The 128514-nt window shown below is 40.3% G+C and overlaps 3 protein-coding genes and 1 pseudogene across 6 annotated transcripts in view; 2 read left to right on the forward strand and 2 right to left on the reverse strand.

The window, feature by feature from the left end:
- DLST (dihydrolipoamide S-succinyltransferase) overlaps nt 1–957 on the reverse strand; it is a 19638-nt gene extending 18681 nt beyond the window's left edge. The window contains exons 1-2 of the mRNA XM_029950643.1: nt 854–957; nt 259–292 (exon numbers count right to left, since the gene is read on the reverse strand). Coding sequence (XP_029806503.1) covers nt 259–292; nt 854–916 — 97 coding nt within the window. The 5' untranslated portion in view covers nt 917–957. The remainder of the gene's footprint in view (nt 1–258; nt 293–853) is intronic.
- A 16439-nt stretch (nt 958–17396) lies between these two features.
- PROX2 (prospero homeobox 2) lies at nt 17397–25839 on the forward strand. Its single transcript, XM_029952175.1, has 5 exons — nt 17397–18710; nt 19832–19843; nt 22872–22973; nt 24013–24207; nt 25654–25839. Exons 1-5 carry the CDS (start codon nt 17397–17399, stop codon nt 25837–25839), a joined length of 1809 nt encoding a protein of 602 aa, XP_029808035.1.
- A 20931-nt stretch (nt 25840–46770) lies between these two features.
- On the reverse strand, nt 46771–120455 carry YLPM1 (YLP motif containing 1). 4 transcript variants are annotated; one of them, XM_029950456.1, is made up of 21 exons: nt 119407–120455; nt 110253–110489; nt 109146–109325; nt 107386–108380; nt 88670–90793; nt 85972–86092; nt 78796–79216; nt 78591–78683; nt 78177–78372; nt 77354–77472; nt 76311–76465; nt 72291–72353; nt 71881–72000; nt 71236–71412; nt 71073–71156; nt 70710–70793; nt 68447–68527; nt 65261–65312; nt 60073–60203; nt 47488–47670; nt 46771–47184 (listed from the first exon to the last, which is right to left on the reverse strand). In XM_029950456.1, the coding sequence occupies exons 1-20, from the start codon at nt 120280–120282 to the stop codon at nt 47524–47526; spliced, it is 6456 nt and encodes a 2151-aa protein (XP_029806316.1). In that variant the 5' UTR covers nt 120283–120455; the 3' UTR covers nt 46771–47184; nt 47488–47523. The 4 variants fall into 4 exon arrangements, with proteins under 4 accessions (XP_029806316.1, XP_029806318.1, XP_029806320.1 ...); XM_029950458.1 differs by lacking the exon at nt 78591–78683; XM_029950460.1 differs by lacking the exon at nt 88670–90793 and having other exon boundaries at nt 119407–120454.
- Nucleotides 80039–81222, forward strand: LOC115301058 (annotated as a pseudogene).
- Nucleotides 120456–128514: the final 8059 nt, after the last annotated feature.

The raw sequence follows: 128514 nt of genomic DNA on the forward strand, positions 1-128514 counted from the left end.
TAGACTGTAAGCTCCAGGAGGGTGAGAATTGTTAACTGCTATATCCCTAGCGAGCACCCAGCACAGTGCCCTACAGGCAGAAGAAACTCAGTAACTAAGTGCTAAATGAATACATGACAGCTGTTCTTATTAAATAGTACTTTGTTTCACTCCTATATATCTGAACGTCATGTGGAGAAACATTAGCACCCGGTTTCCCCACTTTACTGCTCTGCCCGGGAGAAGAGCACGTTAGGTGAAGACAAGGGCACAACTTACCAGGCAGGGAACGTCTCCCTAAAGGGCAGTTCCCCTGTTGAGAAAGAAGACATTGTCGACGTCACCCAAGATGAAAGGAGGGAAGAAACAGTACATACTCAAAGCTGCCCAGGTGCTAGTGACAGGTGAATCTCATGACTCCAAAAGGCAAATACAACAACCAGGGCTCTCAGTCCCAGCCGCACACTGGGCCTGACAAATGATATCAACTTCCCACCGGGGCTGACACCCCTTGACTAACGGGAGAGAGGGGGCGGGCCCCGGATCCCGTCCGGACTCCGCCGCGCCGCCTCCCAAACTCGGAGTCTCGTGTCAGGACGGGCGCGGCTCTGGGCGGCTCCTCAGCCCCGGCGCGGAGGGTGGGGCGCAGAAGGGGACGGGGCGCCGGCTGCCTCGGGAAGGCTGGGGGCCGCTGGGCTCTGCAAGACGCCCCAGGGAGCAACTGCAGCCCCGGGCCGCCCAGTCCGCGGCCTCCGCGTCCCGGTGCCCTTGGTGCCCGGCCTCACCGACGCGCCGCGCCCCAGCTCCCCAGGCTGCCCCTCGGCCCGCCGGCGGGTTTCTCATCCGCCGGGGCCCCGGCACGGCCGGACCGTACCTTCTGGAAGGCAGACAGCGAGCGGCTGAACGCCCGAGACACGCAGCGTGACCGGGACAGCATCGCGGCGGCGGCGGAGCCGAGGGCGGGCGGACACCGGATATAGGGCCCGGCAACAACCGGAAGCGGGGCGGGCCACGGCACCTGCCGCCCGGGGAGGGGTGTTCGGAGCGAACCACTGGCGGGTGGGGGGGAACGGACGGGCAGCGCGGACCAGCCCCCGCCTCAGCCTACCTGTCTGCGCCCGGGAGCCTACAGCTGTGGGGAGCTCTCGGAACCCCCTGCACCGCCTGCCGGCCTGGGCCGGTCCTCCTGGGGTGCCTACGACTGTCCGGAGACCAGGCTGCCCCCGGAGTCCCGCCCTCCCCGACCTTTCCTCAGAGCTGGCCCTGAGCTTGGCGCCAGTCTCTCCTGGGACATCGCGCCTTTCCACCTTTGCTCTACCGGGAAAGAGCGGGAGGTTGGCATGGGCTTTGAACTCGGACCTTGGCAGACATGCCTGCCTGATCTTACACTTGAGTGGCCCTGGGCAGGTGACATTGATTCCCTGAGCCTTGGATTCCTCAGATATATATAAAAAAGCAAAAGTCACTTGCCTACCTCCCTTATCCCAGAACAAAGAAACAGATACAAGGAACCCCTAAACTTTCCCATTGCCCTTTTACCAAAGATCACTAAGTAGCCTTATTTCTGCAACATCTCCTGATCTCCTCTAGTCCGACTCAAATTCCCTCCAGCCAAGCTAATTGTAACCCCGTACATCCTGTGCATTTTGGAGGGGGCTCATTAACCCCTCTGTCGCTAGAATGTAAACCACGTTATTAGGGACCTTGTCTGTCTTGTTCACGGCTGTATCCCCAGCACTTAGAAATTGGCATAGGTAGGTGTGTATAAACATCCTGAGTGAAACCTTCAAAGTGAAAGCACATGGCACCCCCACCGCTCATTAGTTTTCCCTCCCCTTCAAAGCCCAGGCCCCTGAACATTCTAGCTCACCTTCCTAATAGAAAAGATTTTCTATAAGCTTTGGTGGAATTCAGAATGAATGAATGAATGAGCCACTGATGCCTGCTCATGTTGGTTGCTTCAGTTGAGTCATCTTGCCTGGTCCTCAGGCACCTTTCTGGTGCCTTCGTTCACCAAAACTCTGGAAGCTTCCACCTCAATTCCGCAAGAATGGAAAGTAGCCCTAAATAGAAACAGAGAAAACTTTTTTTGCCCAGCTGCTGCCCCTGATCAAGTCCTCAGCATCCTTCACCTGGATTATTTTAAAAGCTTCCAAAAGGAACCTGGACCTCCATTCACTTTCTCTAACTCATCCTTTATGTCAAAGATCCTTTTGAAACACAAATCTAATCCTGTCACTCTTATTGAAGTTTTTCAATTGCTTCTCACTATTAATACGATGAAGTTCAAACTCCTTAGTTTGACCAGGCACCTGATAACCTGGCCTCTGGCTCTGTTGTGATCCCGCCCCCTGATTTCACAAGTGCGGAGCTTTCCTTCCACCACTGCTGGCAATAGCCGCAGGGTGCTCTTTCACTCCTTCCTGTCTTTGTGTGGGCTGGTCCCACCTCCTATTTGCCTAAGGACTTCTAAGAATTCTCTAAGTCTCTTTTGAATCCCTTTCCTAATAATCAGAGTTAACAGATACCTTTTCTGTGCTTCCAAAACAATGTCCCTGTATCTCTCCTTTGCATTATAATGTCCTTATTGCCTGTCTGTCTCCTCTCCTGAGCAGAGCGCAAGGAGGAAAGAGATGGCTCTGTTCTTCTGAATCCTGTGCACAGAACACAGTGCCTGATACGCTGTAGGTACTCAGCTAATACAGGCAGAATTATGAAATACTGCCATGCTTATAAGACTGCTAGATGCCATGAAAGAGTCCCAAAACAGTAATCCCTTGCAGGGTTTGCTGTTAGTATTTCTTAGACAGCTATAAGGTGCCTGGGTGGCTCAGTCTGGTTAAGCGTCCCATTTGGCTCAGGGCATGATTTCATGGTTTGTGGGTTCAAGTCCCGTGTCAGGCTCTGCACCGACAGCTCAGAGCCTAGAGTCTACTTCAGATTTTTTGTCTCCCTCTCTCTCTGCCTCTCCCTTGCTTGTGCTCGCTTTCTCAAAAATAAACAGTAAAACAAAAAAAAAAAAGTGGAGGAGTCTCAAATGCTGCTTCACTTTACTATTTCTTAGCTACTTCATTTTTTCCACTTTAAGTAATCAATTTGAGAGATTCCTGTTTAAAATTTAGCAGCTCAGGCCTGAATGATGCGACAAAGCATTTCTCCTGGAGTTTCAGTGATCACCCAAGTTAATCTCAGATGTGAGGATTTTAGACACACACATATACGTGCTGTTGCGTACACGCGCATTTACAGCAGCGTGCAAAGTCTCTCTCAGAGGGCAAAGGTTGAAATCGATTTCATTGAGACTTATAAATGAGCTTCTGTGGAGTCCAAGTTGCAACCCCATAAGCTCCCACCCTCTTCTGTATTTACAGCCTCCTAGGACATAGCATCATCATCTATTGGGATAAAAGTTATGAATATAAGTTCATAAACTTCTGTTTGTGGCAGAGGTCAAAAGGGAATTTATTTAGTTTTTACATTTAAAAAATCTTAATTTGAATATAGTTAACATACAGTGTTACATTAATTTCAAGGGTACAATATAATGATTCAACAATTCCATATATCAGTCAGTGCTCATTAAGGTAAGTGCACTCTTTTTTTAAAAAAAAAAACCTTTTATTTATTTTTGAAAGAGAGCAAGAAAGAATGAGTGGGGGAGGGGCGGAGAGCAAGGAGGGCAGAGGATCTGAAGTGGGCTCCATGCTCACAGCAGAGAGCCCAATGCGGGGCTTGAACTCACAAACCGTGAGATCATGACTTGAACCGAGGTTGGTTGCTTAACTGACTGAGTCACTATACATCCCAACTCTTTTTTTTTTTAATGTTCATTCATTTTTGAGAGAGAAAGAGAAAGAGAGACAGCGCAAGCTGGAGGGGCAAAGAGAGTGGGAGACACAAGATCCGAAGTAGGCTCCAGGCTCTGAGCTGTCAGCACAGAGCCCACTGGGGGGCTTGAACCCACGAACCACTAGATCAAGAGCTGAGCCAAAGTCCCACGAACCTCGAGACCACGACCTGAGCTGAAGTTAGACACGTAACTGACTGAACCACCCAGGCGCCCGTAAGTGTGCTCTTAATCCGCTTCACCTATTTTACCCATCTTCTCACCACTTCTCTGGTAACCATCAGTTTGTTTTCTATTGCTATGAGTCTGTTTTCTGTTTTGTCTCTTTTTTTCCCTTTGTTTTGTTTCTTCAATTCCACATATGAGTGAAATCCTATGGTGTTTATCTTTCTCTGATTTTATATTGCTTAGTATTATACTCTCTAGATCCATCAATGTGGTTGCAAATGGCAAGATTTCATTCTTTTTTATGGCTGAGTAATAGTCTGCCATATCTACATATATATTTTCCACTACATATACCATTTATCCATTCATCTATTGATGACACTTGTGCTGCTTCCATAAGTTGGCTATTATAAATAATGTTGCAATAAACATAGCGGTGCATATATCCTTCTGAATTAGTGTTTTCATATTCTTTGAGTAAATACCCAGTGGTGTGATTACTGGATCATATGTTTTAAATTTCAAAAGGGAATTTTAAAAATGTTCAATTATAAAATATCTATTCAATAGGGTATATATATGTGTGTGTATATGATTTAAAGAAAAACAGTAAAAGGAATACCCACATTCACCATCCAGCTTAAAATGGAAAAGCCCTACGTGGCCTTCCTTGCTCGTCCTCCCAGAGTTAACCACTGCTAGGGTCAACTATGTATTAGCCACGCCCTCCCTCCCACTGTAGTTTCTATATGCGTGTGTCTTAAACTATAAACTTATTTTGCCTATTTTTTATTTTATTATTTTATTTAAAAAATATTTTTAATGTTTATTTTTGAGAGAGAGAGAGAGAGAGAGAGAGACAGAGCATGAATGGGGGAGGGGCAGAGAGAGAGGGAGACACAGAATCCGAAGCAGGCTCCAGGCTCTGAGCTGTCTGTCAGCAGAGAGCCCGACTCAGGGCTCGAACTCAAGAACTGTAAAGTCATGACCTGAGCCAAAGTGGGACACTTAACCGACTGAACCACCCAGGCATCCCATTGCCTATTTTTGAAATCAAGGAAACTATGTATTTACTTTCAAATTATGTAAGAAAAATTTTGCTTCTAGAAAGGATAAATAGCTCAGTTAATGAAAAACACAATGGAGTAGGCAGCCTACTTTAAATAATACACACAATATTTTCTCTTACCTGAAATCTCCCAAAATTCATATGTGTGGTCTGAACTACACACTCATATCCTTGTTTATATATTTTTTAATATTATTGACCAGATGGCAGATTGCTAAGCTGTAGCCTATCTTTCCATCATCTGGACTCCTTAAAATAGAGACTATATCCTATCTTGACTTTGTATTATTCATAATACCTAGATTCCATCTATCTGTCCATCTCTCCTTTAAGCTTTTATTCAAATGTTTATTTACATTTGAGAGAGAGAGAGAGAGAGGGAGTGAGCACAAGAGGGACAGAGAGAGAGAGAGAATCTGAAGCAGGCTTCAGGCTCTGAGCTGTCAGCACAGAGCCCGATGCAGGGCCTAAGCCTACGAACCACAAGATCATGACCTGAGCTGAAGTCAGATGCTTAACCAACTGAGTTGCCCTGGCACCTCTCCATAAGTTTTAATTAAAGATAATGGATGGAGAGGCACCTGGGTGGCTCAGTCGGTTAAGCGTCCGGCTTCAGCTCAGGTCATGATCTCACGGTGTATGGGTTCGAGCCCTGCATCGGGCTCTGTGCTGACAGCTAGCTCAGAGCCTGGAGCCTGCTTCAGATTCTGTGTCTCCCTCTCTCTCTGACCCTCCTCTGCTCACGCTGTCTCTGTCTCTCAAAAATAAATAAAAACCATTAAAAAAATTTAAAAAAGATAATGGATGGATAAAACTCAATAGAAATCTAGACATTGTTATTTTTAAATATAATGTAAATGGAATCACAGCATCTGTATCATTCTGTGACTTCTTTCACTCAACATTGTGTTTTGAGGATTTATCCATGTTGATTTGAGCTGTAGCTCATTGATTTTCATTGCTGTATATCACAACATGCACTCTACTTCCCAAACTGAAGGAGGAGAAGATGGCAACATTCAAGTGATGTTTGGGGTAGGTGGATCTGGCCAGTGAGTTCTCCCCAGCTCTGTCACAGATGGTGACTTTTGGTTCAGCAAACAGCCTCCCCAACAGTGTATAGACCTCTGCTAAAAGGAGAAGCCACACAGCCACTCCTTCCTGCACAACCTAGATGCCATATTTTGGTGCTGAGCTGGTTTTAGTATCTTCAGGATGCTTGAGACACAGGGAAAAGTGTGTTCACTTTGGAGCAGCCTTGCTGGGGAATTTGGAAGCAGAGCTCAGGAGCTCCCGGAAGGCCAGTGCAATGGAGAAGCTGGATAATTACGTCCTCAAATTTTTAAGAAAAGGCAGAAGAGCTGGCAGTTCAGGAAGGTCTTCTCTCAGCTGTCTTTTCTGGGCATCTAAGTTGGGGCAGGGGTGGGAGATGGGGGGGAGCAGCCAACCAGCTCTGGCCTCTATCTGCATATTCATAAGCCCCCCACAGTGGTTGGCTGCGCTGGGCAGCCCCCACTGTCAGCGGCCGCAGCAGGGCTGGGTCTGTCAGATGGTGCCTTGCACAGAGAAGGGGTGGCTGAGGCTTCCCTCACCCAGCCACAGGCACCTGGCCTGCCTGGGGAGGAAGTCCATCACTTCCTGACCTTGCTTCTTTGTGCCCAAGGCTGAAGAGCGGGCTGCTCCATCTCCTGGGGTGGTAGACCCCACCTGGCCGCAGAGCCCAGGACTTGGATCTCCCTGAGGGCGTCTTCTCTGTGAGTAACACCATCCCTTCCATTTACCTTGCCAGGGCACTTTTTAAAAAAATGATGGAATGTTTATTATGAAAATGTTCAAGTATGACAAAAAGTGGAGAGGCTAGCCTAGCAATACCCACCACCTAGATTTAATCACGGTTAATATGGTGCCATATTTGTTCCATCTCTTTTGGTTGGCTGAAATATTTTTGAGCAAATCACAGACAGCAGGACTTTTTCCTCCTAATACCTCATTCTAATACCCTGATACACATCTCCAGAGCACTTAAAATTCTTCTTTCATCAGGTGCTCACACAATCTTGAGTGAGGGGATAATTTTGTCCCCATTTTAGACAAGCGGAAAAGGCAGAAAGTGTGGCTTGAGGACAGACGGCTGTAGCAGAGCCCAGACCACCTAACCCCCGCCCCCCAGGGTACCTGTCTCGGTCACATGAAGGGATCTCATGTCCACAGGTGTTTCGCCAGATAGCAACGAGACATTGCAGCCACTTTGTGATCTTGGGCATGTCACTTCACCGCGCTAGGCTTCAGTGGCCTCATCCAAAAAGCTTCATCCAAGCCATGAAAATCTGAGGTTCCCTAATACTGGCCTGTGATGTTTTCATTGGTTTTCTCTGCTGTCAGCACAGAGCCCGCTTCAGATTTTGTCCACCTCTCTCTCTGCCCCCTCCCTAGCTCGCTCGCTTTCTCTCACAAAGATAAATTTTTAAAAAATTAAAAAAAAAAAAAGGAAAAGACATTGTGAAGAGTTTTTTTTACAAAGCTAAACTTATTTGGATATTATGCCCTTCCTCCTTTTTTTCTTAAAAAAAAACAGGATGGTTAATATTTTTTTATGAAATAAAGATGAGAGTGGATTATTCTTGCATACTTATTTTTGGGGGCTCTTACCTACAAGTAAAATGTCAAGACCTCTCCGGCAGGTCCAATTTTTTCTTTGTTTTCATTTTTATTAATGGTTGAAATCTAAAAGTCCAGAAACAATGCACTATAACAGATGATTCCCGAGTCCCCTCCGGGGCTAAATAAAGCTCCAGGGCTGTGGGGTCTTGAGAGGAAAAGGAAATTGTGAATTAAGGAGTGCCTATGGTCAGTGCTGGAGAGAGCAGGCGCCACCACTCGGGGAGACAGCACTGTTATCAATCCCCTTCTACAGATGAAAAAACTGAGAGGAGAACGAGGCAAAGCTAAGTTATATAAGATCGAATAAGAGCTGGTGAGTCTGATCAGGTCCGACACCCAGTGGATCATCCTCATAGGCATCAATGACGCAAACCCGCAGGGTTCTGACTTGGTTGTAATTATGTCTGTCTATGGACAGGGCTGTGTGGACAAACTGACCTCCTCTACCCATTTCCCCCATCAGCCAATGCAAGGAGAGCTGCTCAGGGCTGGACCAGAGACAGATAGGGTCATTCTCAACCCACAGCCACATGGAGATGATGCGGGGGGGCCCCCAGACAATGAAACAGAGATGGGATTGTATAGGAAAACACCTTAGTAAAGTGTAACCATGCAGTATGACCTTGAGGTGTGCCAAGTTTATGTTGGCAGCTAAAGTTTGCTCGGCCTGGTAAGTATCTGGATGAGAGGCTCTTTAGGAATACTGTGTCGTATATAATGTGTGATCACTAACATGAATTGCCTGCGGCAGACCCTTAGACCCTGTGACATCTACATGGGAGAGGCTGTTTCAGGATAAGGCATTTTCCTTCATATTTCTCCAACCACGTTCTGGGTAGCTATCGGCTAGGCACAAGGCTGGTCTCATTGGGGTCCAGCTGGGTCTAGGAGGTGAATGAATAAAATCCTGCAAAGAGGAATGCTAAGTTTTCCCAACAAAAAACCGGCAGAAACTCTCACAAGGAAATAACAAAAAAACCTTCCTTCATAAATCTGGATTAAGTGTCAAGGTCAGCAAAGAGAATGAACTGCATCTCTTGGACTTTGCATGGTGCATTTTATCTAAGGCACCCCATAGCCACCTTGCTTTGCTGATTGGTTCTCTGGTGGCCCTGTTGGAGTGTATCAGAGGTGTTCGCTGTTGCCTAAACATGGGCACAGCACAGAAGGGAAGACACAGCCTGTGAGCTGCTGGTCCCTCTTTAGCTGGCTCTGTGGGGTTGCCCTTTCCCTTTGCCTCCTTGGGTAGAACTTTGGAAGATCTCAAGGAAGATTTCTTGGAAGGGCATATGGACTCTCAGTGAGAAGTAATCCCTGGCTACGAGGTGATTTGCGCAGTTGAAAATTCCACAGACACTGGCTGTCTTCAACCAGTTTCACCTACCCACCCACCCGGCCTCTTAACACTTCGGACACACAGTTTCTTTCTAGGCTTATCATTTACTTGGAATTCCACCTTACTCTTATTTTACTCGTTCTAGCTGTAAAATCCTATAAACTTTATGCTTATCTCATGAGGCCTGTGACCTGTGCTCGTTTGTAGCTAAATTTGCTTTTCTATTGGAGGTTTTTATGCCTGGTGCCCAGGAATGTATATCCAGGAAAGAGTCAATGAGAGAAAATCCAAGCTTTGTTCGTTTGTTTTTTTAGTAGACTTTAATTTTTAGAGCAGTCTTAGATTTACAGCCAAACTGAGCAGACAGTACAGAAATTTCCCATACATCCCCCATCTCCACACATGCAGAGCTTTTCCCATAAATGCAAGTTTTAAATTACCAAGGGAAGGATGCCTGGGTGGCTCAGTTCGTTACGTGACTAACTTTGGCTCAGGTCATGATCTCCCGGCTCGTGGGCTTGTGGGTTTAAGCCCGCATCAGCTCTGTGCTGACAGCTCAGAGCTTGGAGCCTGCTTTGGATTCTGTGTCTCTATTTCTCTCTGACCCTCCCCTACTCATGCTCTGTTTCTCTCAAAAATAAATATTTTTAAAAATTAAAAAAATTAAATTATCAAGGGCAAAGGTTGCTTTTTTTAAATAACAAAGTGAAAACATATCCATTGAAAATATGGAAAATACCAAAATGTAAAAAGAAAAATAGAGAAAAAAATTACCCATTAAAAAATTACAGTTCCAGGGCGCCTGAGTGGCTCAGTTGGTTAAGCATCTGGCTTCGGCTCAGGTCATGATCTCATGGTTCAAGCCCCGTGTCGGGCTCTGTGCTGACAGCTAGCTCAGAGCCTGGAACCTGCTTCGGATTCTGTATCTCCCTCTCTCTCTGACCCTCCCCTGTTTCCACTGTCTCTCTCTTTCTCTCAAAAATAAATAAAGGACATAAAAAATTTAAAAAATTACAGTTCCATCATCCATAAACAACTATTACTAACATTTTAATATATTTCTTTCTCATCTTTTTTCCTTTCAAAAGCATTTTTCTCTCTCCCTACTTACTATAATGTTCTATATGCTCTTCCTAAACCTGATTTTTTAAAAATGGTTACATAATATAGCATTGAATAGACAATATCATACTTTTATTTAATCAGTTTCTGCTTTTTAATGCTTGGATGATCATTTTTGACATAAATCTGTGGATATGTATCCTTTTCTTGATTTCACATCTTAGACATTGAATCATTGACTCAAACAGTATAAACATATTTCAGTTTCTTAATATATAGCACATACGTATTTCCCCCAATATATGAGAAAAATGAGCCAGATTGCTGAGAATCAGAGGTACAACGCTGAGATAATATTTTCACTCACCATATTGGCAAAGATTTAAAAGGCTGGCAATGCCCACTGTTGGTGAGGATGAGGGGATATGTGTTCTTTTATAGATATGTTGGTAAGAAAGAAAATCGGCTATTTAGGAGTATATATACGAACAAGGCATGAATACATCCTTATAAAAACTCAGTTAATACAAAGTAAAAATCAAAAGTGTTCCTTCAGTCTCTCATCACCACCAACCAGTTGGTACATTTCCGGAGGTCAGTTGAGCAATGAGCATAAAAGTTTGGGGCACCCGGGGGGCTCAGATGGTTAAGTATCCAACTTTGGCTCAGGTCATGATCACACAGTTCGTTTGGAGGTCTGTGCTGACAGCTCAGAGCCTGGAACCCGCTTCTGATTCTGTGTCTCCTTCTCTCTCTGCCCTTCCCCACTTGTACTCTGCCTCTCTCAAAAATAAATAAACACTAAAAAAGCCTTTTTTAAGTTTAACACATGCCTAGTCTTTGACCCAGAATGTCTACTTCTAGAAATGTATTCTAAGGAAAAAATAGTATAAGTTCTGAGAGATAGAGACAAGACTGTTCATCCCAATATTATTCATAATAACAATAGCTAACACTTACCAGTAATTTATGATATGCCAGGAACTGGGCTAAAAATGGGTTAACTCAACTGAGGGCTGATGGGGGTGGGGGAGAAGGGAAGAGAGGTGAAAAAAATAAAAGTAAAAATGGGTTAACTCATTGGATTCCCGATAACAATAGGTATTGTGGTTATTTCCATGTTATTGATGAGAAAGCTGAGGTACAGAGAGGGCACAAAGCTAGTAAGTGGCTCTAGCAATTCAAATTGAGGTAGTCCAGCTCTGCAGTCCATGCTCTTCACGTCCTTACTGTATTGTCTATCTTGCTATACCAGTGACAACATAAGAAAAAAATCCAACTGTCCCTTTTGATTAAAAGGGAATTTGTTAAATAAATTATGATATACACATACAGTGGAGTATCATCAGCTTTCACAATGTTGTTATAGATTGGTATTCATTAACATGAAAGACCAAAAATGAATGGAAGCTATAGGACTATGTGTTTATAATTCCATTTAAAAATTTTATATAATTAGGAGAAATCATGTAAGTTTTCCGTACACAGAGGAAAAAAATGTGGAAAATATGACAAACGTCAAAATGTTAACTGTGAATTCCCTTTCCTCTCAATACATTTCTATATTTGGGAAGTAAAAGGACTCTTTATTGCTTTCATCATCTACAAAAAGCAGTAAAGTTATTTTTAATGGGCCGTCCTTGGCAATTGCTACTCTGTCAGTAAATGTGAGTGCGCTGCTAGTTAATTTTTTAAACAGAAAGCATTGCTGCTTCATGCCACACCCAGGTGAGGGGCTCCTAGTGGCTTGCTGGCCTGGCATGGAGGTTTCCTGTTTCAGCCGCCCAGAGGCAGAGTTTCCATGATTGTCCTGCAGAGCTGGGTGTAAACAGCTCTGGGCGTCCAACCACAGTGGCATCTCGCTGGGTTTCTAGTTTCTGGCCTCAAGACATTCCCATGGATTGTTGCTTCATTAAGCACTCAGAGCTCCCTCTCTTGCTCTGCCTTCTGGAGCATACAGACCCCATGGAACCTCAGAAACAAGGCCCTAAATAACCCACAAGGGAGATTTGGCAGCCTTGGTGGTTCTCTGCCCTATCTATCTCCCTAACTATCTGTCTGTCTGTCTTTGTCTGTATTGATTTTGTTCCATTTAGATGCTAGAAAGATCTGAAATAATGTACCTCTAATGAAGAGATGAAGATCAGTCTAAATAAAGTGCCTCCATGGGCACCTGGGTGGCTCAGTCAGCTAAGTGTCTGACTTTGGCTCAGGTCATGATCTCATAGTCTGTGGGTTCGAGCCCCGCATCGGGTTCTGTGCTGGCAGCTCAAAGCCTGGAGCTTGTTTCAGATTCTGTGTCTCCCTCTCTCTCTCTGGCCCTCCCCCTCTTGTGCTCTGTCTCTCTCTCTCTGTCTCAAAAATAAATACCCCCCCAAAATAAATAAAAAATAATAAAAAACTAAAAAAGTGCCTCAAGAACAATTTTTCAACCGAGTCAGCAAGCCTCTATTTGGTGACAATTGGCGATCAGGCACAATGTGGAGACACAAAGAGGGAGCTCACAGTCTAAAGGGGAAGAGACATTGATTACTTCAGAGAGAAGCTGACATTTCAGTTGGATTTTGGAAAAGAAATAGGGGTGTGTCGGGTAGAAAAATGAGGGCAGGGCCTTCCAGGCAGAGGGAAGCTTTAGGGGTAAGGGTGAAGACCCAACTCAGCATCCAGGACAGCTCAATGGTGGTAGTAAGTAGTGAGGACAGTGGCCCCAGAGGAGCTGACACAGCTGTACCTTCTATTTAATAGGCATCTAGCAAAGACGATTCCATGAAAGGGCACAAGCAGACCCATGTTTTAGAAAATTAATGCTGATGCCAAGGTCACTGAGCATGTGGAGACAATCAAGAGGGAACTTGCACCCGCTCCCATCTCCGGGGCTACCCACCTGTCAGCACCTGCCCACGGACACTGCCTTCCTCCAGCGCCATGGATGAACGAAGGGTTCTCTTCTCTAACGTCAATGCCTCCCCATGCATGACATCTTGGCCCCACCTTCCTACCTAAGGACCAGCTCCAGAAATTCTCCCCCTGTGACCTACATTAATAAACTTTATCTTTTTAGAAAAATGTTTATTTTATTTTTGAGAGAGACAGACAGACAGACAGACAGACAGACAAAGAGAAAGCAGAGGAGGGCAGAGAGAGGGAATCACAGAATCTGAAGCAGGCTCCAGGCTCTGAGCTACCTGTCAGCACAGAGCCTGATGTGGGGCTCAGACTCACAAGTCGTGAGATCATCACCTGAGCCGAAGTTGGCACTTAACCACGGAGCCACTGAGGCACTCATAACAAACTTTATTTATCTTTATATGGCATCATTGCCATTAACCTACAAATAGGCTGTTATTCCTTCTATCTTGAGAAACCCTCTCTTGACCCCATCTCTCCTTCCAGCCACTGTCCTATTTCTCTCCTCTCTGCAAAACTCCTTGCTTAAAAGAGTTGTGATAGTTAATGTCACCAATCCCTCCTCTTGTACTCTGCCTTAAATCCACTCCAGCCAGGCTTTTTCTCCTTGAACTCCACCAAAACTGCTCTGATCAAGATCTCGAGCACCTCTGTGTTACTAATAATCGCTTAATCACTGTGTGACTTGACCTCTCCCCGCTCCTAGAAACACTCTGTTCACTCGGCTCCCAGGAACTCACATACCCTGGATTTCTTCCTACCTCACCGCTTGCTCCTTTTGCTCCCTTTATTGCTTCCCCTCTTACCCCAGCCTCTTCATGCTGCTATGTCCCAGGACTCGGATCTTGGCCCCCTCCTCCTCTCTGTCTACAGTCACTCCTTGGGGAGCTCATCCATCTACATATTGACAGCCATCAACTTTCTATTTCTAGCCCAGATCTCTCTCCACTGAGCTCCAGGCTTATTTACCCAACTACTTTGTCAACATTTTCATTGAGGTGTCTCATAATTGTCTCAAATTAAACATGTGCAGAACTGAGCTCCTGATATCTCTCACTAAACCCTTTCCTCTATAGTCTTTCTGACTCAGCTCATGCAATTTCATCCTTCAACTCACTTAGGCCAAACGATCTGGAGTCATCATTAGTGATACTTTATTTCTCTATGTGCTCCACATCCAATCTGTTAGCAAATTCCATTGGCTCCACATTCAACATCTATCCAGGATCTGATGCAACCTCCAATTTGCTTTGCTACCATCCTGGTCCGAGACACCTCATCTATATTATTACTATGTAGGTCACTGCCCTGATGCCTACATGCCTAGAGCCTCCTAGGGCTGTTTCAACCCTTGCTCCCCACTGCCAGCCTGTTCTCCATCCAGTAAAGAATGATCCTTTTAAAACTAAGTCAGGTCATATTGCTTATAACCTTCCAGTGGGTCCTAATTTATCTCAGAGTAAAGCCTAATGTTTTCACAGTAGCCTTCCCTTGCTAACTTAGTAGGTTATGCCATCTGGCTCCCTCTGCATGAATGTTAGCACCACATGAGCAGAGGATTTTGTCTGTTGTCAGCATTTGACCCATGTTTGTTGAATGAATGAGTGAGTGTAGAAGGACCAGAGTGAGGAAAGGCTATGGGCTGGGGGACCATTCATGAGGTATTGGAATTGTCTAGGTAAAAAGTTGAGAGCCTGAATCAAAAAATGTAACAGGAAAGGCATAGTGGAATGTAGGTCAGAGCCATTTTTTGGCCATAAATTACCAGACATGGTAACCAAGTCAATGTTGAGGATGAGGAGTTGGGGAGGAGACAGAGAGATTCCCAGCTTCCAGCTTAAACAAGATAGGCAGTATGAGAGTTGATGCAGAGGGACAGCTATAGAGTTTGGGTTTGAAAATGTTGAGTTGGGGCATCTGGGTTGCTTAGTCAGTTAAGTGTCTGACTTTGGCTCAGGCCATGCATGATCTCTTGGTACCTGAGGTCCAGCCCTACGTCAGGCTCTATGCTGACAGCTCAGAGTCTGGAGCCTACTTCAGATTCTGTGTCTCCCTCTCTATGTGCCCCTTTCCTGCACTCGCTCACTCTCTCTGTCTCTCAAAAATAAATAAACGTTTAAAAAAATTAGAAAATGTTGAATTTAAGCAGGAGATGTTCATTCAGCAGTTAAGTTAACCATAAGCAATCCCCTCTTCTTTTTGGAAGGTACTTAACTGAAAAAATATATAGCTTGTATTATTATTGAGTCTCTATGGTTAAAATACAATTCGGCCAGTTCAGTGGTCATTATTAGTTAGAAAACAGCCAATGGATGTTTAATGAGGGACCCAGTTATGCTCAGCAGATGGTAAGAGCTGATGTGAAAGTAACTTTTTCATATTATACAAATAATATATATTCATTTTCAAATGATCTCAGGAAGTTAATTAAGAAACTTACTAAGAGGTGGTAAACCATCCAAACTGTTGGAATGAATTTAGTGATAAATTTTTAAAGTTATGTTAATTAGGCAAGTCATCTGTTTTAGTTTAGTAATTTACAAGCGCCATACTCGAGGCAAAAGCCTTCCAAGTACTCCGACCCACCAACCTGGCTTCTTCCAGAGGTATTTTCCTTGTGATGGATTGCAGCCACCGCTGCCCACCCTGGGCCCGGGCGCTCAGAGGGACATTGCTCAGGGTGAGCTTGTGTCAGCTGTCTCTGATGGTTGTCTGGGCGGCTCAAGGTGAAGGCTGTGTCCACATCCACATAAGAACCCAGCAGCAACAGGAGAGCCAAGTTTTGCCTCAGGTAGAGAACTCCATGTAAATTTTAGATCAAAAGTAGGAGGAAGCAAGTGGACTCTTTCCTGACAGCATTTGTCCAAGAGAAGCCAAAAGACAGTGGGAATTTGTAGAGGAGAAACTTGAATTTACCTCTTCGAGGAAAAGGAAGCATCCACGGGACAGAAGAGGAGATGGTCTCTTATACAGGTCTTTCCATCCACAGGGAGGCAGCTGAAGTGTAGTTGTATGTGTCAAAGGATTTGGAATCTCGGGAACTGAGAGCCACTCTTTGGCCTCACTGATCCTTGGTAAAATCTGTAAAATGGGAGGATTACACTGATTCTCAAGTTTGGTAACATGCAATGAGGTAACATGTATTAATGTTTTGTAAACTCAAAGGGCCTTCAACTTGCTACGTGAAGCCTCCTGGTTAAAGTACAGTGTATTTTGACACTTTGTGTGTGTGTGGGGGGGGGACAAGAGCCTTAGGCAGCCTTTTCTAAACTAGCTACTTCCTTCTTCCCACGCCCTCATCCCAATTTACAACCCTTTATTGAGCTTTTTCTTCCTAGCAGATATCATGACCTGAAAATAACACTTGTTTATCCTCTCTCCCTGGTAGAGAGCCAGCTCCGTGAGAGCCAGACTCCGCTGGTCTCGGTCACCACTCTTTCAAGTGCTCAGAGGAAGGCCTGATGCATCGTAGGTGCTAAGTAAATAGTTGTTGAATGGGAACCAAGTATACATGATCAGATTCTTCCAGGAACAGGACAGTATAGTGGTCAAACAGCTGGTTCTCAAACTTTGGTTTGCTTGCTTCAAATGCACGTTCCCTCCTGGCCCAGTATGGAGGGGTTCTGATTTTGTAGGACTGGTGGGAGCTACTGAATTTGCTGTTTTAAACAAGTGCCCCAAGCGATTCTGTTGCAATAGTCACAAAGAAAGTTACTCTGAATCAGACAAACCTTGTTTTGACTCCAGCCTGCGACTTCCTAGTTGTATGACCTTCCGGAGGTAACTTAACCTCTCTGGGCCTATTTCCTTATCTCTTAAGTGAGGATGATGACATTCTCAGGGATTTGTTACGAGAATTAAATTAGGTAATAGATGTAAAGCTCTTGGCATAATGCCAGTTGTACAGTTAGTGGCTGCTAACATCTTTATTATTATTTTATCATTATTATGCCCTACCAAGAGAATTTCTCCCTGAAGGGTCACTCTTGGGAATCTCTTCAGAGTAGGGGCCCAACCAGCAGGCACAGCATTGCTTGGGAGCTGGTTAGAGATACGAAATGTCTGCCCCAGCCCTGACCTCCATTTTAACAAAATCCCTAGGTTATTTGCACATTCAAGTTTGAAAAGCACTGCTCAAAATCACATGTACTGTTTTCTCCCTGTCTCTAATTCCAGAATCTACTCAGAGTTGTAAGGTCTGGCATCAAAGAGTCTGAATCCTTGACAGCTGCTTCTCGTCCTTCTGAATGTGGAGGAGGACCCCCTGGCTCCCTCGAGGTACCCCTCTAGTTGAGGACGTTAGGAGAAGGGATTCCTTTACAGAGCCACAACCGACCTTCTGAACAAGTGCCCGTGGAGCCAAGGGGATGGATCCAAACTCTGGCTTGCTTCCTTCTCTGTCCCGGGCCTGTTCCCATCTGGCAGAGCCCTGTATGGAAGGTGAAAGAAGCCCAGCCCCCCGAGAACAAGGCAGAGACTCCCACTTTCCCTGGAGTGCTGTCCCCAGCTCCAGCTTTCCCGATCCTGACTGGTTTTGGGATGAGAACATCCAAGCAAAGAGGGCCCGAGTGGAGACCATTGTGCAAGGCATGTGCCTCTCTCTTAACGCTCTGGTGCCGGGCAATACCCAAGCCAGGGACAGCCCGTATTGCCCAGAGAAGGCCCAGGAGCGGAAGAGGAAGCAGAGCCTTCCCATGCAGCAAGGCCCCCTGAAGCCAGGCCTTGTCGGGGACCATGGCAGCAGGAAAGGGAGCCCCCGGGTGAGAGAACAGCTCTATCAACTGAAGCAACAGCTAAGACATTTGCAAAAGCACATCTTGCAGGCTGCGGAGCCCAGGGACATGGCTCAGGACCCAGGAGGCTCTGAGATGGACAAGGGCCCCCTGAGCGTAAAGCAGAGGAAGGGCTATGGATCTAGGCCCTGGGCTATGGACAGTGACCACCACTCGGGTTCCCATCGGGACTTCTCCAGGAAAGAAAAACACAGAGTGTGTGAGGTCGAATACCAGTCTGAGGAGCCCAGGCTCCTTCCTTGTGGAGCACAGGATTTGCTGGAGATTCTGAGGAAGGAATTGACCGGGGCAGTGTCCCAGGCTGTGGACTCAGTATTACAAAAGGTGCTCTTGGATCCACCAGGCCATCCGACTCAGCTGGATAGAAGCTTCCAGGGGCTTGTGCCAGAGGGTAGAAGTGAGCCCTCGCCTCCCAAGAGAGGTATCTGTAAAGATCTCTTTCCTTTTGCCACCTTGCCCAGGAGGGTCCAGCCACAGACTGGGGTCCTGTTGCAAAACTTACCACTGGCCAAGTCTCTAGATCCTCCCAGGTGCCCTGTCTCTCCAAGAATGATCCCCAGATCCTGTCAGGGTCTGCCAGCAAACTGTCCTTTGACTGTGCCTTCCCGCATCCAGGAAGATCAGATTCTTAGCCAGCTACTGGGTCATGGACCCAGTGACCACTGGGACAGCAGTCTTCCCCAAGATTCATCTTCCCAAAGTCACTCCTCCCCAGAGTCTGCCCTGCAACCCTGGGGAGCCGTCAAATTGCGGCCATCCGTTCTGAGCCAGCAGCAGTCCCCCTTGCCCTTGGCTTCCCCCGGTTTGGAAAGGCTGCCCCTTCTTCCCTCGGTGAAGATGGAACCGGGCGACCTGCAGGCTGCTTCGGATGTGCTTCCTTTTTCTTCAGTCCACATATCCTTTACTAGTACCTGAGGTTCTCAGTGCCACAGCCCAGAGACATGGGAAATCTGGAAGATGAAGGGGGTGGGGACAAATAACTCCGTGGCATTTAAATAGCTTCGCTTTCCTGGTGGCCTTCTTACTGTCCTTCCAGGCCTTCCTTCCCTGGGGCTCATAGTTTTTAGGTTCTGAGAAGGGGGTGGCCACATTTTGGGATTTAAGAATGTTGGGAAGATTCATTTACCTTCTTCTGTGACACACTAGATTCTACCACTACTCACTCTTTTCTTTGATCTGAAAGAGTTTTGTTTTTAAACTCAAATGGGTTTCCAAAGTACGATAAATACCCTACAGAAGGGAAAACCCCTAATTTGGTTGTCAGCAGGTTGTACAGCTAAGCGGAGAGAGGGTCAAAGGAATGACCTCATCTGAGGTATGACTCCCCCCATCTCTTGGCTCCACAGGCAGAAAAGCCTGCACTGTCTAGGTAATTCACAGGGAAGCTATGGGTGACCAGAAACTTCTGAGGCAGTTGGAAAAGGGGATGCTTTCCTGAGGGACTAGACCCAAGAGGCAGCTGGAAGGGGTAAGAAGCCTTTAGCTTAAGGAAAAGCTTCTAAGCTGCAACAGAGAGAACCAGAGCTCTGGGGCTGGGCATGGAGAGGCCTGTGGGGAGGGCTGAGCAGCCCAGGCTGGCCTGCAGGGATCTGGATCTTATTGCAAAATCTTTGCAACCCTTAGGCAGACTCCACTCTCTCAAATAGTGTTGCCCAGATTAACCCTCCCTCAGGACATTAATAGTTGTTAAATTAGCAAAAAAAGCAGCTTGGGTAAATACTAAGTTATTTCTACTGGTTATTAAATACTGGTTATTTCTACTACTGGATAGTTCGTGGGACTTCTTAGAGCCTTTAACATGCTCATGTCCTATGTGGAGCTCTAAGAGGAGAATGTATGCAGCCTCAGGCTCACATGACCGAAGATCCTCTTCCAGCAGGCATCTTGTAGGAGGGAAGTTCCTGACGACATTATTTTGGATGTGTTTTTTTTTAGCGGGCTAGCTCACACTGCTGCTTCTCATGAGCAGACTATAATTGACATCTCCAGAGGTCAATGCGTCTGTAGAGTTGCATATCCAGGTGTGGACAGTTGTGCCCTCCTGGGGGTGGGGTGGGGGGAGGAGCTGTATTAAGGGCTGCAGGATGGGATGGGACCAGCTCACTGCCACATAAGTGCGGACTCTGTGTCCTAAATGCCATGAGTGCCCTCTGCCGGTCACAGGTGTTGGAAACACTCCTAAAGCTTGGGCATCACACCTGCTTCCCAAGCAGGCCAGGGCAACTATCACACCAAAGCTAAGGGGCACCTGGGTGGCTCAGTCAGTTACACATCCAACTTTGGCTCAGGTCATGATCTCACAGTTCGTGGGTTCCAGCCCTGCATTGGGCCCCATGCTGACAGCTCAGAGCCTGGAGTCTGCTTCAGATTCTGTGTCTCCATCTCTCTGCCTCTTCTCTGCTCACATTCTCTCTCTCTCTCTCTCTCTCTCTCTCTCTCTGAGAAATAAGTGAACATTAAAAAATTTTTTAAACAAAACAAAAGAAACACAAGATTAAGAACCCCTCACCTGTCCCTGTTGCCTCTTCAGGCGGTAGGAAATCTCGGAGGTGTAGAGATTGTCAGGAAATCCACGTGACAAAGGCTACCTGTCTGGGCCTTTAGTAAGAGGCCACTGGTTAAGAGCCCCTGTTAAAGTCAGGCAGTGGTGGAAGCCTGAAGGACTCAGTGCTCGAAGATTCTCTGCTATACTTCCTTGGCAGGAGCATGCTGGTATTTCTCAGGCACCTATTATGTGCCTAGCCATGCTCTGTAAAATGCGGGGTGGGGGGTCTCCCATTGGACTCAGACAGCTTTGGAAGTTTGGGGAGTCCATCGATAGGGCCTGGCTGCATGGGATGATTTGGGGCTCCCAGGGAGCTTCCTGGTTCCCCAACTATTCTCTCATCCCTGTTGCCTACGCTCCAGCATCAGAGATGTGTTCCTGGGCGCTGGGAAAGCCACTGAGCACCAGCACCCACTCACATTCACACAGCATCCCATGAGTCAGGCAGAGCAGGAGTGATGGTGAGATAGTAGGGGCAGCATTTGCTGTGCACGGTCCCCGAGGTGGGCCAACCCGCCCGCAGTTCACAAGTGTGCGCCCACCACCACTTAGCCACCGTTCTGAAACTCAGATCTCTGAAAATCTCCGTGATTTCTCTCCCCTCAGCCTAAAGGGAAGGTTTTTGGTGGCAAAATCCAACCTGCACTGTTTGGAGGCTATTTATAGACTAGCCCACTTAGTGTAAATAGTCCTCCAACTTGCTGTGGAAGGATTAATGTATTGGATTACAGACTGCTGCCGCAGCCCTTGCTCAGGCCGCTAACTAACATATGGTCTGTGCACCATATTACCGTTGTCAAATAAGAAATTCTGAAATATGAACCCCATTTGGCCCAGCGTTTTGGACAAGAGGTTGTGGGCCTGTGTTACCTCACAATCCTCAAGCGTCCACTCTAGACCAGGCATCTGAGAGGCAGGAACAGAGAAGCAAACTGTCTTGCCCAAGTCTCAAGACAGACACATGCAGCGCCAGGATTCAGACAACCCAGGGTCGGATTGCCAAGCACAAGCTTTAACTTCTACACTTACGTTTTAGAAACGAGGCCCAGAGAAGATAAGTGGCTTGCTCAAGATCATACAGCAAATAGGTGGCAAAAATCAGTATCTGAAACTGGGTCTTTGGACTCCTAAATCCAGGATTCTTTCCACAGCATTTTCAAACCTTTAAGAAGGACAAGAGGTTGGTCCAGTGAGGCAAGGGCAGAGGTCTCCTGGGCAGCAGCATGGGTGCCAGGGCCAGCTGTAACTGAAAATCAGTGGTTTAGTTTCCTTTGGCTAAACTGGTATGTCCTACTTGGAAGTCTTAATTGTCCTAAAGGTATAGGTCTCCGACCTGAGCCCCAAGGTCACTCTGTAATGCTCCTCACCCAGCCCCAGGACTGTCCCTGGGAATGCTATGTGTTCTTGTGCAAGAATCGTTATTTCCTTCCCGTGCTGGTGCTAGGCAGTCACAACACAGCTCCCTTCTCTTGTTAGAGGAGGAGCAATCTGTTCCCAGAGGGATGTAGGGGTTGGAATATAATTTCCATATTTCTTGTGGATTACGATTGACCATCTAATCACTCATCCATTCCTTCAGCCAATAAACATTTATTGAGCACCTACTATGTTCCTAGCACAGGGCTAGGCATGTGGAATACAAAGATGAAAAGATAAGGTCCTTGCCCTCAGGGAGCTCACAGTGTAAATGGGGAGACAAACATGCAGTAAAAATTCCAATGAGGTCATTGCCACAACAGAGGTTTGTACAAAGAGCCTTGGTAGCCCAGGGTAAGGAAGGCCTAAGTCAGCAAGGAGATAGTTCACAGAGGAAGGGCGTCTGGGCTGAAGAGGGAAGGGCAAGGGGGAGCTCTGCACGGCGGAGAAGTTCAGGCTTCTGGAGCCAAAGCAAACTGTGCTCTGGTACTCGGGCTGGTTAGGTGCTTATTGGCTTAAACACGGCAAGGCAGCTCTGAGAGTAGAATGGGGACTGTCTAGGGGATTTGTCCCATTTTACAGATGAAGAAACTGAGGCCAAGAAGGGGAATGAAATCTCTATGTGGGGCTTTGAAATCTGGGAAGCCCTGCCATCTTTCCCCATCCTATTCTGAAAGCACACACACAAAGTACGACAGACGGTATTTGATAGTATAAATGCCATAGAACTTTTACACATCAAAAAGTTTTTTTAAGTTCTGCAAATTTACTGTACATATATGGTATTGAGGATCTGGAAAGAAAAGGCTTTTTTCTGAGTTTTTAAGTAAGCTCTAGGTCCAATGTGGGGCTTGAATTCACAACCCCAAGATCAAGAGTCACTGGCTTTACTGACTGATCCAGCCAGGCACCTCTGATCAGACTTGCTAGAGGCAGAAGAATGGAACCAATACACCATTCAACCGGAAAAAATGAAACAAAAGAAATAGAAACCGCCAGGAATAGGGCAATTCATTATTTGGACAAACTGATAAAAATCATTTGATAAAGTGGTATTAACGTTTTCCTTGACACTGAGTCAAATCCAGGAGGGCCTGAATCCTGGTCACCTGAAGAAGGCCAAACTTATGTTTTTCTTCACACGCTACCCCAGCTCCAACCTCCTGAAGGCTTATTTCCCTGATGTCCAGGTAAAGTCATTCTTCACCTCTGAAAGCCTCTGAAAAACTCCCAAGAGGCAATGGTTTTGCCCAGTGGGAGGCAAGTCCTAGGTCATCATATGTGCACCTCAGGTCCCCTTCATGTTGCTGATGGGATCGGTACAATTTCCAGTTCTGGGCTGAGACTCTGCATGAATAATTTTGGGCCACAAACGTTGGGCATCTGAATTTTAAGCTTTTGAGCTATAGATATACAAACACATGGGGAGGAAAGGCGGAGGGGAGAGAGAAACATTAGTAAATGGCATTTTTGGCCTAGTGTTTTATCTCTGCTGGGGGAGACTATGAAGAGGAAAAAATATATAAAGGGTTGGACACTGTCATGTTTATATTCAAACTGCTGTACTGCAAAACTGAGTGAAGGTGCACAGACATCAAGCACGATGATAAGGAAAATCAAGCTCTGGTGGTTGGAACCAGACTTTGCCTGTTCTTGTTACCCTGGGTGTTGGGAGAGGGCTGTTAATACACTGAATCTACATCTTTGTGTTTTCCAGATCTTTCCCTCATATTCAGTTGCTTGGTTGACTCTTGCACCAAGCTCTGGTATTCGAATTCATTCTGCAACTCCAAGGTTGTGATGACCTGCTCTCTGCTCTATACCCTTATCCCTTCCTTTTGCCCTTGACCCAGCAGAAAGCTCTGAGGCTGCCATGCAATCTGCCCAGGTGCAGCAGAAGCCGGTACCACACTGGCCTTGACCCCAAACCCTCCCAAAGTCACACTAGACACCACGGAAGCTTTTCATGGGTAAAAGAAAAAAAGTCAGAAATCTAGTATATCAAAAACAGTATTTTCTAATAGGTCTTATAGCTAATTTGGGTTTTTTTCTGCGTAGAAGAGAATAGACTAGGAAAAGGGCTGTGGCTTCTTTTTGTTAAAGAAAGCCCTATTTTGTAGTGGTTGAAGCCATCCTTATTAAGCCCTATGTCGAACTGGAGGCTGACAGTTCTGACTCTGAGCACCTCGTGGCAAACATCTGACCTGACGGGCCCTATTGTTTGTACAGTTCAACCGCTGCATCACCTCCCAGATGATCAAGTGGTTCAGCAACTTCCGTGAGTTTTATTACATCCAAATGGAAAAATTTGCCCGGCAAGCGATTTCAGATGGTGTCACAAATCCCAAAATGCTGGTGGTACTCCGTGACTCAGAACTTTTTCGAGCTCTCAATATGCACTATAACAAAGGAAATGACTTTGAGGTAAGACCATGTACTCGGGTCCCTGGGGGTCTGATGAGTGCCTTCCCTTTGTGATTGAGTTTTAGAAAATATCCCCTTCTGTGTCTGCCCTTAAGCCACAGAGAGTCAGGGCAGCCTGGGGCCAATCTCTGTATCACCAACAGAGATGAGATTCAACATCTTCCGGGCCACAGGTGGATACCACAAGCTGAAGATACAGCCAGTCTTCGTTCTGAAACCGAAGCAGAAGTCAGACAGGTGTTGCGCCATTTTAGAGTTACTACTCTGTAATTACAACATCCTGTAACTTGTCGAACTTTTCCCCTTAGCGTCAGGAGGCATACGACTAAATGCTATGCTGTTGCAGCACCTAAACTTGGCCTCCGATTTCTTTACAACAATTTTTGTTTCACCATTTCGTTCTTAATTCTCACTTGATCAGTTTTACTTGTGGTCCTTTCATGGCAAGTCACCTCAGATCCTTTTTCTCTGGAAACAGTGAATAAACAGGACTCAAGCTTCTCGGTCCTTTGGGGATCTCTGTGAAGGCACACTGGTGGCACCTTAGAGGTTAAGCATCAGTAAAGGGTGAGCCAGTGGCCTAGATGTCACCAGTGAGTACTCCTAATCCAGACATGCGTTTCCTTGTGTGCGGTGAACTGGTCTGCTGGGCTGCCATCCTGTTCTGCAGGTCGCTGACTACCCTTCCCTCTCCTTGCCTTTCTCACTTGACCCCGATACCTCCAACAAAGGGGAGATATGCTGGTAACCACCAGGCATTCTGTCAGAACACGTTCAGAAACCTAAGCCTCCTTTCTGAGGCTTGTGGGGTCAGGGTGTGTGGACACGGTGGTGCTGCCACATCTCTCCATGTGGGGTGGCCATCTGGCATGCAGTGGTGGCAAGCCCTGGGCCAGGCTGCATTTGGAGGACTTGTGGGACTCCCCATCATTTATGATGCCAGTCTGTGTGAGGTTCTGGAACATACTGAGTCCCCCTCAACCTCGTGCTTGACTTTGGAAGCAGGAATGGTTCCAAGTCTTTTGGATCCAACCCCAAAAGATGGTGGGATGAGGTACAACAGCTGTAAACTTGGGGCCTGCCTGTCCACGTTTGGCACTAAGGAAAAGAATACTAAAAACCTTCATTGAACCACAGATTTAGTTTCGATCAGAGTCAGTTTCTCATTTACTTAAAACATCGCCATTAGTAGAATTGGCTTCTCCTACAAAAGGAGTGTCCCTAATATGCTTTTTCCCAGGGCTGTCTCATGGGTACCACCATTTTAAGGTTTGTATTTGATGAGTGAGCAAGGGATTCCGAGGGCTGCAGAAATCGAGGGGCGGGGGCGCAGGGACGCTCTTATCAGCCCCCCACCCCAGGCACAGGCTGCACTGAGATCTGCATGGTGCCGGTGCTTCAGAGCCTCACGTCTTCTCTTTCTTGTGGGTCTCTTTGGGAATGCAGGTCCCGGATTGCTTCTTGGAAATCGCCAGCTTGACGCTACAGGAGTTTTTCAGGGCTGTCTCCGCAGGGAAAGACTCAGATCCTTCCTGGAAGAAACCCATTTATAAAATTATTTCGAAACTGGACAGTGACATCCCAGAGGTATTCAAATCTTCCAGCTATCCCCAGGAGCTGTTTCGGAATTAAGATCTCACAAAGTTAGGAGCAACTGACCAGGGCTTCCTGGATTTGTGTTAAATGGCAGTCAGTACAGCTGTAGTCATAAAAAGGGCATAAGGAGAAACCCCCCACATAGGTACTAATACCAATTCTGATCATTTGTTTCCTTTTTCAGAATCACCAGAGGTTTAATCTCAACTATAAAATATATCAACCACATGTAATGGCATGTTGGTAGCATATTGTAAAAGGAACACAACAGTTTGGAACCAGAACTTAAATCTCCTCTTCACTATTTCCAGATGTTGTGACCCCAGGGAACTTGCTGGGATCACTGCACCTATAAAACCAGATCGTGAGGATTAAAAGATAGCATGTCCTGAAGTACTCTGTGAAATGTTACTACACAGAGACTAGTGTTCTCCCCAAGTTGGCTGATAGCTAAAGTTATCTTTTGTGGGATTTTTACAAACTGCTGGTTTTAGTTACCTATGTATCGAGCTCCACCTATGTGCTGGACACTGTCAAATATATTAGCTTTCAAGCTTTTCACCCTGAAAAGTATATATTATCTTCATTTGAAAAACAACCGCACCCAAGTGTTGGAGCTATGAGGTAATTTGCTGAAGTAGAAGGCGTGGCATTTGGGATCATGGGGACAGTCAGTATGGAGGAATCCAAGCCCTTTGGATGCCAACCCCTGCCTAGCACTCAGGAGTGCTTCATCACCCAGGGGTTCCATGAGCATCCCAGCAAGCCCAATGCAAATGTTCTGCAGGACTTGAGTGGTGCTGTTCATTCTTCTCAGCAGGACAGCTCAGCTAGTCTCTAGCTGACCAATGTAATTGATGCCCAACCTCTGACATGCAGGGGAAACTGAACTTCTGACTTGGAAGCTAAAAAGGGCTTTAGGAGATCATCTGGCCCACCCAGCTTGAATTAAGAAGGACAGAACTGCAGTCCAGGCAGGAGATTGCACAGGTTGTGCAGTCTCACAGACAATGAATGGCAAAAGTCGGGGTGAAATACAGCATCACACACAGAGACAGAAATTCTCCCACTCCATAAGGAAATTACAGGCCAATGGTCAATCTCTCACAGATTCAGGAGTTCAACTCCCCCCCGCCCGCCCACTGGCCTAATACAAACTGTGACTCACTCTGACTATATGGGCGAGACACGTGCGAGGCTTAGTAACTGCATCCGTCTTCTGAGCTAGTCAGAGCCAAGTGTTTGTAAGCACTGGAAAGGTGTGCAGGCTGGGGTGGGGTGTCCCACAGAGTTCAGGCTCTGTCATTCTGATTGAGGGATGTCTGTGACTTCATTAGCTTACTTCTTTCCCACCTACATAAAACAAGTTTCTATATTCAACCACCCTACTCCCTTCACTTGTTGGGTGGGCTAGATCAGAGGAGATAAAATCCCTAAACTATTGCTAGATGTATCAACAAAAAAAGGTATGAAAAAGGACTTCCTTTTGAATTTTCCCTTACTTCAAACAGCTGAGAGGAAAACCAAAACAGATGTACTCAGCCCAAACTAATCTTCAGGTTGCTTTAAGGTTATTTGTAAGTGTCATTTGATATATCCAGTTGCATTCATATCCAATTTTCTCCCAGAATGTTCCCTTAAAAAATGAAGCAATCTGTCAAATCTAAGCTTTAAGAGTAGGCAAGCATGGAGTAACTTGAGCAAGAGCAGTTATCTGTGTTTGGAGATGGCAGAGGAATCCGCTACCCAGAGTGGTGTTACATAGCTATTGAAGACATTCATGAGAAACAATTCCAAGTTCACATGATTGTCTGATACGGAGCAGCCATTTTCTGTCCCAAACCTGAAATTCATTAGCATGTGTTTGAAAGATTAAGCCAAGCCACCTCCAGGGCAGCGAACCTTGTCCCAGGGACCAATTAGATGAAATGTACATGCTCAAATTGAAAACATTTGTATACTAGAGTCCTTCCAGGAAGCGCTCTCTAACCACTGACCTAAACACAGAAGAATGTATAAATATACATGCCTGCCAACAGAAGAATTCTGTTTTTTTAATATTTTTCTGTTTCTACCAAGTATCCCTCTTTCTCCGGTGGGAACACATGCTGAGCTGGTTATTAAATTCTTTGTCATAACATTGCCAAAGATCTGGCCTTTCTTCCATTAAGGTATATGTGGGCACTATTCTCTCCCAAATTAGACATTTTCAGATTTTTCGACGGTAGACATATTTTTATGTCTAATTGCCTCATCCTTCAATGATAGACAGTGGGACCTGGACTGTGGTTTATGATTTTGGCACCACTAGGGAGTTAATGCCCTATTAATGATTAAAAGCAGGCAGTTAGTTGGCAAAGGTTCACTAGGAACCCTATTTCAAACATGGCTTCATAGAGTACACCCAGCCCCAAACCAGATTTGCACAGTGAGGCGGACAAAGCACCTCCCAGGCATATGGATGGTGCCTGAACTGTTTGCTTTCCATCCAAGGAAAAGCAAAACACACAGGGCCGAGGTAACAACGCACTCTTTAATGAGGTTCTGTACCTCAGCCCCATCACTACAGGGAGGTTCACAGGTCTTTGTTTTCAGTAACAAAATACACAATCATCAGAAAAAATACCTAAAACAAGACATCTATAGTATAACTCTACATATGCCTTTAGAAAATATTTTTTAAGTTTACTCATTTTGAGAAAGAGAGTGAGGGGGAGGGGCAGAGAGAGAGGGAGAGAGAGAATCCCAAGCAGGCTCCGTGCTATCAGTGGGGAGCCTGACATGGGGCTTGATCTCACAAACCGGAGCTGAAACCAAGAGGTGAACACTTGACTGTGCTACCCAGGTGCTGCTACAAAATATATTTTTTTTAATCCTTATAAAAGAAGCTAAAATTTTGGTGACCAGTTTCCTGGATGATATAATCTAAATTTTCATAATCATTGATTCTCTTTTCTTTGTAGTTTCAACTTTTTGCTCTGTAAAGTATATCAAGTTTTATGATGCATGCATTCTAAACAAAATAGAAATTTAAAAAAACCTTTGATTTTTTTATACAAACTATTAGGTGTTTGGATAGATTTTGCATAATGTAAGTTCATTTTCTCAGGAGTGAGAAATAAAAAACAATAATGAGAGAGTGATGGGTAAGAGAGAGATGAAGAACATGTTGGCTAAAGTAGGAGTTGTACCAGGCTGATGATTAAATTATGAACGCTTGAATTTGAGAAGTGCTCTATAATTCTTAACAATTGCTTCATGGCTTGAGGCTGTAGGAGGAAAAACATAAACTTGGGGAAATATAACAAATGTAGTATTTCTTATGAAAGTATAAAGATATTCTTGGCCGGATTTACGTATATGTAACACACACTGTAAGGAATGAGCTCTGATTACCTATTGAGAGTATTAATAATGCATACTGTATCTGAGGTAGATCATGGTACCTACAATTTAAAAATATGTAGAAAAAGATAATTCATGAGCAGAGTATTTTTCAGGGGTATACGATTCCGACTGAAGAAATTCTTTCAGACTATAGAAACCTAAGTATGCAGGAGTTGAATGCTGTCATACTGAAGAGAAAACTTCGGAGCCCCTAGATGTTAGCCTCTAGGTGAAGAAGGGCAAGTCTGAAGAAATGTTGAGGGCAGGCTGAGACAACGAAAACAGTAGAGGCATCTACCCCGAAGCCTCACCAGTTCACACATCCATCTACTCTCTGAAGAGTCTGCTCCTCCTTCACCAAATCTTTCAGGTTGTTTGGTTTCTTATAATCTCACCCCTTCATGCTCACAGATTTGTTTTGCTATTTCCAAATTCTCCAGTCACCCCTCAAACACGCATCGGGTCCTAGTCTTCCCTTTGAACGCCCCCCACTTCCTGATTTCTGTGGCTCAGACTCCTATTCCTTTATAACTGCTTCTGGTCTGGAAATTTAGCTTTGGGCAAGGAGGTTGTCTCCACCCTAACCTTTGCCCCACCTGAATTTCAGGTATCTGATCTGCTGCCCCACCCCCACTTTCACTTCCTTCTTAAGCCATTAGCTTCCTTAAGAAGAGACTGCTGTAAGGTGCATGAGCCTTGGAGCGTGGTTTCATCCTGGCCCAAGCACCTACCAGCTGTGGATCTCTGCAAGTTACTCTCTCTGCCTCAGCTTTCTCATTTGTAAAACAGAGATAAAATAGTACCTACCTCACAGTACTGTTCTAAGGTTTAGGTAAAAATAATACGTGTGAAATTCTGAGCACATTCCTAGTTCATGTTATGTTATTACATAGCTGTCATGAACTGTTAGCCAAATCATGAGTTTGTACTACTCTACAGTGGAAAAAGAAGTCTTAGCTTAAGAATGGCATGTATGTGGGGTGCCTTGGTGGCTCAGTTGCTTAAGCGTCGGGCTTCTGGCTTTGGCTCAGGTCATGATCTCACGGTTCGGTTCATGGGCCCGAGCCCTGTGTCGGGCTCTGTGCCGACAGCTAGCTCAGAGCCTGCAGCCTACTTCAGATTCTGTGTCTCCCTCTCTCTCTGACCCTCCCCTGCTTGTGCTGTCTCTGTCTCTCAAAAATAAATTTAAAAAACATTAAAAAAAATTTTAAAAATGGCATGGATGTGCGTGACATTGTAAATATGAAACATATTTTGAATTTAATTTTTACTATAACCATGCAGTAAAATGCACTAGTACCTGTGATGACAACATAAAACTTAGCTTTAAACTGAGATGTTAATAATGTTTTCTGAGAGGCAAAGAAAATCCACACATACTCATTACCTCATCAGAGCTGATCTTGCGGGATCAACCAGAGTTTTCCAACCAACCCACTCTAGAACTCTTCTCTCCTCTAAAACTCTGGCTAAAAATAATGTAAGAAATAAGCGTTTCCAAGAAAGACTGGGGTGCAGGTGTTAGAACAAACTACACATACAGTTTTGCTGACTACAGATTTATCAGCAAATCCTGGGAACAAAAAGTTTAATGGCATTGAACTTACATTCCTAAACACCTTAGTTTTGATAGACTAGGTGAAAAGACAATTAAAATCCTCATGCCACATAAATAGTAGATAAGATTATGTATCCTTAAGTTCTGGAGACAGCAATTACCTATTAAAACATAAGTGAGGCGGAATTTAATAGGTTGACAATGCTTAGAAGTTGCTATTAAATGACTTTCCATTTCTTTATTACAGAATCATACCTATTCACTTGAAACATATCAGGGCATTTCTCTGGGGGGTCAAAAATCTTCTGTTTCAGAAACTAGAAAGATGCACCATTTATTGAACAAGTCTCAAATGTTCTTATACTTGGTAGAAAAGGAACTTTTCTAGCATTCAGCCCATTGCTCTTATGCCAGACTTGGTGGATTTGCTCCCAAAATAAAGACCACTAACAGATTTTGTGTCTTGGGTTATAAATTTATCATTTCACTTCCTTCACATAAAGTGAAAATGATTTACCTCCTCAAAACATAGTCCTTGAGAATCACACCTTTAATGATGATCACATTTAAAAAAAGTCACTTTATGTTGCAAAAGCTATGCTACCTACCCCAACAAAGCAGCAGTCCCCCCAAACATCAAGTCCTAAACTCAAGCTGGAGGGACCACATGCAAAGTGACTCATTCCGAATCCCTTAACAGTTCTTCAAACTGTATCTTGATCACAGTGGTGTTACATGAAGCTATACAGGATGACATTGCATAGAACCACACACACACACACACACACACACACACACACAGACACACACACACAGGTATACACACACAAGTGCTTCTAAATCAGAATAAGTTCGTGGAGTATTCCAGTGTCAACTTCTTGGTTTTGAGACATAACTCTATATGACATTACCATAGGGGGAGACTTGGTGAAGCGTGCACGAGGACTTCCCTGCACATTTTTTGCAACTTTCTATGAATCTATAATTATTTCAAAACACAAAGTTAAAACAAAAACCACACAGCCCATGAAGAATCATGATCTTTACAGAGTTCTATTGAAGGACTGAAGTCCCTTAAGCAAGAAGCAAATAGAAGTCCACGCCACCATAAATGAGAGTGCTTCCATAAAGACACTTAAAATCACAAACAATTAATTATCTCAAATACCAAAGCAGGCTAATTTAACGAGGTACATTCTAGCTTTGTGATTAAATATCAATTTTCATTTTTTTAGGGCTTGTTTGGTTCTGTTCTGTGTACCCAGATAATCAGGACTATCAGCTAATTCTGTTCTCCTTGTAATCAGAAGAGTAATAAAAACTAGCCTGTTCTGTCTGCCCTCTGCCCTTGTCTTTTCCCATCTGGGACTTCCTCTACAAATCAAAATTCTCCTCTGAACTTTCCAGTTTAAATAACATTATACCACAACTCATTTCTATTGTTAGGAACCTTCACCACAACTGGGAAAGTTGTGGCTTGTTTTCAGGCCCTAGGGCACATATGTGTTTCACATTAAAAGACATTTTAAATCTTGGCTCTATTTGCTCCCAATAAGCCAGATCCTCCTTGTGCCTAGACTATTTCTTGTCTGTCAGGCACCTTTGGAAACTGCATTAACTCTTGGAAACTGCATTAACTCTTTCAGGCTATATGGATTTTATTTTGGACTTAAAGAGTTTTATTAATTATTCTTGTTATTGGGTGCCTGGGTGGCTCAGTCAGTTAAGCATCTGACTCTTGATTTTGGCCCAGGTCATGACCTAATAGCTCATGGGATCAATCGCAGCATTGAGTCCTGCACTGACAACATGGAGCCTGCTTGGGATTCTCTCTTTCTCTCTGTCCCTTCCCCGCTCATACATACACTTACTCGTGCACTCTCTCTTTCAAAACAAACATTAAAAATTATTGTTGTTAACAAGGATCCTTCCAACACCTCCAACATCTTCCACACTGCAAAGAAATTATTTTTAATGAACTTATCTTCAGATGGAGATGGAATAAAATTAAACACCACCTTTAGACCTCTGGTTCTCAAACTTGGCTGCACACTGGATCTCCCTGCTTGGCTTTAAAATTACGAATGCTGGGGTGCCTCGCTGGCTCAGTTGGAAGAATATACATCTCTTGATCTTGGGGTTGTGACTTCAAGTCCGACACTAGGTGTAGACACTACTAAAAATTTTTTTAAAAAATTACTGGTGCCCCAGGCCCACCTCTAGACTCTAATTGTTATGAGGGGTAGATAGCTTGAGGCTTTGGAGTTTTAAAAGATCCCCAGGTAATTCTAATATGCCAAGTTTTATAACTAACTGGTCTAGCGTATGGCTCTTCACATGGAGACTATTCATATTTCGTCATTTTTCCAAACATGCATAGATAAAGAGTAATCCTATACTTATAGAATCTACACAATTATTCAACTAGAACCGTACCAATTCTTGGTTTAAGGCCTCCATTGTCAATATGCTTCCCTGACGATAAACTTTTAGGAATGCCTTTCAAATCCTGTAGAGGCCCTACTGACACACTCAGATTCACATCTAGTGAAAGCAGAAGACTCTTACATAAAACAAAATGTCCTCAAAGTATATTCTTTTTGTTTAAAAAAATTTTTAAGGTTTTTATTTATTATTGAGAGACAGATCATGAGGATGGGAGGGGCAGAGAGAGAGGGAGACACAGAATCTGAAGGAGGTTCCGGGCTCTGAGCTGTCAGCACAGAGCCCAACACAGGGCTTGAGCTCACAAACTGTGAGATCATGACCTGGGCCAAAGTCGGGCGCTTAACTGACTGAGCCACTCAGGAGCCCCTCTTTTTGTCTTTTAAAAACAGACTTAGTCATGTCAGCTTCACAGCAAAACTGAGCAGAAGTTACACAGATTTTCCACATATTACTTGCCTCCATAAAAGCACAGGCCCTCTCATTGTTAACATCCCCACCAGAGTGGTACATTTGTTACACACTGATGAAACTACATCGATATATCCAGTGTTCATTGGGCTTCACTCTTGACGTTGTGCATTCTATGAGTTTAGACAGGTATAAAGGACATGCATCCATCATTATAGTATCGTACGGAATAGTTTCATTGCCCTGAAAAACCCTCCCTTCTCACTAACCCCTAGCAATCACTAATCTCTACTGTCCCCAATGTTGCCCTTTCCAGAATGTCATATGGTTGGAATTATATAGTGTGTAGAATATGATTCTTTTGTTTATTAATATGCATTTAAGTTTCCTCCATGTCTTTTGATGGCTTCATAGCTCATTTCTTTTTAGTGTTGAATAATATTCCATTACTTGGATGTACCACAGTATACTTATCCATTCACCTACTGAAAGACATCTTGATTACTTCCAAATTTTGGTAATTATGAATAGAGCTACTATAAACATCCATGTTCAGATCATTGTTGGCCATAGTATTTGAGTCCTTTGGGTAAATACTGAGGAGCGTAACTGCTGGGTTATATGGTAGAATATATTTACTTTTCTAAGAAATTGCCAAACTGTTTTCCAAAGTGGCTGTACCATGTTGCATTCTCACCAGCAACAAAGAAGAGTTCCTGTTGCTCCACGTCCTCACCAGCATCTGGTGTTGTCAGTGATCTCAATTTTGGCCATTCTAATGGTATGTGTGGATACCTTGTTTTCATTTGCATTTCCCTGATGACATATGATATAAAGCATCTTTTCATATGCTTATTTGCCAACTGTATATCTTTTTGATGACCTATCTGGTAAAGTCTTTGGCCCAATTTTAAATTGAGGTGTTTTCTTATTCTTGAATTTTAAGGTTTTTTTTTTAATATTTTGGATAATAGTCTTTTATTAGATATGCATTTTTGCACATATTTTCTCCCAGTCTGTGGATGTCTTTTAATTTTCTTGACAGTATTGTTCATAGAGCAGAAATTTTAATTGGAATGAAGTCCAACCTACCAATTCTTTCTTTCATGGGTTGTGTCTCTGGTGACCAAAAAAGTCATCACCACACTCAAAATCATTAAGGTTTACTCCTATGTTTTCTTCTTCTTCTCCTTCTCCTCTTCCTTCTTCTTCTAATGTTTATTTGCAAGAGACAGAGTGCGAGCATGGGAGGGGCAGAGAGAGGGAGATACAGAATCCAAAGTAGGTCTGAGCTGTCCGCACAGAGTCCAATGGGGGGCCCAAACCCATGAACCATGAAATCATGACCTGAGCTGAAGTCAGATGCTTAACTGACTGAACCACCCAGGCAGCCCTCCTCCGTTATCTTCTAAGAGTTTTATAGTTTTATGTTTTACATTTAGTTCTAGGATCCATTTTGAGTTAATTTTTGTAAAGGGTGTAAGATCTGTGTCTAGATTCAACTTATTTGCAGACTGATGTCCAGGTGATCTGGCAACATTTGTTGAAAATGCCACCTCTGCTCCATTGTATTACTTTTCCCCCTTTGTCAAAAATCAGCTACTTATATTTATGTGGGTCTATTTTGGGATCTATTTTTGTTCCATTTATTTCTACCTGTTGTCTATTTTGTCTGTTTTTGTCTTGATTACTGTAGCTCTATAACTAAGTCATGAAGTCAAGTAATATCAGTCCTTCAGTTTTGTTCTCCTTCAGTACTATGTTGGTTATCTTGGGTTTCTTGCTTCTCCATATAAACTTTAGAATCAGTATGTCAATATCCACAAGAAAACTTGCTGAGATTTTGATTTGGATTGCACTGAATCTATAGATCAATTTGGGGATAACTGACATCTTGATAATATTGAGTCTTCCTATCCATGAACATGGATTTTTCTCTGCATTTATTTAGTTCTTTGATTTCTTTCATCAGACTTTTATAGTTTTCTTCATATGGATCGTGCACATATCTTGTTAGATTTTTACTTAAGTATTTTATTTTTAGGGGTGCTAATATAAATGGTATTGTTCTTAAGTTCCACTTGTTTATTGCTGGTACATAGGAAAGCAATTGACTTTTATATATTAACCCTGTAACCTGCAACCCTTCTGCATTATTAGTTCCAGGAGTTTGTTGATTCTTTTGGATTTTCTACATAAACAGTAGTATCTTCTGCAAACAAAGACAGTTTTATTTCTTCTGTCCCAATCTGTGTATCTTTTCTTTCCAATACAATTTTGAAAAGCAATGGTGAGAAGGGACATCGTTGCCTTGTTCCTGATCTTAGTAGGAACATTAAGTGCAATGAAATATGTTAGCCATAGCCTTTTTGTAGTTACTGTTTATCCAGTTAAGGAAGTTTCCCTCTATTCCCAGTTTACTGAGGGTTTTTTAACATGAATGGGTATCAGATTTTGTCATTTCTTCTACACCTGTTAATATGATAGGATTTTTTTTCTTTAGCCTCTTGAGGTGTAGGACATTAATTTTTTAAGCAATACCTTGCATACCATCCCACTTGGTCATGGTGCATTATTCTTTTCATACACTGTTGGATTCAATTTGCTAATATTTTGTTAGGGATTTCTGTTTTCTTTTCTTGTGATGTCTTTGGTTTTGATATTAGGATAACACTGTCATCATAGTATGAGCTAGGGAGTATTCCCTTTGCTTCTATCTTCTGAAAGAGATCATAGAGAATTGGTATAATTTCTTCCTAAAACGTTTGATACTGGGATGCAGTGAATCCATCTAGGCCTGGTGCTTTTTGTTTTTTAAAGTTAATAATTATTAATTTGATTTCCTTAATAAATACAGACATTCAACTTGTCTATTTTTTTTTTTTTTGAGTTTTGGCAAGTTGTGTCTTCCAAGTAACTGGTCTATTTCATCTAGGTTATCAAATCTGTGGGCAAAGAGTTTGTCATAGTATTCCTTTGTTATTCTTTTAATGCCTAAAGTCTATGGGCTCTTTAGTGATGGCCCCTCCCTCTTTCATTTCTGATATTAGTTCTGTAAAGAATGTTTTTTTTTATTTTATCTAGATTTTATTTTTTTACATAGTTTATTACCAAGTTGGTTTCCATATAACACCCAGTGCTCTTCCCCACAAGTGCCCCTCTCTGTGACCATCTCTCCCCTTCCCCCTTCTCCCCCCTTCAGCCCTGTTTGTGCTCAGCATTCAAAAGTCTCTCATGATTTGCCTCACGCCCTCTCCCCAACTGTTTTCCCCTTTCCCATTCCCATGGTCTCCTATTAGGTTTCTCCTGTTAGACCTATTAGTGACAACATATGGTATCTGTCCTTCTCTGCCTGACTTATTTCGATTAGTATGACTCCCTCTAGGTCCATCCATTTTGTTACAAATGGCCAGATTCATTTTTTCTTATTGCCATGTAGTATTCCATTGTGTGTGTGTATATGTACATACACATACCACATCTTCTTGATCCATTCATCAGTTGATGGACATTTAGGCTCTTTCCATGATTTGGCTACTGTTGAAAGTGCTGTTATGAACATTGGGGTACATGTGCCCCTATGTATCAGCACTTCTGTATCCCTTGGGGAGATCCCCAACAGTGCTACTGCTGGGTCATAGGGGAGTTCTATGGATAGTTTTTTGAGGAACCTCCACACTGTTTTCCAGAGCGGCTGCACCAGTTTACATTCCCACCAACAATGTAGGAGGGTGCCCATTTCTCCACATCCTTGCCAGCATCTATAGTCTCTTGATTTGTTCATTTTAGCCACTCTGACTGGTGTGAGGTGGTATCTCAGTGTGGTTTTGATTTGTATTTCCCTGATGCTGAGCATCATTTCATGTGCCTGTTGGCCATCTGGATGTCCTCTTTGGAGAAGTGTCTGTTCAAGTCTTCTGCCCATTTCTTCACTGGATTATTCATTTTCAGGTATGGAGTTTAGTGAGTTCCTTGTAGATACTAGCCCTTTATCCGATATGCTATTTGCCACATTTCTCACATATGTCGGTTGCCTATTAGTTTTTTTTTTTAACAAAAGTTTTAATACCTAAAATGGGTATTCCAGACTTCACGAAACCAATACTTTTTTTTTTTTAAAGCAAGGGTACAGTAACAAAACCTGTATTTTTCAGGATTATTCAAACTAGTATGAAACAAGGTGTGTAACATGAGAAGGTATTTTCATAGCAACTGTGGATCCAGTTGTCATAATTCCAAAGGGAGAAGAGAAAGAGTTGGAAGAAAGAACTTCATGATTAAAAGAGATCATCTTCTTAAATGACGATTTAATTTCCCCACCACCGAAACAGCACCTATTCTCAAAAGCGTAATAGTTTTGATCTATGTATGGCTACTACTTTGAACTTATTTTGCTTATCCTTATCAATTCTAAATTTATTCAAAAGACTGAATTCAAATGAAAGAAGCATAAAAACCTGGATTTTAAAATACCAAGAAAAGAATTTCTTTTTGATATCCCAGACATTTACTTAGGACTCTTTCTGAAACACATATACAGAAAATTATTAGGAAGACATAAAAGCAAGAATTGTTTCCCTATGGTCCAATAATTAAATTCTTCTGTATTTTTCTTGGAAAATTTAAAACTATGCCCTAAAAGGGCATTTACAGGAATGTTCAAAGCAACATTGTCATGACAGTGAAAAACTGTCACAAATAAGAGAAATAATCTATGTTATATAGATATTATGGAATATACACATACACATACATGGACATTTATATTTGTATGTGTGTGTGTATGTATACACACAGACATACGGTCTGCAGATAACATGTAAAGAATATCACTCATGTAAAAAAAGATCAAGCCATATCCTTACAGGTACATATATATGTATATAAATGCACAGAAAAAGCTTTGGAAAACCACGCCCCAAAATGATAACAGTAATTACCTTCAAGATGTTTGTTGCTCATGGGGGTCCTAGTATTAGCTGTAGTATTTTAATTTCTTTAAGTGATGAGAATGAATGAATTCATATCTTATAGCTGAGATGGATTTGAAAAAGATAATGCCCAAAAACATACAAGAAATCAAACATAACAAAAATATACCCACCTTGACACTGACAGGTGTCAACAAAGAAGCTTTAATGACATGCGTCCTCTTTCCCCAGGAGAAACAGTAGAAAGCAATGTAGAGTTATGAGCAGGACATTCTGGTTATATTCACATGACTATGGCTGATCAGCTGCTCCACTTAACCAAAGGAAACTCTTGCTGTCCTCTTTCTCTGGCATAGGTGTACGCACACATTTAATTGTGCACACACAAGGTACTTACCTGTCATCTTGATAAATGGAGGCACAGAAAGGATGTACCCAGGGAGGAGGCAAAATACATTCATCCATGTAACAGTTAGCAGTGGACAAAAAATAACCTACTGCAAATTCAGCATATGTGTATTATGTATGTATTGCTATCTACCTCAGTGAAAACAGAATTGTTCATCCCAAAGTATCAGTTACAAGGTTCAGGCCAAAATATTTACATACAATCCATGTAATATAACTTGATGTTTCCTCTCCTATAAACATCGTCTTTATAATAATTATCTTTCAGACATCTTTTATGGTATATGTTAGACGTCCCAAAATGATGGCCTGTTGGTAGTCGATGGCCTCCAGCCACTACTCTATTGTCTCCATAGTATTCTGAGAAGGCTGTATCACATGAAAATCCAGCTTTCAACTTTATCTTCATCTGGTAACATTTGGTCTACCTTGCTTCATGGCAACCACTGGTTGGCGAAGAACTGTCTCATCGAGATAGGGCAAGTCTCCTGCATCATCCCAGTCCCCATCATGCCCTATTGCCTCCCCAGGCTGAGAGTTGGTTGCCATTATCATTCTGCTTCTACCGTTGTTTTTCTCACAGTAAAGAAAATGAACACTTGTACTTGTATGTCTAGCAAACATGGGAAAACTAGAAATACACAGTGAAAAATGTTTCAAGAAAAATTAGAAAGAGGACATTTTCCCATGGGAATTAAGATTATTCCTACATATATAGTTTGCAAACAAAGGATGTTCCAGATGAAAGAACCAAACACGTGTTACTGATGAAAGAATAGAACATGCCATTTTGAAAGTATTAGCCAGTTTTCTCACTTACAAGATCTTCCTCTCCATAGCAGGCATTTGAATTTCTAATGCCTGGTTTATATAATACATATGGATATGCCACCAACTGAAAGATACAGAGGCAGTGAAAAGCTAAACTCAAGAATTAGAGTTCTGTGAATTATATATATGAATTAATTTTATAATTAAATTAAATTCATATCAATTCTAAATATGCTTGTTGAGCACCTGTTACACATAACTGGTATCGCATATTAGGTGTTACAAGGATGGAAGAGGAGCAAAACATAGATCTTTCCCTCTAGGAGCTTGCATATGGGAATGGGAAGAAAGGACAGGATGGGGAAGAAAGAATAGATAGGTATATAAGTTACTCTACTAGAAAGATAAATTGAGAGACCACAGGCCTATGGATGGACACTTAGGTTGCTTCCATATCTTGGCTATTGTAAATAATGTGCAATAAACACAGGGGTGCATTTACTTTTCCATTTTCTTTGGGTAAATACCCAGTAGTAGAGTTACTGGGTCATATGATAATTCCATTTTAATATTTTGAGCAACTTCCCTATTGTTTACCACAGTGACTGCATCAATTAGCATCCTTATCAACAATAAGACGGTAATAACATTGTTTGGTGACAGATGGTGATCACACTAATTGTGGTGAGCTGTTGAATCATTATATTATCCACCTGAAACTAATATAATACTGTATATTAATTCTGCTTAAAAAAATTAAATACACGAAAGCCACATCCAAAAAAAAGTGATCATAGGACAAATCAAACAAAACCCTGTGAGAACTGAAAAGAGGGAGCAAAACAGGAAGATCAAGAACACAGCTTCAGGGAGAGGGTAGCATGTGAGCTGGGCCTTAAGATACAATTTCTAAAGGAAACAGGACATTTTAGGGAGAGCGCCTGAGTGTAGTGTACATGTGGTAAGAAGGGTGGAAGGGGAAGCTGGCGAAGTCATTGGGATCGTGTTACTGACAGATTTGATTACCAAGCTCCTGAATTTGTCATTAATAATACGGGTAATCGGGAACTTCCAAGTGAGGTAGGTTACAATGCTTGTCACTGGAGCTGGAGCAAATAGGTCAGTTACATTACATAAGAAATTACACATTACAGAAGACAAAATTACTTCTAGGAGCTACCTGAACAGCAAGACATGAATTCCTCTACTCTGTTCTTACATGATAATTAACGCAATATTTGTCAAAATTCTAAGCTTCTGTGATTAAGAAGATCAAACAATCTAACAAATAATAATTAAAACTCCATGTGTACAATTATACCTGGGAAAGGGTAAGGAAGAGGACTTTGGAGGGAACCAACTGAACTGCATTGTTCCTGATAGATATATTTAAAATCAGAATGTACTTCCAGGTCCACAGAATTTAGAAAACACATGCATGTGCACGTGTACACAGCACAAACAATACTGGAATATTCACCATCCTAGAACTTACGAAGGCCCTCAGAAAGGAGGTATCACAGCTAAGGAAAAAAGTGCCAAGTCAGGGATGAGGAAACCCAAGTTCTAGCCTTGTTTCACCATCAAGTAATTGTAAGACTTTGAGCAAGCCATTTATCTTCTCTCAGCCTCAGAAACTTCGTCTCTAAAATGAAGGGATTGGACAGGAATGAGCCCAAAGGTCTCTCCAACCTCTTCTCTAAATATCAAGGTTTCAAACTGGCAGCCTTCAGGTCTGAAATGGCAGGTGAGGTGTGCAGGCCAAAGCATTTGCAAAAAAAAAACCAAAAAACAAACAACAACAAAAAAAAACCTCCTACCAAACTAAACAAAACCCAAAATAAGTTCCTAATGCCCAAACACTGATTTCACATAAAAACCCAGATGTTTCATTCTTCTTGAAAACCCAGAAAATCTGGTGACAAAGACCCACATCCCTATGTGGTCGCAATCTGCTGTAGCTGAGCAGGTGCTGCCCCCCACTCCCTTTTACTGGACCTCCCTTGTTCTCCAGTTTGCCAGTCTCCACCCTCTGACTCACTCCTTTGTTACCTGTCTGACTGTGTGTGTGTGTGAGACTACTACCATGCTCATGGGAGATATCCTCTCTGCTCAATCTACAGATACATGAGCCATGCACCAAGCTAGCTAGATGCTGTAAGAGAAATAAACATTAGACATACCTAAGTCAAGAACTAGAATTCACTGTCAGAAGTAATAGGTGTGAGTGGGATTTCAAGTTATGGTGGAAGAGATTATTTCAATTCTTGAAATACAGGGAGCGATCTGCAATCTAGATTAATATCGTCAAAAAACAAGAATGTGAATATTTGGCAGGAAGTTCAAGCTTCTTATGTAGGAGACTCAAAGCCAAGTCCTTTCCTAGATACTAAACCATTAACTCTACATAGGATCCTCTTCATAAGATCATAAATGCCAAGGTCCTACTGGCAGCCAGAGGGCTGCGCATAACTCCAGCTCAGCCCCGCCATGAGGATGCTCATTGACCATGGTCTAATGTGAAAGCAAGGAGGTCTAAGAACTGAATCAGTCACTGAGATGCATAAAAATCCAGAGGTACAGAGGACAGAGGACAGCATAAGGATTTAACTCTCAGTCACGTGTGGCCCAGGGAATCATCAGAGTCTCTGGCCCTCTAAGATGCATCATGACTCTTTGCTTTATCAGAATCCTATCATGCAGGATTTTCCAGGAAACAAGATCTGCTTTTGTCATTTCATTACTGTCATTTCTCTTAATAGTTCACCATTATACTGTGCTAACTCTTAATCACCTGTCACTTTCTGAAGATATCTATGTAAAGGATGCCCTTGGTAGTATTCTTTCATTGCCAGAAATTAGGCAAGTATAGGAAGTGGCAGAGTGATGATGATATATAAAATTCAAAATTTATAAGAGCAAAAGACAGCATGGATATCCATCAACAGAAATTTAGCATATTAAATTATAGTGAAGACATACAATATTCCACAGCTATAAAAGGGAAAAGGGATGGAATGCTGCTAAGCAATAAAAAGGAACTATTGATACACATAACAACTGGAATGAATGTCAAAAGAATTACGCCAAGTTAAAAAAGGCCAAAAATCCAATCCCAAAAGGTTATATATTATATAATTTCATTCATATAATATTCTTCAAATGATATGATTATGAAAATGGAGCACAGATTAATGGCTGCCAAGAGTTAGAGATGGGGGGTGGGAGGGAGATGGGGGTAGACACACAAACCCACACGTGTGATAAAACTGTACAGACATATACCTATGCAATATATATTCCGTGCTATGAAAAGAACAGAAATATAAATGAAGCAACTGCTAACAGTTTTCAGTAAAGCTCCTTAAAATAAGAGGGTAACTTTGGGAAATTAAATGGGGGGGGGAAGAGAGAAGAAGGGAGGAAGAAAGGGAGGGGGAGAAAAGAGAGAGGGAGGAAGGGAGGGAGTGGGTGAGAGAGGGAAAGGATGAGAAGAAAGAGAAGATAAGAGAAGGGGGTAGAGGGGGGAAAGGAGGAAGGGAGAGAAGAGGGGGAGAGGGACCGAGAATGGGAATGTTCTACAGATGATCTGAATGACTTCTAAGACATACTATTAAAAAGAAAAAACAAAAATTAGGTGCTTTGTGTAGCACTCTAACATGTGAGTAAACAAAAACAAAAATGTTAATAATTAATGCGTATCCACAGAATTTTCCTGAAAGGAAAGAAAATAAACAGGCAACACTGGTTGCTTCTACAGATGGGATAGGAGGAGGCTGAGGGTTGGGATGGAAGGGAGACTTTAATTCACTTGCCCTTGAACCTTCTGAATTTTATACCACATGTATGTATTACTTATTCAAGAATTACTGTTTTCTTTTTGAATATATGAAAATCAAGACCAATCAATGCTTCAGGGCTTTCACCTTTGTACATACCTGTTGTCTGGCGACTGCTGTCTGTTCCTACTTCTCCCTTCCTGGGTGCTTATTAGTTAACCTTTGCACCTAACCTCTTAAGCTTTCGTACTGGTTCTGAAAATCAGTATCATTGCTTACCTGAAAATGCTTCTGAAGTATTACTCTTCCAAACACACACGCTGCACTATTTCATATGGCACAGCTCAGTCTATACGAGCTGACTATAAAAGATGGCAATTATCTTCAAGCCAAGTGAAAATTTCAAAAGCACATATAAGAACAAGTCAAAAACTAATTAACGATGATGATGACAGCACTTTTTTTTTTTTTTTTTTTTTACCTTTTACTACGTGTTTGGCACTGTGCCCAGCAGCTTACAAGCATCATCTCAATTTACTCTTCACAGCAACCTTTGCTACGTGAGCTTTGTTATTTTCACTTTATAGATGAGGAAATAGAAGCTCAGACAGGTTAAATGATTTGCTTCAGGTCACAAAGTTTCTAAGAGAAGAACTTGAACTTGTACCTGGGTCCATCAATACTAAAAATGAATCATTCTTCTATGGCTTAAAATTCACCTCAGTTTTGGTAGTTCTAAAGTGTATGTGAAGCAGCTGTGTGGTCTCTCTGTAGCAGACAACCTGTTGATTTTACAGTCCTACCAGTAAGCCAGGCTCTACATACCATTATTACTAAGATACCTGCAACTCTCACACTCAGCAGGACAAAATACTTAACGTAAAATACCTAACAGAAAACCTAGGCTGAAGCTTTAGTCAATCCAACTCAGAATTTAATACTTGGTTTGCCCAATCGACAACTGGAATTCTTTCACAAAGGAAGTAAATCCAACCAAAAAATTTAAGATCTTTGTCTCTGTCAATAAACTTCTGAATTAATCATTGATATTTGGATCAAATATAAATTCTCAAAAATTATGTGAATCAAAGTCAGTGTCTACTGTGTATAATGGATGGCTTCTGATCCCTGTAATCAATCACGATGTATTTTGAATAGGCCAACTTAACCCTAAATAAATGATTTCTAAATAGAAAAAAATTCTGCATATCATCAAGCAGAGCTGAATCACTGACATGAGATTTTTCACAGTTTCACACTTAGATCTGAAACATTAAAGATACCAGGAACTTTCCTCAATATCAAATTATTATTAAGACACAAGACACCACAGAAGATTTTAAATCAACTTGATATGATTAAAATAAAAAATTTAAAACACACACCATGCAGCTTTCTGAGATAAGGAGAACTATGTAAATAAAACGACAGTAAAATGCTAGCACATAAATGGAACCCAATTTTGGTCCTCTGTATTCCAAGGACATCTCTTAATAAACTTAAAATATTTGTGTTATCAAGGCATTTTCTACCCATACCAAATTTCTCCAAGGTATTCTTGGGCTTTCTATTCTGACTCCAGTGATAGTGCAAATTCAAGAATTTCTTAACAGTCCCTTTAGACCAGCAAAGTCAAGTATCAGCTGACAGTCTCTATTACTTTCCTTTTGGAGTCTCACCTTTTTTTCACTAATCTTCTTTCATTGGGGTTATTTGTTAGACCAACTTCCGAAAGTAGCCAACATTCTATGTTTATTCCCTAAGGTCATTCATGTTAATCTGTAACTTCTAAAAATTAGCAAAGGCCACTTCTGACTCTTCCCTATCCCCTTTGGTGTAAGATTGCAGACACAAAGCCATGGCAGCAAGATAAAAGTATGGCAGGTTTACGGTGATTCACAGGTGATTACCACCTCTTATTTCATTGGCATTCTACATACTATTAGAACAAAAAAAGGTTAAGGAAACTAAAGTAAAACATATATACCTCCATTGTCTTCTTAACTAGAGAACACGTTCTAGAAATACTGTTTTTGATAAGAACAGGCATTTGGTAGATTCAAGTGAGTCTCCGTACAAACAATAATTCTACTGGCTGTCTTGGGATGGACCTCACTCGACATCATAAAGGCAGCTGAGAAAGATGCATACACAGAAGGGTACTGTCAGCCAATGAGCAACCCAAGTAAGTTGTTAAATACTACAAACAGTAGACGTTAATGAAGCGAATTACACATTCAATATTGACTTGTTAAAGCCTCTTACATGTAAACATTCAGAATTTCAGAGAAGATAAAAGAACAGAAAGTTGTTTGCATTCCCATTAAATTGGTCTTCAGTACTGTAATTTCACATTCTTGAAACTCAAAGCGATACTATTCGGATGCTAAAAAATATTTCTGGTCACACAGTATTAAATGGAGGTCATAAAATTAAAAGGTTTTTGCCTGCAGACCAAAAAGTGAGTATTTCAAAATAGCCAAGCCTTTCATGAACAAATTTACAACTTGTGGAGTAGATTACAAAGTGGAAATGGTATTTCAGGAGGAAGGCTCTTCTCTGTCTTTTCTCAAGCTAGAAAATGACATTTTTTGCTTTGCAGAATAGAAAAAGAATGTTTTTCTGTTTTTAAATTAGAATAATATTTGGGTTTTAGCACTGTGTATTTCTAAGTTCCACCTGGTACTATCCACAAGAGGGGAAATTCTGTGCAGAGGGCCATGTTTTCCAATCCTGAGCAATGTGGCAAGAACCTGAAAACTGCCTGCCAGAGGGCTGCGCATCTCCATACTCCTTCCCTGAAATCTTGATGCAAACATCAATTAGTTCAAGTTCAGCAATAAAACAACAAGCTCCTGAGTTCTATGGAGTACATCAGTTTTGTCCACCAGGACTCAAAGCCAGAAGTGGGAAAAATCAAAACATAACATAGCATGAAGGGAGAAAGTGATGAGAGAGGAAAACAGCAAGAGGGTAAAAAACAAACAAACAAACAAACAATAAAACACCATGCTACAGAACTGATGTGCTCCAGGGAACTGATGAATATTTGCTATGGTCTCTACTAGTCTTTAAGACACAAAGATAGAGAAAGAAAGCTGTAAAACACAGATGACTGAGCCTTCCTGGTGTTCACAATATGTGCGACAGTACACTGAGCTGTATAATACTCAATGGGAAAGAGGTGTGGGGATGTTCGGCTAGCATGTAATTAGAACACACCATATGAAAAAAAGCAATAAAAAATAAAATTAAGAAAACAAGAGAAAGGGGCCCATGCTGTACAGCCCATGAATCTCATCGGCTTTATCGTGAAAGTTTATTGTTTTTAATCCTAGTACAATCAGCTACCAGTTACATACAGTAAAAAACAGAAACAGCCACAAAGCAATGATGATAGAGATAGTCTGTGACATTGTACAGCGGAGGAAATCTCTTCCGTTGGAATCCTCCAGCAGACCCCCACCTGGCTTCAGCAGGTAAGCTATCACTCCCTCCCTCCCCGAAATCGTTAAAAAGAAAAATTAATGTCTTGCTTGGGCACAGCAAGACTCTAATACCTCTTGGGGACACTGGAGAACTTTAAAAAACTAAAGTGGTAGAAACAAAACAAAAACTGAAACGTGGAAGGCAAGGTGACACAACGACGCTCCATGAGGCCGTGGCTTCCGATCACCTCAAAGCGAACCACCTGGAAAGAAAAGAAAAGCTGTTATGCCAGGAAACAGCAGGCGGCAAAGTTCAGTAGACTTTAATCTCATCATTCTACTCCTTAAATCTACAGACTCCAAGCTCTTCTCAAGTCGTGTGTTAAGTGAGCCAAGTTGTAGAAAATTGCTCCCTCTTCTAATACACTGCGTTGTCAATGTTGGCAACTAGCACCAGGAAATAACACAAGAAGAGAAGCGTTTTTAGCAAAGCATGCTGTCTCCTTTATGTCAAACCCTTCAGAGCAACCACACGGTAGGCTACTCATATGAGTGTGCAATCTTACCTTAGAGGAACATTGACTCCATTCAAAAACTAAGTCTCATATATATTTGGTTCGATTGAGGGCTTTTTCAGCCAGGTGACCACTTTCATCTGTGATCTTCTCCCAATCAGTCTGTCCGACCACAAAACCTATGGCCCTTTTCCTATCTGCATCCTTCTTTTCTTCCAGGTCTGCCCATCTCACCTAAAAAGAACACAGCATTAGGCTGGGCTTTAGGAAAAATAAATAAGCAAAGGGCCTCTTCTCTCTCTGGATAGTCTCAGGAGTAGGTAATGAATTTGAAACGAAGAATTTAAAAACATTGGAAATTAACGGAGGAAACGTGGAGAAAGCCACATATCTTAAGCTACAGAAAGGAAACTCTCTAGTCAGTCACCACGTCCTAACCTTTCTGGCTCCTGACAGTTCAGCTCTCAGCTCTCAGAGGGCCCCTCCATCTCCTGTGTGGCTCCTTTCTGGTTCACTGACCTCATTTTTCCCTCTGCTTATACTTACGTGCTCATCCCTCCAACCCATTCTGCCAGAATGGTCCCCAAACACACAGTCATGACTGTCATCTGCTTTAAATCCACCCCCTGCCTGAAGAATAAAATCCAAGCAATAGATCCCTCTGGATCTGGCCCTGTCTACTCTCCTGTGGCATTTCTGGGCAGTGCCTACAGCTTTATATATAAGCAGTACAAAATTATTTCTGGCTCTCAGAGCACACTGGGCCACTTCCCATCTCTGTAACCTTGCATATTCTAGTCTCCCTTCCTAAAATGTCTTTGCCCTAACCCTGTCCACGGGGCATGAGTCTAGTCATTAACCCTTGGTTTGTCTCTCTTGTTTTTGCCAATCACCATTGTTTCCTTAGAGCTACTTCTGGATTTTGAAAATGTTTACCTTTGAACTTTCACACTATATTGCAGTGATCTATTTATAGACTGCATTCCCTAATAGACTATAAATACCCTACGTCAACTGAGTTTTATTTATCTCTACATAGTAAATATTTCTTGAAATTTAATCTTAGAAGAAAGGGAGATAGTATTATTATTTTCATCCATGAAATAAAGGATGAGGAGATGGACTCAACTGACATCATTTATGGAAAAATTATAAATACAAATGCACAGATCAGGGATATTTCCCATTGGTGGGTATTCTGATATTTAAAAATGTAAGCAGACACATTTTAAATTTTACTAATATATCAAATATAGATTCTTATATTAACAATTAAAAGAATAAAAAGATATATTCTGCAAACTAGTTTCTGAGAAGCTATGAAACTGTGGACATAACATCCAAGTCTGCAGAGATTGTATTTTAAGTATAGCTTGTGATTTATGATCTGTGACAAGGAAAGAAAACCAGAGCATGCATACTTCATGTTCTTCACACTGGACCTGGAAATGCATCAGTGCTCTTAGAGGTACATGGACCTTCCCTATTACCATTTATAGGACTGGTAATGAAACCAAACAGCAACCACTTGGCCAAAGAGAAGATACATAGTAATAGCAGTGGGTAAAAACTGGTAACACCCAACTTTTTTTTTTTTTTGGAGCCAAGAAAGCCTTTATTGGGATCTGCGATTCCCGGGTAAGGTCCCATGACCCCGAGAGTGGGGAGTCAGGGAAGTCGCGCCTGATAGGCAATGGGCGGGGAGTTTTATTGGTGAGGGGGTTCTTTTTAAAGTATATTTTTAGTGTGTAAAAAACCCAAATTTCCTTCATGGATTTTAGTTAAAAAAAAAAAAAAAAAAGAACTAATTAATGTGAGCGTTGCATAAAGAGATCTCTGGGCTTTCTACTATGTATTTATGCTGATTATATTTATATATATATTTTAAATATTTATTTATTTTTGAGGGGTAGAGACACAGAGCGCAAGCAGGGGAGGGGGCATAGAAAGAGGGAGACACAGAATCTGAAGCAGACTCCAGACTCTGAGTTGTCAGCACAAAGCACAATGTGGGGCTCGAACTCACAAACAGTGAGATCATGACCTGAGTTGAAGTCTGACAAATGAATGAGCCATCCAGATGCCTCTGCTGATTATATTTGTTTTGATGGATTCATACGCTGTCTCAGTTGCCCTTGGGATCAAGGGGATACAGTTAGCAAAAGATGATTATGGTTAAGGAGGAGGAAAGATGGACAGACTAGTCACTGAACAAAGAAATGGTACCCAGTCCGTAGTACATCCCTGGCACAAAGTTAAACACACTGGTCAACCTCACCCTGAATAAACTAAGGGCTAATTTTTAAGTCTGCAGCTTAAATTCTAAGTCTTTAAAACTCAGATAAAATAAGAACACAGGATTAGGGGGGAAAAAGTATGTAATTATTTCTTAAATAAGCAATATGTTTTGGCAAAAATGTCCATAATTTTAAGTGGAAATGAAATATTTTATTCATATCTCTAATACACACTGGTGCTCTATTACCTATTTACAGGTTGGACTGGAGGTTCGCTCCTTAAGAGGTCTCACCCACAGACTTGACACACATACAACACTGTAGAATGAATGAATGATTACCAAAGCACTATATATATATGATGCAGAAAAATGACTTTCAATTAGAAATCGTTTCTTAAATGTCAGCATCTCTCCTAATCTTCCTGGAGGTAGTTTTAATGAGATTTATAATCTTTTTTTGCCATTTATCTTAACCATTAAAAAATGTAATAACAGAAAATTCTTGACTAACACTCAAAGGTTTGAGGTACATATATTTTATCCACTGTCACTAAAAATATTTGTAAAATGTAGGAGTCCAGCAAATAAGGGATCTGTTCACCTTCCACAGTCATTAAAGAAACACAAAGTCCACTTGAGCTACCATTTCATGCCCAACTAAGCAAGCGAAATTTTTTTAAAAGGCTTATATTTAAAAAACCTAGCCATTTGGTAAAATTCTAGTATGACCAACTCTGCAGAACTACTTTTTTGTTACAGTGGATGTTAATCCTAGGAACTTGCCTGCTATTTGTAAAAACCTAAATTAAAGGAATCAAGAGACCCCGACAAAGGAATGAACTATGAATTCTGCATTTGTTGCTACCCAAAGGATCTCTTTGTAGTCGGTGTTGATTCTGGTGAGTGGTTTGAGAGTTAAAAACTATTTGAAATGAGGATGTGAGGCAGGGGATAAGAAGACGGCAGCAAAGTAGGAGGACCTTAGGTTCACCGTGGCTCACGAACAGAACTATATAACTAGCAAATCATCCTAAATATCCTAGAAATTGATCTGAGGACTTGCAGAACTAACTCCAACAACTAAAGGTAGAGAGGAGGCCACATGGGAGAAGGTAGAAAGTGCAGAGACAAGGGTTTAGAAGAGAAATGGATGGTGGCCGCTGTGGCGGGCAAGGCGCGATAGTCGGGGAGAAGAGACACACTAACACGCAGGGGAGCACGGAGGGAGAACGAATCCCCACAGAGGGCAAGAGGGGCCATATTTCATGACTTATGGCAACCAGCGTGGAGCTTCTAAGGTCAGCAGGCTTGGCCAGAAGAGAGCCCGGAGGGCACTGCCCTCCTCTTGAAGAGAAGGCAGGCAAACATACAGCATGGAAATAGCGATCTGAAGAGCACCTGTGGCATGTAGTGGGGAGGCTATTTGCTCATCTCAGAGTATGTCCCAGAAAGACAGAGTTCACTGAGAGACCCCTCCGGGAACCAAAGAACTGGCCTGCAACATTTTCCTCCCCTGCCCCTCAGCATAAGCACAGGACTACTTGTTGGAACCAGTGCAAAGTGCCAACACTAGCTACCTAACTTGCTTAAACCAAGCCCCCCACCCCCGTGCTCTGGGGGAACTGCCTCTCCCACTCATACTGCCTCAGTCATGTGGCAGGCCCTCTCCCCCAGAAGACTAGCCCAAAGCCTTGCTCACACTGTATCTCCTGAGGTAGGAGCTTTGTGGAGCCTCGGTTCTGGCAGTGATGGCAAGAGGTCTAATTTCACAAACAGACCAGAGCACATGTAGTTAAAATGCACCATATTCAGGCCAGGGACCAAACAATGCCCCCAACAGGCAAAGAAAGCCTCTGCAGATGACTGGCCTGAAGGATAAATGGCCAGGACAAAAGAGCAGAGCATATACAGGATACACTGCCAGAAGCACCAGGCCCTAGGGAACAGAAGATCCTATAAAGCAGGGTTCTATAGGACCTCTTCTTCATAAGGCCATTACCTTCAAACACAGGAGATATAGTTGACATTCCTAACACACAGAAACAAGCCAGAGACTTAGACAAAATGAGAAGACAGAGAAAATTATCCCAAATGAAAGAACAGGACAAGGCCTTAGCCAGAAATCTAAGTGAAACATATATTAGTCATATGCCTGATAGAGAATTTAAAGTAATGATAATAAGGATACTTACTGGACTTGAGAAATGAGTGAAAGACATGAGTGAGACTCTTAATACAAAGATAAGGAATAACATAGCAAAGATATGCAATAAATGAAATGAGACACATGGTTAATAGGATACACAGCAGGCGGGAAGAGACCAAAGAATGAATCAGCAACCTGGGAGACAGAGTAACAGAAAGCAATCAAGCTGAACACGAGAGAAAAATAACCATGTAAAACGAGAACAGCTTTAGGGAACTCAGTGACTTTATCAAATGTATGAACATTCATATTATGGGAGTTCTAGAAGAAGGGGAAGAAAAGGGAGTAGAAAATTTATCTGAAGAAATAATAGCTGAAAATTTTCCTTTTTTTTTTTTTAATGTTTATTTCTGAGAGAGAAATAGAGCATGAGCAGGGGAGGGGAAGAGAGAGGAAGACACAGAATTCAAAGCAGGCTCCAGCCTCTGTCAGCACAGAGTCCAATGTGGGGCTCGAACTCATGAACTGTGAGATCATGACCTGGGCTGAAGTCGGATACTTAACTGACTGAGCCACCCAGGTGCCCCTGAAAAATTTCCTAATCTGGGAAAGAAAATATATCCAGATCCAGGAAGCACATCAAAATCAACAAAAGCAGATCCACACCATGACATATTGTAATTAAACTGGCAAAATGTAGTGATAAAGTTTTTTTTTTTTAATGTCTTTTATTTATTTTTGAGGGACAGAGAGAGACAGCGCGAGCAGGGGAGGGTCAGAGAGAGCAGGAGACACAGAATCTGAAGCAGGCTCCAGGCTCTGAGCTAGCTGTCAGCACAGAGCCCGACGCGGGGCTCGAACCCACAACCCCGAGATCATGACCTGAGCCGAAGCCGGCCGCTCAACTGACTGAGCCACCCAGGCGCCCCTGTAGTGATAAAGGTTTAAAAGGAGCAAGACAAAAGAAGGTAGTAACTTACAAGGGAAAACTTATAAGGCTAGCAGGAAATTTTTCAACAGAAACTTTCTAAACCAGAAGGGAACGGCATCACATATTCAAAGTGCTGAATGGGAAAAATCTGCAGCTGAGAATACTTTATCCAGCAAGGCTATCATTCCAATTAGAAGGAGAGACAGTTTCCCAGACAGACAAAAACTAAGGGAGGTCATGATCACTAAGCCAGGCCTATAAGAAATGTTAAGGGGAACTCTGTGTGGAAAGAAGAAACCAAAAGTTACAGTACAAAGGTAGGAAACACAAAAGCAGTAACAATGAATATTTTTATAAAATATCAGTCAAGAAACTCAACAACTAAAAGGATGTAAAATGTAACAACATATACCTAAAATGTGGGGAGGAGAGGAGAAAAGAATGGGTTCACACTTAATCATCAACTTAATACAGACTGCTATATTCAGAAGAGGTGATATATAAACCTAATGGAAACCATATATCAAAACCACTAATAAATATGCAAAGAATAGAGACAAAGAGATCCAAACATATCACTAAAGAAAATCAGCAAACCATGGAAGAGCGAAAGATAAGAAAGGATGAAAGAGTATCTTCTGACACAACCACAAAACAAATAATAAAATGACAAACATGTATTTATCAATAATTACTTTGGGGGTGCCTGGGTGGTTCAATCGGTTAAGTGTCCGACTCAGGTCATGATCTCACAGTAGTGAGATCAAGTCCCATGTTGGGCTCCACACCGGGCATGGAGACTGCTTAAGATTCTCTTTCCTGGGGCGCCTGGGTGGCTCAGTCGGTTAAGCCTCCGGCTTCGGCTCAGGTCAGATCTCACGTTCGTGGGTTCGAGCCCCACGTCAGGCTCTGTGCTGACAGCTAGCTCAGAGCCTGGAGTCTGCTTCCGGTTCTGTGTCTCCTTCTCTCTCTGCCCCTCCCCCTCTCATGCTCTGTCTCTGTATCAAAAATAAATAAAATATTAAAAAAAAAAAAAGATTCTTTTCCTTCTCCTACTGCCCCTCCCTCATTCACACATGCACACATTTTCTCTCTCTCTCTCTCTCTCTCTCTCAAAAAAAAAAATCACTTTGAATTTAAACGGACTAAATGCTCCAATCAAAAGATATATGATGACAAAATGGAAGAAAAAACGAGACCCATCTATATGCTACCTATGAGAACTCATTGTAGACACCTTCAGATTGATGATGAGGGGATGTAGAAACATCTATCATGCAAATGGACATCCAAAGAAAGCCCAAGTAGGGGTGCCTGGGTGGCTGAGTCAGTTAACCATCTGACTTGGGCTCAAGTCATGATCTCACAGTTAGTGAGTTTGAGCCCTACACTGGGCTTTGTGCTGAGAGCTCAGAGCCTGGAGCGGGCTTCAGATTCTATGTCTCCCTCTCTCTCTGTTCCCCCCGTCCCTGCCCCCTACCATGCCAATCACACTCTATCTCTCTCAAAAATAAATAAGCATTAAAAAGAAAGGAAAAAAAAGAAAGCATAAGTAGCAACACTTACATCAGAGAAAATAGACTTTTACAAAAAGGCTGTAACAAGAGAAAAAGAAGAATGCCATACAATAATGAGAGGACAATCCAATGAGAAGATATAATAATTATAAACATCTATGCACTCATCAAGGGAAAACCTAAATTCATAAAACAGTTAATAACAACCATAAAGGAGCTCACTGATAATAATACAATAATAGTAAGGGACTTTAATACCCCCCTTGCATCAATGGACAGATTAAACAGAAAATCAACAAGGAGACAATGGCTTTGAATGACACACTGGAACAGGTGGACTAACAGATATATTTAGAACATTCCACCCTAAAAACAGCAGAACACACATTCTTTTCAAGTGCATGTGGAACATTCTCCAGAAGAGATCACATATTAGCCCATCAAATAAGCCTCAGCAAATCTAAGAAGATCAAAGTCATATAATCATCTTTTCTAACCACAACACTATGAAACTAAAAGTGAACCACAAGAAAAAATCTGGAAAGAGCACAAATACATGGAAGTCAAAGAACACACTACTAAACAGCAAATGGGTCAAACAGGACAAAAAAGAAGAAATAAAAAATGTACACAGAAACAAACAAATGAAAATGAAAACACAATGGTCCAAAACTCTGGGATACAGGAAAAGTGGTTCTAAGAGGGAAGTCGATAGCAATATAGGCCTACCTCAAGAAGCAAGAAAAATCTCAAATAAACAGCCCAATCTTACACCTAAAGGAGCTAGAAACAACAACAACAAACAAAACCTAAAATCAGGGGAAGAAATGTAATGATAAAGATTTGAGCAGAAATAAATGATATAAAACTATAAAAACCACAATAGAACTGATCAATGAAAGCAGGACCTGGTTCTCTGAAAAAAAAAATCAATAAAATTGATAAACTTCTAGCCAGACTTGTCAAAAAAAAAAAAAAAGGAGAGAGAGAGAGGGGAGGGAGGGAGGGAGGACTCAAATAAATAAAATCACAAATGAGAGCAAAAATCACAACCAACACCACAGAAATACAATTATAAGTATTATGAAAAACTGTATGGCAACAAACTGGACAACCTAGAAGAAGTGGATAAATTCTTAGAAACATAAATTCCCAAAACCGAAACAGAGAATTTGAACAGACTGATAACCAGCAAAGAAATTGAATCAGTAATCAAAAAACTTTCCACGAAAAAAGGTCCAGGACCAGATGGTTTCACAGGCAAATTCATTTAATGAAGAGTTACTACCTATTCTTCTCAAACTATTCCAAAAAATAGACAAGGAAGGAAAACTTCCGAATTCATTCTACGAGGCCAGCATTATCCTGACAGCAAAACCAGATAAGGACCCCACTACAAAAGAGAACTACAGGCCAATATCCCTGATGAACACAGATGCAAAAATTCTCAACAAAATACTAGCAAACCAAATCCAACAATATATTAAATCATTCACCAAGATCAAGTAAGACCTATTCCTGGGTTACCAGGGTGGTTCAATATTCACAAATCAATCAACGTAACATCAATAAGTGAAAGGATAAGAGCCATATGATCATTTCAATTGATGCAGAAAAAGCATTTGACAAAGCACAAGATCAATTTCTGATAAAAATCCTCAACAAAGTAGCTTTAGAGGGAACATACCTCAACATAGTAAAGTTACATATGAAGAACACACAGCTAACATCATCCTTAAAGAGGAAAAACAGAGCTTTTGCTCTAAAGTCAGGAACACTCTAACCACTTTTTTCAATGTAGTACTGGAAGTCCTAGCCACAGCAATCAGACAACAAAAAGAAATAAAGGGGATCCAAATCAGTAAGGAAGCAGTAAAACTTTCACTATTTGCAGATGGCATGATACTGCCCAAAGTCAGAAAGACTCCACCAGGGGTGCCTGGGTGGCTCAGTCAGTTGAGTATCTGACTTTGGCTCAGGCCATGATTCACAGTTTGTGGGTTTGAGCCCTGTGTTGGGCTCTGTGCTGATAGTGGAGTGTGCTTGGGACTCTCTCTCTCTCCCTCTCTCTCTGCCCTTCCCTGACTCACCCCCGCCTCTTTCTCTCTCAAAATAAATAAAATAAACTTTAAAAAAAGAAAGACCATCCAAAAACTGCTAAACTGACAAATGAATTTAGTAAAGTCTCAGGATCTAAAATCAATGTACAGAAAGCTGTTGCATTTCTCTAGACCACCAATAAAGCTGCAGTGAGAGAAATTAAGAAAACAATTCCATTTACAACCGCACCAAAAATAATAAGATACCTAGGAATAAACCTAACCAAAGCAGTGAAAGACCTGTACTCTGAAAACAATAAAACACTGATGAAAGAAATTGAAGATAACACAAAGAAATGGAAAGACAGTCCATCCTCATGGGTTAGAAGAAAAAATATTGTTAAAATGACTATACTACCCAAAGCAATCTACACATTTAATGCAATCCCTATCAAAATGCCAGGAGTATTTTCACAGAACTAGGACAAACAATTCTAAAATTTGTAAGGAACCACAAAAGACCCCAAATAGTCAAAGCAATCTGGAAAAAGAAAAGCAAAGCTGGAGGCATCACAATTCTGGGCTTCAAGTTATATTACATGGCTGTAGTAATCAAAACAGTATGATAATGGCACAAAAATAGACACAGATCAATGGGACAGGAGAGAAAACTGAGAAGCGAACCCACAATTACATGGTCAACTAATCTTTGACAAAACAGGAAAGAATATGCAACAAGAAAAAGTCTCTTCAACAAATGGTGTTAGTAAAACTGGACAGCAACAAATAAAAGAAACTGGACCACTTTCTTATACTACACACACAAATAAATTCAAAAGACCTAAATGTGAGACCTGAAACCATAAAAACCCTAGAAGAGAAGACATGTGTAACTGCTTTGACATAGGCCATGGCACCATCTTTCTCGATATATCTCCTCAGGCAAGGGAAACAAAAGCAAAAATAAACTATTGGGACTACATCAAAATAAAAAGCTTCTGCACAGCAAAGGAAACAATTAACCCAACTAAATGACAATCTATGGAATTGGAGAAAATTTGTGAATGACATATCCAATAAAGGGTTAATATCCAAAATATGTAAAGAACTTATGAAATTTGATGGCCAAAAAAATCAAATATTCCAATTAAAACATGGGCAGAAGATGTGAACAGACATTTTTCAAAAGATATACAGACGGTCAGCAGACATATGAAAAGATGCTCATCATCACTTACCATCAGGGAAATGCAAATCAAAACTACAATGAGATACCACCTCATACCTGTCAAAATGGCTAAAATCAGTAATACAAGAAACAACAGGTGTTGGCAAGAGTGTGGAGAAAAAGGAACATCTGTACACTGTTGGTGGGAATGCAAGCTGGTGCAGCCACTGTGGAAAATGGCATGGAGGTTCCTCATAAAGTTAAAAATAGAACTACCTTATGATCTAGCAATCACACTACTGGTATTTACCCGAAGAACACAAGAACACTACTTCAAAGGGACACATGAACCCCATGTTTACAGCGGCATTGTTTACAATAGCCAAATCATGGGAGCAGCCCAAGTGTCCATCGATTGGTGACTGGATAAAGATATGGTGTATATACACACCAACACACAAAGTGGAATATAATAAAAAGAATGCAACCTTGCATTTGCGAAGACATGGAGCTAAAGAGTATAATGCTAAGCGGACTACATCAGTCAGAGAAAGGCAAATGCCGTATGATTTCACTCATATGGGGAATTTAAGAAATAAATGATCAAAGGGGAAAAAAGAGAGAGAGACAAATCAAGAAACAGACTCTTAAGTATAGAGAGAAACTGATGGTTACCAGAAGGCAGGGGATGGGGGGCTAGGTTAAAGGCTATAGGGATTAAGGGGTGCACTTGTCATCATGAGCACCAGATACTGTATGGAAGTGGTGAATCACTATATTGTATACCTGAAACTAACATTATACTGTATGTGAACTAACTGGAATTTAAATTAAAACTTAAAAAGAAAAAAGAACTAGAATGTGCACAGCTTAAGTCACTTTGTCAACCCAGCTTATGAAGTAAATTACGTGGGATCACATACTCCACAGAGTAACAGTGAGTTGACTAAAAATAAATTAGGGGAAAATATTTCTCATTTGAGATTATTCATTGTTACTGAACTATAACAAATTATTATTCTCAAGGAAGAGCTATTTCTTTTCTTTTTTGAGAGAATGCACATGAGAGCAGGGGAAGGCTAGATGCAGAGAGAGAGAGAATCTTAAGCCGGTTCCACACTTGGCACAGAGCCTGATGACACAGGGCTTGATCCCATGACCCTGGGATCATGACCTGAGCCAAAATCAAGAGCCAGACGCTCAACCAACCGAGCCACCCAGGTGCCCCGATAACACAACCTCATCTTAATTAAGGAAATGCAAACTGAAATGCCATTTTTGTTTTACCTATCAGATTGTCAAAAGTTTAAAAGTTTGATAACAGCACCTTTGGTGCAAGGGTGGAAAAACAGGCATTTACTTACAGTGGGTGTATAAACAGGTATAACCTTTTCAGAAAACAACCTCACATTATTTGTTAAAATGATAAATCACACACTATAAGACTGCAGCTTTAGTGCTAAAATTCTACCCTAGGGATATACTTTCAAAACAATGCCAAGACATATGCACCATGACTTTCACCATAGTGTTTATATTAACAGTAAAATGGAAACAGCCTAAGTATCTACCAATAAAGGGCTGGATAAATAACTCAACAACTGAACAATGGCATATTAAGCAGCTATTTAAAAAGAATGGTAGGTCTGTATACAGTTATATATAAAAATCAAGACACATTAGCTTGAAAAGGCTTATCTGGATTATACAAAATATGATCCTTTTTGCTTTGTTGTTTTGTTTAAAAAGGATATACATAAATGTCTATGTGGAAAGTCTATACAATGTCCTGGTTTCATTTCTCTGCTTCTTTTCACAGCAAAACTTCATCAAGAAGTTGTCTACACTTGCTGTTCTATATTTCATTACCTACTCCTTCTTCAGTCCGCTCCAAACTGGCTTGTGCCCTTCAACTCTCTTAGAAAGCTTGACTGATTGTTGATCAATCATCAGTGACCTCCATGTTGCAAAATCCAACAGCCATTTCTCTGATCCCAATTTACTTGTCTTTTCTGTATCATGTAACGACTGACTACTCTTCACTTCTTGAAACACTGACCTCTACCTGAACTTCTAAAATTTGGAGTCCTGAGTTCTTTTATCATTTCTAACTGCACTGGTCCCTCACGGAACTTCTCATCTTTTACTCTCAAGCTGGACTTCTCGTTTTCTCACTCAGTAAACAGCACCACACACGTGGAAGCTCGAGGCCAGAACCCCGAAGATTCACCTTTGGTTTCATCTACTCTTGGACTCTCTCTGTCTAATCCATTAAAAAATTCCACATATCATCTTCAACACTTTACTCTGCACTTGGCTCTTCTGCCCCAGGACAAAACAAGTGGACACTTCAAGCTCCTTTAAGGTTGACAGTGTGCTAGCCATGTGAGATTCTGTTCTCCATTTTTTAAGGTCCCTACACATTTTAATCTGGTAATTGTGAGGTCTGACTCTTTTTTTTAATTTGTAGTATGATATAATATAAACTAAATCACTCTAAAAATGGCATTCATATTCTTATCTGCCTATACCTTTCCAAAACCAGATGCCTAAAGGGGCCCTTCCCCTATTGGCAATTACTGACAAAGTCTCTTACCCTCTTCTTCCCAGGCTCAGATGCACGAGTGTCATAATCATCAGGGAGCTGAAGATAATCCTCCATTCTGCTGGCAATTGCCTCCCAGTCACGTTTCCTTTTAGTACCAGTTCTCAAGCCATCCAACTTGTCTGAGGGACAAACACAGAGCCGCAGCATTAAGGGAGAGTGTGAATTTGCACACAACACACAACAAAAGGAAAAGAAGTCTGGAGCACTGACAGAGGGCACATCCACATTTTTTAGAGCAGCATCACTTGCAGGTCCAACTATCTTCTTGGCGGAGATAATACCAAGTTCTGTGCAATTCCCATTGTTTATCTGATGTTCACACTGGCAGGCATTACGTTATGAGGTTGGTTTAAGTAACAAATATGGGCAGAGCAAGAAAAGTCACTGGTCTCCTTGCCTCTCCGCCCCCGCCCCTCCAAAGCACACTTCAGCTCTCATGTCCTGAAGGAAAAGGCAAAGACGGGTTTTTCTAAAAACTCTTTCTTCCACTTTTCTCCCCCTGTGACACAATATTAACACCACCCATTTGATCTGCAATCATGTGTGATACTGTGTCATATGAAAAGCAAGTAGCACCAACAACTTAATGAGGCAAGCTAATGTTTAAAGAAGCTTTTAGATGAAGAGTTCCTTGGGATTTTGACCACTGTACGAGGATTTGCCAGGAGTTAATGTTTGTGTGAGCTGACTGTACAGATCACCATTTTCTTTGGTTACATTACGAAGTACTGTTGACCATTCTGAGGCTAAGAACTAGTCAGCCAAAGTGACTAGATCTAAATTTTCTTTCTGAATCCTCAATCTGAGAGGGCTAGGCTCCCCAAAGGCCCCAAACTGGAACCACTTAAATAAACAGAGATTGTGGATTCAGAAATTAGGAGACTGGAGTTTAGGTGTTTGCAAGAACACGCGATGAAAATATGTAGTCTTTTTTTATTGGTTATTAACACTGATTTAAAATTCTATATGTGGAATATTAGGAGTTATATATATTTTTAACTACATTGAAGCCCTGAATTTTTAAATCATCTACAGTTACGAACACACACTATTATTAAGCAAGTCAATAAAAGAAAGCCTAAAAATGTCAGAAATACACAATAACCACACCTCATTAAATTCCAGAAAGGGTGCAGAGTGTATATAATAGAAGTCTTTTAGGCACCAAGTTGGAGAGAACTTGATATGAAAAGAGAAGCACGATGGAAGCCGTGGCAGGAGGGAGTGAGTTTATGCTTCAAATGTAAAAGATTCACACACAACTAACTGTACCACACCACACAGGCTTCAAAAACCAGTAAGATTTCACATACTTGGCAAAGCTTTTATTTCCTAAAACCCTCCCCCATAAAAGCAATATTATTGAAAAATCCGCAAGGCAAACTACAACACTTTACAAAACTCAATAAATTTTTATCATATCACTTTGGAAAATTTTTTAACATGGATGAGTTCAACAGAAACAGTTTCCTAATCGTCTCTGTAAATCACATGCTGTACCAGATGGCTCTATTTTCATGTATATGACAGGCCATAATATACAAATGCTTAAAGTGACCCCGATTGCACAGGGACATAGATTATGGCATTATAAACCCAATGAAGCCCCACAGACAATAAAACTGTTCTAAATCAACAGTCTACACGGTATTACCAGAAGAGTAGGAAGCTCCAACATACGTATTATATGAACCTCAGAGGATTTCCAAACTTTGATCAACTTTGACATTAACATACTTCAAAGGAATAATTTCATATCTGAATCCCCAGAAGAGGGCATGGCCAGGCAGCGATGCAGAAGGGCAGTGTGAAAACCGTAAGAACTGTTCCTCACACACTGGGTATGTGACAGGAGTTACAGACCAGGAGTCCCATATTTGTAACATGGAAGATCAGAAGAACATGAACTTCTAGTCTGAACACCCTTGTGTATACTGTTTAATTTGAAATTTCATTGTGCACAGCATATTTAAAGCTTCCTTCTCGGGGCTGAAGAAAGGTTCATACCTCTTCCACATGGCATCCTGGAAACCCAAACACACAGATGTCTGGCATAAGGTGAGGGGAGAGGATTCTGGGGTGCTAATTACAGCAGACGGCTGGTATCCCATACACTCACACTAAGCATTTTCAGAGGTTTTAATTTCAAAAGATGAAGTTTTACGATGAAGATGAAGGTTTAAATATCCAACATGGCAGGTCACAGAATTTCCCCACATCTTCAGAACAGTATATATTATTATAGCACAACAGAAAATTTTTGTAGACATATTATGCATTTTCTAAACATAAATGGTGTTTCTGAACATCTGTTCATGGTAAACATACAAGGGTTATGTGCCTATATGAATAATAACTGCATTCCAACTGTGAAGGGATGGTATTGCCTGACATGTAGAAGGCCAAAACACAGTAACTCATAAGCAGAGACAAATGACAGATGAGAAAAGTAAAAGTACTTGGTACGGAGAAACCTAAAATAGGATACGTCTCACACCTTCTTTCGGTTTCTCACAGTTTGAGAAACCAAAATCGCATCATCGGAATTTAAGTAGCTTCAGTGCTGAACCCCAGCACCCAACGTGGCATGTAACACCCACCCTTGCATTAGGGTGCCTGTGTCCGGCTGAGAAGGAGCCCGTCAGGTGCAACTGAGGTGGGCCCCAGGCCTTCTTTAACAACTCCACAAACCGATGCCAGATGTATTTCAGGCCAGTTCTGAATCTTTCTAAAATTACACCACTTCAAATTTCATACTCAAACATTGGCTGAACTGCATACTGTACCTTAATCAACATAGATCAAGAATCTGCAATGAGATTTAACCAGCTGCATGAAAGGTAAACGAGTACTTTCTCACTGGCAGACTCATTTGGAAATCAAAACTCCTCAGTTACAGATTTAGGACTTCTGGCTCAGTGTGTTACACTGATGAGGCTTAGTATGTTTCCATCCAGCGTAATCATGTTATCCAAAGTAATTTAAGAAAGTTGGTAAAGTACTAGAAATATAAATTGTACCCTGTGACCAAATCTATTGAATTTGTTATGATAGGGAAGGGCACTATAAATAGGCTAATTCTTGGACAAAGAGCCTCATGTTTTAGAGAAGAATCTTTCTCATTTGGCTCCATGTACCAATCTCAAAGAAGCAAGCACTTTCAAGAATGCTCACACTCAATTTGCCTTTCTCCACAGGTAGTTGGCTCTGAAAATAACACCGTGGTGCAAGATGCCAGTCATTATACAAAACATCACTGTCACTCTTACTAAAATAAGCAGCAGCAGCAGCAAACATGTTAGGATTTATTTTCTAGATTCATTACTACACCTTCAGTGCCTTTATCTGAATAAATAAGTAAAAATGATTTAACAAATCCATTTCTGGAATTAATTGCCTAACACTCTTTCTTTAACCTGGAGTGAATTTGTATAAAAAATATTTTCTGAGAAGCAAATAGTAGACAGACCAGAATTTTTTCCAGAAATCAGTACCAAGTTTAATACCATATTTTCTTGAATAGTCATCACAGCTAAATTCCATTTTCCTTTCTCTTTAGAAATTAGCAAGAAAAACAGAAAATGGACTGGCTCAAGTTTAAAAAAGCATTATCCTAGATCATGTATTTGTAATGCCTTCGAACATTACATTCTTGGGTAAAATATTTATCACTTTTATAATTCTCTTGTCTTTATTATGATCTCTTTTCCCCCAAAGATAATTGCTATTTAGAGAACAAGAAGACGGAAATGATCTTACAGTCTTACAAGTTATTCTCAAAGTACAGAACTTCAAACAGACTTAATCTAATATCAAAATAAGCAGACCTAAGCATTATTACTTAAAAAGTAATTTGTGATTGTTATTTTCCTACATATTTAATTGCACTTAAACATTTATAAATGTTTTGAAAGTTTAGAGGAAGAGGTAATTGACTAAGATTTCCCAAGGAGGGGAGACTAGCATAAGAATATATCAGTAACCACATGTAACTTTCACATATCATACACTAGAAAAAAATTCTAGACTGTATAACAAAGCACCTCTCCCAGTAATAATATAGTAACAATGAAGTTTACAGAACTATTTTTTACATAGAACCTAGTGAACCTCAATTGCTATCAAGATCATGTGAGCAAAATAAAAGGCAAAACTTATGCAATTGTGTATAAAATGCACTCCTCTTCCATCAGAAACACAATGTGTCCCAAACAGTGAAGCACCTAAGTAACTCAGATTTCTTCTAGGAACTTAAGGTATTTAGAAGGCTACTTCAGTTTTGGAGTAACAGTATGATACCAGGGAAAAAAAAGCACAGACTGACAGTCATACTATATACATTTAGTAAGGTCAATCTTCTAGAAAGTCCTCGTCTCATTTTCTTAGATTATTTATTAATACATCTTGATCAATGTGTTAAATGATTCTCTTTAAGTGAGGTGGAAAAAGAAAGGAAAAAACAAAATGTTTTGCCATTATGATCACAAAATACTGGAGGAAAATCCATTGGATATGTATGATGTTCTGTTTGATGGGATACTTCATATTAAGCAACTCCAAGTTTTTATTCAGACAATAATTTTAACCAGTTTACCTTGTAATCTGGCACTAAAAACAACTTGAAGAAAACTGGAATCTTATAAAGCAGGCTCCTTAAAAACCTAAATTACATATCTACCTCCCCGTACCCAGAAACTCTAATTTATTATACAAGGAAAATAACTGCCTTTAAATTAATGTTTAAACTTCAATATTTATTATTCCTACTACTATTATTACCCAAGGTATTCATAATCAGGCTTGACTTTAGACTGCAGTTAAATATTCTTTTAAAAAAGCAGAAATCTCATCAGTACCAACATTTCTGATTGATATAACAGAACGGATTTTAGAAGTGACAGCATTTCGTTGGTAAATTTATCATACTTCCACTTACTCTAAAACCCTGAAGTGGTATTGAAGGCAAATCCTCTAAAATACTCTTCTTTCACTCTGCCACAAGATATTACTAGTTAAACAAGACGTGGCTAGCACAATAGACTGAGGATGTAAGGTAGGCCAAGAACCTTGGCTTAAAGCAGAAATTTGGGAGAAGTTTTTTCTTCTTACAGCAGAAAGATCTATGACCATTACCATCAGGTATCACATATAAAAACAGGAAAAAGGAAATACCCACCTAGCTTGGCCTCAGATGTGTCCATCTCCCATTTGCTTTTCGGAATGTAACCCTAAATCGCACACAGAGAGAAGCTCGAAGGGTTAGAAAGAGACACATACATGCATATCACTGTTGAACTGGAAAAGCATTAAAACTGGGAACGGATTCAGTTTCCACTCACTAGTTATATATATATATCCTTAGGGAAAACACAGTCTCATTACCACTGAAGAAACTGAATTACCAAATTCACCAAACTTCCCTGCCCAGATTTCAGAGCAGTCACTTCAGAATAGTATCATGAAGGCGCTTTGAGGCAGCTACGGTTCAGGACACACGGCTGTAGTCTGAACAACAGCTGAACAGTACATATGGTGAGGACGTACGGTCATTTCTGTGCTAGTATTAATATCATTCAGAGTAGCAGAAGACTTGTAACAACTAGCTAGCTTATTTTCTAAATACAACTGCAATTCTCAAGTGATAGCAGCCATGAGGTACAGAGTGTTCTTCAAGACAGCTACTTTATATTTCAGTGTAACTTTAAAGTACTCAAAAGAAAGAAGAAAACAATGGTATCACTGGACACAACTATGAAGTTCCAACTTCATTTAAAAATGACTCAACCCATTTACCAGTTAGATCTTACAAAGGCTGGTTTCACTGAATCAGTGTGAGAGCATTTGTCCTGCATCAGTTGGAACCCACACTATTACTTTCAACGTCTTTTAAAATGACATTTTCCTATTATACAGAAAGCCAGACATCTCCACAGGCAATTTACATCTTCTTTAATAAAATAACTGGGTGGTTTATTTCAAACAAAGTCCCATAAGATGTTCAAATTTGCCAATGTCCCTATTTAATTATGTAGTAATCCTTTTCGTTTATTCACTAGCACGTGTATGGTGATGATTCCTCTTTTCCTTCATTTGGACCCTGTCCTCGATTAGACCCTAACATACAGAACTTTAATATTAGGTCTTACTATATAGAACAGACTCATCAAAGGTGTCAGCATCTTCTTTTGACAATGAATATATGTTTCTGCTACTGGGAATATTCAAGGTCATGGAACAGACTGACACAACGGTAAGGTGGAATGTGTGCTGAACGTTTCATGACAATAACTGCGGTGTGAGAGTACTGGAGCGTCAGAGTTCTTCCCGGAAACCTATAGGTTTTGTCCATTTCTAGTGGTTAAGCCAGACTAAGAATTCACTTTCAACTTGTTAGGTAGTAATTCAGGTTGTAAGTCATATACCATCTTTCCCAAATACATTTCTAGAACAAACCAAGACAAAGCTATGCTGAAGAGTTGTGCTAAAAGTACTGATGGATTCTGTACAAGCGATAGCTCAAAAATCATCTGAAAATTTTAGCATCACTAGAATAGATTTATAAATTCTGAATCATATCTACTAGGTTCGCTGAAGTACTAAGGAAGGAAAAATATCATACCAATGATCCCCAAAATGGATTCTCTTCACCAAGAAGAGTTTGGATTTTACCCAGTTGCACGGATCAGCACAGAGCAGAGAATGCCAAGTTTATTGAGAATTCCATGAAAATGGTCTGAATGACGTGAGACTTGCTCTTAACCCTTTGTTTTTAAAATCGTCCAAGAATCTTTTACTGTTGGAATCGAACCCAAGAGTAGAAGATCTGGATTCTGGATTTTTGAATGGGTTAAGAGAAGTTTTATAACATAAAGATAAGCAAAATGAGTATATTAATTTCCTTCTGCTGGAACCACCCTATTCTTCCTTAAAATTGTATTATCCTCTCACTGCTTGAAACGTTAGGCCATTTGGAAGTAAAATAGTCCAGCAGGGTAGAGTTTTAAGGCTTCTTTGCCATGTTTCTGGTGTAAAAATAGAGTATTACAGCATGTTTTACTTTTCAAAATAATTAGTACATTCAATAAAAAGTTCCAAGCTTTGACCTATACCTACACAAATCAAATGTTATAAACCATATACTGAACTGAAATCTCCACAAAAGGAAGACGGAGCTTAAGAAAACTAACATTATAGAATTCTCACATGATCACTTTCTAGTACACACGCTGCAAGGAGCTAACAGGTGTTTAGCCATATTCCAGAACAGCGTGGACCTTTAAATGAACTTCCTGACTAAATTTTAGATCATATATATCAAAAAACAACCTAATTAAGAAAAATATTTTGTTTAAAGAAAAAAAAAAAACATACTGAGACTCAAATGCCATTATCTTTAAAGCTTATTTTTTAATCCGCATATGAAATCTAGGAATGTAGAGGTTGACACCATCTCTATGTACATACAGTTTCTTTTTAGAGTCCTCTATATCACACATGGGTTTGATGGGACCACTTCTTAGAAAGTCTGTATTCTCTAGGGGTAAGAATCAGGGTTCTTGCTTTGTACATTTTCAGAAGAATATGAGAAGCAGCTTTAGTAAGGGCTGAAGTATTAAATAAATCAAATAATGTTTTGAATTAAAAAAGCAACACTATTTCAAGGCATTGCTAATCTCTCTGTGTCTCATTAGCAAACACTGAAAAGTAACATAACTCTACAGGTCGCGTAGTTTTCAATGACAGGGTAAGGCAAACATCTCTACAGAAGTGTGATCAAAAACATTTACAGTAGGTACACGGGAACTTTGAACTCACACTACGAAGCCTCTAATCAGCCTAAGCAAAGTGCATTGCCTACACAAATTATTTTCTCCATCACTTAATAGGATAAAATGCAGAAGAACAAATCCAGCAGTCAGTGGCAACCCTCTGCCTCCTCATTCTAGAAGATCTTCTGCCTCAGTTGACAGAAACTCAATTTTGAAATCTTGTAGCAAAGACGAGACAATTATGCATATGTTGGGTAGGTTGTACCACATATCTGCTGGAATATGAGAATGCCCTTTCATATGTAACTGATTTTCTTGAAAAGTATACTCCCCTAAAGCCACCCACACATAGATGAGTGACTGCAAGGGTAAGTTTCTTAGCATTATTAAAATTTTTACATAACAGCACAGGAGAGGGTTCTTTTGGTTAGGGGAAAAATTAAAAGTATTCAAAAATCTCCTTAAAGATCATTACGGAAACTTTGACCATTCAGATGCATATCAACAGCAGTAATCTGATCACAGATCTGAGATTAAACCCTTAAGGACTTTAATAGAGACACTTTGTTCAAAGTGGTTGGTCTGTCTCCTACCAGTTCGCTTTCCTCTTCCTCTGCATCTTTCTTTTCTTCTTTCTGTTCTTCAATATTTGCATCAAAATCTTCCATCTCTACCTATACCATCCCAAGAAAAAACAATGAGTTAACATTTAGAAAAATGTTGAGTTCCTTATTGAGATCTGAACCAAGCACAGTTGCCCAGAGCAAGACAGCACAGACTCACTGTTACATCTGAAGGAAGTTTAAATCCTAAACTATGAAACGGAACTTATAAAAGAGAGAATGATATTCCTGCCTTTCATTTTCCTGGGCTATCCATCTTTATAATTCCCTATGAATTTGAGAATAATAATCTACTCTAAATTGATGGTTACTGCTTTGAATGCCTATGGGTTACTAGGATTCCTTTTTAAACTTTTATCAGGTATTTTATAATCAAGTAAAACATGTGTATGATTCAAATTTCAAAATGTAAGAAAGGACGTAGTGAAAAGTATGATGATAGTAGCTTAGCCCAGAATGGAAGCAATGCAAACAGAGAGGAGATGGACTAGAAAACTGTTTATAAGGTAAACCTGACAGAGCTTGGAGCCTGGCTACATGGTGGAGGGATAAGGCTGAAAGCTGCTGTAACAGAATAAAGAGCAAAGGGTAACACAGGTACTAAGAGTCAGGGTTTCAGCTACCAAGTGATTGGTAGATCTAATTACTAAGATAGAGAATACCAGAAGAGGAATAGGTTTGTATGATTTATATACTGGATAGGCTGCATTTGAGATGCACTGAAGTAATATATGTTTTTTGGTAGAGAATTTGGAAAATAATGGTAGAATTATAAAAGTCACCCATAACCCCTCTACTAAGATATAATTAGTGTTAAGATACTGATAAAACTCATTCCAGTCTTGATGATTTAGTATCAAGGGCACATATGTGGCAATCCAAGCTACCAGAAAGATTATCTGTATCAAATGCACAGAATGATAAGAGCTTCTGACAGACAGAGCCCTAAAGAACGCCAACATTTAAGGGCTGAGTAGCAAGAAAAGCCAGCAAAGGAGACTGAAAGGGATGGCCAGAGACTCAGAAGGAAAACTGGGAGAAGGTGGACTCACAGTAGCCAAAAGAAAAATGCTGTCAAGAAGGTGGACATGGGTCAAATAAGTCATATGTGGCTGCAAAAGTAAGAAAGAGAAGTGAGAATTATCTACTGTCATGGATATCTTTGGTGAGAAAGTCTCTGGAGAATGGCTAAGGCAGAAACCAGAGGAAACGGGTTGAGGAATGACTTTGGGAGACAAAAACACATAAAAACACGATGATAACATTAAATGTAGAAAACTCTCACTCACAGTTGTCAAATCAAAGTATACAACTGATTTAAAAAAATATCTCTCTGCTTCCATGATAAAGATTCACTTCCAGTGAATTAGTAACTGAGTTAGTCAAAAATTATCAATAAGTGAAAAATCTGTTGAGGAACAGGATATTAACAAAGTATCTCCCTATAGATTATTACAAAGGGACAAAGGTAGAAAAACTTTGATGGATACCACCTCAACCAAGTGATCAACATTTCAATCACCAGGAATGGAATAAACTGACATCATATGACTTTTAATATGATGCACTAGGGACCCTGTATCACTTTAGGTAACATCCCTGGTAATGCTGAACTTAAAATTAATCATGTGGAAACACTGAGACAAAACCCAGTTGAGGGGCACTCTACAAAACAACTGGCCTATATTCTCCAAAAATTCTTTGTTTTTCCTGATGATGACATGGCTGAGAAAGTATTTTTAAAGGACCAAGTCCTGGATTTTTAAAAATTGCTCTAAAGCACATTATGGGAACATGTGGTGAAATGTGAACATGGACATAATTCAGGAAATTTAATTCAGGAAATTTGTATTACTGAATATAGTACTTTTTCAGTATTAAATTTCCTGAATTTGATAATTTAGACTCCTAGTTCTGTTAAAAGAATGCCCTTGTTCTCGGGAGATACCTACTCAAATACTGTATTTAGGGGTGAGGGGTTAAAGGTTATGAGGTTTACAACTTAATTTTAAATGGTTCCACAGGAACACTGATACCAGTAGTAGAAAGAAGACATATCTATCTGTATAGAGAAAAATGTGGCAAAATATTAACAATCAGTAAATCTCAATGCAAGTTGTATAGGTGTTATTATACTACTCATGCAACTTTTCTGTAGTTTAAAATTTTTTCGAAATAAAGCAGGTGCACAAAAGGTCCCTTTTGCACTGCTTTTGAGGCAAAGGGTACTCACCTCTTCAATAGCGGCATCTTGCAGCAGAGAACGAATGTCCAGACGCATCATATGACGAGGTGCAGCTTCCCAGTGGTCAGCCATCTAATGAAATTCAGGAGGTCAAGTTATCCTGGGAAACTACTCAAAGCCTAAGTGAGCATCTAAGACAATTTTAACTAATACTGTAAAGTCTAACTGGCTAGTTCCAGGAAGCAGTAGGCCACACCTATTTCACGTAGATACAAAGGATAAGAAACATTTACTAAAGAAGGTAGAAAAGATTTTCTGAAAGTAAAGGGGATAAACAATTATTTCCGGACAACAGTGATCATACAAACAAAATGAAGTTTAGAATACATCTCCTATGTTTCCAAAAATCACCTTATTTATTTCTTTAAGCTTTCTTCCATGAATATTTCTCTTGCCACAAGTCTGGTTATCTGCACTCATTTCAGCCAAATATACCTAAGAAAGAATGAATAGTCACTAAGCAAACAAATGTAGCATGTACATGACAACACAAAGTATGCTAAAGTTCTTTTACCTCAAATCCCTTGGTTTTTGCTGCACTCCAAAACTGGTCAAAATGTCTAACTCTGTCGTTGATGGCATCCAGGATGATAAAGGGGAAAAAGCCATCATCCAGAGTTTTTTTGAAAGTTTTGAACATGCTGGTGCGGTAGGTCTCCTCCATCTCAGCTTCATATTCATATTCCATTACCTACGACACCCCAGAGAGATATGGAGTTAGCAAAGACAAAGAACCTTCCTAAACCTCTTCCCTGGTTAGTACCAGGATAGAGATAACTTTGTAGTCTTTCCTTCACACCTAAGTACTAAAATTCATGTTCAAAAAAGAGAAGTCTTTGTCTTCAAAAAAGCCGTATTACTGGGGCGCTTGGGTAGCTCAGTCAGTGGAACCTCTGTCTTCAGCTCATGTCATGACCTTGTGTTTCATGAGTTTGAGCCCCACGTTGGGCTCTGTGCTGACAGCTCAGAGCCTGGAGCCTGCTTTGGATTCTGTGTTTCCTTCTTTCTCTCTCTCTGCCCCTCCCCTGCTCGTTTCCTCTCTCTCTCCTCTCTCTCAAAAATAATAAACATTAAAAAAAAGCCACATTACTCTCTGAATATGTTTTCCTTTCAATACTATTAATCAATCAAGATGTAATCTGAAAGGACTATGCCATACCTTCTTTTTCACTTTCTTTCCAGAATCTGGGTCTTTTTCTTCTTTTTCCACTTCAGTGATGAAGTAATCATCCAAGCTTAGGACTCTGGGTGCAGGTCCTCCAAATTCTACCTCTTTATCCTAAGAATCATACAGTCAAGAGAGTTAAAGAGAATTTATAGAATGTATTAATGAAAGTTCACACCAAAGTTCCTTCCCATGGCTAAATAATATGCAATCTTGTGGTTTCAAATCAAGCGAAGGCAAAAATACTTGTCTAAGCAGAATAACATTTTTATGGGACAGCGTCTCCCACGTGGGCCAATAAAAATGGATCAAATGGGCAATGCCTGGATTGCTACCACACCGCTTGCATGAAGGAAAGAAAGTGGCTACAAAAGCAACCAGTTCTTTGGCTTTCCCATACTCACTCGAATAAGTTTTGCAACATGTGTCTTTCCACTGCCAGGCAATCCTCTCATTATGACAACAATCTGAAACATAATGAAAAATTTTTAAAAAATTACTTGGGGAAGATTTTTTTTTTACAATTAGGTCTCATAGGTAAGTGACCTATTATTTTCCAGGATACACCATATGACAGGCCATGAAACAAACCTTAACAAATTTGAATGGATAGAAATAATATCAAGTATGTCTCTGACCACAATGGAATTAAATTAGAAATGAATAGTAAGGAAAAATTTGAGAAATTCACAAGTATGTGCAAATTAAGCACCATATTCCTAAATAACCAATAGGTCAAAGAAGAAATTTAAAAATCAGAGACTTCTTTGAGATAAATAAAAATGCCAAAACTTACAGGATACAGCTTAAGCAGTGCTTATAAGGAAGTTTGTAGCTATGAATGTCTACATTAATAAGGAGAAAGATCTCAAGTCAATAACCCAACCTTCCACCTTCAGATATTAGAAAAAGAACAAATTAAAGAAAGCAGAAAGAATAAAATAATATTAGAGCAGAAGTCAATAAAATAGAGAACTGAGAAACAATAAAGAAAAATCAATGGAACCAAAAGCTGGTTCTTTGAAAAGATCATCATAATTGACAAACCTTTAGCCAGACAAAGAAAAAAAGAGATTCAAATTACTAGAATCAGAAAGGAGTGACATGGTTACAAACTTTATAGAAATAAAATTTTTTTTTGAAATGGGTAGATACCCACAGTATGTGGTTGTTTTTTTTTTTTTTAAGTTGTTTATTGTCAAATTAGTTTCCATACAACACTCAGTGCTCTTCCCCACAGTGGCCTCCTCCATCACCACCACCTCTTTCCCCTCCTCCCCCAGTATAGAAATAAAATTTGTACTCCAACAAATTAGACACCTTAGATGAAATGGGCAAATCCCTAGAAAGACAAAGATAACTGAAAATTGTCCCCAGAAAAAAACCAATCTGAATAGACCCGTGACAAGTGAAGAGATGGATTTAGTAATCAAAAAACTACCTACAAAGAAAAGCTCAGAGGCCCAGATGGCTACATCACTGAATTCCAACAAACATTTAAAGAACTCCTTACAAACTCTTCCAAAAAATAGAACAGGAAGGAACTCCCTACTCATTTTGTGAGACCAGCATTTCAAATCAAGCAGATAACCTGATGCCAAAAGCAGACAAAACAACATAAGAAAACTATAGATATCTCTTATGAATATGGATGCAAAAATCCCTAACTAAATACTGGCAAAGGGAATCCAGCAACATATAAAAAGAATTATATACCATGACTAAATGGGATTTATCGCAGGCATGCAAATTAACATCCAAAAGCCAATTGCTGTAATCAACATATATATCATTATCAATAGAATAAAAAAATGACATATAAAAGAATAAAATCACACACATTAAAAAGCAAACAAAAAATCACAAAAATCTCAATTAATGCAGGGAAAGCCTTTGACAAAATTCAACATTATTTCATGATGAAAACATTCAACAAACTAGGAAGGGAACGGAACCTCTTCAACTTGATAAAAGGCATCTACTTACTAAAAACCCATAGCTAACATCATACTTAATGGTGAAATACGGAAAGTTTTTTGAGATCAAGAATAAACAAGAATGTCCACTCTCACCACATCCATCCAATACTATACTGGAGGTTCTAGCCAGACAATGAGGCAATTAAAAAAAAAAAGCATTCAGATTGTAAAAGACGTTAAACCTTCTCTATCTGCAGATGACCTGACCGTGTATATAAAAAATCCTAGGGTAACCACTAAAAATTAATTAGAATAAAAGAGTTTAGCAATGTTGCAGGATATAAGATCAATATACAAAAGTTAGGGGCGCCTGGGTGACTTAGTCGGTTAAGCATCCGATTTCAGCTCAGGTCATGATCTCATAGTTTGTGAGTTTGAGCCCCACGTCGGGCTCTGTGCTGAAAATTCAGAGCCTAGAGTCTGCTTCGGATTCTGTGTCTCCCCCTCTCTCTGCCCCTGCACTGCTCATGCTCTCTCTGTCTCTCTCAAGAATTAATAAACATAAAAAATTTTATTTAAATATATAAAAGTCAGTTTTACCTCTATACAACTGAATAATTCAAGAATGGAATTAAGCTAACTATATCAATAAGGACAATAAAATGTGAATGGATTAAACAATCCAGTTAAAGTCAGAAACTGTCAGACTGTCTTAAGAACATGATCCAATTATATGCTGTGCTTTCTAAAGGCGACATACTTTATTTTGTATTTTCAAATTTTTATTTAAGTTCTAGTTAGTTAACATGTAGTGTAACACTGGTTTCCGGAGTAGAATTCAGTGATTCATCATAACCAGTGCCCTCCTTAATACTCATCACCCATTTTGCCCACCTCCCACCCACCTCCCTAAAGGAGACAAACTTTAGATTCAAAGACAAAAAAGACTGAAAGTGACAGGATGCAAAAAGAGAAATCATACAAACAAACAACCACAAATATATTTGGAGGTCACATGGAAAATAAGCCCAAATAAATCAAGTCTCCTAATTCTCCCTCTTTTTGTTCCACATACCGTAAAACCAAATAGATGAAACAGACTTTACAACAGTGGCTTATGTAGTCATATATAGTCAAAATATCTGATGGAAATCTCTAGTATCGGTTTACTAAAACAGAATCTAATTATTCTGCAATATAAATTTAAGAATGCATACATTTGACACCAGTCAGAATGGTTAAAATCAACACCACAAGAATCAACAGGTGTTAGCAAGAATGTGGAGCAAATGGAACCCTTGTGCACTGTCAGTGCGAATGCAAACTGGTGCAGTCACTATGGAAAATAGGGTGGAGGTTCCTCAAAAGGTTAAAAACAGAACTACCCTATGATCGAGCAATCACACTACTGGTATTTACCCAAAGAATACAAAAACATGAATTCAAAGGGATACATGGACTCCTATGTTTATAGCAGTGTTATTTACAATAGCCAAGAAATGGAAGCAGCCCAAGTGTCCATTGACAGATGAATGCGTAAGATGTGGCATATATGTATATACGTATTATATATAACATAAACATATATATACACACATATTTATACTTGTTTATATATATACAAATAAGATGTGGTATGTATAATATATATACTATATATGGCATAAATATGATGTGTATATATATATTATACATATATATATAAATATATATACATACTGGAGTATTATTTAACCATAAAAAAGGACTGAAATCACGCCATTTGCAATGATATGGATGGAGCAAGAGCGTATAATACTAAGTGAAATAAGTCAGAGAAAGACAAACACCTTATGATTTCACTCATATATGAAATTTAAGAAACAACTGAGCAAAGGGAAAAAAAGAAGAGAGAGAGAGAGAGAGACAAATCAAGAAACAGACTCTTATGTATAGAGAACTAATGGTTACCAGAGGGGAAGGCGGGAGGCAGGGCGGGGGACAGGTGAAACAGGTGATGGGGATTAAGGGGTACACTTGTTATGATGAGCACTGGGTGATGCATGTAATTGCTGAATTATGATCCTGTACGCCTGAAACTAATATTGTTAACTAACTGGAATAAAAATTAAAAAACAACAAAACAAGAACAAGAACATATATATTTGGAGGTCACAAGGAAAATAAGTGCAAGTAAATCAGTCTCCTAATTCTCCCTCTTTTTGTTCCACATACCATAAAACCAAATCAACTTCCCCTTCCCTCTTCAAAATGCAATTAACCAAGTTCTTATTGTTTTCTAAAATTTTCAACATCTGTTTTTGCAAAGGAATTAAGTTCTAATTTCTTAATTCCATAGGGTAGGCAATTTATGAATTTATATGATGATTTGGAGATGATAAGATGCCTTGAATCTGATATTATTACCATGTCACAGAAAAGTAGAGAAATTCAGTTCAGGGTATTAGAAAGATCTCCTGATAGCTTCTGATTTGCAAGAAAGCCAGTCAACTACAGAGGACTCACTCTCTCAGGTCTGCTCTCTCGGCCAGGTGGTTTCAAAATATCATCCACATTCTTAGACTCGGGTTTCTTCTCAACTCGTGGAGCTGGAGGTGGCTGGTGGCTTAGTGAGGGAGCCGGCAGGGGCATTCGCTCCTCTGGGTAAGTTCTTCGTTCTCCTAGGGGTCCAGCAATTGAACAAAATTAGTTTATATGGTAATTATTTAAAATTTTAATTCTCCTCACTCACCCTAAGGTAATATAATTCAGGATGATTTGGGGGCCACTTTAGAAAAAGTTTAAAGTAATGTAAATCTACATTTCTTGAAATCAAGAAAATGAAAAGATCTAGGTATATGATTTTGGGCAAACGAAATGTTCCAAAAAATACTGACTTCATCTTTGTATTAAATTTAGGGAAAAAGTTAAGCAACAGGACAGAGAAGGATAATACACACTTTGCTGGTTAGTCCCAAGTATGACTTACAGTCAATCTGTAACTTCTGGTTTTAAAGTTTGAAGAATAAGAGTTACTAGCTTAGGAAAACTTGTTCTTATAAATCGGTATGCATTACTAGTTTAAGGGTATAGCAGTGAAAAACTGAAAGCAACCTAAATGTCCAATAAAGTCTTCTATTTTATCCACTCAATGGAATATCACAGAACCACCATTATAATAGGGTTACATATAGAAAGATGTATATGTTATGTATCAGTGAGAATAAGTATGATAAAGAAATTATATTTATGCTCTGATCACAACTTCATTAATATGTACATGAAAAGAGAATAAGAAGCAACATACAAAATTATAGTTGTTGTGGTATGCAAGGTGGTGGGATAATAATTCACTTTGTTTCTGTTTTCCAAAATTTCTTTAATAATACCAAAGAACAATTTATGTTTCCTTCACTAATTACATAGCTATTTTTGATGAAAATGCTCCCATCTCTGAAAAATCTATGTGTTCATTTTACTCTGAAAGTTTAAGTCCATAGCTACGGTGCGAAACACTTCCGGAGGTCTGCATTCTCAACATTCTTATCGTTAATAAGGCACTGTTCTACCTCCAAACATGGATGGTCCTTCGTAGGCTGGTCGGTCAGACTTCCGGTCATAGGCTGGCCTATCAAATCCCCCTCTTCTGGATGAAGAATGGTCTTTTTTGTCTCGATATGACTGATTCCTAGAGGTGCAAAAGGAAGTACTTTAGAAAATAAAAAAAAATTGGAGGTCTCTGTATGACAATTCAATACCACTATTTGCCTAATTTTCTCCATGGGCAATTACTACACATAGCCAATATTTTTATTTTTATTTTGCTTTTCCTTTTATCTTATCTTAGTTTAATTTTTTTTTGAGGGGAGGGCAGAGAGAGAAGGAGAGAGAGAATCTTAAGCAGGCTTCATGCCCAGTGCAGGGGAGGGGGAGGTTGGGGTGTGTGTGTGTGGCATGCAGTGTGATCTCACAACTGTGAGATCATGACCTGAGCCGAAATTAGGACACTTAACTGACTAAACTGCCCAGGTGCCCCACTTTTCCATTTAGCTCTGTGTTGCACACACACATCTAAGGGCCTCGTGAACTGCAAAAACACATCATTTGCCTAATAATAAAGTAATGACTGCACCTTTATTGACAATACTATTTCCTTTCCTTATGCGCTACCTCCATCTCCCATTTAATTCTCTGGAATTCAAGCTCACAAAACTCAAGCATATAGTTTCCTGCAGTTTGGTCTGGAACTGCTTTTCCCTCTCTAAATTACACATACATGTATGAGAAGTATACATCACTTACTGAATTTCCCTTAGATACAATGACTTTTGCTGAACTTAAGTCTATGGTAATTTGTACACCTGGCAAAAGGGTATTTTTCATAACATGTACCTATCATCTCGAGGTCGCCGTTCTCTATCAAATCGGTCCCGGTCATAGTCAATAACACCACGATCCCGTTCTCGGTCTCTGTGTGTCTCCCGATCCCTTTTGAAATCTCGATGATCTGCCATGACATTACTTTGACGATCAAAATAAGGCTCACGGTCTCTGTCTCTATCATAACGATCACGTTGACCTGCATGCTCTACAAAAACAATTAGTGCAAAGTAAGAGCTATATCCCTTTTCCGAAATAAAGCAGAAAAGTGCAAATCTAACTTTAGAACTAGTATAAATTATTGTCCTAAATTCAACTTATGAATCTTCCAGGTATATTAAAGGGAGGCCCAGATAACCTTATCAAATTCACATGATAATTAGGTCCTAAAAGGTTTAAAAATACTGATCTCTCTGGGACTCCTACCTGTCTCAAAAGTTGATCTTTCAGGTAGTGGATCTGGGCGCAAAGTTATTCTTTCTCCATAGGGTATCTGTTCAACTTTATTAGTGGACATATCTGGTAAACCAAATCAGGGATAAAACACTGTAAGAATGAAGCTTAAAGAAGACAAAGCTGAAGCTAACGATTTCCTGAGAATCCCAAATAAAAAGCTGTCACCATTACTCACCTCGGCCATGGCCATAATCAACAGTCTGCTGCACGGGTGGTGGCTTGGACATCGGTGGCATAGCCATAGGCATTGGGCCAGGAGGGGGAATGGAAGGGTGAACATGTGGGGGCGGTAACACGGGAGGAGCTGGGATGGTTCCAGGTTCTGGTTTAAATTCTGAATTCAGTCCTTGTTCATCATTTGTATCCCAGAGGCCATAGAAAGAATCTTCATCCCAGCGTTCCTGCTCCACAGTTGAAGTCGGTGGCTTTATTACTGGAGGAGGAGGTGGAGGCGGTGGAGGAGGAGGTGGCGGTGGTGGTATTGGGATAGGCGGCCTGGTCACAGGAACAGTCGATCTTACTGGTGGAGCAGGGGGTCTTACAATCGTTCCTGGCGGCTTACCCATAGGAGGGGGTGGTCTGTAGGGCCCTGGGGGCTGGAGAACAGAGTGAATGGTTTAGTGGATGAGCACACGATCATGTTTTCACACATCAGTAGAAATGAAAATCTGACTTTCTGTTCATAAAAGAAAAAGTTGTTTTTTAAAACTTTTTGTGTTTAAAAATACACCATTGGAGAGGTGTCGGTTAAGTGTCCAACTTTGGCTCAGGTCATGACCTTGCAGTGTGTGTGTCCGACATCCAGTTCTGCACTGACAGTGCAGAGCCTGCTGGGGAGTCTCTCCCTCTCTCTCTGCCCCTTTCCCACTAGCATAGCTTCTACCTCTCTCAAAATAAATAAATACATTTTTAAAAATATAATACAATAAAACACACCATTGGAGAGAAACAGGCAAATCCTATAACTGATAAAGGACTTGTATTTAAAATATGAAAAATTATTATAATAATAAGACAAATAATAGAAAAAAATCAGAAAAAATTTGGACATGTCTCCAAAGATACATGAATGGCCAATAAGCACTTGAAAAAGACATCATTAATCATTAGGGAAATCGGTGATGGTTTCACAGCTCAGTAAATTTACTAAAAATCACTTAAAACTGGCAAATTATATGGCATGTAAATTATACCTCAATTTGAGTATTCAGAAAAGAGAAAAAAATTGCCCTCGACCTTTTGCTACATTGGGCTGGCTGGCTCCTGCTCCTGCGGGGGTGACCTGCTTCATTCCAGCCTTCTGATCCTCTTACATCTGGAGACCTTCATATCTCTAAGCTCTTCTACCTAGACACATAAACCTGCGTCTTTCTTGTAATCTCTCTGTTTTCTTTCCCCTCTACCCTCAGTTCAGCAACATGAGTGTGGATCCAGCTCAGGCCCAATGCCCACCTTGCCCCGAAGCACCCAAATCTAGGGACTTTTCTCCAATGCCTGAGATTTATGGGCCCGAAGAAAATTAGGCATCCTTGCATGTCATCTGCTGAGACACCCTACATGGAGACCGTCTCTTCTCTTCTTTCCTCCATGGCCTGCTTATTCAGGACAGCCCTGATTATTCCACCAGTCCTAGAGTAAAACCACTGCCCACTTTTGTAGAGAAGAGCACAGCAGAGAAAAAAGATACGGCCCAGGGCAAGAAACAGAATACCAGAACCATGCTCTCTCAGGCCCATCTATATGCACTCAATGACAGATTTCAGAGACAGAAATAGGGGGTATAGCTCAGTGGAAGAGCATTTGACTGCAGAGACAGAAATACTTCAGTCTCTAGCAAATGTAAGAACTTTCCAACATTCTGAACCTTAGAGACAAGCAAGTTAAAACCTGGTCCCAGAGGGGCGCCTGGGTGGCTCAGTCGGTTAAGCCTCCAGCTTCAGCTCAGGTCATGATCTCATGGTTTGTGGGTTTGAGCCTCGCATCGGGCTCTGTGCTGACAGCTAGCTCTGAGCCTGGAGCCTGCTTCAGATTCTGTGTCTCCCTCTCTCCCTGACCCTCCCCTGATTGCTCTCTCTCTCTCTCTCTCTCTCTCTCTCTCTCTCAAAAATAAATAAAAAGCATTTAAAAAAATTTAAAAAACAACAACATCAACAACCTGGTCCCAGAACCAGAGAATGAAACATAAGAGGTGGCAGAAAAACAACTAGCCAAAGAATAGCAACAGTATGACTCTAATAGCTCAGCAACTACAGAATACCCAGGCTTCTGTTCCTATCACCGGGGACACCTGATGAACACTTCTGGAAGCCTTCCAAGATGGAACAACCAGACCTGGAACCGCCAGGCTTGGAGCAACTATTCCTGGAACAGTCAGACCTGGTGTCCCCAAGTCTGGAACAACGAGCCCTGCAACCGTGGAGAGGAGTCCCCGCAATCCCAGATCCAGTTCCAGCAAAATTCTGTCAGTGACCTGGAGTCCATCGTAGAAACTGCCAGGCAGAGCCATGACGTAATACGGCAAACTGCTAAGCGTTTTTGTACCCAGCAAATAATGGGCTTATTCCCAAAGTACTCTGTGAACATACAGCCTGAAGATGTGTGACATGATGAGTATATTATTCAATCTCAATCTGGGCAGCAGCTGTATTATTTCTCTTAGGATTTGTCTTTTTTTTTTTTAATGTTTTTATTTTTTTTTTTATACAGAGAGACAGAGCATGAGAGGGGGAGGGGCAGAGAGAGAAGGAGACACAGAACTGGAAACAGGCTCCAGGCTCTGAGCTAGCTGTCAGCACAGAGCCTGACGCGGGGCTCGAACCCACGAACGTGAGATCTGACCTGAGCCGAAGCCGGAGGCTTAACCGACTGAGCCACCCAGGCGCCCCAGGATTTGTCTTTTAGGGTCCTGTATCTCCGCCTTGATATTGTTTCTTATTATGCTTATTGTTTCAGTTGAGGAGACATGATTGGAGTCTAATCAAAGAAGTTTCAGTAGCATTGGCTGTTATGGACAACATGATAAAAGATGCTTCTGGCTACAGATAACTAGATATAATACTAATTTGGATATCTTTAGGTTCTAGAATCTAACCTCAAGAATAAGAAGTAAAAATACAAAGATATGTGAGGAAGGATTACTTGTATTTTTGGAGTTTGTGAGGCTTTACTGATTAAGAACTTCAACTGTGATGGTGAAGGGTCAGCTATAATGTGGCTCATCGGTTTCCTCTGCCCCCTGTGCTGTTCTACTACCACTCCCAATTTCTTCATTATTCTAGTATTCGTATAAAGATGTTTTATATTTTAATACAATTACTATCATGGTAATAGTATCAGTTTGGCTGGTTGGTTTACAGGTTTAAGTACAAATAAAGAAATAAAAAAGCCACTTAAAAAAATTGTCCTCAATACTATCCCCGCCCTCTTTTTTCTCCTTCCCGAAAAAGTAGGGTGCTAACTACTTGAGATATAAATGTCCCAGGCCCACCCCACATCTACTGAATTTCTGTAGGGGGAAATCCTGGAATTAATTAAAAACAAAAACCTCCATGAATAATCTGTTGTCTGGCTGACAACAGTAGTTTGTGGCAAGACTAGTACCAACACACAATATCAGCACCAGGAAACAACAAAACTAAGAAACTGAATGAGACATTTAGTAACTTCTCCCAAGAGGGGGTGCCACTTTTGTGTGCAATGTTTGCCTTGGTCTTCCCAAAGCAATCACCAAATGTCAACAGAAATGTGTATTAAGGAGATAGTAGAATCTCTTGACAGACAGGTCCTATCTTTTCAATATTGAAACCGAATTGTCAAATTTTATTTTAATCTCTGCAAGCCTGATTCAAATACTCATTACCCTTTTCTTTTAGTTCATTATTTCTGGTTTTTCACTGACAGCTATTTTAGACTTTAGAGAGCCAGCAATACACACTGCTTACATATTTACTCATGTATGGGTTATACTTTAAAAATAAGCTTTCTGAGTAACAAAATGGATGTGGCCATTATGTAAGGAACAGTATTTAACTAGATAGAGGTCATGACAGCCTACAGTAAAAAAACAAATGGTTGCCACCTTAGGGTAAACATTTGTTTATAGCACTCTAAAACAACTGCCAATATATGATAAAAACTATTGTGTCTGGACTACAGCTATCCAGACCTGTTCCACATATCGTAAGAACTCTTGGGATTATGTCTATAAATAAAACACAAAGTGTTTTCTTCATACTACACAGTGAAAGCAATAAATAATTTGTTAAAAACAAAAACAAAAAATATCCCTACAGTATTTATCTGAGAAAGGATTATCTACAGTATATTTAAGAATGGGCACCTTGGTGGCTTAGTCTGTTGGGCCTCTGATTCTTGACATCGGCTCAGGTCATGATCTCACAGTCCTGGGATAGAGCCCTGTGTCAGGCTCCCCGCTGATAATGTAGAGCCTGCTTGGGGTCCTTTCTCTCCTTCTTCTCTGCCCCTCCCCCGTTCATGCAAGTGCTCTCTCCCTCTCTCTCAAAATAAATAAACTTAAAAAAACCGGAGTAATATAAATTGGTAAGAAAAACCTTAAGAGACAAATGAGTTAAGGACAAAAATAGAATTTTTACAAGAAGAAATATAATTAGTATGGAAAAAATACTCATGTTCACTATCAAAAATGCATATTAAATCATTTTATTAAAACTTCTAAATCTAACAAAAATATTAAGTAGCTGGTGCTTGCAAAGGTCTAGTATTCATTTTATACAACTATTAAAAAAATTTTTTTATGTTTATTTTTGAGACAGAGAGACAGAGTATAAATAGGAGAGGGGCAGAGAGAGAGGAAGATAGAGAATCTGAAGCAGGGTACAGGCTCTGAGCTGTCAGCACAGACCCTAACGCAGGACTCGAACTCACAGACTGCGAGATCATGACCTGAGCCAAAGTCGGATGCTTATTAACCAACAGAGCCACCCAAGAGCCCCTTTATACAACTATTTTAGAGAGCCATTGGCTAGATTCCAGGGATCATTAAAAATGTCCTTATTCTGTAACTGAAATACCCCACTTTAGGGATTTAAATAAACATAAAAAATTTTTTTTAAAGAAGTTATCTAGAATAAGTACTTGATACAAAGACATTTATTAAAGTTATATTAATAATAAGACTGAAAGATTAGAAACAAATGTCCAACAGAAATGGGATAGTTTTAATAAACTATGCATCAAAATTAATAACGTATGTCAAAATATGGGAAAATATTTATAATTTGTTAAGTCAATAAGGCAGAAACGTGGAACTATACATTCTAGAGCTTCAAGTATTTGCTAAGAGATACAAAGATAAAAGACATAGTTCCTATCAAAATGAGCTCTGTTTACAAGGGAAGGACGACAAGAGAACAGACAAAATACAATAGGATCATGGCTGTGACAGAGGCTGGTACAAGGTGTTACTGGGGTACATGTGAAGGCCTCCATCTCACACAAGGGGAAGAGAAGATACAGAGCTGAGTTCTAAATCATGAACAAGAATTAACTCGTTGGAGAAGGAGATTAGAGAAAGAAAAGAAACTCCAGGTTTAGAGCACAGCATGTCCGTGCAAAGGCATGGAGAAATTAAGATCCTGGCACACTGGCACAGTTGTAAGAAGCTCCACGTGGAAGGAAAGCAGAGGGGAAGGGACTGAAGAGCAAGTAATGGTAAACAGAGGTCAAGTCAGCACAGGAAAAACATAAAAGGTCAAGCAAAAGACTTCAGATTGGATTATGAAAGCAATGGGGGTACGGAAGCATTCTAAAGCCACGGTACAGGCAACATGGTGAGATTTATGTAGTTCAGTGTCCATTCTGGCCAGAGGTCCCCTCAGTGCTGCCTAAGGTGAAGTACAGGGGTACACAGCAGCACCAGAGAACTTTTCAGGGTGATGGAAATTTTGTTCTCCATATTTGTCGAAACTCAAACTGTAGGCTTAAAATGAGTGGGATTAAAATAAGTTATGGTATGTAAACTATACCTCAAAATTTCATTCAAAAATACAATAAAATAATCATTCTAGCAGCAGAATGGAGAATGGATCAGAAGGGAATGAGATGGGGACAAATATATTGTTTCTGAAATAATCTAGGCAAGAACTGAGGAAGGACAAAACTAAGGTTGTGGGAAAGTAGAGAACAGTATATTTGAATAATGTTAAAAAGGCAGTAAAATCAATCAACAGAATGACTGGGTACAGAAGGGCAGGACACAGTAAAGAGTTAAGGCTGACTTTCAGGTGTCCAGCTTGGGTGAGTAGGTGATGGTGAGGAGAAAGAACACGTTTAATGGAAAATGATAATGAGCTCCATTTTGAATATGCTGAGTTTGACAGGAGACACATCCAGAGAGAAACGCTGGAGGCAGACAGAGGCACACACAAGTCGGGAGGTATGATACGGGGAGGCAGCATCGTGGTGGTCGTTGGTAACCACTATGTAATCTGTTACGTGTTAGACTATGTGTTAAGATGAAAGGGAACACTCAAAAGTGAAGAGCTCATTTCATGAAATGATTTGGGGTTTTCCTCTCATTGTGTTGTTAGAAAGTTATTTGCCTAACAACATTTTCAAAGCCCATCACTGGGTTAAAGGTAAAACAACAAACAACAATAACAACAACAATGAATGCAAAACAAAGGGAGAACTTGACCACACAGATCTTTCACAGAACTTTACTGCCGGAACTGGGGCATGATGTTTGATCCCTGCCCTAGCTGAGGAACCAGTAGCCCACGGAGGTGGGGAGACTCTGAGGGTCACAGGAGCAAGGCTCAGAGGGAGCCTCTGCACTGCCCAGATGAAAGACAGGGCGATTTCAACAAAAGAGATTATCAGGAAAATTACTACAGTTTTGTGAACACAAAGCCATGTAGCTCAGGTGTGTTTGGTGTACTTATCAAAACATAGGGGGAAAATGTACCTGTCACACTTTTGACAACATTTAAAAGATTTTCAAAGGTCAATTACCATTAGCTTTTTACTTTCCCCAAATTTACATTAAAAAAATTTTTCTTTTTAACGTTTATTCATTTTTGAGAGACAGAGAGAGACAGAGTGCAAGCAGGGGAGGGGCAGAGAGAGAGGGAGACACAGAATCCAAAGCAGGGTCCAGGCTCTGAACTGTCAGCAGAGTCCGACATGGGGCTTAAACTCACTTGACTGTGTGATCATGACCTGAACTGAAGTCGGACAGTTAACTGACTGAGCCACCCAGGCGCCCAAAATTTACATTTTTTAATAGAAGAAATTCATACTTATTACAATGGGAAAAAAAATCAAACAACATACAAACATACAAAGTAGGAATTATTGCATTTTCCCATACCGGGTACATTCCAGGCCTTGAAGATGCATTCTGCAACCTTGAGTCCTGGGGTGGCAGATGGTCAGGCATCTGTGGCTCAGACCCAAAGTCTTTCATCTTCTGAAGCTGTTCTTTCTGTTCCCTGTGAACAAATAAAATCGCCATTGTGCATGAAGGCATGTTTACTCCATACCCAGTGACTACAACTGATATCAAAGAAAAAGAGATCTAAGAACTCTGTTCTAAAAATCGTCTTACGGTGCCCCCAGAGCACCTCCAGGGTAACACTCTCTTGCCTTTATGTAGCTAACTGACTAGTCATCTACAACCTATAAATGACTATTAATTATTAAAGATCTTCAAGGACAGGTTCTACAACCTGCCTTATTAGTCTATTCTAAAAGAGCATCTACTTATCATGTTTTTCTTTCATTGAACAAAAAGTTCTCTATTTTTTCTTTTTGTTCAATACTCTCTAGCTAGATGAGAGGTTGCAAAATGGTGGCCAAATACAAAGGTTTTTTTTTTTAATTGGTTTTCACATCAGTTTTTAAAATCTGAATTAGCTGCCATTATTTACAAAGCCAAATATTTCACATATAAATTCAAATTTTAAAGAGATTTGGTAACAATGGGTCTAGGTTCCCACATGCCAACAATGAGCTGACTGGAGTAACGGCTGTCCACTTTAGACGAAGCAGTTTGCCACAATCTCACCACACTCAGTAGAGTTATCCTGGCCCACTTTCTCTCATTTTAGTTACCTGTCTGGTTTGTGGGCATTTTAGTTTATAGTCCTGCTATTTACAGTGAGAACTAAAGTCAGTCTGTACCTTTAAAAACAACACTTCATATTCCTGAAGAGTAATCATGTAACTCTTCATGCTTTTGAAATCTCTGGTCAAATTCCCTTTTTCTTTTTGTGAATTTTCCTTACAATGCCCACCATAAACAGGTGTAACATCTACTACAACCTCTTCAGACTTTTTACAGTTTTCTCCCTACACTGGATGTAGTGACCCAAAAGGACACAAACTAAGAGTTAAAAAAGTTTATTTTCTACCTCATGTAAATCATATTATGACTTCACACCAATACAACATAGCTTACTTGTATTCAACTATGACAATTCTCATCCATCACTTCACATATTTTAATTATGCTTATGTTGCCTAGAAAGAGCTTAAAAAAAAAAAAGGTGATGAAGAAGAAGCACCTTTTATCCAGGTTTTCTACACAAAGTAATAAAGGATGAAAAGGAAATTTTAAAAGGAAAAGGAAAGAAAACTTGGCAGTTTGGTAACACTAATCAGCTTGCTGTTCTCTATAAACAAAACAGATTTTAGAGCTGGACAGACTGGGTTCAAATTCTGGGTTTGCCAAGTGGACTTAACCTCTCTGAGCCTTAGTGTCATCTGTGAAGCGGGGATATGTCTACTTATCTTTGCAGGCCTTCGAGATAAAAGGATCTGAGACAGGAGGACTGAGACAATGTATGCTAAATTATCAGCACAGTGCCCAGCACATGGTGGGTGTTAAGTTAAAGGTGTCTGTAACTTACAAGTGAGTAACTAGACGTGTCGTGACTACACGTTCTGTATCATGCTTTCCACGTCTTCCTCATGAGTGATTTGGAAGAGTAAAATCTCCCAGAGCGCATCTTCTACAGACAGAAATCGGCTGTGCTGCCTGAGGCACTGGGTCTTTCATCTTTACCTACAGGGATTTTTCCTCATTATACTTTCCTAGTCATAAAGCTTCAGTTATAATTTCAATTGGCATAATCCACAAGTGTAGACCAGAATTGAAAAATGAAGGAAACACGATACACGGGAATAGGTCAAAAACTAACCATTAATTTATTTTCTCAAAACACTGCTAATTCCTAAGAAATTACCTAAAAAGCTTGCAATCTATCCATGACTCTTAAATTCTTCTCTCAGGACATAGTTGGTTTAAGGATAAAATGAACAAATATAAAGTATTCAGTACAGTTCCTGGCACATAGTAAGCATGCAATGTTAGCTTTTTTTTTTTTTTAAATTGTTACTCCTTGGGAAGCATTATAAAGATACTTATACATAGGTGATTTAAATCAAGAAATCCAAATTTTATTCTCAATTTCACAAAGAAAATATTTGATTATGTGGAAATAAGTAACATCCCCAAGTAGAGATAGCTGCTTCTAGCTATAAGGAAAGAGAAAACACCCCAGAAAGAAAGTGTCGATGGTTAGACAAATCTGAGGACACTTTCAGGTAAACCATTCTGAGCTTCAACAGAGAAAAACCTTACAGCACTTTCCAAAGTTTTATCAAAGATCATGAATGTGAAGTCTATAAGATCTAATACCAAAGAACAAAATGCCTCCTGGGGAAAAAAAAAAGGGGGTGTTACATATGAGCTCTGTGAAATCCAGAGCACTGGGGAGTTGAAGGTTGACACTGAAACATCCACAGGCATGATGTGTCAGCAACACAGCTATAAAAGCCAAGAATAGCTATCAAACTTTGACATTTCAGGACATAAGCTTGCAATTAACACAGCTTCCAAATACATTTCCTAACCCTACAGCAGCACTAAATGGCCAGACATATACATTAAAATTACAAGAACTTGAAGCAAAACGATTCCATTCACATACATCGCATCACTTTAAAAAAGAGCAGTCTGAATGCGGTTTTGACTAAAAGAAAATGATCTTAAGTAGTCAACTTACCGAAGCATTTTCAGTTCTTGTGCAGCTTTCAAAATGATTTCGTGCTGCCTCTGACTGAGAACCATTACCCCTCCAAGGCCTTGGTCAGAGTCTAAGTTTGTATCCGACCCCATCATTTCAGAAGAATGATGTGAGGAGGGCATATGTTCCGCCATGGGGGAATGTCTATCCACATCAGATGGGTACCATCTGTCTGACAACCGTTCTCTTTCCCAGTCCATTCTGTCAGGGATATAATCTCGCTTTTCCCGCCATGTATCTCCTCTTTCTGGATACTCTCGGATCCTCAACTCACCCCTATCACGAAAATCTCGATCATACCCATGGTCTCGATTTCTTTCTTCTCTCCATCTATCATCCCGATATCTATCCAAAGGTGGAAGAGGTGGGAGGGGTGGTAAAGGTGGAAGAGATGGAATATCCCGTTCACGAAACTGTGATTCTTGTTCATCCAGTGGTCTCCCATAATCTCTGTCCCACTCATTATCCAAATTTCTATCATACATATCCATGGGTCTTCCAATCCGATCCACATCCCTGTCCATGTCCCTGTCCATTTCCCTGTTGTAGTCCTCATCCATATCCTGATCTCTCTCCCAATCATCCCACCAAGGGCCTCGTCTATCTCCATCATGAGATCGAGATGGTGGTGCTGAGAACCTGTCCTCTCTGCTATACGGATCTAGTGTATCATCTTGATAGTCACGTTCACATTCTCTCCAATATCTTTCTCTATCCCAATCATCAAGTCTTTCTCGTTCCATTGGAGCATTCCTACCATCTAATGGGAACTCTTCATGCCCTCTCTCTTCTCCATGGTTCCATGGAGCCCTAGGAGGCTCATCTCGGTGATATGGATACATTTTTTCCCCACCATCTCCTGGTTCTGGTCTAAATGGACCTCTGTCACGACCAAAATCTGGTCTTCCCATTCCCCTTTCCCTACTGCCAGGCCCTCGAGGTGGTCCCCTCTCCCTACTCCCAGCTCTCCGTGGTGGTACTCTCTCTCTGCTCCCAGCCCTTCGAGGAGGTCCTCTCTCCTGACTGCCAGCCCTCCGAGGTAGTCCCCTTTCTCGGCTGCCAGCTCTACCCCTGTCCTGGCTGCCTTGCAGACCACCTGGCACTTTCTCCCGACTGCCTCCTGGCCTCATCAACCCTCTGTCCCGGCCGCCTTCACCTCTGCTCATCTTCTCTCGACTGTCTTCTCGTCTACCCATCATCATCTTATCACGAAAGTCTTCTTGCTTGACCAACCCTGGGCCACGGCTGATTGCCTGACCTCGACCTCTATTTACTAGTCCTTTATCCCGTGTGTCTTCCATTCTGCTTTGCCCAGGACCTCTGTAAGATGAGCTGTTGCCTCGATTGCCTTCTAACCTATTATCTCTGTTATCTGGCCGAGGCAGCCCTTTATCTTGGTTGTTTTCTGAATGGGGCAGGCCGATACCCAAAGGTTTAAAATCATTATCTGCAGTTAATGATGATGATGTTGTCACTGCTGCTCCTCCCTCCATCCCCCCTGGTTTTGAGGAAAAAGTAGATTGAGTAGGTACAGGTTTATTTGCAAGGGGTACAGGCTGAGTAACAGCTTGGGCTTTGTCCATTTGAGTCTCCATACTTTGAGAATCCTGGTCCCAATTAGAAGGCTCTATGGGCCCTTCCGAGACTTCGCTTTTAGGTGGCTCTTGTTGAGAGTCGCTTAGATTCTCATCTGACTGAGCCGCCTTGGCATCCTTTATATCTGCAGCAATGGAAAATGTAGCTGACTGCATTTTAAAATTCTTCTGCTGGTTACTATTGGTGTCTGCTAATGGTTCTTTGTTTCCTGAAAGAGGTTCTGCTTGTGACTTAGGTTGCTGCTGATGTTGCTGTCCAAAAGCTGGCTTGGGGCCTTTCCACTGTGGTCCACTCTGTCGAGGACTGAGGGATGTATTGGGGGTAATATAAAACTGAGATGCTGGCCCCCGGGGAATCATTCCCCATTTGCTTTTAGTGCCCTCTGTTGGGTGACCTTCATATCTGGGTCTTGGCCCATCGGGGCGATTTCCTTCAAAACGAGGCCCTTTGGGTCTCGGTCCTTCACACCTTGACCCTAAATCCTCAAATCTTCGAGGACCATCAAATCTACAAGTAAAACAAAAGATATTACTCAAGACAGTAAAGCAGAAAAAAAATAGTCTCCATGTAAGAATATTTAAGGCAATCTTGCCTTAGAATCTGTTTACAAAAATGACTCTTTCAGTCATTAAATAAATCCTGAGGTATCTATCTTAGCATCAGTATGCTAAAGTGGCGGTTCTCAGAAGGTCTTAGGACAGGCTTTGGAAATCATGTCATTACTATTATAATTCACTTCAAAACATCTCCTGCAGCAAGTCACTGATATACTAAATTGTTAAAAAGCAATTATAAATACTGTTACTTAGTAGACAGAAAAGTCCACTCGTTTTAAATGGGGAAAAAAATGCCACGGCTAACTCAGGGTACTTTTAGAATTAAAATATAACTAAAAACTAAATAGGAAACAACTAATAAGATAATATAGGACGATTATAAATATTGTTGGAACTAACATTATCATCTGGACTACCTGACAAAAATTCAAAAGCAGCCAGCTTTATCTTAAGAACGTGCCCTGACATTTTAAAGTCTGGACACTACCTGAGCAATTTGCTATGGACTTACTCACCCATTCAGAAAATATTTAGTTCACATACCCTGTCTGTCAAGCACTATACTACATCTAAGGGATATACAAATAAAATGTCATCTGTGCCCTCAAAGGGTTTACAATCACGGAGAAAGAGAATCTAAGCGTAAATAAATGTCCAAAGGTGCAATGACAGAAGTCTGTCTGCATATAACAAGGGCAACAGAGGAGGGGATGGTCAATTCTTCCGGGTGTGTGTATGTGTGTGTGTGTGTGTGCGTGTGTGCTGTCCAATAGAGGCTTTATGCAATAGATGATGCTTAAGTCTTGAAAGAGAAATTCTCTGAGGCCAGGCTAATAGGGTGTATTGGAGATAAGGAAAATGGGGGGCAAGGACATCTAAGGTTAAGGAAGCATTATGAGGAAAGACAGAGAAACACACACTAGCAAAGCATGTCTGGAAGTGCAATCAGTTCAGCATGGCTCAAGCAAAGGGAGCAGGAAAGCTGGAAAAGGAGTGAAGAGGTAGGGAACTAAGAGATAAGTAAAGAATATGCAAGAATCTATCTCCAGAAGAGCTTGTATGCTCCAATGATACCCATTCCCCCTTTTCCTAAAGTACCTGAGCTTCTTTATTCTTAGCTGGACACAAAGCTAGCGAGACTAAATCCTCTTTCCCAAACTCTCTTGTAGCTAGAACTTGTAGCCACATTCTGGTCAATGGCTGAGAATGAATATGACTGACACATCCTTGTGGGTTATACCCTTCAAGGGAAGGGCTCACTCTCCTCTTCACCATCTCCTTTTCATGCTGGCTCTGACATGGAGGTAAAGTATCCTGGACCATGTACACAAGTGCAGTAAACTAGGAGATGAGAAATAACAAATCAGAAGGAACTTGGATTCTTGACACTGTAGAGCCATCACATAAGTGCTAAAAGAGAATAAGCCTTTAACTTATTAAAGCATATGATTTTGGATCTCTGTTACCACCAGTGAAATAATTCAGCTGGGCAAGAAATTGAGAATTACCTAATGAGACTTAGAGCCACTACAGATGACCTGATTTTTAAAAGACTCCTCTAACAGAAAAGTAGCAGATAGATAGGTAGCAAAAGTTTATTGTAGATTGTTTCTACAATTTGGGTAAGTTAAAGTGACTGATATGAGGATGTAGAGAAGGAGATAAAAGCGAGAGATGTGGAGGAAGGTAAAATGGATAGGACTTTCTAGTAGCTGAAATTAAAATGTTAATAGAGAAAAAATTAGAATGATTCCAACTTTCCTGGCTTAAGCGACTAAATGGATGATGATGCCTTTCATGCTTTTAATGAGAAACAGAAGAGTTTTTCTTTCACTTGTGTGAGAAATCAATGAAGAATACTAAATTCAGTTTCAGGAAAATATTTATTTACTATCCCTGTTGACATGGCTTTTTTCCTGGTCTAGAAGTCTGAGTTTCAAAGGAAGAATACTTCCATCAGGGAACACAACAATAACTTCATTAAATACAACATGAGACTGCCACCTGGCTACTTGGGTTCTGAATTGACAGGCCAAGAAAGAAGTAATTAAACTGGCTGGGGGTGACTGGTCCTGAGTTGCAAGGGGAAATTGGGTCATTACTACACAGTGAGAGTAAGGAGCAAAATGTCTGGAATGAAGATCCTCTAGAACACCGCTTAGCACTTCTATGTCCTGTGATTAACAGGACAGAACAGAAACTACAATAACTACATTTCAGACAGGACTGCCAATAGCTCAGACCTTTCAAGAATGAAGGTTTGGGTCACTCCACTAGGCAAAAAACGAAGACCAACAGAAATGCATGCTGAGAACAAAGGGACTATGAAATGTGTAGTGGAAGAAGATAGTTATAAATACCAACTATGGTTATATGACCAGTTGCAGAAGATATTTAAATTCATACATATGTATTAGTTAAATGTCTTTGGTTGATTGTTCTTCCTTATCCTCTAACATAAGATGTATTAGTAATAGGTAATTTATATCTCAGAATTGAATTTTTTAATGTTTAATTTATTTTTGAGAGAGAGAGATGGGGAGCACAAGCAGGGGAGGGGCAGGGAGAGAGAGGGAGGCACAGAATCTGAAGCAGGCTCCAGGCTGTCAGTACAGAGCCTGATGAGGAGCTGAAACTCACGAACCATGAGATCAGGACTTGAGCCAAAGTTGGATGCTTAGCCAACTGAGTCACCCAGGCACCCTTATATCTCGGAATTTAAATTACAGAGTATCAAAGAGAAAATGTGAACCAGGTAGAAGAAGAATGAAGATTTCCCCAAAGACAAAAAAGGACTATATATCTTTTCTGGGGAACAGGTAAGAATCATTTTTTTTTAGTTGTCCAGGGATAACTAGTTGTCCTTATGACCTACCCTAATCAGAAACATATAAGGGAATTCTATGAAAGGTACTACAGCCTAGAAGTTGACACCACACAAAGTCATCACAAGGAATGTAATTATACCTAAACCCACTATAAACAAAAAGGGGACCATCAGCAGATGGTTTTTAAATTCTGGAAGACAAAGAATAAACATGAGTGGTAACATATGCAAGAAGCTGCAGTTTAGAATGCTGGTAATAAAAGGAGATAAGATCAAAATGGGGCTCGTCTGCCCACAGAAACCCAGAGAGTCAGAATTCTCAGATACCAGAGGTGCTGGGGAAGGACAGAAGTAACGTGGTGCTAATAAAAACGCACAAATTAAAATCTATAATCAGAACCATCAATTAGACTTTCTCTAGGATGAATGTCCCTAAATTCTTGAATCTGAGGGGCCTCTAACATTGGCAGTTCTCTGCCCTACCATGTAAGCAAAGCCTGAATTTGCTGACTGGGAGCAACAACAGTTGATGAGCCCCCCATATGCACACAGAGCTTCCAATTAGCTTGTCAGTGTCCCCCCACTCTTAAATGTAAACAGACAACCAAGGATCACTAGATATTTGAGGAACATCTCCAAAATGGAAGGAAGAGACCAAAGGTAACCAGGTCATAAATCTGGAGAAAAACAGATAACGGAAAAAACAGAAGATAACTTAAAAAAAAAAAAAAAAACCTTCAAATAATATCCTCAGAGAGATTCTTAAAGATACTATAAATATAAATCAAGAAAAATTTGCTATATATTAAAAAGGATCAGAACCAAGAAAACTGCAGAAAAATTTAAAATTCCTCCCAATAAAATGTAATAAAAAGAGTAGAAGTATCTCCAAACGTACAATCAAATGAAAAAGAGATAAATATAATCAACCCTACAGGTCCAAAAACCTACTAATGAGGAGTTCCAGAAAGAGAAAAATAGAAAAAAATTTAATGAAGAAATAGCACAATGATTTGAGTTAGAGAGACTCTAATCTCCAAACAGAAGAGGCCTAGCTCACTAAGTAATCAGTATAATTATTAAAACTAAACAAACAAAAAAACCACTATGAAATTTTAGAATACCCGGGGGAAAAAAGTTTCTGCCATTAGGGAGAAGTCATCTATAAAGGAAAACAATCAGAACAGTATAGCACCTGTCCTGTTCAACTTTAGAATATAGTATATAAATGGTATTAGAGAGTATGGTACCAGCATACAAACAGACATACAGATCAATGGAACAGAACAGAGGTCCCCCAAATCAACCCAACCATATATGGTCAATTAATTTATGACAAAGGAGCCAAGAATATAAAATGGAGAAAGGACAGTTTTCTCAATAAATGATCCTGGGAAAATTGAACAGTCATATAGAAAAGAATGCAACTACAGTGCTGTCTCACACTGGACACAAAAAGTAACGCAAAATGGATTGAAGACTTGAAAGTAAGGCCTAAAACCATGAAGCTCCTAGAGAAAAACACACAGGTGTAAGCTCCTTGACGTAGGTCTTGGCAAAGATTTTTTGAATCCGGTGTCAGAAGCAAAGACAATAAAAGCAAAAACAAGCAGGTGGGATGATATCCCATCACAAAGCTTCCGCACAGCAAAGAAAACCGTCAACAAAACAAAAGGCAGCCCACTGAATGGGAGAAAACATTTGCAAATCTTTTAACTGATAAGGATCTAATGATTAAAATATATAAAGAACTCATAAAACTCTAGCAAAAATACAAATAACTGTGATTTAAAATGGGCAGAGGACCTGAATAGACATGTTCCCAAAGACAATGCATAGATGATCAAGAGACACATGAAAAGATGCTCAGCATCACTTATCAGGGAAATGCAAATCAAAACCACAATGAGATATCACCCTACACCTGTGCGAACGGCAATTTTCAAAAAGATTAGAGGGGCGCCTGGGTGGCTCAGTCAGTTAAGTGTCCGACTTCAGCTCAGGTCATGATCTCACAGTTTGTGGGTTTGAGCCCCACGTCGGGCTCTGTGCTGACAGCTAGCTCAGAGCCTGGAGCCTGTTTCAGATTCTGTGTCTCCCTCTCTCTCTGACCCTCCCCTGCTCACATTGTCCCTCTCTCTCTCTTAAAAATAAGTAACACATTAAAAAAAATTTTTAAAAGATTAGAAATAACAAGTGTTGGCCAGGATATGGAAAACAGAAGCTTTGTACAGTGTTGATGGGAATGTAAATAGGCGCAGCCACATGGAAAATAGTATGAAGGCTCCTCAAAAAAATTAAAAGTATAACTATCAGATGATCCATCATTTATACTTTTGGATATTTATCTGAAGAAAACAAAAAAACTAACTTGAAAAGGTACATGCACCCCATGTTCACTGCAGCATGATTAACAATAGCCAAAATATGGAAACAACCTAAGTGTCCATTAATGGAAAAATGGATTTTAAAAAACTGTGGTGTGTGTATACATATGTATGTGTAACACACACACACACATAAATATTATTCAGCCATAAAAAAGAATGAAATCTTGCCACTTCTGAGTGAAATAAGTCAGATGAATACTGTATGATTTGTTATATGTGGAATATAAAAATAAATAAACAAATAAATAGATAAAGCCAAACTCATAGATACACAGAACAGACTGGTAGTTGCCAGAGACTGGGGTGGGCATGGGAGAAATGGGCAAACTAATTTTGTTTTTAGTTAAATAAAATTTTTTAAATGCTCGACTTCAAATTGTATATCCAAACTGTAATAAAGTGTGAGGTTAGAATAAAAACATTTCAGACATACAAGGCTCAGAAAATTTGCCTCCAATCCACAATTTCTTAATAGGTTACTTGAGCATGCCTTCTGGGAAAAAGAGGCACTAAGCCACAAACAGGAAGCCATGACATTCAGTAAACAGTGAATCCAATCCAGGAGGATAGTCAAGGGAAATGCCGGAGTAAGAGCCATATGGCAGATCTTGAAACCAACCAACCAGCCAACCCAGCCAGGTAAAAAGCAAGAAGCAGCATAAATTTGGGAGAGAGACTGCCTCAAGAGAAAAAGCGACAGTGCTTTTGGGGCTGGGGTTGGAGAATTATTTCAAGAAGACAATTGGAAATTCCAGAAGAGTCCTTACACTGAAAGAAATATAACACACTGCTTATCTCTACAGTGGACATTGCTTACTTATCTAAAAACAGTGACATAACTATATTAGACAAATGGGGATAGAGTAGTGGAACAACCAAATCTTTATTAGAACTGGAAGTAAATATGTAAGTCTCAAGTATGAAAAGTCCAAGAAAGAAGTAGCATATTTTTCAGTGATACAAAGGTAATACCAAAAGAAACAGCTAAAGAATTAAAAGACGTCATTAGAAAATACATCTAGGGTGGCGTGGGGCAGTGTTTTTCCTGATTTTTAATAACTAAATGTATGTACCACTTCGATAAAGATGTGAAAAGAATTTCTTTAAGTGACACAGAGAGATTAGCACTAACCGGGAGAAAGAACTTCTGAGACAGAAGAAGAGAGAGGAGGATCATCAGGTAAGGTAAACATAAGGGCAGAAGTGAGTTTCACTGGGCCTGAAAGCCTTGATTTTCTTTGGGAGGCAGGAAGCTAAATTAAAGATACAAAGCAGAAGAAAAATGTCTGTGGAGACAGAGAAAGCAGTCTCTGCAGAGCAGTGAAGGCTTGGCATGGCTGCTGTTGGGCACGGGGACAGGAGCTGACTGGAGACTTGTCAGAGGACACACCACAATGCTAACAAAGGAGACCCCTTATTTACTATTTACCTACATATGATACTGCTTCAGGGCTTGTAAGGGTTTGGTTCCATTTCTTGAAGTGACATTTTTAATTCAAGGTGCCTGGAAAAACACCTTAGATCTTTAAAGTTGTGTAAAACCATCTGCTTTGGATTCAGTTCAGCAATGATCAATTCATGGAAGTTGTAAGAGGAGACTATCCTCCAAGAGGTACAAGGGTCAGTAAGAACCCTTGTCAACTCGTTACTTAGTATTATAATCAAATTTTGAATATAAATGAACTGCCTTTCTAACCAAATTGTGAATGCCTTGAGAATTTCATCCATAACTGAGACATTCTGGTACAAGCAACGGTTACTGAACATCTAACTGTCAGGTACTATGTTAGTGATGGAAATAAACGGATATCAACTCAAGGAGTCCATGGGAAGAAGACGACAAGTAAATCATCAATTTCTTACTTAAAACTTAGAACAAAATTTGATACAGTGGAACATGTTGGCCTTGTTCACAGAGGTATCATACCCCTTTGTCAGACTCACCAAAGGATTTCAACACATAATTATTGAAGTGTTCCCTGCACTAGGAATTAGTAAAGCAAAAACTGACAGGAAAGGAATTCTGAACAAAGAGAAAAGCACATATAAAGAAAAACCAGAGGAAAGAGTAAAGGAAGCAAGGGGCACTAAAAGATGTGCAGATGAGAAAGAAGAGAACATGGTGGCAAGGCTGTAAAAGTTAATGAACTCATTATTGCAAGCCTCGTGCCTGCACATATAATAAGCAATTTCCATGACAGGATAGGGTGCTTTGCTTTCAGATTAAGTTGCTGATCAACAGCCAAGGGTCTTCATTTTATTTTTATTTTGGGAGTTAGAAAAAAACCAATTGAAATATACTTTTAACGCTACATATAAAAGGCAATTATTTATCAATACTGCACTTTCAAATTTTCAAAGTTCAAGGATGTAACAAAATGTTAGGCTATCAAAACCTTTTATAAAAGAATTTTTAAGCCTTTGGAATAAATATATTAAAAGATACTCAATTTTAAAATATGCACAAAAATTAGCCATGTTTACATACAATACAATGAAATGCTATGACCTTTTTAACGTATAAAAACATTTGAAATAAAGTACAAACATAGCATATATTCACTAAATACAATCACATAAAAACACATGTATTTGCCCATTGGTTAGATGAAAAGTAAAACAAATATTTGTGTTTAAATACTTAGAAAATTGTTATACAATCAGGTATTTCATAAACTTTTAAAAAACAAAAACCCTAAAGCTAGGTATGAAAACATTAGAGGTATGTATAAAAATTTCATGATTTAACATAAAAAATAGACTCCAAATGAGTATTAAAACGTAAGAGGTATATGCAGAAACACAAATGTCTTATTATCGCAATATTTACATAAACATTCCAATCAGTTGACCATGGGAATTACAAAATAGTAAATTCTGGAATCAAATTCTTGCCCTTTTAGTTTTCATGTTAGATGATCTTTCTAATTATTTTCTAGTATCTATATCTAAGATCCAAAAATCTAAACTCTCCCTCCAAAAAGTAATTGCTATAAATAGGAACAACCATGACAAATGGAAGCATAGAGTAAAATTATATTGTTTATACTCCCTTGCTAATCCAAATAAGACAACTACAGAATAGAAGAGGTCCACAATTCCAATCCAAAAACCAACCAAAAAGGGTGTATGACCAATCAGGAGCCTAGATATTACAAAGATATCAATTCTTCCACAAAATGATCAACAGATTCTCTGCAACACTCATCAAAATTCCAGCCGGTTTCTGAAAACTGACAAGTTGATTCTAAGCATTACATGGGAAACAGAGTACCAAGAATAGTCAAGGCAATCTACATCAGGAGTCAGCAAACCATGGCCCCAGGGCCAAATCCAGTTAAGAGCGATTTTTTACATTTTTAAATGTGAAAAATAAAAGGAAGAAAGAAAAATAATTGATACAGACCAAATATGGCCTGCAAAGCCTAAAAATACTTACCATCTGGCCATTCACAGAAAAAGTTTACCAACCGCTGATCCAGAAAACACAGAATTAGAGGACTTACACTAAGGGATATTAAGATATAAAGCAACAGTAATTTCTTTAAAAAATCTTTTAAAAGTATTTGTTTTGAGAGAGGGGGAATATGAGTGAGAAAGGGGCAGAAGGAGAGGGAAAGAGAGAATCCCAAGCCGACTCCATGCTGTCAGCCCAGAGCCTGATGCAGGGTCCGATCTGATGAAACATAAGCCAAAATCAAGAGTCAGACACTTAACTGAGCCACCCAGGTGCCCCTAAAGCTACAGTAATTAAAACAGTATGACACTGGTGCAAGGATAGACAAATAGAGTCTAGAAATGAATCCATACATCGTCATTTGACTAACGATGAAGAAGATACTACAGAGTAGTAAGGAAAAGATGATTTTTTTTCAATAAATGATTCTGGGGTCAACTAGATGGTCATATGAAAAATAATCAACCATGACCTCTACCTCATACTATACATTAACAAGCAAATCAATTCTATATGAATTGATTTAAAAATAAAAGGCAAAACAAGACAAAATAAAATAGGATAATGTATTTATGGCCTTGGAGTAAACAAAGATTTCTTAAACATGGCACAAAAAAGCACTAACCATAAAAGAAAAGATGAATAAAATGGACTACTAAATTAAATCAAGAATATTTATTAATCAAATGACACCAGGGGTGCCTGGATGGCTCAGCTGGTTAAGTGTCCGACTTCAGTTCAGGTCACGATATCATGGTTTGTGTGTTAGAGCCCCATGTCAGGCTCTGTGCTGAAAGCTCAGAGCCTAGAGTCTGATTTGGATTCTATGTGTCCCTCTCTCTCTGCTCCCCTCCCTGCTCACACTCTGTCTCTGTCTCTCTCAAAATTAAACATTAAAAATTTAAAAAAACAAGACATCAGGGGCACCTGTGTGGCTCAGCTGGTTAAGGTGCTGAGCATCTGACTCCTGATTTTCACTGAAATCATGATCTCAGGGTCATGAGAAGGAGCCCTGCTGGGGGCTGGGCATGGAGACTGCTTAAGATTCTCTCTCCCCCTCTGCTCCTCCATCCACCTTGCATGTGCATGCACATGTGCATACTCTAAAAAAAAAAAAAAAGACACCATTAACATCTGGGGTTCCCTCTGGGATCCTAGTTTCAGAAATGTTTTTTTTTTAAAGGTTTTGTTTGTTTTGAAAGAGCACACGCACACATGCACAAGCAGTAGGGGTGGGGAGGAGGCAGAGAGAAAGAGGAAAAGACAGAATCCCAAGCAGGCTTTGTACTGTCTGTGCAGAGCCCAGTGCTCAGTTCAAATTCACGAATCATGAGATCATGAACTGACCCAAAATCAGGAGTCAGATGCTTCACCAACAGGGCCACCCAGGTGCCTCTAGAACTGTCTTTTAAAAAACATTTCTATTATACCTATCAGAGTGGCTAAAATCAACACAAGAAACAACAGGTGCTGGCGAGGATGCAAAAAAGGGGAACCCTCTTGCGCCGTCTGTCGGCGAGGATGCAAACTGGTGCAGCCACTGTGGAAAACAGTGTGGAGGGTCCTCAAAAAATTAAAAATAGAACTACTCCGTGATCCAGCAATTGCACTACTAGGTATTTACCCAAAGAATATAAAAATACTAACAGTAATCCAAAGGGGTACATGCACCCCAATGTTCATAGCAGTATTATCAACAATAGCCAAACTATGGAGAGAACCCAAATGTCCAAAGGTCCATCAATAGATGGATGGATAATGAAGTTGTACTATGCATGTGTGTGTATGCATATGTATATATGTATGTGTATACACACACACAATGGAATATTACTCAGCCATAAAAAGAATGAAATCTTGCCATTTGCAATGACACGGATGAGGTACAGAGTATTATGCTAAGCAATACAAGTGAGCCAGAAAAAGACAAATACCAATGAACAAAGCGGAAAAAAAAGAAAGACAAACCAAGAAGCAGACTCTTAAACACAGAGAACAAGCAGAGGGTTCCCAGAGGGAAGGTGGGTGGGAAAGGGTTAAATAGGTGATGGGGTTTAAGGTGTGCACATGTTGTGATGAGCACCAGTGGAGTATGGGAGGGTTGAATCACTATACTATACACCTGAAACTAATATTATACTGTATGTTAACCAGAATTTAAATACAAATTAAAAAAAAAAACTCCATTATAAGGCTTGTCTTTTTTCTCATAGTTTTTCCCAAGAACAAAGAAAATTAACTCCCTAAAAAAAATAATAATAATAACAGAATGAAACTTACATTATCTTATAATTACTATATGGGTCCATTAGAACCCTTCATAAATCTAAGACACATTACGAGAGCCTAAGGGACTTTTTCTCTGAATCTTAAAGCATTCTGTAATTTCCTTACCCTTGAATTTGTTATTCATCATTATTTATCAATTATCCCCATCTATGCTAAAGAAGATTAAAATATGAAGACAATGAAGGAATGATGGACTCGCCTAAAGATGAAGCAAAAGTGAAATAAGCTGTCACCTCACCCCGCTTTGTACTGCCCAAAATATTACAGCTTACTTTTAGGCTTCACTGAGTACAATTGAGAATTTAAAATTTTTCATTTCCTGACTATAATGGCAAAGAAAAGTGAGAGAGAAAGCTGTGTCAAAATCAAAAAATAAACATAGAGACAGGCACTCTAGGCTCTAATAAAAATGTGAAATTGATCACGTAAGTAAAACCTCCAACTGTGAGTCCTCAGATGACAGTATCCTAGATGAATATTCTCAAATTCAAGACTTGATGAGTGAACAATATATTTCTAAGGACAGGAAGGAAATGTAGTACTGCCATCCACCTAGTTATTAAACTGGAAGGATGTCATAATAATCTGTGCCAAGGACCTGGACCATTCTGCTTTGCCAGAAGAATATGTGACAGAATTATTTCGCCTTTTATGTTTGTTCGTGTGCCAAAATTTACTTGATGCAGGGTTTGGCTCTTCTAAAATTTTTATTAAGATTTTGAATAAGTGGGTTTTCACTATCTCTTTGTTGTCACTTCTGTAAATTATTTGTAAAATTACTTTAAAATTTCAAAAGTAAAAAGGGCCTGCTGGATCTAGGTGATCCTTTTTTTGGTATACTGAAGATACGAAAGAAAAAGCACTGAGTAGTCAAGATGATCTAGACACAGAATGGTATCTAGTGTACACAAGGAACTCCTACAAACCAATAAGAAAAAATCGCAACCCGACAGAAAAACAGGGGAAAGATTTCAATCAGCATTTTAACAATAATCAAATGGAAAGAGAAGTTAACCTCATTTGTCACCAGGGAAATACAAATTAAATACACACTACAATACCACTAGACATCCATCAAGACCGCTATAATTTAAAATTTTAATAATGCCAAGTATTGATGAGGATGAAAAAAACAAAAACAAAAACCCGGAACACAAAAAAAACTGCCAGTGAGAATGCAAATGGACACGATCACTTTGGAAAACTGTTTGACAACATCTATCAAAGCAGGACCACACATACCCCATGATCAAGTAATTCTAATCCTCGGCATATTTCTAAACAAGATTAAATACACACACACACACATACACACAGACACGCATGCACGCATGCACCTAAAGGGACACATACAACACCAAAAGACACAAAGCAGTATCCCTCATAATAACCAAAAAACTTAAAGGACCATCACTATTGGATGTGGCAAATTCATACAATAAAATACTGTAGAGCAATGGGAATGAACAAACCAGAGCTACACAAACATGTATAAACCTCACAACAACATATCGAGTGAAAGATGCTAGACTCCACAGAGTACACACAGTATGATTCCATTTATATAAACTTCAAAAACAGGCAAAACTAATCTATGGCATAAAAAGTCAGCAGAGTGGTTATCTTTGGAGCAAGGGAAAACGGGAAGGGGCATGAGGAGGACTTCTCAGACACCAGGAATTTTTATTTTTTGATCTCAGTACTGATAACATGAGTGTGTTTCCTTTGTCAAAATTCACCAACTGCACACTCAGGACTGTGCACACCTCTGTATGTTACTCTTCAATAACTAAGTTTTATGACTGAAAAATAAGTTTCTAGAAAAGCAACATCCACTGACCTAATAGATTCTTGGAGCAGGGGCAGTCTCCTAGAAGACATGATAAGTCCAATGATACACACACATACACACAATTTCAAAATAGCTACCCTGGATGCTCGACAATGTAGTATGCTATTTACACATGATGCGGTTCTATCACTTGCCTTTTGGAAACCTTCAGTTTTTACAAAAGCAGCCTAGATCTGGATTTTGCAAAAATTTTATCTTAATAGTGTGTTATCTAAAAATTTTCTTAAGTTTGTTTATTTATGAGAGAGATAGAGACAGCATGAACAGGGGAGGGGCAGAGAAAGAGAGGGAGAGAGAGAATCCCTAACAGGGTCTGCACTGCCAGCACAGAGCCGATGCGGGACTCGAACCCATGAAACCATGAGATCATGACCTGAGCCAAAACTGAGAGCTAGACGCTTAACTGACTGAGCCACCAGGCACCCCTTAATAGTGTGTTATTTTAACCGACTGAGCCACCCAGGTGCCCCAATAGTGTGTTATTTTAACAGTGTGTTATTGGTAAATCAGTTATCTGTGTTCTCCATTCTTGTTTTTTTACTCAGCTTTGTTTAAAAAAACAAAACAATATAAAACAGAGTGGCTTACCATATCAGCATGTGTTTATAGCAAACTCTGGATTCAACTAGTAAGAAAAATTCACAAGTTTCCTTAATAGTGTGGATTATTCCTACCTTAGTCTCTTTCACTCACTTACCAGCTTCCACTGATTTTTTTTTTTTTTTTTTACTTAGTTACTCAGGAGAAAAAAGAACTAAGCCTGGGAAATAGTCACAAACTATACTCACTATGAGCTGAGTGAGCGAAAGTAGAAGGGTAACAGAAATGGAAATGACATAAGCTAGACTGGAGAAAAGTCTTAAAAACAGAGTAGATAATGTGAGCAGGATCCAATTCAAAAACAACAAAAAAGGCCTCCTTATCAAAGTTGCAGGCGAAAAAGCTAGAGAGGAATATCTTACATCCAAAAGCAATGTAATCAACGTTGATTAAGACTTCAGCAGGCGAGATGTTGGCCCAAACCTAACTAGATGATATGTAAAAATAAAGTCTTAGAAAAAGAGAAAAACAAAACAAAAACTGCACAAGTTCAGGATGAGAGAGACTTGGTTCAATAACATCTAATGTGAAAAAGACCAGGGAAGCCAAACTGATGTTAAGCTCAACATAAGTCAACACAGTGAGAGTGAGGAACAAAAAAAGCAACTTGTTTAGTTATATATTTACATTCTTCATAGCAAAGCTGGTAATAGGTTCTCTGGCTCCCTGCATCTGAAGTGTTTGTTCTGAAGGACACTGACCAAGGCCCTCCACAAGACGGTGAACAAAGTAGTGGGAGGAGGCTAGAACCAATGTTAGTGTGAAAAGAAAAGAAGAATCTGATATGCGATGGCAGGAAAGAGCAGGTAAGGCAGGATGGGGGAGACAAGAGTGTGGTGTTTAAATAACCGTGGGGACGCACTGTAGAAGGGGAGAGGATACTTCATGATGTGTGGCACCACAAAGGCAGGTCTAGAATCAACAGGCAGAAGTGATAGCGACACATTCAGGTTCAATATAAATAAACTTCCCAGAAAACTGTCAACACCTTATATAGTGGTACTGCTTATCACAGTGCCAATGTTTAAGCAGAGGCCATCAACCACTGGTCACATGAATTTAAATGTGGATCAGAAGGCCTGGGATTCGAATTCTAGCTAAAGCATTTACCAGCTATGTCATCTGGGGGAATTCATTTATAACCTCTCCAAATCTCAGCTTCCTTCTATGTTTACTTCATGAGATCATGGAGAAGAATAAATTAGGTAATAATAGTAGGTGTAAGACCCAGGATGACAAACTAATGTGTAGCACAAAAATGAGTTGCTATAGAGGAGATACTGCACTAGATAGTTGTTGAGATCCTCCTAGCACTGAAATTATTAAGGTACCTGAAGGCAAGAAAAAACTTAACACAGGTGCTAAATTTACAAGATTTGGAAGGCAAAAGACAGAAAATATTAATATGATAGAAAAAAGGGAGCAGGAAATCTGTTTCACAAGGTGTTAAGAATGCACTTTTCTGATAGCAAATTAGTCACCAGATCTAAAAGGCAATGCTTAATCCAAGAGATAAGTAAGAATCCCAATAAAAAGGTTACACATTCCAAGTAAATCAAGACTACAAAATGCACTTGTAATCAATGACAGTACGAATACCACTGCATCATAGCATTAAACACAGTGCTTAACTAACAGTGCTTTCGCTTTGGGGACCCTCTGGACTCCGCTCCCACTGGGTGTGGACTCAGGCCCTACTTTCCCAGTTACGTGATACTGAACAAGTTACTCAAACCACTCAGCCCCGGTCTGCAAAGGGCAGACGTAGAGTATGAACCTGCCTAGTTCACAGGTTGCTGAGACGATTCCATGAGATAACGTATGTAAAGCCTCTGGCAAAGCTTCTGGCACCCAGAGGAATTCGTGTTAATTATGTGTTGCACCAAAGAGGCAGGTCTAGAATCAACAGGTAGAAGTTACAGCAACACATTTAGGTTTAATGCAAGAAATAAACTCTCTAGAAAACTTCAACCCCTTATACGGGAGAGTTGCCTTGCCCCTAAGTAGATTAGACTTTGGATGGTGTTTTGTGCCATATTGTTTTCAGAGGTATAAATCTGGGGAAGGAATGACAAATTTTGTTTCCAAAGGTTGAAATTAAGTTTAAATTAAAAATGATAATATAGATAACATTGACACTAAGGTGGAAAACTAATCAATGTACTAAGTGGAAAGAACAAGTTTACAAGACAACATACTCAGTACGATCCCATTTTTCTGACATTTTTAAAAATTATTATTTCTAAATGGTGAAGTTAGGGGACTTTTCTTAAAGTATTTTTCTGTATTATCTAAATTTAGTATAAGGAATATGGATTTCTATTACAATTTCCAATTGGAAAAAAATGATTGAAAATGGTTTTCTATAAGAAAATTAACATATAGGTCAACTTGGGGAGGAGAATATATTTCTACAAACTTGGAAAAATGAATTTAACACTTTAACACAAAGAGAAAACTTAGAAACTACGAGTAAATTTTTCTGTGTGCTTTTCTAAATAAAAATGTGGTTCAGAATAAAGGAAAACATCTCTCAGATTGAGTGAAATATACAGGAAATAAGCTCCATGGGGGCGGGGATTTGTCTGTTCCATTATATTCACAGCTATAAGCACAGAGCAGGAGTAAATATTTGCTGAGCAAATGGATAAAAGTCCTATTTACCCTCATACTAAATTTTGTTGTCTTATTTCACTAGAATATTGGCTTATTCACCTTTATCTCCAACAGCAAGCATATTATCTAACAAAGAGAAGTTACCAATTCAGTTGTCAACTTAAAAAAATAAATTTAATAAATGTTACTTTTAAAGCTAAAAAGGTCAATAAAAAATTTATAAGCATTACTCTAAAACATGATGTTCATCCTGAATTATCATCTTTACATATAGAATCAAAGCAGTGACAAAGAAGTAGGGCATGTTACTATTTCTAGAGTTTATTATGTTGCATCTAGCAAGTAACCAATACTAACATTATTAATTATAAACCAGGAATATATATAAAAGTACAAGAGAATATAAATAATCACATAAATAAAGCTTTTTATACCATCAAGGCCTACTCAGCCTAAATCAGCAAAAAAGCCAAACCAAACCAACCAATCATCCAAACAAAGGCAGACCTACCTTGGGCCTCTTGGGCCTTCCAAGTAACTGCTTCTAGGAGGATCTGGAAGCAGTCCACCTGACCTCACTGGCATGTCCTTGACTGCAGTGATTGGCTGAGATGGAGCAGCTGGAGACTCCCCAAGTCCTTGCTCAGATGAGAACGAACTATATGGCAGGGCAGACTTGCTCAGAGGGGCTTTAGAATTCACTTGTTCTGATGGGCTAACAGCTGATTGCAGTGGAGGATGGTAAGCTGAGGGTGGGGCTGAACCAAAAGACACCGGAGTGGGAAGCAGTGCTGGTCTAGGTTTCTCTGGAACCTGAGAACTCTGAGAACTGGAGGCGGGTGGAACTGGGGCTGTTGCTAACTGAGGAGGTATCCCCTGCGGAACCCCAGGGGGAGGTAATCCTGGAGGAGGTGTGGCTAAAGACAAGGGTGGGAGAGGCAGGACAGGTGGAGGTGCCGTTGAGGAGAGAGATGGTGGGGGAAGAACTGGTGGTGGGCCTGCAGAAGAGAGGGAAGGCGGGGGGAGAACTGGAGGGGGCCCTGCAGAAGACAGAGATGGAGGCATCACAGGTGGGGGCACGGAGGTTGGCAGAGAAGGTGGCATCACAGGTGGGGGCATGCCAGGCGGTGGCACTGAAGCAGGCAAGGCAGGGGGCATCACTGGTGGTGGCAATGATGGAGGCAATACCGGAGGGGGCATTGTTGGTAGAGGTGGAGGCATCTGAGAATATGGAACAAAAGGAGGTGGCATTGACATGTTCCCCATATACTGGTTCTTCATGTTCTGAAATGAATTGACTTTCTCCTGGAGATAGGTCTGAGTCGCTTTCATATGTCCCTGCCATGTTTTCCACTGCTTCTCATACTCCTGAAGCTGATCTTTATGAGGATAAGAATGGAGCTGCTCCTCCCACAGCTGAAACTCCCGCTCCCACTCTTGGTAGAGATGTTGAAACTGTTGCTGCTGCATCTCATAATGCCGCAGCTGCACATCTACAGACATGGTCTACGAATAAAGGGGTAACAATTATTTCAAGACATTCATAGAGGAGAATTAATCTTAAGTTAAAATATTAATGAATCCAGGGCATTTGAAGTCTTAGGAAATTAAAACCCTAAAAACTTTGGGACACTAAGGATAAGCTTGTTACATCGCTTCAATGGATCATTCTTTCTCCTGTGACTCATTTCTGTAAGTTACCACAGAGCTGGAGAAACCAACTAAACACCAAAGCAAATACCCATCTCAGCAATAGTTATTCTTCAAGCTTTTAATATTACCGTGGATCATTTTAAGAACTTGAGAAACAATCTATTATCATGGACATACAGACACAGGTTTGAATCTTCAAGATATGAGAAAAATAAGTATCTTTTATGGTATATTTCCTTAGGTTTCTGTGGTGGCAGTTTTGATCTTTTTGATGGATTTTGGCTTGTCTGTCACTGTAGTGATTTGTAGGCAACCTGACGCTGCATGGTAAGAATCAGGGGCTCTTAAAATCCCTAGCAACAGTGCTCTAACATCTTCCAGGGTTGACATGACCAGAAGACTTCACTACACCTGCCCTGCCCCGCCCCAAGAGCATTTTCATAAAACCATACTTCCCAAATCCCTGACCATGGGAGAGAGAACTACTTGGGCCCCCCTTGGAAACATCTAATCGTCAACACGTATTATTCCTTCTTCATGCTTAAATCTCTCTCAGGAATAACAACTGCTTTAAGTGACTTGGGGCAACTTCCCATGGTCAGTGGAGGAAGCACTTGCCTGCATATGCGGGGGCTGCTGAATAACCTGCTGGTACTGCTGCAGGATCTGCTGTAGCTGAGTGTGCTTCTGCATTATCCCCTGGTACTGGAAGCCGACTCGATGCTGTTGGTGCTGCTGCCAGTGCGCCGCCGCGGCCTGCAACTGTTTCAACCGAGCATCTTCTTCCGGGTCTTCAGACTACAGTTAAAAGAGAATACATTCTTATGTAAGCAATAAGTGAGCAGCCAACCGAACAAAAAACCTGAATATTTTATAAAGTATTATATTATAAAGTCCAGAATCTCTACAACTCTGGCTGACCAAGAAAAGCTGTTTTATGTTTAAATAAAAGACCTAGCTCTATTTTGACTATGGACTAATACAAAGGAGTTTATAAATTCCACAGTCTTCAGTGGAACAATAATCCATCCCACTGTCGCCAAGTAGGGCAATCATTGCCCCCAAAAAAGTCAACTGACAGCTACGTTCTTTGCACTCTATGAAAAATCTTTTTCATGTTAGCCACTTTTCACCACTAGATGACAACATAATCATTATGGCTCAATAAAGTTTCCACATAGGCTGTGGGAGAAACAAATACCTTTGGATCAGAGTGAGAACTTTCCATGTTATTACATCCATGCTTCAACAGCTCTATAAGATAGCTACTACCCATTTTGCAGAGGAGGAAATTATAGCACGGAACAGTTAACTAACTTGTGCAGAGTCACCACCAGCAAGTGGCAGTGCCTAGATTACAGTTTGGGCAGTGTGACAACAGAAGCTGAAGCTCTTAAGTACCGTCCTGTGCTGCCAGGATGAAAACACCATGGTATCGCTTTAGTGCTTAGAGACTCTAAATTTAGAAGAGTGTCTCGTTCTTTACTCACTTAAACCATGAAAAAAATGCCTTTTCTAAACTTGATCAGGCATTCATCTGATTATTCCATAACAGAAGTTTACATGTACTTTAGAAAAAACACATAAATACATATACCCATTCTGACAAAGGTATATATATATATATATATATATATATATATATATATATATATATATATATAAATGAATCAGAAAAAAAGCTGAATAATTTATTATACACCAAGTAATTAATTCTGTGGTTACCTGAGGCTCCTCAGGTGGGAGAGGAGGTGGTGCTTCCTCATTAGGAGGTGGTAACGGGGGCTCCTCAGATGAAGGGGGTTCTGGTACTTGACTGGAGGCAGGTACTGTAACTTCTTCTTTTACCGGCTCAGGTGCATCCTTTGCTACGACAGGACCTTTTTTGTGTCCTGGCAAATGTACTTTTGTCCTCTGCTGCAAACTAAGCAGGTGCTGTCGATACCAATACTGCTGCTGTTCCTAAAACAGAAGCCATTTTTAAGAACTATAATTAACAATCCTATATATCTGCAACTCGGCGTTGACAGAGACCTGCATTTGTATCTGTGTTCACATGTCTATATGTAAGAATAGGCAAAGCTGGACTGAGAAAGGCATGTAAGTAAACAAGATCTTTCCATTCCTCCTCTAAATTTATACATTTAAGTTAAGCATATGCATAATTCAACAATATATAATACTTCTCTACTCTCTTAACACATATCCTTTTGGAAGTGAGAGCAGTCTTTTGATGTTTTCAATATTCACAGCTGCTTGTTTTTAACCTGTCATTACTTGGTGTGGATTTATCTAAGGAGTCTTGTAGTTAATGAATATAACCAAGTAGTTCTGTCTCTTCTCTGCCTTCTCTCTTCTCCAGTGCTCTTCACTCTTTTAAACACCTGTTATATCCCAGTTATACACACACAAGTGAGAATATACTGTGTTTTAGAATGCTACTTATTTCAAAAGTCTCAGCTTTGTCTTCTAAAGTATACTTTATTTTAATTGTAATTTAATTTTCTGGAAGGTTGTTTTATGCTTCCACTTTTAAAAAGTTACAAGAAAAACAAGTTTAATGCAGAAATAATTAGAACATACAACTGATCCTCCTTACTCATGGCTTCCATATTTGCAAATTTACCCACTTGCTAAAATTTATTTCTAACTCCAAAACCAATACTCGGGAAACTTTGGATGTCATCTGTGGACATGTGTGTAGAGCAGGGCAGACTCTGAGTTGCTGCCTTGCACATGTCCTGCTGTGACAGAATAAGGCCGCACTCTGCCTTTCTGCTTGGCTCTCAGACTAAGTAAGTGTTCTTTTCATGGTCCGTACAGGACCACATTTTTCAGAGTTCTGTGCTTTTTGTTGGTGATTCTGCTATTTAAAGTAGCCCCGAGCATAGTGTGGTGTGCTGTATAGTGTTCCTAAGTGCAAAAGAGCTGTGACTGATGTGTTTAACACAGAAAATCTATTGTAGATACTAACTTCATTCAGGCATGTGTTATAGTGCTGTTTGTTGGCTGTGAGTTCAATGTTAATCAACAATATATATTAAATAACGTGTCATCAAACAGGAATACATATAAAACAAAGTTATGTATTAACTGGTTGGTGAAAATGAGACCAAAAGTTCCTTGGAACCTAACCTTGTTATTTCCCCTGGGAGCAATGGTTTAGTATTCACTAATTCAAAGTTCCTGGCAACTTTATGGAACACAAATAAGGAGAATCAACTGTATAAATAAGCAATAACCGATGAATTAAAATCAGTAAAAAAAATCTCACCATGCAGACATAACTACAGGATCTTCATTTTCCTAGTATTCATTTTATAACTCCCTATGGTTACAAGGTTGCATAAGGAAAAAAGTTGTCATAACACTAAAATATTCACTAATGTACTACCCTTTATACTTTCATAATTAACAACAGCAGATATTTCTATTACAATTATAAAGATGTAGGATTTTACAAAAGTGATGTTGGAGAACTTCAGAACTCATTACTGACAGCTGACGATCTAGCATAAGTCCTGCCAATTACAACCAAAACATTTTTTAGAATAAGAACTGCAAAAGAGAAGGATATGAATATTAAAGGTTGAAAACAGCTCCTGAGGAAATTGATAAATCCCTACCTTTCTTTCAATATATCCAAAATAAAAGATGATATATAATACTGCCATACGATTTTGTCACAAAAATTACAGTACAGAAACCAAATCAACACTAGTCTTTGTTCATTCTAAGACTCAGCTATTCCAAGGGTGCCTGGGTGGCTCAGTCATTTGGGTGTCTGACTCTTGATTTCAGTTCGTGAGACTGAGCCTCACATCGGGCTCTGTACTGGGACTGGAGCCTGCTTGGGATTCTTGCTCTCCCTCTTTCTCTGCCCCTCCCCTAGTCTCTCTTTCTCCCTCTCCCTCTCCCTCTCCCTCTCCCTCTCCCCCTCCCCCCCCCCCCCCCTCCCCCTCCCTCTCTCTCTCTCTCTCTCTCTCTCTCTCTCTCTCTCTCTCTCTCGTTCTCTCTCTCTCTCCCTTCCTCTCAAAATCAATAAACATTAAAAAAAAAAAAAGACTCAGCTATTTCTTATGATTTTGAGCTTTGTTTTTAAAGATTGTGTTCCAAGTAAATTTTTTTACATTTTATAACAAACTTTTGGTTCCACTGTTAAATGGATTCATTTTCCTTAGATTCAGGGGAATTCATCATCTTTATATAACCAGATTTCCTGTATTGTTAATATTTTATTGTACATCCTCTCCAGTTTCCCACATGCAAACAAGATGCATAAAATATATACAATATATACTCTTTTCTCACTAAACAAAATGTTTTGTTATCTGTTTTTTCACTCACAGAATATAATTTTCTTGGGAGAGAGCTGCCTCATGTTTTTCTTATATCCTATCTGGTGCTTAAGCATGTTGCTGGAGCACAGGAGAACGTCAATAAATGGTTATTAGTCAACTGAAGACTTCCCTTCTAGGCCCCTACTCCTTTCTATGACCCGAAACTTGCTTCAAACCATTGGGAGGAATAAATTCCATCTCACTAACTACATCTTGAAGTCTGGGTCATGATTGGGCTTCTCTGTTTTGAATTATCATGCACATAATCATCAGCTCCAGGGATATAATTGCTTTATACATTAAACATAAAACAAAACCAAAAAACAGTATATTGACCATGACAGGTGACAATAATGTACCATAAAAACATTTTCAACTTTCTTCCACAAGTTTATGAAAACAGCAACAGGCTTATCTTTCAGCTTAAAAAAATTAATAATCTCCATCTCTTTCACGTAGAAGTTAAAAGTTTTCTTTAGTTTTTAGTTGCTTTGAAAGCATCACTAAAAGATACAAAGACGAAAACCACCTTTCATAAACTAGAAGCCAATGGCTACCAACTATACAAGACCTAGATTCTTAATCAATTTATACCCATCTTATTGCCACTGCTTCCTAGACCTAGTCTAGGGTTAAGAACCTGTTGGAGGGGCATCTTGGTGGTTCAGTTGCTTAAGCATCTGACTCTTGATTTTGGCTCTGTTTACAATCTCATAGTTCGTGAGATCAAGCCCCATGCTGGGCTCTGTGTTATCAGTGTGTAGCCTGCTTGGGATTCTCTCTCTTTTTCTCTCTCTGCCCCTACCCTGCTCATGCCCTCTCTCAAATAAATAAACCTAAAACAAAACAAAACAAAACCTTGTTGGAGCTTGAGTACTTGTTGATGTACTGATAGTATGCATTGTAGGTCAATTTCTAGTTCATATGAACCTGATAAGCAGAAACCAGATCTAATTCAATCTTAGGACTAGGCTTTGGCACATTTTTAAAGCTCTACAAATGAGCATCATTCAGACATGTTCTCAGTGACCCCAACAGAAGGGTGATTTAACTCTACTGTAGAAAGGAATAAAACCTGCCTGGATTTCCTACTGAAGCCAAAGCCAAACTAGTAGCCAGTTCTTCTGATTGTTCCAACTCTTCTGATTGTTCAGGCAACTCCATCTCACATAGGATGTTAGTTCATAGGTAGAGGAAAATCACTGCATATGTCACATTCAAGAAGAGATTGAACGAAGATAATGAAAAAGTAAGGATGTAAGGACTATGTCACAAATATCATTATCAAAAAAGATGTTAATTTATTCAGTACTTACTGACCACTTACTGGTACAGTAATGAACTAGGTACTAAATGATTTTCCAAGCAGGGAAATATAAAGCAAAGAGAGTGTGTGAGGTGGGGAGGGGAAGGAGAAACACAGAGAGGGGGAGAAGGAGAGAGGAAGAGAGAAAGAGAGAGAGAGAGAAATGTCTTAGAGATTAATTTTAGAAGGTTGTCTTTCCTATCCAGGTTATTATAAATGCCTATAACACTAAATGTCCTATGTCTTACATCCTAAAGCAAGGGGCGGGGGAGAAATCTGGTAAAATAATTGGTTTTCCATCTTTTAGATTTATTTAAAATGTTCATTTTCAGTATTCTTGAGGTGCACATTCTACTCTAAGAATCTTAGTCCCATCTAAAACAATTAAAAATTAAAAAATAACGCTCCTTTACTTCACCTCTTCTTCCAGCTCCTGCCCTCATTCTCTCTCTCTCTCCTTCAGTCAAACTTCTTGAAAGAGTTGTCTATACTCACCATCCCCATTTCCTCACCTTCCATCACTCCTCAAATCAATGCAATATGGCTTCAGTCACTATGAAACTGCTCCTGCCAAGGTCAACAATAATCTACATGTCAGTAAATGCAGAAGGTAACTCACGGTCTTTATCTTGCTTGACCTCTCAGGGGTAGTGACACAGCTGACCATTCCCTCCTCCTGGAAACAGTCTTCTTTGCACTTCTGTGGGACTGCACTGTCCTGACTATCCGCTTGGTCTTTCTTCTGTTGGCTCCCCTAGTTACAGAGATTCTGCAGGGCTAGGCTCAATATCCTTTAAACTCTATCTTTCCTCTACACACACACTTCTCAGGAGACCTCATTAATTAATTCTGTGCCCCAAACACCATTTTTATGCTGATGACTCACAAGTCTATCACGTCTCCAAGGTCTCGATTCTAGACTCCAGACCTGTACCTAACTTCCAATAGGACATCTCCATTTGGAATCATGTGTCTCAAGGACCTCAAACCTGGTAGGTCTAAAACTAAACTCATGCTCCTCCCCAGACCTGTTCTTCCCTCTCTTCTAGGTTTTCCTATTTAATTAGTAAACTGGACCATCATCTACCTAGCAGTCTACTCCAGAAACTCGAGAATTATCCTTGCCACCTCCCTCTCCACTACTCAATCTCCAATTAGATTCTACTGCACAAATATTTCTCCAGTCTTTCCACTTCTCTCCATCTCCACTCTCACCATCGAAATCCAAGCCACTATTATCTCTTGCCTAGATTATTCTAAGTGTTCTCTCTAAATCACCCTTGATCTTTTCAATTGCACTCTCCACACTGTAGACACAATGAGTTTTCAAAAATGCCAATCTGTCACATTCGAATGTATAAAATCCTTCAATGTCATCCTACCGCCTGAAAGTCCTCATAGGCCCACCTGATCTGGTCTGTCTACCATTCTCACCCTGAGCTTTCAGTAAGCCTTACTCTGAATGCTATCTGGTTGATTCCTACTCATTCTTCAGGTTTCACTTAAATATCACTTACAACGGGAAGCTTCTTCAATTAGGTTACCACTCTCAACTATATCATTTAAAAAAAATTGTATTCACCTATTATGTGCTAGACCCTGAGCAGGACACAATGGTGAACTTAAAAGAAAAAAGAAAAAAAAAATCTCACCTTTTCCTATTCCTCATGGAACAGCCTAGTGATACTGCATAGATTATAATTCCACAGCACCTTGTACTCCTCATAATTACCTATTAAATGTCTTGTTCTTCCCATTGGAACAAGTCAATGAGGGCAGTGCCATGTCTATTTTCTTCACAATTTCATCTCTGGTATTAAACTAAGCAAGGTACTTGGCACACAGTTGCTACTCAATAAGTACCTAAATATTAAATAAGTGACTAAAAATTCTAATCAAAGTCAGCAGCTTTACCTAAATAAGTTTTGAGAATAAAAGAATAAACAAAGTCACAATTTATGAAATAAAGGCTAGTATGCACTTTACCTAGCCAGTTCTTCAAACATACAGAAAAGTTAATGCTTCAAAAAAAGACACATTCCACTAAACGACCAATGTTTTACCCTGAAAACTAGAAATTAAATGGAAGCATAGCAAGCATTTATCCTGTCTTTCCTATATCAACCGTTTTCTAATTTAAAAGTCCTAATTCACGAAAGCTTTTCCTTACAGAATTCCATATAGAAAATGAAGAAATGGCAGGGAAAAAAATCACCATGTTATAATCTTTAATGGAGAAATCATTTACTCAGTGAAAGACTATCACTGGATGAAACATTAGAGGCAAAACTGATGGGAAGCTTTACAATGGAGGGACCAGACTGTTCCCTCAATCAATCCTGGCACCACTACTAGTGGGGCAACTGGGCATTGTGTGTCTCCGACGGGATGCAAGTGAAGTAAACCGCACCACTCTGGTTATGATGTACACTTGCCAAAAGAAAGGTGAACTTAAATCGAAGTTTTCAGAGTTTACCAGAAATGTGAAAGAGAGTGGAACAAGTCAAATGATTGGGAAACTATGAGACAACAGACGAATCCAGAATGCAGGACATTCTACAGGACCACTGAGATAGATTTCTCAAGTTCAATGGCATGAGATGGAAAAACAGAATCGGAGAGACTGATCTAGAACAGGAGTTCTCAACAGAGGGTGATTTTAACTCTCATGGGTATTTGGTAATGTCTGGAAACATTTTTGTTTCCCACTGGGGGGGCTGCTACCAACATCTAGTAGTTACAGGCCAGAGATGCTGCTTATACATGCTACAATGCACAGAACTGCCTCCACAGCAAAGAATGATCTTGCTTCATAATATCTGTGTTGGATCCTGATTTGAAGAAACCAATGAAACATGACTGAGTCCACCGGGGAGTTTTAACATGGATGACATCAAAGAATTATTTTTAATTCCATTAGTATGACAAGACAACAGGGGAAATCTAAATGGATCAGGTATCAGATGATGCAAAGAAACTGTTGCTACTTTTAGTAGGTGTTATAATGTATTTACCTAAGAAAGGTCCACTTTTGATAAAAGATGACGAAGAATGTAGAGACACAATGATATGAGATCTAAGATTTGCTTTAAATAATTCAGCAGTAATAATTTCAAAAAAGTATAGATGAAGTAAACATGATAAAATCTTGATAGTTGATGAATCTGAAAGATGGGTAGTTAAGGGGAACCATGCCATCCATTTTCTCTACTTTTGTGTATTTTTATAATCTTTCACCATAAAGATTTCTAATGACATATTCCAAAAGCAAAGTGTGAACCGAAGAATAATACATTTTCAGAAAGGTTCATTGTCAGAGATTGGCACTGGCATGACGAAAACCTTTATAATCTATTAAGTCAAAGTATCCTAAATCTAGACCGTGACAACAAATTGTAGCTAATTCAACAAATCTTTGAGGAGAGCCTATAATTTTCAAGGCACTGTCCTAGGTGCTACAGAACATTAAAAGATGAGGTGAGGTGGTCCTTGTCTGCAAGGGACTTATAATCTGAAAAGCAGAACCAAACCAGGGATGGCTTCAAAGAGATCTGATATTTGAGATGTACCTTGAAAACAACACAACTATATAAAGCAGGGTGAGAGGGTTGAGAAAGTTGGGATGAATTTTAGGCAGAGGTAAGAAAGTCTAAACAAGGTTACAAGGCCCTTCTTGGTCTGGCCCCCACCCTTCTCAAGCCTCATCTTCCACATTTCCCCCCCAGACCTAAAGACAAAAACAAAAAAAAATTTTTTAAATGGAGGCAATGAATACTGAAAGCACTGAGAGAAGTTCAATACAGATAAGGTTACAAAGGCAGAAAAGCAAAACCAGTAAACCAGTGTTCACCGTACTTGTATTAAGGACTGGTCTGATTCCTCCTCCTTTCCCTCCAAAAACAAAAAGGCCAGAAAAAGTCTAGAGGACAGGAGGATACAGATGTTGTACTTTGGCTTGGAGCAACTCTGGGAGGGCCTGACAACAAAAGCACTGGTAATTTCAAAATGGGTTGGGAATGGGGGACAGAAATTTTATCTCTATGATAGAGGAATCTGAGGGAAATAACCTGGTGGGATGGTACTAACTTGGTGTATGCCCACAGAATCCCTTATTCTATTCTACTCCAGCATTACAAGTGTTTTCTCCTGATGATGTGCCAAGCACAACATCTTGCTTACTTAAAACAACTTGCTTATGTTCTTAATTTCTAATGCCAAAGCACCACAAAATTACTGTATCCCTATCTTTTGGAAACCGTTTATATGTAAATCTGAGCTTGTAGATTAAAAAACTCTCTTTTTTCATTAGGGAATCTAAGGTGGATTGGTAATTGCTACAAATGTCTATTTCAAGAAATCAGAACAAGTTATTCTACTTTAGTTCTGTCTTTTTTCTTAAGGGAAGAAACCTTTATTACTGCTATCCTAGCTATCTTTGCTCTGTAAGAAGCACCACTTAAAAGAAGTGTAGAGGAATAGATCTCTCTTAAAGGAAGAGACACCACTAACTTTTTTCCACCTTGGCCACATCCCACTGGAGTCAATGGTAACAATGCAGCGCAGCATACTGGCTACGTCTTAAAACTTAAAGTGAATTGAGAAAAGGCTGTATGGGCCAATTCCTTAAATAACCAAGAGACTCCCAAAAGGCTCAAAGGTGAAGGAAGAGACTTCTTCTGTATTCCATATGTATCTATAAGCATAATCAGGATGCTTCTGATAAGAACAAGACTTCCATTCTTCGTTTGCTAACACTTTATAATTCACATAGTGGAGAGCTATCGGTGGCCCCCTAAATAATTTCTTAAAGAAGCTAACTGGTCATAAGGTTCATATGCATTTCAGGTATCAGCCCTTTGGGAAACTTCTTTTTTATGCCACCTCTCAAATGGAAATTTGAGTTTAAAATACAATTTTGAAACAAAGCGCTTTGCAAGAGCAACAAATTCTAGGAGGTCAAAGGACACCAAAGAATATATCTGAGAAGTAACTCTTAAGCCACCCCACTACTCTGTGGTGTTTAGAAACATCTTCAAGCACTGTTCTTTTAATAATCCACATTTAGCTACTTGAAAAGCTGGGATGTCAGACTTCTGACTCTCAAGGAATCCTTTGGAGTGTAAATTAGCTACTCATTGTGTTGGAATTAGCCTAAGCACTGGTTAAAGCCCTGAGGCCTGCTCACTTAGGGCCCTCTAGGTGAAAGATGCCGCTCGGGCAGCTGCTTTCTTACCTGTGGAGTCATTGTTGAAGGATCTGGTTCAGGGGCAGCTTGCTGCTGTTCAGCACTCTTGTTCTTGGCCCCGCTCTCCAAAGGCTCCTGCTGGACAGTTGTCTTATTCCCCGAAGGGGCGGACGGTGGTGGTGGAGCTAATAGTTGGGATTTAGCATGGCCCTGGGAGGGGCGGGAAGGAGATGCCTGCGAAGGGGGCAAGTAGGACTGGGAATGGCTCAAATAGGATTGCGAGGAAGAGGAAGAGGAAGAGTAAGAGGGGGTGGGCGCCAGGTAGGATTGGGAAGGTGGGGACTGAGAAGGGGACGGCTGAGCGGGAGGCAGGTAGGGCTGAGACGAGGCAGGGGGATAGTACGAGGGTGGTGGCTGAGGTGGGGGCATGTAAGATTGGGACGGGGGCATATATGACCCCGGCGGCACAGGGGGAGATTCAGGCGGGGAATCCAGCTCCATGGGAACCAAACCAGGAGACCCGTCTCGTTGGTGGTGGAGCATCTGGTGTTTGTACTGCTGCTGCTTCTGATAGCTGAGGGCCGGCCCAGGTGGCGGGGGCATCGGTGGCGGCGGTGGCTGCCAGTCCCCGTAGCCGCCCCCCGGCATCACCGGCGGGGGCGGCAGGGGGGGCGGAGGAAGGTGATGGGGCTGGAGCACGCACTGCATTTGCTTCTGGTGCATCTGCTGCAGCTGCTGGAGCTGCGCCAGGTGCTGCTCGCGGAAGCTCATGAAGCCCGAAGAGGAGGGGGCCGCGGGAGTCGTCGAGCTCGAGTACCCGGGCCCCGGCGAGGCCTCAGGAAGCGCCACCGGCGGTGGCGGCGGTGGGACCGGCGGCGGCGGATAGTGGCTGCTCCCGCCATACCGGCCCCAATTCGGGTACATATCGGAGAAGGCGGCGCAGGACTTGTCCCGGCGCCGTTACTCGTCGCAACCGACCTCCAGGAGCTGCGGCGGCGACGGCGACAGCCGGAACTCGCGGCGCCTACAGGCCCCGGAGCATGTAAACGGAGCGCGCCAGTGCGCCGGCGCTACCGAGCTGGGCCCGCGACCGGGAAGGCGGGGACGGCACTGGGGCGACTACGCCTGCGCAGTAGCCACCGAGAGGAGAACAAAGGCGAGATAGAGCGACCCTTTGCTTGGCGACTCTCGGTCGCCATCTTCCTTCAGGTTCGGATAATGTACGTACGAGTAGACTGTTCTTATAGAATCGAGAAACCATAGAGTCTCACAGCCGAAAGGGGTGGTAGAGATCGTATCGCTCCACGGGTTCATTTTTGAATGGAAAAAAAAGGTTCCATTCACAATAGCAACAATCTCAACAACAACAAAAAAGCCATGAGACAAGTAGCAATAACTCTAACAAGAAATACGTAGAATTTATATGAAGAAAACTAGAGAACCATATAGAATCATATACGAAGCGTAGAAGTTAGGCTTGAAATAATGGAGAGGCTTACCATGATCATGAATGAAAAGAGGAAAAATTGTAGAGATATCAGTCTTCTCAAATTAAGTGAACAGATTAATTCAATTTTAATAAACAAAATGCAGTTAGGAACAAATCTGTGAAGAATAGAAACATTTTGAAGACAGAATATAAGACTACTACGTCAATTCTTGCAGGTATATGAAAGGTAACCTCTGCATTTATTGTAAAAGGTGAGAAATGTAATTCCTTAGAATAACTAAACACATAAAAATTCATATTGGAGAATCTTAGCTAAAGCAAAGATAGCAAAAACCAGATGCAAAGATTATCTAGAAAGGGTGACCTAGAAAACAATCCAATCTGTCAGCAAAATACTCAACTTTGACTTGAGTGAAATACTGAAAAACAAGGCTGATACACCCTGAATTCTGGAAAGAAAAGAAAAAAAATACCTAACTCTGAGAATGCTAAATGTGTTAGTGTGTCAGTTGTGCACCACTTAAAGATTTGACCTTGCTTCCGTCTTAGCAAACCCAGATCTTCACCTCTCTTAGGAGGTGAATGTGAGTAGAAAGTAGGGCATCCAAGAATCTTTCAGAGGGAAGAGTTTTTCATTCTCAAATAGGAATCTAGTTGCATTTCTCCTAGCTTTTTGAAGTATAACATATATACATAAAATTAAACATTATAAGTGTACAGGTTAGTAAGTTTTCACAAACCAATCACACTGTGTAACTAGCACCCAGATCAAGAAACGGAACATTAGGGTCAGGTCAGATGCCTGCCCTTGTGCCTCCTTCATTTCCTGAAAAGAGAAAAAAAAAAAAAAAGAAACAAAACATTATTGAACTCACAAGTCCCACTTACTTGCAATTTTAATATTTTCTATTGAAATTCTCTTTTGAAAAATATAAAAATACAGGTTATTTACTATAGTAATAGACTAAAGGAGAATTTCAGATAATCATCTCATTAGATGAAAAAGAATACAATAAATTTCAACATCCATTCATGGTTTTTAAAAAATTTGGCAAACCAGAAATAAAAGGGAACACCCAAATCTTATGAAGAGTATTTACTTATTTTTAAAGTTTATATAGTTTGAGAGAGAGAGAAATCACGCACTCGCACACTCGCACACACGCAGGCAGGCAGGAGGGACAAGAGAGAATCCCAGGCAGGCTCTGAGCGGTCAGCACAGAGTCCGACATGGGGTTTGATTTCACAAACCGTGAGATCATGACCTGAGCTGAAATCAAGAATCTGATGCTTACCCAACTGAGCCACTCATGCGCCCCAAGAGTATTTTTGTTGTTGTTTATTTATTTTTGAGAGAGCAAGGGATAGGGGGGCGAGAGGCAGAGAGAGAGAGTGAGACTAAGTATCCCAGGTAGGCTCTGCGCTGACAGCTGGGCTCAAACCCGCGGACCGTGAGCATGACCTGAGCCAAAGTCAGATGCCCAAATGACTGAGGCCCCCAGGTGCCCCAAGAGTTATTTCTTTTTAAACCCTACAGCAAACATCACACTTAATTGTGAAAAGCTGAAAGTTTTCCCACTAGGATCAACAGCAGATGTCCACTACCATTACTTCTGTTATGGACTGAATTGTGTACCATGCCCCCCCCCCATGTGACTTGGATTGTGACTTTACTTGGAAATAAAGTTGTTGAAGATGCAATTAGTTAAAATTAGATCATACCAATATGGGTCAATCCAATATGACTAGTGTCCTTATAAGAAGACGGTCATGGGAAGACACATGTGATGGTGGAGGTGGAGATTGAAGTTATGCAGCTGCAAGCCAAAGAGTAAAACATAGAATTCTCATACACTGATGGTGGAAGTGTAAATTAGGACTACTACTCTGAAATACTATTTGGCAGTATCTACTAAAGCTGAACAGATGCATAGCCTATGACCTAGGAATCCCATGAGTAGGCATAAAATGCAGAGTAATGCATGTATATGTGTTATACAGAAGGCATGTTCATAGCAGCATTACTTGTAATGGCTGAAAACTGGAAAGCAACTCAAATGTCCACCTAAATGACAATAGGTAATGGAATTGTGGTATATTTATACAATGGAATACAGAACAGTGAGAATGAATGAACTATAACTAAATGCAACAACTCAGGTGAATCTCACAAACATAATGTTGAACAAAAGAAGCTAGGCAAAAAAAAATATGTATTGCATGTTTTCACATGTATAAATTCAAAAATAGACAAAATTGATATGTAGTGTTAGAATTCAGGATAGTAGTTACCCTTGGGGTGAAGAGATGGTGACTGAAGGAGGGCATAAAAACAGCTGCTGGTTATTTGGTGTCTTGATCTGGGTGCTGGTTACATGGTATGTTTAGTTTGTGAAAGGTTCATCAAGCGGAACCACTTGTGATTTCTGCACTTTTCTGTTTGTATACTTCAATGAATGTACCTCCAAGAAAACTCTGAAAGATGGAAGTTCAAAAGAATATTTACTGTATAATTGGCTTTACATGTAGTTCAAAAATAGGCAAATTGAAATGGTAATGTTAAAAGTGACACCAGTGGTTGCCTTTGGGGAGAAGGAAAAGGAGAATGACTGGAATAGGGTACGAGCAGGGTTTCTGAAGTGCTAACAATGTTCTATTTCTTGAGCCAAATAGTAATTACACAAATACTTGCCCTGTTAAAACTTACTTAGCTGTGTGTTTATCCTTTGTGTTTTCCTATTTGTATGGTGTACTTCACATTTTTTTATTTTTAGTTAAAAAAGGAGGCACCTGGGTGGTTCAGTTGGTTAAGCATCTGACTTCAGCTCAGGTCATGATCTCATGGTTCATGGGTTTGAGCCCCACTTGGGGCCCTATGTTGACAGCTCAGAGCCTGGAGCCTGCTTCAGATTCTGTGTCTTCCTCTCTCTCTCTGCCCTCCCTTGCTCGTGCTCTTTCTCTCTCTCCAAAATAAACATTAAAAATAGTTTTTAAAAGTTTTTTTTTAAAAAAAGGTGGGAAGGAGAAAAGTGGTAGTAGCAGAAAGATGGGAAAGATGAGATTAGGTGGAGGGAAGTGAAAAGGTTTCCCACCTGGCATAGTAAGTTCTAGCTGTCATGTCCTCTATTCCATCCCTCAACCATGGGTCTTTCAGCACCTACTTGGAAGACAGCACCTTTGTTTAAACAGGCTGTTCCACATTCTTTCTCCTTATTGTTTCAAGATAAAGATCCAATTGGGCATTGTTTGACATTCTATAGAAATCCTACACCCTAGATTCTTACTCTAAAAGAACTAAGATGTAGTTGGCTACTCAAACCTTCTAGCCTGCACGATTTTCCAAAATCACAGCTGCCTTTATGATACAGAGCCCCTATCTATATTACTAAAAGAAGCCTCATTATGTAATGCGTCCCTGGTGACATTTTAGTAACACTAATTTCACATTATATGACCAACCCCAGGCCAACGTTTTAGAGATAAATTTTACTAATCTAGGATGAAAAAAGCAAATAATAAAAATATAAAGTGCTCTGGGGCACCTGGGTGGCTCAGTTGGATAAACATCTGACTCTTGATTGTGGTTTAGGTCATGAGTTCGAGCCCCATTTCAGGCTCTGTGCTGACCGAGAGTGGCCGAGAGAGAGCAAGAGAGAGCAAGTGAGCTCTTACTTAAAATGAACTAAGAGATTAATTAAAGCACAAATCACACAGGAAGTTTTGGGTAGGAGATTCCAGAGGAGGTTAGCTCTTAACTGTCAATGCTGTCATAGTCAACTTGTATGAATCTTCTATGGACCATTATAAAAGCTCTGGATTTTATAATCCAGCTATACTTCTGTCTTTTATGTTTCATTCTTGCTGTTGCTAGGAGGACTTGGGTGAGGGCTTTGAGGAGGAGGTATCATTTGATTTGTTGGTGGTTTGAGGCCATATTCCGATTGGCTGATGGCTTACATGCCATTTTGAAAAATAAAAATCTCTGCTAGCTCTTGCAGCTTGTACTGTTCTAAACAACAAGATCTAGAGGCAGATCATCTACTATTGGACCAATGCAACCTTAGGCACTTCATAAGGATTTTGGATGGTGTCTAGACTTAGAGTAACCTGGTCATGCATAACCTTGGCATGGTAGTGCTTCTTCCCCTATTACCACGGACTCATGTTCTCATTTTATCCTAAAGAAACCCATAGGTGTTCATATGTAATCCCAATTGCCATGTAGATAGTCCTTTCAACCATTCTCAATGGATCCCAGTTTAGGTGAGGTTGACCCTTGAAGGTGGTTGTATCCATTACAGTTCTTTGGATGTTATCCATAGCAATAGCTGAAACTTAAAAAATGTATTTAAAAGATACCATGGAAGTCACAAAATAGACAAGAAGGTCAACTAGATGTAGCAGTGGGAAAAAGCCAAGGCAGGAGCTATTCTGCCGTCAAAGCTCTGAATGCTATAAGAAACAAAATTCAACTTTTTTTTTTTTTTTTTTTTTTTTTACCTTTAGCCAATCACTGCCTTTTCAGATATGTGGGCTGGTGAAAGGAAGGATCTGAAAGAAAGAGACTCCAGTGCTCCCCTCATCTTCTATAGCGAAAGGGCTGGGTACTCTGATCTCATCATAACTGCACACAGTTGGGGAAAATGTAACACTCCAAAACCAGAACAAAGCAAAAAAGTCTGGGTGCTGTTAGGAAGGAAGAGCGGATGTGGGCAAGCAAAAACAACAAGCATCCGCTACCCTGGGCCTCCATTTTCAGGAAAATATGCTTAAAGACAGGAGCATAAAAAGGAGTTTAGCAGTATAGATCAAATGCAAAAAGAACATCACCAGAAAGACCTTGAGAAGGAACAAACACAGGCCCTCTGAGCAAGGGTGAAATTGGAAATGACTCTATAACTGAATGACTCATGTATTAATTAGGATGCAGTCTAAGCTACTGTAACAACGAGACACAGAAGTATAGTGGCTTAAACAAAATAAAAGTTTATTTTTCACTCATACAACAGTTCAGAGGTAAGCAGCCGAAAGTTGTCATCTTCAACATAAAGCTTTTGCCTCTGGATCCAAAGTGGCTGCTCTGGCTCCTGCCATCAAATCTGCATCTAGCTAATAGGCAAGTAGATGGGTTAGGGAAGCATATATTTAAGGAGCATGGCTTTTAAGGTCATGACCCAGAAGAGATACATATTACTTTCAGTTACATCTTGTTGGCTATAACTTAGTTGGTTGGCTTTGGTTAGCTTCAGGAAGGTTTGGAAACCAGATAAAACTCATTTGATATATTATTAAGGAAAGATGAAAGAGTGAATACTGGGGACAACTGGCAGTATCTGCCACACTGATGATACCAAGTTCTAATGAGGCTGGGGAGCAACAGAAACTCTCAGACACTGTTGATGGGAGTACAAATATGTACTTAAAGAGTAATTTAACAGTATCTACTATAACTGAAGACACACAATGCCTTATCACACAATTTCACTTCTGAGTATATATCTTGGACTAGAGATACTAGTATGTATACATATGTACAAGAAAACATGTAAAAAATGCAGCCCTATTTCTAATAGCAAAAATTAGAAACTCAAAATGACCATCTAGAGGAGAATGGATAAACAAAATATTTAATAGTCATACAATGAAATCACATGCAGCAATTAAAGCGAATGAAGGATAGCTAAAACTATTAACGTAGATAAATCTCACCAAACATAATTCAGCAAAAAACAACAAAAAAAGACTAAATACAGTAGGAATGTACCCTAAAGAGCTGAGGCAGAGGTGTGAAGAGACATTTGGATACCCGTGTTCATAGCAGCATTATTCACAATAACAAAAAGGTGGAAGCAACCCAAATGTCCACTGACAGATGAATGGATAAACAAATGTGTTTTTTAAATTGTTTTATGTCTTTTATTTATTTTTGCAAGACAGAGAGAGACAGTGTGAGCAGGGGAGGATCAGAGAGAAAGGGAGACACAGAATCTGAAGCAGGCTCCAGGCTCTGAGCTAGCTGTCAGCACAGAGCCTGACGTGGGCTTGAACCCACAAACTGTGAGATTGTGACCTGAGCTGAAGCCAGACGCTTAACCGACTGAGCCACCCAGGCGCCCCCAAATGTGGTTTGGACATGCTGGAAATTATTCAGCCTTAAAATAAGGAAATTTTTATGCAACATAGATGAATCTTGAACATCATACTAAGTGAAACAAGCCAGCCACAGAAGTACAAATACTGTATGATTCCACTTAAATAAGGTACCTAGAGTACTAAACTCCATGGAGACGTAAGATAGAGTCATGATTGTTAGAGGGTGGGAGAAGAGGAGAATGGGGAGTTGTTTGATGGGGACAGAGTTTCAGTTTGGGAAAATGATAAAACAGTGCTGGAGTTGAACGATGGTAATAGTCGCACAACAACGTGACTGCACTTCATGATGCCATACTGTATATACTGACAAATAGTTAAAGTGATAATTTTGTGTAAATTGCCACATTAAAAAATACTACATATGATTTTGTTTATAGGCAGCTCACAAACACACACCTTACAAACATATTGTCAAGGTATTCAAATAATGGGTAAAACTATAATGAAAATCAAGAGGACAACAAATATAAACACAAAATCCCGTTACCCAGAAGTGGGGTGAAGTTGAGAGAAGTGACAGTAATCAGGCAGGATTACACAGAAAGTTTTGAAGTTATGGGTAATATTCTTTTTCTTAAATTGGGATGAGGTGCAAAGGTGTCCACCTTGGTAATCTTCTTTATATTTTAAGTATGCTCCATAAGGCAATATTTTATATTATGTGATATTTCATAATTCAAAGATATATTTGTAAATATGTAACAAATCTGTACCTTTAAATGCATATAATATACACTTAATGTGGAAAAATTAAAGGTGATGGAGAATTTTCAAGTGGGTTAATTGAGAAAAAAATTAGAAAAAACTGTTCAGACACTTGCCCTACACTGTAAAACATAGCTTCAACTTGTGTAGTTCCACTTCCAACACTCAAGTGTTTGAGAATGCTGTGTAGTGAATACTACTGTTTGCCCACAAAACAGCCATTTGCTTCCTTTTTCCTTCTTCATAAAATTCCAATGTTGTTCAGGTGTTCACATCTCCCCATATATATCTCATGTTACTAAGAAAAAGCCGACCATCTCCAGCTCTAAGAGTAGGTCCCAATTAGTTTAAGTCATCTGTGATTAGATTATGCCATTGCCATTTATTGGGAGTTCTGTAGTAACCTAATCAGCGCATGATGTTTCTTTGGTCACCCAAGAGTTGGCATCTACCCAAAGTTTGTACAATCATACTGAAGAGAAAGATTTTTATTAAGGGATTGGGAAAGAAGCCCTCTTTATTTCCAGTGGATGTGAACAAGGAAGGAGCTTGTTGCTCTGATTGCTGTTTACCGCCAACTGCGGGCTTTGATGACAAAGCCAACAGAAGGCCAAGTTCAGAATTGAGGGACATAGACCTTCAGATCTGATTGTACTGTGCATAGAGCTGCACTACCTTTGAAATTCCTGTTATTCAACATGTATCTCCTTATTGTTTGCACTGAAAGCATCCTAACTGAAATCTGGATATATATTCTAAGGATACACATGGAAACAAGAATCTTAGATACACAGTTGGGCCCCATTGAAACTCAGAAACTCCACTAGGCACTACAAGAAGGGCTGCAT

Source organism: Suricata suricatta, chromosome 9 (genome assembly GCF_006229205.1).
Source record: "Suricata suricatta isolate VVHF042 chromosome 9, meerkat_22Aug2017_6uvM2_HiC, whole genome shotgun sequence".
NCBI lineage: Eukaryota > Metazoa > Chordata > Mammalia > Carnivora > Herpestidae > Suricata > Suricata suricatta.

What these genes read in the sequence shown, in the direction of transcription:
- YLPM1 (XM_029950456.1), bottom strand. Translation starts at nt 120,282, where the DNA reads ATGTACCCGAATTGGGGCCGGTATGGCGGGAGCAGCCACTATCCGCCG. An exon ending in CAAGAACTGAAAATGCTTCG is followed by an intron (nt 86,093 to 88,669) that starts GTAAGTTGACTA and finishes ATTTGTTCACAG; the next exon opens with GGAACAGAAAGAACAGCTTC. An exon ending in GAAAGAAAGTGAAAAAGAAG is followed by an intron (nt 71,413 to 71,880) that starts GTATGGCATAGT and finishes GGGGTGTCGTAG; the next exon opens with GTAATGGAATATGAATATGA.
- PROX2 (XM_029952175.1), top strand. Translation starts at nt 17,397, where the DNA reads ATGGATCCAAACTCTGGCTTGCTTCCTTCTCTGTCCCGGGCCTGTTCC. An exon ending in CTTATTTCCCTGATGTCCAG is followed by an intron (nt 22,974 to 24,012) that starts GTAAAGTCATTC and finishes TTGTTTGTACAG; the next exon opens with TTCAACCGCTGCATCACCTC. An exon ending in ACAAAGGAAATGACTTTGAG is followed by an intron (nt 24,208 to 25,653) that starts GTAAGACCATGT and finishes TTGGGAATGCAG; the next exon opens with GTCCCGGATTGCTTCTTGGA.